The 144,179-nt window shown below is 39.1% G+C and overlaps 8 protein-coding genes across 16 annotated transcripts in view; 4 read left to right on the top strand and 4 right to left on the bottom strand.

Moving 5' to 3' along the window:
• tesk1b (testis associated actin remodelling kinase 1b) overlaps positions 1-21,139 on the bottom strand; it is a 26,653-nt gene extending 5,514 nt beyond the window's left edge. The window contains exons 1-6 of the mRNA XM_046851106.1: positions 20,986-21,139; positions 20,057-20,587; positions 6,734-6,855; positions 4,142-4,190; positions 3,180-3,326; positions 1,978-2,060 (exon numbers count right to left, since the gene is read on the bottom strand). Coding sequence (XP_046707062.1) covers positions 1,978-2,060; positions 3,180-3,326; positions 4,142-4,190; positions 6,734-6,855; positions 20,057-20,215 — 560 coding nt within the window. The 5' untranslated portion in view covers positions 20,216-20,587; positions 20,986-21,139. The remainder of the gene's footprint in view (positions 1-1,977; positions 2,061-3,179; positions 3,327-4,141; positions 4,191-6,733; positions 6,856-20,056; positions 20,588-20,985) is intronic.
• A 4,087-nt stretch (positions 21,140-25,226) lies between these two features.
• On the top strand, positions 25,227-34,862 carry faah2b (fatty acid amide hydrolase 2b). The gene is made up of 12 exons (XM_046851938.1): positions 25,227-25,517; positions 26,769-26,957; positions 30,973-31,055; positions 31,545-31,681; positions 31,775-31,984; positions 32,238-32,357; positions 32,447-32,582; positions 33,568-33,685; positions 33,776-33,895; positions 34,138-34,249; positions 34,369-34,545; positions 34,628-34,862. Exons 1-12 carry the CDS (start codon positions 25,227-25,229, stop codon positions 34,801-34,803), a joined length of 1,869 nt encoding a protein of 622 aa, XP_046707894.1. The 3' UTR covers positions 34,804-34,862.
• Positions 34,863-36,893: 2,031 nt separating this feature from the next.
• On the bottom strand, positions 36,894-46,723 carry nelfa (negative elongation factor complex member A). The gene is made up of 11 exons (XM_046851111.1): positions 46,476-46,723; positions 43,628-43,799; positions 41,751-41,912; positions 41,486-41,575; positions 41,238-41,362; positions 41,023-41,092; positions 40,839-40,927; positions 40,585-40,696; positions 39,152-39,447; positions 38,937-39,036; positions 36,894-37,681 (listed from the first exon to the last, which is right to left on the bottom strand). The coding sequence occupies exons 1-11, from the start codon at positions 46,683-46,685 to the stop codon at positions 37,497-37,499; spliced, it is 1,611 nt and encodes a 536-aa protein (XP_046707067.1). The 5' UTR covers positions 46,686-46,723; the 3' UTR covers positions 36,894-37,496.
• Positions 46,724-51,044: 4,321 nt separating this feature from the next.
• Positions 51,045-54,821, top strand: c6h4orf48 (chromosome 6 C4orf48 homolog). The gene is made up of 4 exons (XM_046851149.1): positions 51,045-51,163; positions 51,413-51,537; positions 52,137-52,225; positions 53,952-54,821. The coding sequence occupies exons 2-4, from the start codon at positions 51,429-51,431 to the stop codon at positions 54,021-54,023; spliced, it is 270 nt and encodes an 89-aa protein (XP_046707105.1). The 5' UTR covers positions 51,045-51,163; positions 51,413-51,428; the 3' UTR covers positions 54,024-54,821.
• A 17,613-nt stretch (positions 54,822-72,434) lies between these two features.
• Positions 72,435-86,022, top strand: nat8l (N-acetyltransferase 8-like). The gene is made up of 3 exons (XM_046851138.1): positions 72,435-72,913; positions 74,475-74,639; positions 80,216-86,022. Exons 1-3 carry the CDS (start codon positions 72,619-72,621, stop codon positions 80,581-80,583), a joined length of 828 nt encoding a protein of 275 aa, XP_046707094.1. The 5' UTR covers positions 72,435-72,618; the 3' UTR covers positions 80,584-86,022.
• A 394-nt stretch (positions 86,023-86,416) lies between these two features.
• On the bottom strand, positions 86,417-133,343 carry poln (polymerase (DNA directed) nu). 7 transcript variants are annotated; one of them, XM_046851096.1, is made up of 27 exons: positions 133,134-133,343; positions 132,536-132,623; positions 131,317-132,254; positions 129,045-129,166; positions 126,977-127,558; positions 126,335-126,504; positions 126,119-126,231; positions 124,489-124,637; positions 123,317-123,385; positions 123,164-123,224; positions 122,672-122,736; positions 122,187-122,270; positions 121,959-122,054; positions 121,081-121,137; positions 120,862-120,915; positions 119,757-119,822; positions 107,652-107,709; positions 106,097-106,183; positions 100,068-100,179; positions 96,555-96,637; positions 92,269-92,400; positions 89,819-89,929; positions 88,861-88,939; positions 88,130-88,197; positions 87,985-88,046; positions 87,048-87,169; positions 86,417-86,892 (listed from the first exon to the last, which is right to left on the bottom strand). In XM_046851096.1, exons 1-26 carry the CDS (start codon positions 133,303-133,305, stop codon positions 87,074-87,076), a joined length of 3,774 nt encoding a protein of 1,257 aa, XP_046707052.1. In that variant the 5' UTR covers positions 133,306-133,343; the 3' UTR covers positions 86,417-86,892; positions 87,048-87,073. The 7 variants fall into 7 exon arrangements, 6 of the variants coding, with proteins under 6 accessions (XP_046707052.1, XP_046707051.1, XP_046707053.1 ...); XM_046851095.1 differs by having other exon boundaries at positions 86,417-87,169; XM_046851097.1 differs by having other exon boundaries at positions 86,417-87,169; positions 132,536-132,620.
• A 151-nt stretch (positions 133,344-133,494) lies between these two features.
• Positions 133,495-139,112, bottom strand: haus3 (HAUS augmin-like complex, subunit 3). 3 transcript variants are annotated; one of them, XM_046851108.1, is made up of 5 exons: positions 138,976-139,112; positions 136,394-137,397; positions 135,426-135,880; positions 134,501-134,783; positions 133,495-134,040 (listed from the first exon to the last, which is right to left on the bottom strand). In XM_046851108.1, the coding sequence occupies exons 2-5, from the start codon at positions 137,351-137,353 to the stop codon at positions 133,825-133,827; spliced, it is 1,914 nt and encodes a 637-aa protein (XP_046707064.1). In that variant the 5' UTR covers positions 137,354-137,397; positions 138,976-139,112; the 3' UTR covers positions 133,495-133,824. The 3 variants fall into 3 exon arrangements, with proteins under 3 accessions (XP_046707064.1, XP_046707063.1, XP_046707065.1); XM_046851107.1 differs by having other exon boundaries at positions 136,394-137,401; positions 138,981-139,112; XM_046851109.1 differs by having other exon boundaries at positions 134,549-134,783; positions 136,394-137,401; positions 138,981-139,112.
• Positions 139,113-139,308: 196 nt separating this feature from the next.
• On the top strand, positions 139,309-143,979 carry LOC124387036 (prostaglandin reductase 1-like). The gene is made up of 9 exons (XM_046851134.1): positions 139,309-139,404; positions 140,635-140,783; positions 140,867-140,912; positions 141,287-141,346; positions 141,464-141,631; positions 142,161-142,434; positions 142,556-142,661; positions 143,568-143,686; positions 143,791-143,979. Exons 2-9 carry the CDS (start codon positions 140,678-140,680, stop codon positions 143,929-143,931), a joined length of 1,020 nt encoding a protein of 339 aa, XP_046707090.1. The 5' UTR covers positions 139,309-139,404; positions 140,635-140,677; the 3' UTR covers positions 143,932-143,979.
• Positions 143,980-144,179: the final 200 nt, after the last annotated feature.

Here is a 144,179-nt window from a genome sequence, read left to right as displayed (position 1 = left end):
TACTTTATCATTGTTTAGTTATTTTTCTAATTTGTCAATAATAAACTATTGGCCTTGAAATGAATTTGAACAGGTCACTGTTGATGTATTCAGACGAAGTGACGAATGTAATCAAATTTCCGTCTCAATCCATTTCAGTGTATTTTTTTTGCCACATCTTGGAAAAAAAATTAATTAGTTAACAATTAAATTAATTTCTTTTTGCTAAAAGGAGCACCTAGTCCTAGTGCACCATGATGCATTCTGTACTTCATGAAATGCATTACTCTAACATAGAAAACATTTTTAAGAACTGAGATTAAATGTTTTCTGCAGTATTACCCACATTGAGCTGACCAATGTCACAGTATACTTGTGAATTCACCAGTTTGCTTTGAATGCACATTTTGTAAGTATCTGTGAAGATGTTGGTGTGGAAAGAGAAGCGAAACTGTCCGAAATAGCAGTCACCACAATCACCAAAACAGGCAACCAGAATATGCTGAAAGGGTCTTCCTTAGAGAAGTTCAATAACAAAGTATAAATAAATTCAGCAACATCATCAATCCTGAGAGAGAAGTAGGAAAATGGGAAGTAAAAGAGTGGAGAGCAGGAAGCCAGATTCATAGATAGATAGATAGATAGAGATAGAGAGAGAGAGAGAGAGAGAGAGAGAGAGAGAGAGAGAGAGAGAGAGAGAGTAGTTCAGAGTAGGAAAGCTGTAGAGTAAACACTATTTGAGGAAGTGCTGATGGAGGAACAGTGCCAGTCTGCAGCCTCATGCTGGAATAGTTTGACCTTATTAGGAAAGCTTCCCAAAAAGTCTTGCATCTAACCCTCCTAATGTGTTCACACACGAACAGAAAAACACACTTCAGTTCAGAGTACCTGCTACTTGAGACACCCAACAGTCTCACAGACAATCAAAGGCTTGTGAACAAATATAAAATAGCCAATAATAGCATAATAAGTACTGCTCATAGGCAAGCACACACACACACACACACACAAACACACGTAATACACACTTATGAAAACATTAGGAAGTTATACACAAAAGCAAAACGGAAATGGCCTGTGCAGCAACAGTATTATATAACTGTGGAGGCTACTGAATGTTCGCATGTGTCTAATCGTATGTAAAGGGAAATTTTAGATGAAGAGCAAATGCATTCACTACAAGTAAATGTCAAGGCCATAAATTATGACTGTTAAACGTTCACTGTGCAACATTCAGAATAATGTGCCTGTATAAGAGAGACACATTATCTCTGCAAAGAGCAATTCATGTTGTAACTGTCATGTGTTTGGTTAAAGGGGATGATAATTTTCTACATTTCTGGTTTACTCAAAAAAACAAAAAAAAACAAAAACAAAGAAAAGCATGCACTCGCTCGGTCTTGTTCCCAAACACTTCCTTTCTCCCTCCCCATGCCCCGAAGCAGACCAGGCCTTCAAAAACATTAGCATCGCTTCCATGCATGTCATAAATTTCTTTTATTTGAATTATCACTACTGAGTACATCTGAGTTCACAAACAAACTATTTTATATGATCTGGGATCAGAAAAAACGCAAAGACAGTGCAAAGACAGTAAATGCAAAGACAGTGAAGGCATAACAATTTAATTTGGTACAGTATCTGGTTTAATTCTGATGGCTACATTTTATAGGCAACACAGGCCACAAATTGAATGCTGACCGACTACAGAACCAGGGGGCAAACATATACATGTTAATTTCTCAGTATTCTGCAATTTCTCTCTTCATATTTGTGCTCTTTTTATAATATTCATGCAATTCAGATGACTCGTATTGAGCATGTGGAATACTTTTTATATGGGTGCATGTGTTTAGGCAACGTGGCTGAGTGAGTATTCTGGTACACAGTTAAAATGTTCATAGCCTAGAAAGGATGACTGGAAAAGACGTTTCAAGCATGGCATTTCACATGAGGACACACACTTCACTGAAGAATTTAAAAGAGGAACTCACTGACCTATAATCTGGAATTTTCTCTGCCAGGCCAAAGTCTCCAACCACAGCAGTGCAAACGTCATTCTCCCAACGCACCAGACAATTCTACACAAACAAGAAAATCAGTATCAAACACACCATTTAACATAACCCAACATACAGCCCGCGATAACAGCGATGTCCTATTCATCATGCTCATGTTTTTGTCTGCTTGACGGGACAATACAAATTTGTGTAGATTGTATTAGAGCAGTTAAAAAATGTGGTGCTTTGAGTACAATTCTCTAATACTGACCACTGGATATTCAACATGGAACCTCATGGCAAAGACTCTATGAGAATTTGAGAATTAAAACTGTTGCTCTTCACAAAGATGGCTGAGGCAATAAGAAGATCTGTAGCACCATGAAACCGAGTTACAGTACAGTAACCAGGGTCATATAGAGGTTTTCCAAGATGGGTTCTACTCAGAACAGGCCCTCCCTTCAGAAACTGGGCCGAACAACAGGTTTCCAACATAATTCCGACACCAAACACACACAAGATGACAGCAAGAAACTGCCTTGCTTAGAAAGCTGAAATTGATTGTGACTGATTGGCCAAGTATGTCTCCAGACCTGAACCTGAGCACCTTTAAGGCATCCTTAAACAGAATGTCATTATAGAGGAGTGAAAGAGGATCCCAGCAACAACCTGTGCAGCTCTGGTGAATTCCATGCCTCCAGATGATTAAAGCAGTGCTACATAACAATAGTGCTCAAACTAAATAAAGACACAGTTCTGACATGTTCACTTAGGGTGTACTCACTTTTGTTGCCTGTATGTTGTGTTATTTTCAGAGGACAGTAAATATGTACTGCTATAAAACTGCACAATGACATTTACTTTAAACTATATTTGTTTCATTTCTATAGTATTATCCCTTGAGAACTAGTAAAATGGTTGCTGAAATGTGAGATATGGATATTATACATATACATACATACATACACATACATACATATACATATATATATACACACACACACACACACACACACACACACACACACACACACACACACACTATATTATATATATATATATATATATATATATATATATATATATATATATATATATATATATATATATATATATAAATAAAACACATCTAGATGTTCAAACAGCTGTATTTTGTGTATTTGTGTGTGTGTGTGTGTGTGTGTGTGTGTGTGTAAATACCTTTGAGGTAAGGTCTCTGTGGAATATCCCCTTGCTGTGGAGGTACTGCAGACCTTGTGCAATGTCCAGGCCGAGGCTCATCCTCACTGCCCAGGACAGGAACACCTCACTTTCCAACAGCTGCTCCAGGTTTCCACCGTTAATGTACTACACACAGGAAAGAGGCACACAAAATAAAAATACAAAAAAGTTCTCAGTTCTGCCCCTTTAAATTAATGGCATTCGACATATCCACATCAATTTAACAGAACATATGTTGGTTAGCAGAAGGCAATGCCTGATCATCTTTGTTTGTCTTTTCTAATTTCCTTCCCTCGCTTTCTATCACTGTCTTAGGTCCTTCCTCTAAATAAGATAAAGGACAGAAAAATTCACTTATATCCCAAAAACACATAGAAGCGCCACTGCAAAGCATCTCGATTCGGTGTCTAATTGCAAAGCATGAGGACATGACGTCGATCAAGATGTTGAATAGCTGCATGCCACAGTGAAACGAACCTAATCCTAATGAATTATGTTTGTAATCGGATACCAGCTGTAAAAAGGTGTCTGTGATGCTCCTGCGCCTCAGGCGGAATGACATCTTTATATTTAACAGTTTCATTGATCAAAGCACTTTTGTAGAGAATCGGCTAAATGCCATAAATGTCACCTAAAATGCTGGAACTATACTTGTGGGTTATATATGTACTAAATAGGAAACAGGTACTTGAGAAGTTCCAAATAAACATGTAGAAAGCATATGAAAGCACCTTGGGTGTTTTTTTTAAATAAATAAATAAACATTTTTTCAAGGCAGAGGGTAACAAGCTGAAAACCGTATGCTCAAGAGACTGGGGGCAGTTACTGGGGAGAAGCCAATATACTATTAGTTACTGCAAAGAGCTGGTACAGCAAAGATATCTAACATTTACAATGTTAGCACTGTTTGAATGCGCAAATGCGTATGGCGAAATCAGTACCTCTGTAAGAGCATGGAGATGTCCCTCGTGCACACACACTCCCACAAACCTAAGGAGACAAACACACACACAGTATTTCACATAAGACAATAATACCTACATGTTCTTGCAAGAACAACCACAAAGATAATGTGGGTGTGTAAACAAAACAGCACAAGTTGTGGCAAGTTATGGGAACCAAAGTTTTCCAACCCAAGTCAAATGTTATCTTAAGACAGCTTCATCAGGACGGATATTAGCTGCCGTATCTGCTCACTAATCCAACGCTACACTTTGATACACTGGGAGCCACGGCTGAACCGCAACCTTGGCAGGATTCCAACTTTTAATGCACAACACAATGAGTGAAGAATGTGTCATTACATGTTATCCTCACCTGTACATACAGGGGATAAATATTTAAAGAGGTGACTGGTTGTTAGTGAAAGCCAACAGCAAATAACAAATGACAAGCATTTAAATAATAAATAAACAGCATATTCTAAGCTATAAAAAAGGTGTTGTTTTAATATGCTGAGATCTAGTGAATAACATGGCGTATCGTGTACATTATTATTTTTGCATCAGTCTGATTGTTTGGCACAAAAGCAGCTGTCACAACAATTTTAGATTACACCATAGGCAGTTACATGGAGATTACGGGGAAGCAGAGCTAAAACTAAATGGAAAAACCACCACCACAGCAACAACAACAATTTCATACAAGTGGAACATATCAAACTTATTAGTTTCATCAAATAGAATATGTAACCACTTTATAACGATGGACTTCACCCATTATTTTGTCTCATGTCTGGTTTGCATCCTGACCAGATTTTAATCACATATGTACATTAACACGTCTAATCAAGCGCGTTTGAAATCTGATCACTGACTGCGTGCAACATGCAAATCAGTAATCATCAGGTGGTGAAAGTCACCGACTAACTTTCAATGGTGTTTTTTTTCCATAGTTGATCTACGCGAAATATTAATGTTTTATTAAATTTCCTATGAACAAGGCAGATTGCATGACCTTTTATGTTTATTGATTTATAATAAATATTGGATGACTGCTTCGGGAAATGGGTGCATTTATATTTGAATAACATCGGCATACATGTACATATTTACAACCCAAATTCCGGAAATGTTGGGAATTTTTTTTACATTTGAATAAAATGAAAACTAATAGACTTTCAAATCACATGAGCCAATATTTTATTCACAACAGAACATAGATAACAAATGTTTAAACTGAGAAATTGTACAATTTATGCACAAAATAAGATCATTTCAAATTTGATGCCTGCTACAGGTCTCAAAAAAGTTGGCACAGGGGCAAGAAAGGACTGAGGAAGCCAAATATTTGGGAAAATGTCTTGCAACTAAGCAAGTCAATTAACATCAGGTCTGTAAAATGATTAGCTATAAAATGAATGTCCTAGAGAGGTAGAGTCTCTCAGCAGTAAAGATGGGCAAAGGCTCTATTATCTGTGAACGTGTGCATAAAAAGATTGTGGAATACTTTCAAAACAATGTCATCAACCATCAAAAGATTCAGAGAGACGAGAGAAATCTCTGTGCGTAGGGGACAAGGCTGAAGAAATGTGTTGTATGCTGTGGTCTTCAGGCCCTCAGACGACACTGCATTACTCATCAGCAGGAGTGTGTCTTTGACATTACTAAATGGGCCCAGGAGAACTTCCAGAATCCACAGCTGGTAAACACAATCCACCATGCCATATGCAGATGCCAACTAAAGCTCTATCATGCAAAAAGGAAGCCATATGTGAACATGGTCCAGAAGTGCCGGTGTGTCCTGCGGGCCACGGCTCATTTTAAATGTACTGTTTCGAAGTGGAAAAGTGTTCTATGGTCAGACGAGTCCAAATTTGACATTTTTGTTGGAAATCGGGGACGTCGTTTCCTCCGGACTAAAGAGGAGGGACACCTTCCAGCGTGTTTTCAGTGTTCGGTTCAAAAGCCAGCAAATCTCTGATGGTGTGGGGGTGCATAAGTGCATATGGTATGGGCAGCTTGCATGTTTTGGAAAGCACTATGAATGCTGAAAGGTATATAAAGGTTTTGGAGCAAAATATGTTTTAGCAGGACAATGCAAAACCACATACTGCAAAGGAGAGGAAATGCTACATCATAGTAAACATGCCCCTGGGACAACTTTTTTGAGACCTGTAACAGACATCACATTTGAATTGAGCTAATTTTGTGCATAAAAGTGTAAAATTTCTCAGTTTAAACACATGTTCTTTTCTCTATGTTCTACTGTGATTAAATGTGGGCTCATGATTTGAAAGTCTTTTTAGTTTTCATTTTCTTTAAAGTTAAATATCATGAACATGATGAAATTGTATTTTACTGAGTCCACTGGTGACGTCAAACTAACCAATCTGTTTAATGTAGACTGCTCATATGCAAATCTATTGTTGAAATGTATAGAATTTTCTAGTGAGAGCTCGAATCCTGGCTTAACATTCAAAATCCTTTATATGCTCAAGTATATGTTTCGATAAGTAAAGTCCATCCTGAGGTGAGTAGATGTTATGTTGGCATTTCCAGATGCCCATACAGCACAGTGTGTGGTGGATGAACCTGAGGATGTTGGGGTGGCTGAGACGGTTCATGAGCTGCACCTCTTTCAACATGTTGCCTCTGTTACTGGCAATAGTGTTCATTTTCAGTGCCATCACCTGCCCCGTCACCCTGTGTTTCACCTAGAAAGAGAAAAAGATATTGATGCGTGGCTTCCTGTCACAGACAGACACTTTAAAGAGTCCATTGATGTCTATTGCAGCTGGGTACATGCACAGACACACACACACACACACACACACACACACACACACACACACACACACACACACACACACACACACACACACACACACACACATACTTCATTCCAACATCAAACATAGGCTGTCTTCAAACAGAATAAAGTTTGATTGAACCACAAGAATTATCCAAGCATCCACAATAATAAGTATTAATTTATCTAAAAAAAAATGGACAACCATTTTATATATATATAGAGGAGAGAGAGTGAGAGAGAGAGAGAGAGAGAGAGAGAGAGAGAGAGCACCTTTATTTGTCACATATACATTATAGCAAAGTGAAATTCATTCTTCGCTTATCCCAGCTTGCTCAGAAGTGGGGGTCAGAGCGCAGGGTCAGTCATAATATGGCGCCCATGGAGCACAAAGAGGGTTACGGGCCTAAGCTTGGCGATACCGGGGCTTGAACCACCAACCTTCCGTTTAGTAGCCATGCACCTTAACCGCTGAGCTACCACTCACCCTATATTACATACATACATACATACATACATACATACATACACACATACATACACGTGTGTGCAGGAAATAAATATAGGGGCAATGACGGTAAAAAATGTGAAGAAGCTGATGAGCAAGTACACCAAGTATATATACAGATATAACTTCATATTTAGCTTCAGTCCATCTTCTAAAATTATTTTGACTGTTTTTGCAATTGGGTTTACTGGACAGTTTTTTTACACAGTAGCTTTGCAGTAAGGTTAAAAAGTAACTGAAAATGAAAACCGAACATAATAAAGTATACTGATGTTAGCATGTTACAGGCAAAACATAACAGATTTTAGCTAAAACCTTCTTTTTAAAAAGGGTTTTCATGATGTTTCTGGTCTCATGAGAGTAAATATACTTATTTAAATGTTTTGGTTGTCAGGGCAACAGTGCTCTGTGTGTGTGTGTGTGTGTGTGTGTGTGACTAACTTACACACATGACTCAGAGTCAACATCCTCCTTTTCCTGTCTTGTGCATGTCTAACGTGACCATGTTTTTTTTCTCCAGAATCACACTCAACACCACCACGTGCACATAAGTGTGTGCATGCACTCGCACAGGCACTAGCAACAGCTTGAAGAAAGAACGACAGAACTGTCTCACTTCCCCACTTAAATGGCCCAGAAATCCACAGCAAAAGCAGGTTATGAATCTCCTCAGGACCTTCAGGATAAATGTGTTCAGTCGCTAGAACAAAACTCAGCAGGATGGCAGAGATCTCCAGAGAGACACACACACACACACACACACACACCTGATAATGTTAGCAACACTAGGTGAAAGGCAGGAATATGGGACAGGATTTCTCCACATCTGAACAATTAGTTCTACTTCATTTCTATTTCTATTTGTTTGCAACTTACTGTCACCTATATTTCTGTTCTAGTGTGTCTACAACAAACATGAGATTCACGACATGACCATTTACTACGTCACAATATTTCTTAGTTAACTGGGGTGCTTTCGAGCCCAAGTAAACGACCATGATGTTCAACAAAGATATCATTACAGGTCACTGAAAACCTGGACTACTGATATTGAGTATTGGGTCTGCCTACAGTTACAGAACTGCTGAATTTTACTGTAAATATTAACAGATAATCTTGAGGAACTACAGACCTTTTAAGAAATTAAAACTGAAGAAATGCAGCTAAAACATTACATTGTGAATAAACAGGAACTTTCATAACCTCTAAATTAGTGCCAGTGCAGAAATAATATAATACTAAACGGGATCTGAATCACTATTTAAGCAGATGCCAGCTATGTGATTCAAATCCACAGATTATCGGTTTTCTTTCTTTTCACTGCGGGAATGTTAATACCAATCAGGCCTTCAATGCCTCAGTCTTTTAAAAATATTTTTACTGACCACATGCTTGACTTTTAATGGCTTCTTCCAGCATGATAATGCACCCATGTTGCAAATCATTATCATCGTCACGTTACAAGTCATCTTGCACTGGTTTCATGAACATGACAAGGAGTTCAATGTTCTTCTGTGGCTTTCCCAGTCACCAGATCTGCAGCCAACAACTTGTGGATTTCACGCCATAAATAATTAAAGCTGTGTTGAGAGCAAAGGAGGTTTTGGATAAAGTGCTAAGCGAGTGTAATTCATCATATTAATATTATCAATATTAATTCAGTCTAGCCCGGCCCTGGACTGACATGAACCTGGCCATCTCCAAACCTCACACAGAGTATGTGAGAACATCCTCCAATTCATAACATCTGACAGGCTGCCCGCCATGCACCATAACCGTCTCACTGACACACACACCCCCACACACATCATAAAACCCAGGGTAAAGTGAGAAAAGGTCACAAGTGCAATAAAAATGTGGTGAGAGAGAGCCTCTTCATTGAGGCTGGACAATGGGATGACGTCTTATCAATATTGCAATATTACATGAAGATAACTTTTATAACAGTGACGAAAAGCACCGACAAAAGAACGACCCACTGGCTGGTGAAGGAACAACTGATTATAGCTGCTTCACAGAGAAGTAAGAAAACTAAGCCAAGAAAGAACCTCATCTGCCTTATTAATATTACACAACATTCAACCAAAAACCTTCTTCAGCAAACTAAACAATAGGTGTTACATTCAACCATTTGTATGTTTATGCCATTCATATTGATTTTTAGCAGGTCCACCATCATCATAAGCCACCAACCTTAAAGGCCTAATTAAACAAAGAACAAGGCGTTTTTTTTCCAATCCGGAATAAAGCATCCTGTGACCGATGCTCCAATTACGAGGGTTACAGTGACACTTGGACAGAGATTTTAAAATGCACGCACGTACCATTTGCCAATATCAAAGTGTGTACATGTAGATTACACATAGCTTCATCGGGACTGCTCTCATATTGCTTCTCATATTGCTTCAGACTGTTTAGTCTAATCCCAAGAGGGTGCGCATCACACCCACAGACAGTCACTGTAATCACACTGCACTTACGCTTGCTTGTGTGTGTGTGTCTCTGTCTCTGTGTCTGTGTGTGTGTGTGTGTGTGTGTTTAGGCTAAGGGTGGAGTGATGCAAACCTCTACAGTAATCATCTCATTCTCTCCAGTTCAAACACAGCTTTCTAGCAATAGTACTACTGATCATCTGCTTTGAAAAAACACATCGTACAACGCAGCTTTAAAGACACCTTTACCATTTACTACATAGGTCACGATTACTGGTTAAGACTCGCTGTAGATGAATTTTTACATTTTTCAATGCAACATGACTAAATTATAGCTATATGAAAAACTATAGGTCCTGTGCTGATTTACTATAATCCAAAAAAAAAAAAAATTATACATATGATAACGTTTTAGATTTAAATGTTCCGTTACCTGACATTATTTAACACATCAGTTAGCATTTAACCGTAGCATCTTCTATATGACCAACTGTTAACTGTGTACAGAGGCAATACCTGGACAAATAAAGTTCGGAAGGAAGTAGCAGAGATTGTTGCTGCCTCTGGTTAGTTCAGTTAGCTTTCTTTGCTAATCTGACAATACGGTACTAAGCCTAGCACATGTAAACCAAACAACCAGAAGCTGAAATGTAAATACTTAAACTAAAGAGATTACTTCTACTAAACTAAAAGTATCTACAAACCAACAAGCGATAAACTCCAAGCAAGGGTGTTTTTACATTTTCTAATGTCAAGTGCATTATCTAACACCCCACAACAATAAAAAGACAAACGTGCATTAACCAAAGTTCCTAGAATCAATTCAAAGAACTCTATAGTTTTATTTTTTACACAAATTTCACTTAAGCGACATTTATAATCCCAAATAAAATACATATAACTGCACTGCCCTACATATAAATACCGTATTTTTTGGACTATAAGCCGCAACTTTTTCCCCACGTTTTGAACCCAGCAGCTTAAACAACGAAGCGGCTTATTTATGAATTTTTCCTGGGTTTTTCCCGGTTTCACAACCTTCCAGCCAAAAAACTAAACGACATAACATCAGACCAATGAAATTTCCGAACGGAAACGGAAAAAAAACTCACCTCACCTGTCTTCTTAGCTGCACGGCATCGGGAGAAAAAACGTTTTTTTTTTTAAATGCACGACGATGCCAAAAGGAAAAGGAAAGGAAGGAGTAAGACAGTGAACAATGACTTTCTTGGTAGGCTACTGTTTAGATACAAGCCGTTGTAACGCATTGAGTCTGGGTGAAGGGAGAGCTCACTAACTCCAGTTGCAACAGAAATCATATAAGCACAGACAGGTTTCCAAAACTCGTGCTTTTTTATTTTTCTTGGCAACAGCGTTACGGGTTAGTCAAAGAAACTTAGAAATGAGCATCAGAAAATAATAAGGACATATTCATCGGTCTTGCACACACGCAGTAATAGCGGAAAAATGCGGCGGCAGGTTATTCCCAAAATGCCGCTCTGCTCATAAAGGAGCCACAACATATTTCACCCGTTACACCGTGTAACAGACACTGTCTTTGGTTAAAGCCTGTGTAAAGTTCATTAGTTTCAGTGTAGACAGTGTAGAATCTTTGTCAAATTCAGTGGGAGGGGCTTATATATGGGTGCGCTTTACAGTCCGGAAATTACGGTATGCTAGTTGAGAAGTCTGAAAATTTTTTTTTAAATAAAATCAGTTCTAAAGTCAACATGAAGCCTATGATATGAAAGTGTGGCTTGTTACGTGCAATCATATTACAATTACCTAATGACATTGTTGCTGCCTTCAATTAAAAACAAACAACAACAACAAAAAAAACAGGTAGAACCCGCAACACGAGCAAATGTTCTCGGTCATGGAAAACGTCTCTGCGTAAATTGAATCAGATACTTAGGAAAAATGCTGTGGGTTGCCTATGGAAGATCAAGTTACTACAGATAGAAAACAAAGAGAAGGTTTCACTAATGAAACGCATGCAAACACACTAAAACATCTGAAGCTTCAGCAATGAGGAAAAGTATTTGCATTAACACGCTTCTGTGAATGCACTTTATCTGCAATGTGCTGCTTCAAGCTCCGTTTGCAGGCACATCTGATAAACTGTGGATTCCTCTCATTGTTCACTCACACACTTGGAGCTGGACATGGATTCAATCACGTATCTGAAAGGTGCAAGTGCTGCATTAGTTCATATGATAATCAATGATTAAAAGCACAGATAATGCAGTGATTAGGATTTTCTGCTTGTGTGACTTGTTTCTAGTCACAGTCATGACTGATAAATAGTGAAAGAACAATATTACCTTAAAAAGTTTTCGTCGGTGCCACACCCCACACATCAAGCTCACAATATGCAGATACACAAAGCATGGAGACTTTACAGTGAAATTATTAAACACGCATGCACACACTCATTTTCTGCATTATTGGCAGTGCAAGCCCAGACGAGAGAGAAAGAGACCAACAGACAGGGACACAAACTCCTTTGCAACTCGTGTCAAAACGGGCCCACAAATATTTTCAAAAGCGCAAAACTCTGCTCCATTCTCCAATCACAACATATCTTTAGCCAATGGAACAGACCAGGCTCCTGCCATAGACATGTGACTGATGGGATTGTGATATTTTCCCCTACAAGCAAAATTCCCTACTACACAATGCTGGATCTATATTTAAAGACAGCACAGTCATGCAGGCTACAGCAGGAAGCCAACAGGAACTCATCTTCCACAAACATGTCATCATTTTCCTGAAGTGGCATAACCCCAGCACACAAAGATCCACTTCAACCCTAGAATTCAAAAACATTTCTACTGGAAATTAAACAATTCTTGTTGATTTAATGATTAACTTTTTATGCGCTTTCTAAAAACAGATCCAAAGTCATTTTAAAATAATTTTTTTTCCTGTGTTCACAATACAATATCTTTTTTTGTTTAAAAACTAAATATGTGCTTATTTGGCCAAGAGAAGTTACGCAGTTTCCACAGTTCCTCATTTACAAATGTAGTTCTTACCTGTTTTTAGTTTGTAGATGAAATGCACAAAAATGGAGGAAAAACAAAAAACATTGTGTTTTTTTATCCTATTCTACTATAGAGATTTTCACATTAGACTTTATGGTAGAAGTTATGGTTAAAGAAGCAGAGATTATTGGTGTGATTTCACTGGAACTTGGGCAGTGCTCACCCTAAAAATGACGTGTAACGATACACAAACCCACACAAAAACTACAAGTGACTGGTCATAATCGTAGAATTCCACACAAATCCATATGCAGGATTCTGGCTGCACAGATCAGAGAATACGCTCAAACCCTCACAGTCTTTCAGCATCTCTCTAAAGGAAGTGTAAGCTAAATCACAGACAGCTTGTTTAAGTCAGAACCTGATTCTTTCCACCGAGAGGACACACATCTTAATTGCTTGAGCATGCTGGAGCTGTATTCAGTTACTGCTTCTTCCATAAATATCTGTCTGAAAACGCAGAGAACTATGTAATGACGGGTCAAAAAACAAAATAAATAACAACAAAAGACAGTTTCATTATTAATGATATACTTTAACTAACTTTAGAATTATATTCATCCTCAAATCGTTTCATCAAACAGAAGAATAAAACAGACATTTCGCCGACTGGCTGATACGTTACAGCCAGACATTCGTGTAATTAGAGAGAAGCACTAACATTATCATCCATCTTCAGTTTAAGTTTTCGGTTTTCTCATATTGTGTCTACACGGATTCATCCGGACTAACTTCATCTCAGCTTAACGTTTACTTTTGTTTTTAGAAGCAGGTCTTTTTCCATTTCCAGTCATCATTGTTCTATTAACAACAACAAAAAAAACAATAAAACAAAACCGCATTGATCATTTTGTCAATGAAAAAATGAATTAGTGCAATTGAAAAGTGAAATGTGAATTATGATGCCTTTTTCTTTTTCAAATAATAAAAGTAGGAAATAAAGAAATCTGCACAAAAGAAAAGTTACTTATTAATGAAATGTTCTCTATGTTTAATCACACAAAGTTTAGTAATCAAAATCTCACAATACCAAATATCAATGATCTAAACTACACAGTATTTCCAATCTAACACTCCTAACCTGGGAGCAAAAGTGAAATTCAATGTCTTTTCTCAGGAAGAAATGTCCACTCTGGAAGAATTTGCAGACACAATAAATGATAGAATCTAGAGCAATGTATTCAGAGATCACAGACAATAATGTAAAACATGTTGTGGAGCAGGAATTTTTAGCAATGAGTCAAGAGTTTGTGCTTGTTATAACATCGTAAGAGGAGGATGTGTTTCAAACTTCCATTTACTGCCACTAACTCAATGCTTTTTAAAAGCATGGGGCGATCCAAATTAACTTCGCCGAATGCAGATTGTTCGATAAAAATAGTGATTGATTATGCACTGGTTTTATTTAGATCTTATTTAATATCTGTTTTGTTACCTCAAATTCACAAAATAAGATAAATGAGGCATATTTCAAATACTTTGAATGAAAGTGTTTTTTTTTTTTTTTTAAAGTCAACATGGTATTGTATGAGGAAGTCAGGTGTGTCAGAGAAGTATGTGAGGGTGGTGCAGGACATGTATGAGGACAGTGTGACAGCAGTGAAGTGTGCAGTAGGTACGACAGACTGGTTTAGGGTGAAGGTTGGACTGCATCAAGGATCGGCCCTGAGCCCTTTTCTGTTTGCAGTGGTGATGGACAGGTTGACGGACGAGGTCAGACAGGAGTCTCCCTGGACTATGATGTTTGCAGATGATATTGTGATTTGTTGTGAGAGTAGGGAGCAGGTTGAGAAGAGCCTGGAGAGGTGGAGATATGCGCTGGAGAGAAGGGGAATGAAACTCAGTAGGAGAAAGACAGAGTACATGTGTGTGAATGAGAGGGAGGGCAGTGAAGTGGTGCGGTTGCAGGGAGAAGAGGTGGAGAAGGTGGAGGAGTTCAGGTACCTGGGGTCAACAGTGCAAAGTAATGGAGAGTGTGTTAGAGAAGTGAAGAAAAGAGTGCAGGCAGGGTGGAGTGGGTGGAGAAGAGTGACAGGAGTGATTTGTGATAGTAGGGTATCTGCAAAAATGAAAGGGAAAGTTTATAGGACTGTGGTGAGACCTGCAATGTTGTATGAATTAGAGACAGTGGCATTGAGTAAAAGACAGGAGGTGGAGCTGGAGGTAGCAGAGCTGAAGATGTTGAGGTTTTCTTTGGGAGTGACGAGGATGGATAAGATTAGAAATGAGTTTATTCGAGGGACAGCGCATGTAGGATGTTTTGGTGACAAGGTGAGGGAGGCGAGATTGAGATGGTTTGGACATGTGCAGAGGAGTGACATAAATTATATTGGTAGAAGAATGCTGAGGATGGAGCCACCAGGTAGGAGGAAAAGAGGGAGGCCAAGAAGGAGGTTCATGGATGTGGTGAGGGAAGACATGCAGGTAGTTGGTGTAAAAGAGGCAGATGTAGAGGACAGGGTGGTATGGAGACGGATGATCCGCTGTGGCGACCCCTAATGGGAGCAGCCGAAAGAAGAAGAAGAAGATTTTATAAAAAATTTCATAAAAAATATAAAAGAAAATTTTAATAAATAAATAAAAATAAAAACACCACGCAACCTGCACAAACCAGCTTTTTATTTTATTACTGTTTTTCTTGGAAAATATAATGAGAAATGTATTCATTCTTTTTATTTCATTATTCTTCCATAAAATATTTATAATTTTCATTTAGTTTACATGGTTCACCACATTTAGAAATCTAACGTTCACCAGTCAGAAAAAAATTCACTTAATTACATTGACAATAATAAAAGAAAAAAAAAAAAGTTGAGATAAGTGTATTCTATAAATTCATCTATTCTGCAAGTTCTGCTCAAGATGTCGACTCTGTTTTATGAAAACAATTTTAAGTTTCCAGATGAGAAAAAGGGATCAATGTAAGATTTTGGTTCATTTACATTTTTAAAATGCAGAACCCAGAATATCTGGATTTTTCCAGCCTTTGCGTCACCCTGCTTTACCCTTGTCCTCTTGCGTTTTTTTTTTCCATATTAAAAGTGCATCAGGCACAAACAGTTATATTTAATCGAGTCATTAACTGTTGAAAAGCATCCGGTTCATTAAAGATTTTTTAGTTTTTTTTTCCCAATTTATTTTTGTCCTAACATAAATATAAAAGGATGAAATACAAACAAATAAGAAATACTGTAGTAATTCGGAAATATTTAGGAATATATCATTTTTAAAGCAAAACAAATTATTAAACAACATACACACACCCTGACCACTGTCCATCACTGTCCAACTGACCACCTGATTATTGTCTGTGTTAAAATTAAATAGAAAAGAACAGCGTGTTTATAGTTAATGATTTTGTTCCTTATAAACGGATTAAAAGATGAGATCAATGAGCTTAGAGTTGGTTTCAGACTAATTCTACACTGTTTTTCTTTTCATTTTTTGTTTATATTAGATTTAAATTTAGCAGGTTTTCCCCTTTATATTTCATTACTATATATCCTGGCTTTAAGAATATAACCAATATATCATAAAAGCAATTATCAGCACACCAATATTAACTGCTGCATATCTCAGAGACAGTTTTAGTCACAACACTTTCTGAGTTCCTTCAAATCCTGGGCAGATTATAAATCTTGCACCTTTATTAAAAAAATGTTGAGAAATCTGTTTTTGCTTGCCTGTGTGGTACTCATTAGGGTAATTCTCTTCTGGTAAATACAAGCTATGCAGCCAGAACACCATGACGAGGGAGGCAGAATGCTCTACTCTGGAGCAGACTGCAAAACAAACTACCTTGAGGATGTGTCATGACAGGCACAAGCACCTTGACAGCACTCAACTCCTCCATGGCAGAAATCCAGCAATCCTACAAAAGATCAAAACCTAACTATTTTGCAATAATTCCAAACAAAGTACACTTAATCTTAAGGATTTATCAGTGGCAGAACTGCACTGTGTAAGACCAAACACGACAATAAGACACGGTATTATGGAGGTATCTGTTATCACCAGAAAGAAATGAGAGAAACAGCAGCATGATTGCAGGAATACAGACTGGGGGGTGTAATGGTACACAAACGTCACGGTTCTGTATATACCTCGGCCTTTAAGTCAGTTCTGGTTTCAATTTCGGTACATTGAGGGGGTGGTGGTGATGGTGGTGGTTGGTGATGATGCAAAACATAAAATTGCTTGTCAGTTTGCAGTTTATTATTATTATTATTATTATTATTATTATTATTATTATTATTATCATCATCATTTGTGAACATCAGCAGTTTACATTTTTTAAAGAGTTTTAAATAAAATGCCTACTTGGTTAAATAATATATGAAATAAGATTTGATAATTTATATATATAAAAAATATATATAGAGAGAATAAATCAACTGAATGCAATAAACGTTTAATTATATTGATTATTTTGAGTATTTAATTAAATTGCCACAAATTAAATTGATTAAATGAAATTAAATAAAAGGATAAATCAAATTAAATATTAAACATTTGTTAGACCCCACATGAGTAATACAGATGTGTATATATGTGCATGTTTTACATTTAATATTTAATTTTTTTAAGATATGATCTACTTAACTGTTCTACTTATTTCAGCACACTTTAACAAATGTCTTCATTCCTTCCATCCAATTGCCAGGATTTTCTACTTTAAAAAGAAATTCTTGAATCTGGACATAAAATATTAAAGAATCCATAGTGCTAGCGTTAGCTGCTAGCCACTTCTTGGTTAGCGGTTATGCTAGCGATGTGCAAAACACATCTTATTTCTAGTATGTAGTGAGTAGAAACAGTGACACTGCGCTAACTTTTTATACCCCTGGCATTGTTGTGAATGTTTTCAAGTTTAATAATAATTAAAAAAATTTAATGCGCTAAAAGTGCGATAAGCAGAGTAAACAAACATGCAGTCCGCCACGTAATATGTTCCCGAGGGAACTCAGATTTTAACTTTGTTCCGCACGTAAAAAGGATTGCAGTAGGTACACGTGTGTGGCGAATCGAAAGCCCTGTACCGGAAAATCTTGGTACGGATACGTGAACGTTACGCCACTAATACTGACTCATCAATGGAGGTGATCTGCAGTGTGGAGGGTTTGAATAACAGGAAGGTGTTGTCATCTGATAGTCTAGATCAGCAAGCTGAAGGTGAATAGAAATGCTTTTCATATTTCTCTCACTCCTTCATAAACATCCAAACCCCAAACTGTCCACCCACACAAACAGCACCTGCATAGCCTGTCATCAGGTATCTCTCTCCATCTTTTCCTCTTACATCATCACTCTCAGTATTATTAAAAAAATTAAAATAGAATGCATCTCGAATGACTGAAAGAACAAGCACTCATCGTGGTACGCTAAAGACTATAGAGTAAAACTTCCCAACTACACTCACATCCACTGGGCAAAGGTTTTAAAAAGATTTTATTTCAGCAGTGCACAGGTGTCTATTTCTTGATGGATTGTGACACAATAGTGAAGCAGCACTAACAAAGTTGCAACTAGGTAGGCCCAACACTGCAATCATACTTCTAATGCAGTTTTAAACAACAACACATTGGCAACAGATAAACTTCCTGTTTAAATAACAAGAAACTTCACAGAGCAGTCACACGTATCTTATTTTTTATTATCATGACTGAAGCACAAGCGTTGCGCTTTTCTTTCTATGCACTTCTGCAACAACGGAAAATATATTACATATCTACTGCAGGACTCAAACGAGATATGAACATGTACATATATGATCATTTCACCCACTCAAAATAAATGTTAATGATACAATGGACTATATGCAAAGAGCAGCATATGAATGGCACATGAAAAGGTGTAATTGATGTTATACCCTCAAAAATCAGCTCTTGAAGTAGAAAGCCCTATTTATACATCATCCAGCTGATTAAGCCATTACCCGTCAATTTATACACAAAGAGAAATTGCATATTAAAATACATTTATTTCTAAAATAAATCGCAGACTCTACTGTGACATAAACACGAGCATCACATGATCTCAGGACCGCATCAGAAATCTGAGCATCCCATAATACGCAACATGGACATCTATACAAGTCGACCTTCTCGACAATTTTTTTGCCAAATTATCTCAAAAACCAAAAGCATAACAGCAAAGTTTTTAAGAATCATATTCCTAATATAGGTCCTGTACATTTCAGCACTTTCCCTGCCAACACTCTCACTTTAGCAAAGAAAGAGCTGTTAATGAGATTAAGAGGAGAAAAAAAAAAAACACATAAATGCTCAGGACAAGAGAAGCCATGCCTTTGTGTCTTATCTTTATGTGCAAAATCTGTCATGTCAGCAATTTATGCATTCATTATATTAAAACAAACCCAAACCAAGTAGAATCTGAGCAGATACCAACAATCCAGAAATAGACAAATAGCATCCGATTGATGTCTGTATAAAGACCTGTGTTATGTGTTATAGCGAGATGTTCAACAAGAGGTTCCACTTTTTAAAATGTTGTGCATCATTGCAGACATTTCCTTGAATTTATGGAACTTCTGACTATTAGGTCTTTTCATGCATGCAACAGTGTCAATCAGGAGGTCATGCACAAAATAAACAAGGGAAGGTCTGGTTTACTCAAGGAACCATATGCCAATGATAAAACAATATAAGAAGTAGAGTTTGATTAGGAGTTACAGCTGTTTACATTTGACTGTGAATAAATGTTTCCTCAAGGACCATTCTATTTGGTCCAGGATGCGGCCCATCACATCACATATCACTACGGATGTATAGTGATGCTCTAGAATGCCAGAGAGTGTAAAAGCCATAGTGGAGTATAAACTCTATTCAATACTGTGCCACACTGTATTTGTCCTATTTCAAGAGTGCACAAATGTGTTGTAGATTTTTTAACTGGAAATGTGAATATTGTAAAGCTTTTGCCATTGAAGGTTTCATTTAAAGTGCGTTGAAGGGACAAATGAAAAAGTGCACTTTTTTTGTTGTTTAAATGGACTGAACCCCTGACAGCACCACCGCAGTGGCAGGAGAAAGTGCAGTTTTTTGGAAGGGGGCTTTATTTCACAGAGTGTACGGTAACCGGATACGGTGCGGATGTTACCTTAAACACTTCGGAGAAGAAGCCCGAGCCGATCTTCTCGCAGACGAAGTCATCGATGCGCGCGAGACTGGACACGGCGCTGCGCAGTGCGCGGTACGAGGAGGGCCGAAGCCTCTGCGGCCCGTGCGGTCCTTCCGCTTCCTGCTCCGTGCGCTCCATTCCGCCGCTTCTTCCACTCACACACACATTCACTCGCTCCCGGGACACACTGCCAAGAGTTCACATTTCCTGCTGCTCGAGCAATGCAGCTACGCAGGATACAGACATGCACCGATGATGGAGAGCATTCACTCCCGTTTGGAGTGTTTATATATATAGAGAGAGAGAGAGAGAGAGAGAGAGAGAGAGAGAGAGAGAGATTGCGTGCTCGTTTGTTTAGATGTTTCGGGATTCCCCTCGCCTCCTGAGAACATCCACGAGCGCCGTGCAAAGCTTCGGGCCAGACCTTCAGAGTTGTTGCGCTCACTCCATACCGTGTTCCCACTTCATTTTATTCCTCACCAGACTGTGCAGCTAAGCCCGGAGACAGCACTGCAAAACACACACACACACACACACACACACACACACACACACACAAGTTCACTGCGGATTCTTCAATCAGCCAGCAAGCCATAGCTCGCGCGCGCACACTGCGTGTCCTTCTTTATACTCGTGCACGCTCTCCTGCCGTCAGTAATCGGTAATGCGTCCTGTTCAGAAAAACATCACGCATTTCTTCATAAAGTTCTTTTTTTGTTGTTGTTCAGTGCGTGGGAGTAAATAGAGCACGGAGACACGCCGCTTCAGCCAGACCGCACGCGCACAAAAACCTAAACTGAATTATACATGAGGGGGTTCGTGAACGGCGCGCGAGCTACTCTAATGTTTCCCAGTCCGGCTCCTGGTGACTCTCCTATTACATAATACATCGCCCTGGTGTGACTTACCGTGTGAAAGATCTCGCGACCAGTTTAGTCTTTTCCGCAGTATGTGACCTTCTTGGAGAAGAAGGAGGGAGAAAACCGCGGTGTTTATTATTATTCCTCGTCACATCGCAGTAGATGCAGCAGCGCTTAGGAGCGACTCTCGCTCACGCGCCGATCACAGCAGGAAATGAGTGTTAAAGTGGAGCTGAGATCTAATTGGCCACGAGTGCTGCCGAGTGGGCGTGGCCAAGCACACCTTAGGCAGATTTTTACCTGCGGGGGAAAAAAAGCGCGGTACAAGTAGAAGGCCAGACTTTCGATTTAATTAATACTTCATATCTCATAATTCAGAGTTTTTAGGTATCAGTACTTTACTTTAATATTTACAACTTTTTACTTTTACTCATTACATTGTATAATGAGTAACATTAGTTTGAATCTATTTGGTGTCATGTCATATTTTTTCTTCTCATTGTGCATTCATCATCATCATCTTTTCCCTGCTTGTGTTCTATATGGTGGATGTTCAGCCTGGATACATTTCTCAAAATATGAAACTTTTTTTGTATTAATATATTAATAAAATATGAGGTCCAGGTACCAGCGTTACACTAAAACAGGTAGTAGTAATGGCTACTTTTTACTTAAGTACACGTCAGAGCCCAAACCTATTAACTTGAGTGAAAAAGTATATTCAACTTTTACCAGAATCTTTTAAAACATGAGTATCTGTACTTCTACTTAGGTGAAGGATGTGTGTACTTTTACATCTCTGCTTCATACAGTGGACTACACAGGTATTAGTATGGTTCAATTTAACATCACTTTATCTTGGTATCAGCGTCAGTAGGTCAGGGTTAAGATGGATCTGGATGAACCATATCCTAGGAACACTAATCATTTACATTTGTCATTTACACCCTTTACTCGTATTATCTTACAAAGTCCTACAAGTCCCCGTCAATAAACACATGCTGCTACTGGTTTACTGGGACACCGGCTACTATGAATGCTATTACTGCAACGCTGATAGTAAAACAAATAGATAGTTGGAAAAAAAGTGCTAATTTGAAAGGCACATGAAGCAGGAACCCACCCAGGACCAGGTGTCAGATTATTAAATATTATAATTACAGAATTAAGTTATGATGCAAATCTTAATGATTGGAGTAAATCATATTTCTGGTACTGCATGGTCACCGATGGTGGTCACTATGTTTAAACCACTTCATAAAAAAAATCAATGTGGAGAAGAGGCATATATGATAAGTTCAAGGGCATAATGCCAAAAAGTACAAAACCCCACATTGGAGAACAAACTCATAATTAAAGATTGTGCCAGTCTGTATTTCTCCACATGGTGTTTTCATCAAGGGTGGCCCAATCTTCAGTTCCTTTTGTAACTGTTAACTAGAAATATGAATAGATAGTACGTTCTTTTTTACAGAGAAGTGCTAATTTAAGAAGCTCTTAAAGAGGTACGTAAAGAACCCACCCAGGACCAGATGTCAGTTTATTGCAGAGCACCACACACATACACACTAAATTTAGAATCTACCTACCCACATGCTTATTCAGGGTGGGAGGAAACCAGATAACCTGGAATGAGGAAAGAGTCTCTGGAGCTGTGAGGTGGCATAGCCAAACCCTAACCTGTTGTCCATTGTTTATACAGTACACAAAATTGATAAATGATAATGCATGTATTTGCTAATAAAAATCTCACTGGCCATTTTATTAGGTACTAATGCTTTATGTAGGACCAACAGTAGAAATGTGTTTGATAAATGAGTTAGTTAGTGGATGCTATTGTACCTGATACACTCTTAACATCATGTATTGTGCATAATATATTGTACCTATTAATGCATGAAATAAAAGCACTAGTTGTAGCCTACAAAGTGACCAAGTAGTGCAATTAGTGTAGATTTATATATATATATATATATATATATATATATATATATATATATATATATATATATATATATATATATATATATAAATCTACACTATATATAAGTATGCGAAATAATTGAACAATTGTAGACCAAGTTTCACAAGTTCTTCATTTTAGTATGTAGATAGCAGCATTATTGCAGTCGTCGTAAACAAGATGAATAGTGTTCATGTGAACTTCCTTCTGCTCCAAACGGACACTTTTACTCAGCTCATGACTTAAAACCCCGCTGTACTCCAGCAAATCAGAGCGAGGCGAGTGCACTGATGGATTATCTAATAGTGTACTGCTATATATCACCTCATATCCACATTCTTGGGATTATAACACAGCTGTGCAATACTTCGGCCCCAGTATATTGCTCAAGGTCATCATTCAAAGTGCACAGGGATAAGCGGTATCTCCATGTAATGCGCCACGACCACAATATATTATTAATTGTCCGCTTTGTTGGCCTGCTTATTCATGACTGGGGAGCTTATAAAGGAAACGTGAGAAACGTAATGCCAGAGTGACACCATTGTGTGGACAAAGCAATCAAGTCTAAATTATTAAAGAACACTATTGACTTATTTACCAGCTGTGAAATAGTTTCTATTGGATTTTTAAGACATGTCATAATGGAGGCTCCAAAAGTATATCTGTGATCCTTGAGAAAAAGATAATTTCAGTCTTTCGAGTGTTCAGAAAGTTGACAATGTAATAAACATCTGCTATAAATTCTGCTGTAAATTGCTCACTTCTACAGTTATCAGTAGTGCAAGAGAACATTGTGAAAGCAATTAACAAACCATATATTGTGCAGTACTAAAGCTGTTGACTCACATATAACATTCTGGCATTGTACAAAACAATTTAGAGGAAGTTGAGATGCCAAACCACAAATAACTGCTGAATGAAGATGGCATGTATTAAATGAAGTGTATGTTTGCCATCTATTATAACAGGACAGATGCGATTGCTCAGCGCTCATTAAAATCCTTTTCCAGGGTGTTAAGAAGTGCAGGGTTTCACCGTGTGCTTGTTGTTGTGAAGTGATAAATATATGTCTTAGGTTTGAATAGGTGTATATATGCAATGATTATACATTGTGAGTTTGTAAATGGAATTGGAAAGTGTGTGTATGCAGGTGTAAGTGTTTTGTCCTGGTCCTGAAGCTCCCCAGCTGTCTGAGACACTTGAGGCTCCCAGTGGGATTGTTGGAGTGAAGACAAGCACCTGCAGAATGCTGGTCCCAGCTGATCTTTTTTTTTTTAACCAGGGAACAAAGAGTGTGTACTGAGAAACAGGCTTCCTCGTAGAGAATGTACAGTATGTTAATAACTTAAAGAGACACATGTACATTTAACACTCAGTAACACAATTTATTCACATATGTATGTTTTTTTACAACATTATTCCTCAGTAACATATATTTATCACTTACACTGACACAAACAATAGTTTGTCGTACTCTACTTGTGCCTCAAGCCACGTTTCAGCACTTACACTAAACTAACATGTCATACATGTCAGTTAGTTGCAGTCAGGAGTTGCTGAAACAGCCTGGCAGCAAATTATATACTCTTTCATTTGTTGAGAGAGAGAGAGAGAAAATGAGAGAGAGAGAGAGCCATCAAACACGTTGCTCCAAAATCTCTCATACATGCGTAATATGATTGGAGTGCTTTTTTTGTTCCCATCAAACCATTTACGAAGAGCCCTTCTACATGTGTATGTGTGCATCCTACTGCCAATGTCTTTCATCAAGATAGACCTGCATCATCATCATCGTAGTAAACATAATAACATTGTATTGATTTGAGGTTACACTTTTCTCTAAGGACACATGGATAGCTAAACCATGACAGCATGAAGACGGATAAAGATAAAAAATAAATATATACAATCACAACATTGCCTTCAATTTGTCACATCAGTGCTTGGGTATAAAATATAGGCAGGTCTTCTAAAAATTTTAATTCATTGGCCTGAAGGACTGAAGAAGGGCACTGACCCAGAAACACACACACACACACACACACACACACACACACACACACACACACACACACACACACACACACTCTCTTCTAGTACAAAGAAGAGGTAAAACTCTGTCGCCGCCTGCTGTTTATAACTGGAATTGCATCCTACATTCAGTCAATAATGCTAATAAAACTAAAACTGCAGGTTTTCATGTCCAGATTCATTACAATTAAAACAATTTCTAGTTCTAAGGATCATATGTAAGTCGTGCAGTGTTTGTATGGCATGCACACAGCATTTTAAATGAGCGGGAGCATCGGCCGTTCCACGTACGATGCCATCACCACAACCCTCCATTTGCATCTCACCCACCTGGCTAATAAAGCAACATACGTATGATGCTGTTAATAGACTTCAGTTCAGCATTCAACATGTTAATGTTCAGCACTTGATAGAGAAGCTGAGCCTACTGGGCCTGAACACCTTCCTTCTGCAACTGGATCCAGGACTTTCTGACTGTGAGACCTCAGTCAGTTCAGATCAGGAACAGCATCTCCAGCACTCAAGCACTCAGCACTTGCACAGCTCGAATCACATCATCAAGTTCACCGATAACACAACCATGGTGGGTCTCATCAGCAAGAACGACAAGTCTGCTTAAAGAGAGGAGGTGCAACAGATAACAGCCTGGTCTAGAGCCAACAAAATGTCTCTGAATGTTGACAAAACCAAATAGATGTTTGTTGACTTTAGGAGAGCACAGATCACCCATTCTCCACTGATCATTGATGGATCCCTTGTGGAGATCGACAAGAGCACCAAATTCCTGGGTGTTTATCTCCACCTGGTCACCCAACAACAGCTCCATCACCAAGAAAGCCGTGTCTTTACTTTCTAAGAATCCTGACAAAAGCCCCCCCACCTAACCAAGTTCTACAGAGGGCCCATTGAGAACATTCTGATCAGCTGCATCAGTGCCAAGACCCTACAGAGGAGAGTGAGGACAGATGAGAAGATCATAGGAGTCTCTCTCCCCTTTATCACGGACATCAGGAAAGAGATTCTGAAGCATCCAGGCCTCACATCCACATCCTCACACAACAGTTTTTTCCCTCAAGCCATCAGGCTCTTCAACACACAGAACTGAACTGGAACTAAAACTCAGACGCACACACTCAGTCAACTGTGTGTTACTGAGCTGCTACAAATCTGAACTCTGAAAACCTAATACTCATTTCACACATCCGTGTCTTCAACACCACATATTATTGAATTATAACTACATAACTGTTTACACGCTGTTTTTGCACATTCATTTGACTGCTGCTATTGCTGTTTTGCACAATCTCTTGTTTACATTTTGTGTTTATTTACAGGTAAACTCCTGTATACAGTTCTCTTTTGCACACTGTACTGTATAACATACAGCAGGTCTACTGGTAGAGCTATTTTCCAGGTTGTACACGATGCACTTCAGGTGGCGAGGACAATTTACTTTAGTCCTCAGCTCTGTGTTTTCGTAGCTTTATGTTGTTTATGTACGTTTCTCATGTCACTGTGAACTGCATCAGCTATTTATGGTTGAAATGACAATAAAAGCTTCTTGAAATGATGAGCTCTGTGAGCAACAAAAGAATAATCCCTGCATTATGTTCAGTAATTCACATTAGATCCAATATGTAATACTTATATCCAGCTTTCAAGGTTAAAGGTTAATTTTTATTATATCCCCCCCTCCTCGGGTTAAAGTTTATTGCACTGCTCATGGTGTCATAACTTTGCGCATGAACTCTGCCCTCTGCAAAGTGCACGCTTTGATTTCTCAGGCTGCACATTAAGTGTATACCTGTGTTTGTATAGATATATGTATATATAGTTGTTTTACTATGGGTTTAACAGCAGAGAGAGGATTTTGCAGTGGCTCTACCATGCAGTCTCTGGCTTTTTCTACAGGCTTTTTGTTTTGGTGTCGCCGCGACGCAAAGCTGAAAAAGTGCCACCGGTCACCGAGCCTCTGCTCCTCATCCCCGCCACACAGCTGGCCGAGAAGATCCGCCGCAGACAGGTCTGTACTTCCGCTCACACTCCACACCCTCACCCACAAACTCAACACAACCCAAACAAACCTCAGTAACTCGGAACGACAGGTTCCCAAAAAACACCTGGATAACAGGTGCATATGTAATTTTTATAGTGGACAAAAAGAAACGTACAGCTCTGCTGTGTAGGAAGACAAAGCAAGATCTCAATGCTGATGTTATTCAGTCAACAACCTTATGTGTCCCCTCTTTTACCATTAAAACAAACCTCACCCATCAAGGCACAGACTCCACAAGACCTCCAATGGTGTGCTGTGGGATCTGGCAACGAAACATGAACAGTAGATCTTGTAAGTTGTATGCTTTTATGTGTTTATCCAGGACATCCAACAGATTCTAGATCAAATTGAGATCTGGGGAATCTGAAGGCCAAATCAACACCTTGAACACTTTCTCATGTTCCTCAAACCATTCCCTAAACTTATTTTGCAGTGTTTCAAAAAGCATTGTCTTTGTAAAAGAGGTCACTAGGTTATTAGTGAATGCAGTGGCCATTAAGAAGGGTGTTTGGCCTACAGCAATGTTTATGAAGGTTGTACAATATGTACAAGTAAAACCCACATGAATGCCAGGACCAAATGTTTCCCAGCAGAACACTGCCCAGAGCATGACACCTCCTCTGCCAGCTTGCCTTCTACACCTAGGTGCCATTTCTTCCCCTCATAAGCAACACACATGCACCCAGCCAGTTACATGATGTTTAAAAAAAACAAACAAAAACAAAGGGGATCATTGCTTTATGGTTTATTTCTGATGTTTACGTGTCTGTTGTAGGTTCTTTTTGTAATGGATGGGGTCAGTATTGGCACACTGATCAGTTTGTTGCTAAGCAGATCCGAAAGCAGTGAGCTGTGATACACGGGGTGTTTTGACATCTTTCTATTATAGCAATATTTATTCAGTATTCAGGTGCCACATAATGGGAAAATTATTGGTATTTACCTCACCTGTCAGTGGTTTTAATGGCCTTAAATTCCTGCCATCTACCAAGATTTATTTTGTAATAAAATTCTAAATGCACATTTTGTAGTTTCACCATCATTATAGTGGTCTATTTTCACTTTAAGTAATTGTTTCCCACACTTATTATAGAGTTGATTTCTCTTTCATCAGACACTGCACACACACACGAAAAAGAAAGAAAAAGAAGAAACATGTTCCTTAGGAGGCAATTGGAAAATCTGACTTATCATTTAAATTTTTATCCTATCGAAGGCTCTTGTAACTGTGCTGAAAATAGCCCCCAGTAAAATAATGACGTAATTACAAAAGTCCATTATCCTTCTTCTTCTTTTGGCTTCTCCCATTAGGGGTCGCCACAGCGGATCATCTGTCTCCATACCCCCCTGTCCTCTACATCTGCCTCTTTCAACCCAACTACCTGCATGTCTTCCCTCACCACATCCATAAACCTCCTTTTTGGTCTTCCTCTTTTCCTCCTTCCTGGTGGCTCCATCCTCAGCATTCTCCTACAGATGCACCCCATGTCCCTCCTCTGCACATGTCCAAACCATCTTAATCTCACCTCCCTCACCTTGTCTCCAAAACATCCTACATGCGCTGTCCCTCTAATAAACTCATTTCTAATCTTGTCCCTCCTCATCACTCCCAACGAAAACCTCAACATCTTTAGCTCTGCTACCTCCAGCTCCACCTCCTGTCTTTTACTCAATGCCACTGTCTCTAAACCATACAACATCACAGGTCTCACCACAGTCCTATGAACTTTCCCTTTCACAGTTGCAGATACCCTTCTATCGCAACCAACCAAAATTCGTATTATTATCACTAAAGACAACACTAAAGACAAAAGTGTCAATATTTGTGTATTTCCCTTAAAACACTTGCTCCAGGGTCTCAGCTATCATTAAATAATTGAAGCCCCCTGGATTGGCTTTAAAAGGTTGACCTGTTGATTTCAGAGCTGCTGCTGTTTCATCTCGTGTGTTGTTTCATATTCCAAGGCACAGTATGTCATCACATAAAAAAATGGGTGGGCAAAAAAATTTGCAAATTTTCACCACAGAGAAAATTCCCTTGTCTGCAAATAGGACAGGGCATCATGATACATCTCTCATTATCAGGTGTCAGTGCTTTTATTTCAGAACATCTTGATTATTCTGCTTATTTGTCCCCCTTTTCTTTTAGTAGATATGTACAGTGAGGAAAATAAGTATTTGAACACCCTGCTATTTTGCAAGTTCTCCCACTTAGAAATCATGGAGGCGTCTGAAATTGTCATCGTAGGTGCATGTCCACTGTGAGAGACATAATCTAAAAGAAAAAATCCAGAAATCACAATATATGAATTTTAAACTATTTATTTGTATGATACAGCTGCAAATAAGTATTTGAACACCTGTCTATCAGCTAGAATTCTGACCCTCAAAGACCTGTTAGTCTGCCTTTAAAATGTCCACCGCCACTACATTTATTATCCTAAATTCGATGCACCTGTTTGAGGTCGTTAGCTGCATAAAGACACCTGTCCACCCCATACAATCAGTAAGAATCCAACTACTAACATGGCCAAGACCAAAGAGCTGTCCAAAGACACTAGAGACAAAATTGTACACCTCCACAAGGCTGGAAAGGGCTACGGGGAAATTGCCAAGCAGCTTGGTGAAAAAAGGTCCACTGTTGGAGCAATCATTAGAAAATGGAAGAAGCTAAACATGACTGTCAATCTCCCTCGGACTGGAGCTCCATGCAAGATCTCACCTCGTGGGGTCTCAATGATCCTAAGGAAGGTGAGAAATCAGCCCAGAACTACAGGAGGAGCTGGTCAATGACCTGAAAAGAGCTGGGACCACCGTTTCCAAGGTTACTGTTGGTAATACACTAAGGCGTCATGGTTTGAAATCATGCATGGCACGGAAGGTGCCCCTGCTTAAACCAGCACATGTCCAGGCACGTCTTAAGTTTGCCAATGACCATTTGGATGATCCAGAGGAGTCATGGGAGAAATTCATGTGGTCAGATGAGACCAAAATAGAACTTTTGGGTCATAATTCCACTAAACGTGTTTGGAGAAAGAAGAATGATGAGTACCATCCCAAGAACACCATCCCTACTGTGAAGCATGGGGTGGTAGCATCATCTTTGGGGGTGTTTTTCTGCACATGGGACAGGGCGACTGCACTGTATTAAGGAGAGGATGACCGGGGCCATGTATTGCGAGATTTTGGGAACAACCTCCTTCCCTCAGTTAGAGCATTGAAGATGGGTCGAGGCTGGGTCTTCCAACATGACAATGACCGAGCGCACAGCCAGGATAACCAAGGAGTGGCTCTGTAAGAAGCATATTAAGGTTCTGGCTGGCCTAGCCAGTCTCCAGACCTAAACCCAATAGAGAATCTTTGAAGGGAGCTCAAACTCCGTGTTTCTCAGTAACAGGCCAGAAACCTGACTGATCTAGAGAAGATCTGTGTGGAGGAGTGGGCCAAAATCCCTCCTGCAGTGTGTGCAAACCTGGTGAAAAACTACAGGAAACGTTTGACCTCTGTAATTGCAAACAAAGGCTACTGTACCAAATATTAACATTGACTTTCTCAGGTGTTCAAATACTTATTTGCAGCTGTATCATACAAATAAATAGTTAAAAAATCATACATTGTGATTTCTGGATTATTTTTTTAGATCATGTCTCTCACAGTGGACATGCACCTACAATGACAATTTCAGACCCCTCTATGATTTCTAAGTGGGAGAACTTGCAAAATAGCAGTGTTCAAATACTTATTTTCCTCACTGTAAATGTTAAATTTTAGCCGCTGAACAGAAATCTCGAAAATGCAAACAAATAGCATGATACATATTGCCTAAGCACATGAAACTACACTGCTTCGGAATGACTAAAGCACAGTTGTACTGTTCCTCTATAGTGAAACCAGACACTGATATTTCCACTTACTCTATACGGACACAGATAGTGTAGTTATTTTATACACACACAAACACTACTGTTTGTTCTGAGCACAGGTGTCGAGTGTAGAGGTGGTTCAGGCCTACATAGACAGGATCCAGCAGGTGAACCCCCTCCTGAATGCTGTGGTTAAAGACAGGTGAGTCCACGCATTTACAGTCTTAGTGTCAATTTACACACAACCGCAATGTTCATACGTGATCTGAGCATCACGCGACCCAATACACACACATCCACGCCTCTAATGGGACTTCACGGTAAATTCAAGGTGAACCGAGCAGCACTCTGTCGTGTTTATTAAAGGCTTGACCTAGCTATGCTCAAATTCACATTTGCATTGGCCCTTTATTTACATTCATTTAAATAAAGTGCACTGCCAGGATTTCAGACTGCCTCTGGTGAAAGGTCTGAGCTACCTTTACCTCAGAAAAACCTTAGAAAATATATATTTAGTTTTTTTCATATATATCAAGAACAGGAAAATAGTTTTAGATAAGTCAGTTATGTTTTGTGTGTGTGTGTCTGATTTTTGGTCTTTGCAAACTGCCAATAGTTAATCAAAATGTTTCATCATATTCAAAGTGTGTGTAAATATATTTCTACCTTCACCTCATCTAATATCTCTCAGATTTTCAGCAGCTTTGGCAGAAGCAGCTCAGGTGGACAGGCTGATAAAGGAGGAGACTGAGGGTGAAGAGACTCTTGCAGACCGATTTCCTCTGCTGGGGGTCCCATTATCTATCAAAGAGTCTTTTTTCTTGCAGGGTAAAACACTTAAAACAGTATCTCTATAATTAGTGAATTCCAAGCCCCATAAAGCTGCATTTATCTTTGTCTAACATGGTATTTGTGTTTCAGGTATGCCCTGCACTACAGGCCTGGTCTCTCGCGCTGGTTTTGTTGCCAGTTCAGACGCTCCTGCTGTTGCCCTTCTGAAGAGAGCCGGAGCCATTCCTCTGGGAGTGACTAACACCAGCGAGCTGTGCATGTGGCTGGAGTCTCACAATCACTTGTACGGCATCACCAGTAACCCCTATGACACGAGCAGGATATGTGGAGGAAGCTCAGGTGCGAGAGAAATAGACAAGCAGTTTATATGTAGTTTGTGCTGCTCTCACCATTTTAGAGATACTCGTGTAAAACAATCATGTACTGATAGTGTGAAGGTTTTAATCCTTTGAATAAAATGCACACCGGTCAAAGGTTATACGATTAAGGCCTCTTTGACCATACACCATAAAATGTCATGTTATAATGCCTATAAAATGGTAACGTCTGTGATTAAGAAATGTGTGTTCCTCATTCATTCTTTCTCCTGTAGGTGGGGAGGGCAGTATTCTGGGTAGCGGGGGCTCAGTGATTGGAATTGGTTCAGACATTGGCGGCAGCATTCGCATTCCCTGTTTCTTTAACGGCATATTTGGACACAAAGGCACTCCAGGTTCGTGCGTGTTATTGCACATGCTAGATAGCGGTTCAGATTTTGTGCATGTGGGTGTTTGTGAAGTACATAATTAAACTGTGTTGCAGGAATCATCTCTAATGACGGCCAGCTCCCTCGCAGCTCAGGGCTTCAGGAGGAACTTCTGAGTACTGGTCCAATGTGTCGCTATGCAGCAGACCTGCTGCCTATGCTGAGGATAATGGCTGGAGAAAATGCAGACAAGTAAACAAACATACACCATTATTTCAACTGCAAACCTGTCACATCAAAAGCATTATTTGAACAAAAATATGTTAGAAGTATATCAATGGGATGGCCAAAGCAATTTGTGGGGTCCAAACAATATACAAATTTAATTTAATGCAATTTAATTAGATCAGTTAGGCCTATGTGAGTTTGTGGTGGCCAATCAGATGAGTGTTGCTACCAGACCACCTCGTTTTTGAGCATTTCGGAATCTGCGTCTCTTGACATTTTCACACACCACAATCTCCAAAGCGTTCAAAAAATGGAGTGATAAACAAAAAAAAAGCAGAGGTGGTATCTCTGTTATTCTTCATAGGCTTCAGAAGGTGGTTCCAAATCTGCAATGGAACTCTAACAGAATCATAGTATGAACAGTGATTAAAGAGCAAACAGAGGGAAGCATAATTCTCCAAGAAAGATCAGAGGTGATTGACCAGACTGTATTGAGATTTCACAACCATCTCAACATACTCAACCCATTTGAACTTTTGGGCAGTTGGGCTATAAAAGCAGAAGAGGACATACACTCCTGTCCTCACCAAACACCTACATGAGAGTCACAAGCAGGTCTTTGTCATGAAGCATTTTCTGCAACAAAATGCTGTTTATGAATTCTTCTTTGATTCCAAACTTCTGAGTTTGATTCCATTTCTATTTTTCTTTCACAGCCGAGTGACATGGAATAAAATAACCATTTAGATGTTATTTATAATTCATGGTGAAATAGCTGGGCTCTGAGGTGTAAAGAAATTCTGTGGTGAACAAGTGGTTCAAGAGCTTTTCACTCTCACTCCAGAGAGTACTGATAACCCTTATAAATTCACTTGTACTCTGAACAGCAAAAGTTCTGAGGTCCTTTCCTGTTTGTCATGATTAAAGTAAAAGATTGTGAACATTTTAACTGCATTGCTGTACAAAGTAGCTGTTAAACACTGTTTCTTGCCCTGATGTGCCTGTATAGATTATCCCTGTCCTCGAAGGTGGACCTGAAGAAGTTGCGCTTCTTCACAGTAGTAGACGATGGCGGATCTCCATGGACATCTCCTGTGGACAAACAGCTGGTTGAAGCACAGAGAAAGGTGGGATACTGGGAAGGTTCTAATACGTCTGTACAAATTACATTGAACAAACAAATGCCAAATCATTTGTTGTTTTTTTGGTGTTTGCAGGTGGTTCAGCGACTAGAAGCAGATTTGGGAGTCAAAGTTAAGGAAATTAGCTTTCCACAGCTAAAATACTCCTTCCAGATGTGGGATACATGCATGGCACTGCCAGATGAAGATGGCAAGGTTAGTTTCTGAATGTTCTAATAGTGCTATTATTAGTTATACACCTGGTGCAGCAGAGATTATTTTGCCACTCAGATAGGAAGGTCATGAGTTTAAATCCTAATTCCACTAAGATGCCAAAGCAGAGCCTCTGAGCAAATCCCTCAACCCTCAACTGGTAATCTGCATACAAAAGAGATATAATTTGCTCTGAATAAAGGCATCTGCCAAATGTAGTGAATATACTCTCATTTGTGTTTCAGCCACCACAGCCTATGGTGGAGCTGATGGCAGATGGAGGTTCGACCGTGTGGCCGGTGTGGGAACTGATTAAGTGGATTTTTGGGAAATCTGACCACACACTGCCTTCTATTGGTAACACACCAAATGAAATCACAAACCTGTACATTACTAGATAAGTCCTCACACATCTCCACTATAAAGAAAAGGTATGAATAATTGTACTAATCCACTTCTTCCTATGGATTATTCAGGTGTGTCTCTAATGCACAGCAAACCATCACCGTTCTACCTTAAGCAGAAAGAGGCACTGCAGCATGACATGAATGAGGTGTTGGGAAAGGATGGTGTGCTGCTGTACCCCTCACATCCTCTGCTGGCCCCCAAACACCATCATCCCTTATTCACAGTGTTCAACTTCTCCTACACAGGTGACACCACAGAAACTTGAACTAAAACTCATATACATCATTTAAGCATATTCATGATTCTTTTCTTCTCACCTGTCTGCAGGGATCTTCAATGCACTGGGCCTTCCTGTTACCCAGTGTCCTTTAGGGTTGAGTGTGGAGGGTCTTCCCCTCGGGGTGCAAGTGGTGGGAGGGAAGCTGCAAGACCGGTTAACGCTAGCTGTGGCTCTGTATCTGGAGAAAGCTTTCGGAGGTTGGAGGAACCCAGGAACCGCCTGAGAGAATGGACCACATGGAGCTGCAACTTTCATGAAATTATTAAATATACTAATGATCAACTTTTACTCGTGTCTACTGAACATTTATTAAAGCAGTTTTAGAGAAGTAGGGTCACTGGAGAGTTTCTGGTGGACTCTTGAATGCTTAGATTCTGAGATTGTTAGAAAAGGTTTCAAAAGGAAATGAAGAAAACAAGCAAATAACAAACAAAAGATGATCAAAGTAAAATGAGTTTTAGGTTCCAGGGTTTTCATTTACCATCACATTATAAGCATTTGAATACTGACATTGTAAGTAATAGCGGGTAGTGCTACACTGCGCTAACTCTAGTTTTTTGTTTTATACCCCTTGCATTGTTGTGTATGTTTTCAATTTAATAACAATATAAACTTTCATTCGGCTTCTCCCGTTAGAGGTCGCCACAGCGGATCCTCCGCACGTTTTTGATTTGGCACATGTTTTACGCTGGATGCCCTTCCTAACGCAATCCTCCTCATTTATCCGGGCTTGGGACCGGCACTGAGAGTGGCTGGGGATGGTACCCTGACCGGGAATCGAACCCGGGTCGCAGCGGTAATAATTTAATAACAATATAAATAATAATAATAATATAATGCACTCAAAGTGTGAGGTGGAAACAAAACAAACTTGCAGTCCGCCACTTTATATGTTCCTGAGGGAACTCAGTTAACTGTTCTACTCATAAAAATGATTGCAATCAGTACACGTGTACCAACCGAAAGCCCTGTACAGGAAACATACAGTTACACCCCAGAATAAATAATGTCCTGACTTGGCTGAAATTGATGACGTGTTTGAATATGTGTATGATATGTTGCTCTAACTGGTCCTGGCAGTTGGGAAAAATGTATAGTTTAAACGTAACTATTGGAAAACATTTGTTTAATAAAATATATTTGCCATTTCTATTTAAAGTTGAATAAGTGAGAGGCTTAGATCAGACCCTCATGTTTGATTGCAACAATCAACAAAATATTTTGTTCACAGAATAAAAATGAAAAATAGCTGGTATTAATAAACGACAGGCTGGAATATATGGTCAAACATTTGTGTTCCCTTCACTGCATCTATAAAACCTGTGCACAAGATCTGAGCTTCATAAAGAACATGTTCAGATGTATTGCACAAAGCCCTGACCTCAACCCCACTGAACTCCTGTGCTGCTCTTTCCATTCAAACTCATTCAAATGTAAGAAATACAACTTCATTTAAGTGGTGGGTGAAGTACACCAAAGCATGTATTTGAGTTAAATTAGAGATACATGAGGTAAAATATTACTCCAATAAAAGTGCTCCCTTTAAACTTTCACAAGACTCATTCAACTCAGTTCATGTGAAAAGACTCTACATTTAGTGAGAGTCTACATCTGTTAATAGACTGATATTAAGGAGTCGAACACTGATTGATATCCAATAAAATTAGCACGAGCCCAAAACCTTTTTTTTTAACTATTTAAAAAAAAGAAAATCACAAATTTAAGGCCAAAGGTTCTGTGACAAGTTACAGTCAGGAGTTTCTTCCATCGTTTATTCTTCCCAAAATGTTCTGCTTGCGGGGATCAAAACAAGTTTAAAACGGGGCGTGCGCTCGACCCTGATTGGTGGCTTTTAGATAAAAAGGAACGACTGATTTTGCAAAATGTAGTTGAGTACAGTTTTACATATTACAAAAGTAGTTTGAATTTAAAATGTAGAAGTTAAAGTAAAAGTCTTCCCAAATTGAGATCCTGCAGTAAAGTACAGATACGTGAAAAATCTACTTAAGCACAGTAACCAATTACATTGACTTCATTACTGTCCACTACTGTTTCATTTATTGCTGATGCTGTGAGCAGTCACGTTGATGTGACATCACTTGTTGATCTCAGGGTTAATTTGACCACCTACAAGTCTGCAAATAGGAATTTCTTGTTTTATTTGAGCTTCTTAATTGAAGGTAAGAAATTCAGTGCATACTGAATACTGCATCAGCATCTATATACTGAAACATTTTGCGACCGCAGTCACACTTCACCTTGTGTCAGCAGAGACTTACTGAAAACTTCACCATAATAAAACAACACTTCAGGTTAATATGTTGAAATGAGCGAACGTTTATTGTTTTCCGGATCGATTTATTTCTTTGCTATTTCCAGATGGATGAAAAAACGAACATCTACTGGAAGTTTCGAAAAGAAAAACAAACTAACCAGCCAACAACCTACATTTTTATCCTTGTTTTTCTCACATTAAAACAGATGAACATGTTTTGGAAAATGTGATGGTGTTTAAGGCCAAACTTACTGGTGTCAATCATGGAAGCGAAAAGCATCCCAGAACAACCACTGCTCTAAATCCTGCCCATCTTCCAACCGGGCGATGGTCATTAAAGAACGTATTACAAACCACAAAAAAAAACCAGATGAAAAATATACAAAGAAAGTCAAGTCCCTGACTTTTGGCAATACAGGAACACAAATAACAAGAAGTGAGATTAGGTTCACTTCACTGCGCTTAAACACCTCTTTATCATCAACACATTTGCTTAGTCAGTCATTTTGGCCCAGATATTGTGTGTGTGTCTTTCTCAGAGCAAAAGTTATGATTTGTCTATCTGATGCCTTCTTCAAAAGACAATGTGATGGACTTGTGTGTATGTAAATATGTGTGTGTGAGAGAGAATTTCCAGTGCCTCAGGATGCATTGGTGATGGGTTTGTATTTTTTAAGGCGGGTCCACTGGCCTGTGGAGTAGTTCATCTCAAACACTGTGTCCACCAGCATGGTGGTGCTGCCTGTACCATCCGCTTTATTAAGAATCTCCGTGTGCTCGCTCAGCTTGATCTGGATGATGTCACCCTGCTCCGGACATGGGTTCTCTGTAACATTGAGAACGAGACAAGTTTGGACGACATGCGCACAGGACAGACAGCACCTCCTACACTGTGTACTCAATAACATACTGCAATCTAAAGCATTAAAATAATAAATAATAAGACTCAGTATTACAGTTTATATTAATAGACTGTATAATGGATCTGTATATGAGAGACTGACTGATGATGATCTATGAGGAGATCATTTAGCGGTTCTGGTAGGAGTTCCTGAAAGCTTTCTGGAATGGTAAAGCGTTCTGCACTGAAGTCTTTGTGCTTTACAGTTTCGGTGAAATTTTTGCCTCAAAGCCGATGTACGACTTTATAGCTGCATTTTGAATGTCGCTAAACAAACAGTTAAAATGTACAATTTGTGAGTTCATTCAGAACATCAGGGACTGTGGTATAAGCAAAACACAAAACGTGACATATTAAAATGTATTTAAAGTAATGTTTTGGTGTTGGATGACCTCTAGGGAAACATATATCTCTAAAAAAAATTAGCCTGAGCTTTCAGCAAAGCAAAATAAACCTAACCTAATAATAATAACTATAAAGTGCATCGAGTTTATCAATAATTAAATCATATTTAAAGCTTCAATGACTAATACTCGAAATAACATGATTTACATTTGTTAATCATCTTTCTGTTAGTCATATTCTAGACCAGTGTAGATCCTGCAGGGTGGAGCTTCATGAACATGCGTCAGAATGATTTGAATGCCAAATTGACCTTACAAAATACACAAGCTATAGAACAGATATAGAACAATGTACTGATGTAAAATTTTTAGATCTGTTGGATGTATTTTTTGGTGATTATATTAAAATTATTTATATTATAAATAGTGGAATGAATGAATGATATCTGCATCGTAATTTCACTTTGAGTGTGTCAGAACCATTACTACGGCTTTACCGCCCCCTAGTGGACATTTACACACCCAGCATTGCGCGGATATTTAATATTGCGGCGGCATTTGTATTGTTTATAGAAACGCACTGACGCAAAGTGTGTGTGTGTGCAACATTACCATTATTAATCCAACTTTGATTTCTTTATCATATTGACTGATAGCTTGCTGTTACGTTTGATGAAGCTGAATGAGCTTTATTGCATTTTATCAGCTACAGTCTGATTATAGTTGTATATGTATATGAGATAAGGGTTAGGGTTAAAAGGTGTATTCAATTATAAAAAGATATAAAAGGTATATAAAGGAATAAATATTAATGTGCATGTGTCTGGACAGAGTACCTCTTGATCCTGCCATGAAGCCCAGGATAAGAGCTTTCTCTGGTCGGGTGACTTTGTTTGCAGTTTTGAACATTTCCTGCGCTGCGTACATCTGTTCTCTCTAAATTGACCAAAAAAAACATACATTAAGACAAACAATAACAGAGAGACAGACAGAGAGCAGAATGTGTGAGAAAGGTGTGGTGAGTGAGATCAGTGCAGTATGCCATCCTCACTGTGAGCGACAGATTCTTTTTGGGTTGTGGTTGCGGGGGTGCAGGCGTAGGGGTGGCCTGAGCCGCTGTGGTGGATGGAGGCGTGGCCGTGTCTGGTTGTGTTGCAGTAGCAGCGGTGGGCGGGGCGTTGTTGTGGGGTGTGCTGGTGGGTGTTGTGGGCGAGGTTGGTGCTGTGGGACTGGCAGTGCTGGCGTTGTACATGGGCGCTCTCTGTTTAAACTGGCCTGGGAGGGTGGAGGCAGCGGTGCCGCTCGCCGCCGATTCCTCCGGCTGCCGGTTTGTAGCACCTGTGCTGGCTAGAGGACACAAAAAAAAACGATACAGTTATTACAATGCACTTTAAATAAAGTTACAAAGTTAAATACCACTGTATTATTATTATTCCACCCTAGCAAAGGAAAAGACATATGAGGAGCTGTGTGAGAAGTTGGACACTAAGGATGGAGAAAAAGATTATTACATGTGTGTGAATGAGAGGGAGGGCAGTGGAGTGGTGTGGTTGCAGGGAGAAGAGGTGGAGAAGGTGGAGGAGTTCAGGTACCTGGGGTCAACAGTGCAAAGTAATGGAGAGTGTGTTAGAGAAGTGAAGAAAAGAGTGCAGGCAGGGTGGAGTGGGTGGAGAAGAGTGATAGCAGGAGTGATTTGTGATAGAAGAGCATTTGCAAGAGTGAAAGGGAAAGTTTATATTACTGTGGTGAGAGCTGCGATGTTGTATGGTTTAGAGACAGTGGCATTGAGTAAAAGGCAGGAGGCGGCGCTGGAGGTAGCAGAGCTGAAGATGTTGAGATTTTCATTAGGAGTGACGAGGATGGACAGGATTAGAAACAAGTTTATTAGAGGGACAGCGCATGTAGGACGTTTTGGTGACAAGGTGAGGGGGGTGAGATTGAGATGATTTGGACATGTGCAGAGGAGGGACATGGTGTAGATCAGTAATAGAATGCTGAGGATGGAGCCACCAGGAAGGAGGAGAAGAGGAAGCCCAGGGAGGAGGTTTATAGATGTGGTGAAGGAAGACATGCAGGTAGTTTGAAAAGGTTTGAAAGAGGCAGACTCTTTCTGCTTCGCCTCACTGAGACAAAACACCCTGCATAAAAGACAAGCCCTTGGAATTTTTTTAGAGGTAGCAAAAACAGACCAAACACAGTTACTGAGGGCCACCACTTCAACAAATGTGTCTGCGCTGAAAGCATCATTCTTAGTTGCGGACTGAATTGCTGAAGCTAAGAAGCCCTTTACTAATGGGGAAGAACAGATTCTTCTTGCTAATAAAGCTCCTGCTGACTCTGCATTATGGAGAAAGTGTAGAATTCTTGTAATTGCCTAATATAAAATGTAATTGTTGCATTCAGATTACATACTATGAACTAACTGTTGACTTAGACTATACAATTTTACATTAAATGTGAAGAGGTGAAGGTTCGGTGTCTCACCCTGTTGTGTCTCTGAGCTGGGAATGTACGAGGATGAGGGCACCATGCTGGGCGTGGCTGGGAGGTAGCTGGTCGATGGTAGAGCACTCTCGTTGTTCAGCGCCCCCAATTTCTGATAGACAAATCAGTGGATTTACTTATTCATATAAATCACAGGGTCAAGTATCTGTGAACAAAGCGCTGCTTGCAGGTAATGTAGAAACTATCATATTTGACATTTACAAACGTTTATTTTTAGCTCATTTAATACATACCTGTGTAGATACCAGGCCGGCGGCATAATCGGGGGTTGCGTTCTCCACCACTGCCTCCTCTTTAGCAACCTTCTCTCCTGCTTCAGTGTCTGAGAGAGAAAGAGGAAACCATTGGAATCAAAAACAAATAAAAACACAAATCGCAATACAGTAGAGTGCTTTAAGTACAACAGCTCTGAGGTACCCAGGGTTTTTCTTCTCCTCTTAGCTTCTCTGCCTGCTCCAACCATGTCCAACTCAGAGATGTCTAATAACTAAAAGACAAAACAAACAGAGGCAGTTGATCTTCTACATGATTTATTCGTCTTGCTCAGTAAACCGTGGTATTGGTCCAGCTCCATGTCAGACATAATTGCAAACAGTAGTTGGATAAGTGCCGGGTGTGTGCTACAGCGTTACCTTGACCCCTCTCTCTTTGCGCAGTGGCGTGCGAGCTGGGGCGATGGGCGTCCGGTTACTGGAAGGGAACATGCTGGGAGCGGTGGGACTGCGGAACGGAGCTTTGGGGATCCCCTTTAGTGGTGCTGATGTGGAGGTGGAAAAGCAGAATTATTATACTGTATTCACTGTTTGAGTGGTTGTGTTTGATGAATGCGAGTGCACAAAAGAGAGCGTGAAATAAAATAACAGCGCGTTATCCAACTCACTTGTAGTGTCAATTTTTTTGACGAGACCTCGTCCTTTAGCATGGAAAGGCACTCCGGCGGTTTTCTTCAGCTGCTGTGCAGTTTCTGTGGCTGCAAGATGAATAGACAAACTCTTACACAGATCCTAAATTAGGTTCCTAACACAATGAAATGAATGAAGCTATTACTCTGATGTAAAAGTACACACACACACACACACACACACACACACACACACACACACACACACACACACACACACACACACACACACACCAGCACTTACACTTCTGGAGGAGCTCAGCTCTCAGTGTGGCGCTTTTGGGTTTTCTCTTGAGCTGGAAGTGTTTGATGGGAGGTGTGAGTGGACCCACCAGTGTGGTCAGAGCACTCTTATTCAGATACTGACACTCAAGTGGCAACATGGCCGACGCCTCACACTCACTCACTGAAAGGTGAACATGAACACGGCAACACAAATCATAAGTCGAGAAAAACGCTCAGCTAAAGATTACACAATTTTGTATCCATTTACTGTTAGATTTACAGTTATGAAATGTGTGTGAAACAAGGCACAGTGGTGGATGAAATACACAAAGCATGTATTTGAGGAAAAGGAGAGATACAGGAGGTAAAATATTACTCCGGTAAAAGGTCTCCCTTTAAACTTTCACTTGAGTAAAAGTATTTCCCCTTAAATACAGCTATTATGACTTATTACTATTTTTATCACAAGACTTTTGCTTAATTAACTCAGTTCATGTAAAAACTCTGTTACTCTTTACACACCAGTCTACTAATAGAATAATAATAATGAGTCAAACACTGATATCCAATAAATTATCATGAGCCCAAAACCTTCTTTTCAACGACTTCAACAAAAAGCTTATAATAAAGGTCACGGCTGTTGTGTGAAGTTTGAGTCAGGAATTTCTATAATCATTAATTTCTCTCAAAATGTTCTGCTTGATGTTGAACTGATGCTCTACTGTATGTTTGTGATAAGTAGAAACCACCAGCCGGCAATGGCTGTTTTAGTATGAATGACACTCTCTGTAAACCACTGGACACTGGACTATTCCCCTTAATGAGTTCAGTCCATAACCTTGGATTCATCTCTCCTTCCTGACATGACGTCACTCCAGGTCTCATCAGATCTCCCACAGGAAACTCTGAAGGCTGAGGTGATGTCACATTTCGTTACTGTTGACCGATGGTTAGGCATCACCTAGTGGTTTATATACAAATGTTCTCTATTTCTTCCTCTTTCTTTATGTAAAAAAAGCAACGTGTCATTCCGCTGAACAAGTTAAAAAGGAAAGAGGTAGCTTAGTGTATAAGATGTTGGACTTCTGATCAGAAGGTTGTAAGTTCAAATCCCAGCAACACCAATCTGGTGTCATTGACTGGGGATTTACATTGTCGAATCAGGTCAAATCCCGCTTGTAGTAAAATCCTCTGTGTCTGTTTCTCTGTGTGTTAACAGACATTGTTAAATATCAAAATCCCTGCCCCCAAGATGCTTCCTGTGTTGGTCATGGATCATGAATAACAGATCACGGAAACTTAAATCTGTCACAGGGGTGGTGAAAGCCATTCAAAAATTTACTAAAAGCTAATTTCTTTTCACAATTTAATTTACAACACTATTATAACGGGCTGTATGTTAAATTATTTAGAGAAACCAGTAGTTCTATATAAAATCACACATTGAGCATCCCCATATAAACAAAATGGCATGATCCTCAATTCACAACACCCCTATGAAGATCAAGGCCCTTAAAGCTCAGTTGTATGAAAGAGGTACATGCAAGTTGCTCTGGATATGGCTGTCCGCCAAATTCCATAAATGTAACAGCTTTACGCCTGACTGTCAAATTGCTGACAGTGGAGACTCCTTCCAATGTCCCTTTTCCTAACAGAGGACATTACTTCATCAACTATTATACAAACCATTGATCTGAATAACTGCCAACACTACTACCAGAGCTGCTACTATAGACATTGAAGCAACATTTTCTGCTGCTTATTCAATGCTTAACTGGTAACTTATAAGTTTTCCGTACTCCTAGCCTCAGAGTTTTAGTAGCGATCTTGAAGCAAAAATCAGTAAAATAAAAGAAAAGTGATTTATTATCTAAGGTAATGGGACTGTGTGCTGACCTTTTTCTCTCAGTTCTCCCAGAATGTCCTGGACATTGGGGTTCTGCTCTTCCAGGTCCAGATTGAGAGAACCCGTTTCAGGGAATGACTTCAGGATGTCTGCCACCATCAGCACCCAGGGCTCCGAGTCCACTGTGGCCAACTGAATGATTTCTGACAGAGGATCCTTCATCTGACAGGAAAACAGTTCAGAAGATTGAAAAAGTTTCAAGTGCAGGAAAGGTCATCATTTAACAGATAATAAATGAAGATTTGATTTGATTTAGCTCAGAATACGAATCAATTATTAACAAATTAAAGTGTACTACCCCATACTAATCACCATTCTCTAAGACTCATGAGTAGGATAGGTCATGTCTCGACTTTTTCAAGTTATGATGGGGTCATTCTAACGCATCCTCATCGTAAATCAGTGACTACCTGTACTGTGCAGACTCTGTTGGACAGTACAGCTTCAGGAAAAACTCTATTGGACAGTACAGCTTCAGGAAAAAAACTCTATTGGACAGTACATCTTCAGGAAAAACTCTACCGGACAGTACAGCTTCAGGAAAAAAAACTCTATTGGACAGTACAGCTTCAGGAAAAACTCTATTGGACAGTACAGCTGCAGGAAAAACTCTATTGGACAGTACAGTTTCTTGGGGAAAATTGTACTCACTGTAGTTGCTTTATCTGAACCTAATATAGTGATTACGCAATATTTTACAATAAAAAGATGTTACAGTTCTACCAAACAGATCAGGCTGGTGACCTAGTGCATTTTAAGCAGCACTTAATAACTCCAGCTGTAGAACTACATGTACAAACAGGATCTCGCAGAAGCATCTGAAGGCAGAATCGGGTTCACAGATGTACTGATTAAACTGGACTGAAACATAGTGAATCTGTAGGACAAAACTTTTATTCCAACAATCCCATCTGTTGATGTATTTCATGTTGATATATTTCTCAACTTATTCCAGACCAAACACATGAACAAAAGATACAATCTATGGCATGAAATGGCTTAAAATGTCCCTTTGGACTGTTATCATGTATTAGCCAATATGATTAAAAAAATTTAAAAAGACACCCCCCCCTCCCTCCCCTTAAATTACAGCTCCGTGTTCTGCCATTGTGTATAATATGTCATTTCCTTCAAACAACAAAACGCTTTCAATTTCTTGAGTAGCTGGCAAACAAACATCACTACTTCTGTCACTCATGTCTACACTACTGTACCTCCCACACACTGCTCACTTGAACAACAGCTCAAAAACACACGTGGACAACCTCCATATGTTTCTGTCACTTTTTGCGATATTTCTAGACACTTTCACTTTAAAATCCCATCTCTGAGTAAGTCATACATTATATTATATTTATTACATGCTACATATTCTATTACTTTTTTTTTTTTTACATGCTGCTGATTAATCTTCCTTCTATACCCCCTACATCTAAAAAGCACTGCTCAAACACCACAACCTGACAGAGCAATCCAACTCTTGTGTTCAATACACTGATCGTGTGCACCTTTTCAATCACTGTGCAGCAGGATGAATGTTTCGTGAGTCTACTGGTCAAAGCGTGGAGGAAACCAGTCCCAGCCCCGCTTCTTTAAACTCTTCTGTAAGGATTTTTTCCACCTGCTGTTATCATTTCCTGAAAGCTCCTAAATATGATGATGGACTTCCGATCAGTAGGACACGAGTTCAGATCCCAACACCAGCATGCTGCCATGACTGGGCCCTTAAACAAGAACCTTCACCTGATATAAGTGAGTCACTTTCACTCTGTGAATAAGGGGGCCGGCCAGAACGCCCCTATGTTAACAGCGAGTAATCCAATGTTGAGATTGAGGAGTTTAAAATATAATCATGTATGGAGTGATTGATGTCTAAATGTCAAGGATGTAACCTGAACATTCAAGAAAGAAAGAAAAAAGAAGGAAAGACAGAAAGGTGCTTTATACTTTGTCACACGTGCTTTTACTGCACAGTGAAATTCTTTCTTCACACATCCCAGCGATGTTGGGAACTGGGGTCAGAGTGCAGGGTCAGCCATGATACAGCACCCCTGAGCACTGATGGGTAAGGGCCTTACTCAGGGGCCCAAGAGTGGCAGCTTGGTGATTCCTGGGTTGGATGACCACCTCCCACATTATTAATTAAGCCTGACAGCTGGAATTGCACAGTTGGGTGATGATCAGTGTGTACCGCACAGACACAGAGAAATATGAAGCCAGTTCAGGAAAGGGGGCGTGGTTCACATGGTTACAAAAGATATAATAATAAACCTGATGTGTGGAAACATCTCAAATATAAGACCCCCCCTGATGCAGCCTGACTGAAGTTTCGGGGGGTACTGACTGCCTGACAGCATCACTTCCAGGTCATCATGATTTGAACTTAACCTACAATGTGGATAAAACTGATTAATAAATAATCAGGACCTCTCCTGGGACACGTCCACGCTACTCAATCCAAAGTGACCAGGCTAGCTATATTAGCCTGTTAGCCTCTGCAGCTGCTGCTGCTCAGAAACTTTGTAACTGTTTTACTCTGCATTAACTTATGCACAAACATTAATTGCTGTTGTACTGAACTGCAGCGATCCTCACATTCCCCACAGATCTCGTTTTTATCTTCCGTATTTCGTTGCAAACTAAACAGCAACTCTTGCACCGGGCTAACCCTGCTATCGCTTCAGAGTCCCGCGTCCAATCCCAAACGCGTCTCTGTTCCCTACTCGAGTGCACTCTGCAGGCACTACGGAACGGCTCGCACACCTCTAGATAGTGCACTACAATGTTTCGACTGAAAGGCGTTCGGGATCAGGCCGCAGTGTATAAGCTCAGCCCCACCTCGTCCACAGTCCTGCGCGGGAGATGCAGCATGCCGAGCAGCAGTTTCAACTTCACCGGAGGAGATAAATTGGAGAAACACAGTCGGATGTTGTCGATAACCGACACGGTGAGCAGCGAGCCGATGCTCGAGGGCGTCCACAACTCGTCCGTAGAGCCCAGTTTGTTATGAAGCCACAGGCCGGTGTCGCTGTCCCTCATCGACGCCATCTTGGAAAAAGGCGAATCATCAGTTCCGGCATTTTAACGGACTACCTAAAAAAAAAAACCCTGCACGCGCTTACGCGCATGCGCACTGAGCCGCAGGACCCCGAACGTGCGCGCGCAATGATTTCAAGTTCTTGCGTTTACATGGAGCAGTGTAGGAGTTTATGAAAGTCAAATTCGAGTGACAATCTTCTTCTTCTTCTTCTTTTTTTTCTCCTTCTTCTTCTTCTTCTTTTTTGGGCTGCTCCCATTAGGGGTCGCCACAGCGGATCATCTGTATCCATATACCCTCTGTCCTCTACATCTCGCCTCTTTCAAACCTACTACCTGCATGTCTTTCTTCAACACATCCATAAATCTCCTCCTTGGTCTTATGTTTTGTCCCCTCCTTCCTGGTGGCTTCATCCTCAACATTCTCCTACTGATATGCCCCATTCCCCTCCTCTGCACATGTCCAAACCATCTCAAGTCAATTCAATAAACTTTTATTGTCATTTCAACCATATATAGCTGATGCAGTACACAGCAAAATTATACAACGGTTCTCCAGAAGCCTTGTGCTACATAAACAACATAAAGATACATAACAGAAAACACAGAGCTAACAGGACTAGTAAGTGTCCTCGCCACATAAATTGCATCGTGCGCAACCTGGTGCAAACAGTGCAAAAACAACACAAGACAGTGTAGGACAAATACAAAAAACAAACTGTATATTATACAGTGCAGTGTGTAAAAGAGAACTGAGTACAGGAGTGCACTTGTAATTAAACAAATGGGTTTGTGCAAAACAGCAACATCAGCAGTCAAAATGATGCACAAAAACAGCATGTAAAACAGTTTGTAATAATGAATAGTGATATAGATTGTGTGGTGCTGAAGACATGGATGTGTAAAGTAAGTACGAGTGTGTGTTGAGTCCAGGTTGTCCAGATCAGTCAGACAGTTGAGTGTGGGCTTCTCTCACTTTGTCTCCAAAACATCCTACATGCGCTGTCCCAATAATAAACTAATTTTTAATTCTGTCCATCGTCATTAATTCCAATGAAAATCCCAACACCTTCAGCTCTGCTACTTCCAGCTCCACCTCCTGTCTTTAACTCATTGCCAAAGAAGAATGCCTCTTCTATCACAAATCACTCCTGCTATCACTCTTCTCCACCCACTCCACCCTGCCCGCACTCTTTTCTTCACTTCTCTAACACACTCTCCATTACTTTGCACTGTTGACCCCAGGTACCTGAACTCCTCCACCTCCTCCAGCTCTTCTCCCTGCAACCGCACCACTTCACTGCCCTCCCTCTCATTCACACACATGTACTCTGTCTTACTCCTACTGACTTTCATTCCCCTCCTCTCCAGCGCATACCTCCACCTCCCCAGGCTCTTCTCAACCTGCTCCCCACTCTCACCACAAATCACAATATCTTCCACAAACATCATAGTGCTCTTCCTCAGCATCAAACCATACTGTTGCTCACAGATGGTCACCTCTTCTCTCAGTCTGGTTCCCACTACTCTTTCCCATAACTTCATTGTGTGACTAATAAACTTTATTTCCCTGTAGTTACTGCGGGTCTGCACATCTTATTCTTAAAGATCGGTATCAGCACATTTCTTCTCCATTTCTCAGGCATCCTCTCACCTTCCAATATCTTGTTGAACAACCTGGGTAAAAACTCCACTGCCATCTCTCCTAAACATCTCCATGCTTCTACTGGTATGTCATCTGGTCCAACCGACTTTTCACTCTTCATCCTCTTAATCTCTGCTCTCACTTCCTCCTTACTAATCCTATCCACTTCCTGCTTCACCATCTCCACAATCACCCAACTCACTCTCTCTCTCTCTCTCTCTCTCTCTCTCTCTCTCTCTCTCTCTCATTTTCCTCATTCATCAACTGCTGAAAAACTCCCTCCATCTTCTTAACACACTCTCCTCACTAGTCACCACATTTCTATCTCCATCCTTTATTGCTCTAATTTGCAGTACATCTTTCCCAGCTCTGTCCCTCTGTCTGGCCAATTGGTGCAAATCCTTTTCTGCTTCCTTAGTGTCCAATTTCTCATACAGCTTCTCATGTGCCTTTTCCTTGGCTTTCGCCACATCCCTCTTTACCTGCTGCTGCATCTCTATGTACTCCTGCCTACTTTTCTCATCACTCTGTCGATCCCAATTCTGTTTTGACAACCTCTATCTCCTTATGCTCTCCTGCACTTCCTCATTCCACCACCACATCTTTTTATCTTCCTTTCTATTTCCAGATGTCACACCAAGTACCTTTCTAGCTGTCTCCCTTATCACTTCTGCAGTAGTTGCCCAATCATCCAGCACCTCTTCACCACCACCGAACCCCTGTCTGACCTCTTCCCTTAATCTCACACTACAGTCTTCCTCCTTTAATTTCCACCATCCTATTCTTCTTTTAGTCTTCACTCTCCTCCTCTTCTTCAAATCCAAAACCATCCTACAGCCCACCATTCGATGCTGTCTAGATACACTGTCCCCTGCCAACACCTTACAGTCTCCAATCTCCTTCAGGTTGCATCTCCTGCAGAGAACATAGTCCACCTGTGTGCACCTTCCATCACTCTTATACGTCACCTTATGCTCCTCCTTCTTTTTAAAATAAGTGTTCACCACTGCCATTTCCATCCTTTAGCAAAATCTACCACCATCTGCCCTTCCAAATTCCTCTCCTTGAGCCCATATCTTCCCATCACCTCCTCATCACCTCTGTTTCCTTTAACTACATGCCCATTAAAGTCTGCCCCAATCACCAATCCTTCATTCCTAGGTTCTCTCTCCACCACTTCATCTCACTCCAGAACTTTTCCTTCTCCTTCATCTCACAACCCACTTGTGGAGCATAGGCACCTATGACATTTATCATCACCCCTTCAACTTCCAGTTTCACATTCATCACCCTATCAGAAACTCTCTTCACCTCCACTACACTCTTACTGTACTTTTCCTTCAGGATCACCCCTACACCATTTCTCTTTCCATCCACACCATGATAGAACAGTTTAAACCCATTTTCAATGTTCCTGGCCTTACTCCCTTTCCACTTGGTCTCCTGAACACACATCCTCTCCATAATATCAGGTACCTCTCTTACTTTACCACTCATAGTACCAACATTGCACATGTTTTACGCTGGATGCCCTTCCTAATGTAAACCTCCTCATTTACCCGGGCTTGGGACCGGCATTAGGAATGCACTAGCTTGTGCAACCCTAATGACTGGGTTAATGCTCCATGTAAACACCTTAGTCAGAATAAAGATGTTCAAACCGATTGAAATTATAATCGGTTTGAGAGGGGTGGGATAAACATTTCTATAAACCAACCAAAAAAAAAATTCTTCCATGTAAATGCGTTACAATTGATTACTGCCATTGATAAGACGCCAACGTGGTCAACGTTTGAATGACCGGCGTGAATGACTGCCTAAAATCCAGCAATACATCCCACTCCCACCAGTTCCTACTACAGACCTTCATCTGTTGTTCGGAGGAGAGAGAGAGAGAAAGAGAGAGAGAGATTGAGATGCTCCTTAGAGATGCACAGCCACCAAAAAGTTCAACTTCAGGCGCCCGTCTTTTCCTCACATCTTCCAGCAGTATTATGACTATAATCTTACACTGTTGCTGGATTAAGAACACCACTTTACATATTACACCACTTTACAATAAATAATAATAGATAGATAGATAGATAGATAGATAGATAGATAGATAGATCGATAGATCGATCGATCGATCGATCGATAGATAGATAGATATTTCACTAACTTTTTCAGGTGTACCATTTTTATCAGTTCATTTGCCTTATTTTATTTTTAATGATCCAAGAATATGTTTACTTTTTATTTAATAATAAATTCGTTTAAGGTTGAGGAACACCAGGGATACAGATTTGTTCATGTATCACAGCTGCTCTCTTATCTGCACTACACGTTAATTTAATAAAGAAATGTTGATTGTTACCATGAAATAGCCAAACGTCCTTCATCATGAAGACTATCACAGGGTGAAGAGGGATATTTTTTTTAAAGAAAAAGCTTTATTTCTGGAAGGTTTAGAAAAATACTGACACGATTGATGCTGTTATAAATGTTAAATAAACTTCTTCTAACAGAAATATCAGTTTTATCTTTTTTAATAATTAAATATAAGTTTGATAATCAATTTTTTTATTACTTTTTAAACCAGGTGGATGATACACAGTAAAAGTAATAATAATAATAATAATAGTAGTAGTAGTAGTAGAGCTCTACATGGACTAAAGCAGGAACAGGCTGAGCGCCAGTGATGGGCGTGGCTTTCTCCCACGTGACTACACCGGACGAATCAGAGAGCAGGTCTCCATCAGTCTGTTGAATAAAACATGAGGCTCCATATTGTGCTGTAGGATTTCAGACGAGACACCTGGAGCATCTTTAGATCCAGAAGTGCAGCTTCAGTTCCGTTCAGTTGGTTGGTATCTCCGCTTTTTTCCAGTAATAAACAAATAAATATATCATCATCGTGTTTGCAGGTTTTCCAAATTAAAGTGCGCTTCCTAATCATATGTATCTCATGAAGCGCTTGGTTGAGACAGGCGCTGGCCTGCATTTGGACCGGGGAAGATGGATGCTGCTGTTGAGATGGTGCATGGATAAGGGTGAAAGAGGTGTAGAAGGAGTTTCTGGGGTTTCCCAGGCTAAGCGATGTGCTGTTTTGCAGGCCGCAGGTGAGAGTCATGATGAGGTCGAGCTGTGTTTGGGCTCCGCTGTTGCTGATGCTGCTGGTGCTGGCGGTTCCGATGATTCGCACAGAGCCCGACTCTGGCACTGTTATTCCAGCTGAGAGTGAGATATTAATAACAAATTTTCCTTTTCCCCTTAGTGCATCGACTGCCTTTATTCATTTGTTAATGATAAGAGATGAAGGATAAACCCAGTAGACTCTACAGTTCTTGCATGAAATCTTATGATACGGTTAATGCATCCTTATGTATGGCATCCATGTGGACCACATTCTGTCACAAGAACTACTAATTCCAGTCATGCATTTGGATATACAACCACTTTTACATCTTTGTGATGAACATCTGCTTTTCAATGGTGCTTTATAAGAAATCTGGATCATTTGTTAGTTTTTTACTTTGGGTAATGGATTTCTACATCGCCCACAATGCAGGTCAGATCCCGTTATAGAAATGAGAATCGATTATACAAATGATTATAGATTATAGAAAAATAATCAACACCTGTATTCTATAATTATACCTGTACACAGATGTAATATCTAAATTTGTATTTTGATTGGACATGTAGTGCACTATACAGAGTGCAAAACTTAATACCTACTATTGGAGTAATTTCACATTTCTGCATACACATGGGAAATATAAGAGCAGTTGTAAGACAGACCTGGTTGAGTTGATGAGCCTTTGCTCTTGTGTCAGGTCGGCCGTGTGTGGACTGCCATGCGTTCGAATTCATGCAACGAGCACTGCAGGACCTGAAGAAGACGGCGTTTAATCTCGACTCACGGGTAGGTCAGCAATACACCATCCTGGTTTCCCGAGGACCCTTTACATATCATTTATAAAATGAAAAATTATACAGGATGCATTATTCTTGTAAACATACAGTGCATTCGGAAAGTATTCAGCGTTTCACTTTTTCCACATTGTTATGTTACAGCTTTATTCCAAAATTGATTAAATTCACTATCTTCTTAAAAACTCTACAAACAATATCCCCATAATGACAACGTGAAAGAAGTGTGTTTGAAATCTTTGCAAATTTATTTACAAATTAAAAATCCTGACAAAAATCACATGTACATAAGTATTCACAGCCTTCGCCATGACACTGCAAATTGAGCTCAGATGCATCCTGTTTCTACTGATCATCCTGGAGATGTTTCTACAACTTGATTAGAGTCCACCTGTGGTATATTCAGTTGATTGGACATGATTTAGAAAGGCACACACCTCTCGATATAAGCTCCCACAGTTAACAGTGAATGTCAGAGCACAAACCAAGCCATGAAGTCCAGGGAATTGTCTGGAGAACTCAGAGACAGGATCGTATTGAGGCACAGATCTCGGGAAGGAGATAAAAAAAATTTCAGCAGCATTGAAGGTCCCAATGAGCACAGTGCCCTGTAAATGGAGGAAGTTTAGAACCACCATAAGGCTGGAACATAACAACATGTGGAAAAAGTAAAGCGCTCTGAATGCTTTCTGGATGCACTGTAGTTGCTCTGGATATTGAAAAAGTAACAAGCAGGATTCCTACCAGTCATGAATTTGTCAAATTTGTGTGCCATAAAACAGGGAATCAGTTATATATTTATCCAAACTAATACTACTAATGTAGTATCCTAATTATTATAAAGAAACCAATCTACAGTCTATTGACTTTGCCCTTTTTGTACCTGGTAAAATTGTTCTCTCAGATTGCATAGAGACTGTCGGTGAGCATCAATTTGTAAATGTTGTTACAAAGTCTTAATCAGATTGAGGTTCTGGCTGGGTTGTGAGTTATTGCAACTCATTTAGTTTTAAGTGTATGCTTAAACTCGCCACAGCTGATCATCCGTCTCCATACCCCCTGTCCTCTACATCTGCCTCTTTCAAACCAACTACCTGCATGTCTTCCCTCACCACATCCATAAACCTCCTCCTTGGCCTTCCTCTTTTCCTCCTTCCTGGTGGCTCCATCCTCAGCATTCTTCTACTGATATACCCCATGTCCCTCCTCTGCACATGTCCAAACCATCTCAATCTCACCTCCCTTTACCTATTTTCCAAAACGTCCTACATGCGCTGGCTAATAAATTCAGGCTTATACCATTGAATAATAATTCTGCTAATCTTTCTTTTATAAAGCTCCTGAGTTGTAGTTTTCTTCCCCCAAAAAGGTATCATTATTATCTTGAATTAAGTAATTTCCCTTGTATTACCACTAAGAAGCCTGAAATCTTTTTCACCACTTCCTTGGTGTAAATTTGCTTTACTTTGATTAAATAAATATTCCAGTACATCTGGTGTCACCTGTAAAAAAAAATAAATAAAAATATCTAATGGACAACAACAGGTTGAACATTTATGTTGAACACACGGGTTGAATTTCGTTCAGTCGGTTAATGACATTGAAATGTTTAAATGTTTAAAGTGTTTAAATGACGTCTGATATCTAGAGCACTGGGTCAGTAATTCACCTGAAACTAATCGCTAACCTGTTCGCTGTGTGTTTGCTTTGTTCATCAGACTGAGAATCTGGTGTTGAGAGCCGAGAGGAGGGCGCTGTGCGACTGCACACCTATCAACACCTTAAACTAAACACCATTGGAGAGTTTTCAGCCCATCATGCCAATGTATTGTGTACTTATTCTTATAAAAAAAAAAAAAAAAACATGAACACTAGCCAAATGCAACATTTTCTTTACGTGTGTGGTCTAAATAACTTCTTACAGAACACAAGACTGGCATGTTACAGAGCTGTATGAGCCAAGACTATCTTAATCATTATAGGTTGTTATTTTATGATTCTATAATAAATGTTGTGGATATACAGTGTATGTAATGTTAAAGCTTCATTTCTTAATATTTATATTACTTAATACTTATTACACCTAAATAGGCCGGATATAATTTGCACATTAGTACTGCTCTTCTGTGTCGCACTGTGGGCTTCTAGAGTTACATTTTAAATATGGGACTGTTTAATATTAGACATGCAGCAGATAGAAGTATTTTCATGTAGAAATCTGTAGAGAAGAAATATCTTAGAAGAAATTTTATAATACAAATGTATGATGTGTGTAGAAAAGGAAGTTCTCTGAGTTTTGTAAATGTATTGCTAAGAAAAGGCAGGATAAATGGACACATTGGTTGTTTTATACTGTCATTAAAACGATCACAACTCTGATTGCCATGTTGGTGTGACACTGAGTTGAATAGAGTTTGTGCTGATCTGCAGAGCTGTGAAGGTCAATACACAGTGGCTCACTACATGTAGCTGAAACGGTCACCAGTTTAGAATATAAGTAACTTTAATGTTTTTTGTCATTTGTACACATTTTTAGTTGAAACCATTTTAACGTGTCTGAAACAGAATTAAACAGCATTGAACACAGACGTGAGAGCGGTCTTTCGTTGTGTTAGTTTTTCCACGTGTTAATGTACGGAATGTTGTTTTCTGAAAGAGAAAAAAGTTCAGTAGTAGCAGACAATGTGAATGTTTCTCCTGGGAAAGTTCTATTGTTCAACACTTCATCTGCAGCTCACCCAAATCGTAGCATGTACAATTTCTTCTTGATACAACAACAATGACAGAATTGAACATTTTTGCTGTCAGGTTTGTAAAATTCAATCAGCAGGTCTACAGAGTTCTGTATTCTTTGGTACATCAACTTTTTTCCCTTTTTTCCTGGTAAGCCTTAAAGTTGATGTTTTATCACTTAAGCCCTCAATGGGAAGATTTTTCATCCCATCTTTTATCAAATTCATAAGTGTGTCCAAACTCATTTAAGAACTCTCATCAAGTACATATGAAGATGATTATATATTCTTGTGGTTGAATTCATGCAGAGCTTCCAGAAGGAACTGACTAATACATTGGTGATGAGCAGCTATGTAGAGAGTCTTTTATCTTTGTTGAGACACGTGCATGTTTCTTTTATATGTATCAGGTGAAAAGGCCACTTTTTAGACAGTGGATGACTGGAAAAGATTCTGTGAACAGATGAGTCCAAATTTAATATTTATGGTTTAAACAGAAGCTTGTTTAGTGGTTGTTTTTGAGCAAGGAAGGTTTAAAACTGCAGCTAATTAGAACCAAGTTCAACATACAACAAGACAATTGTGCTCGCAATGTTATTTATTTAACATACAGGTCGGAGTGTTATCTATCATGGAAAATCCTGCTTAGTCACTGTACCTAAATCCTACTGAACTGCTCTGGGATGAACTGGATCACAAGGTCAGAAAGAAACATCCTAATAGTGAAGAACAACTTTTACAAGAGGCAAAGAATTTTAGTTGAATTTTTGGATAAATGAACTGTCGGGATGCCAAGAGTGTGGAAAGCTGTTATATTTATGCTAAGGCAGGATTTTTTTTTAATGAAAATTACATTTTAAATTAGTACATTTATATATTTTTGTCAAAGTAAAACTTCATGTTAAATTGAATGACCTCAAAAATTAGGTGTTTCAAAACTTTTGACAGGCACTGTAGATATTATGCATGCATTACTTTAACACACACACACACACACACACACACACACACACACACACTATATATATATATATATATATATATATATATATATATATATATATATATATATATATATATATATATATATACAGTACAGACCAAAAGTTTGGACACACCTTCTCATTCAAAGAGTTTTCTTTATTTTCATGACTATGAAAATTGTAGATTCACACTGAAGGCATCAAAACTATGAATTAACACGTGGAATTAGATATGGAATTATATACATAACAAAAAAGTGTGAAACAACTGAAAAATGTCATATTCTAGGTTCTTCAAAGTAGCCACCTTTTGCTTTGATTACTGCTTTGCACACTCTTGGCATTCTCTTGATGAGCTTTAAGAGGTAGTCACCTGAAATGGTCTTCCAACAGTCTTAAAGGAGTTCCCCGAGAGATGCTTAGCACTTGTTGGCCCTTTTGCCTTCACTCTGCGGTCCAGCTCACCCCTAAACCATCTCGAATGGGTTTAGGTCCGGTGACTGTGGAGGCCAGGTCATCTGGCGCAGCACCCCATCACTCTCCTTCTTGGTAAAATAGCCCTTGATGCCTTCAGTGTGACTCTACAATTTTCATAGTCATGAAAATAAAGAAAACTCTTTGAATGAGAAGGTTTGTCCAAACTTTTGGTCTGTACTGTATATATATATATATATATATATATATATATATATATATATATATATATATATATATATATATACAGTGCCTCCACAATTATTGGCACCCCTGTTTAAGATGTGGTCGTGGACTTCTAAAAATTCTCCTTTTTTAAAACAACATAGAACCCAAATGCAAAAAAAGAGAAAAATCCAACCTTTCATTTAAGTACATAACTTTGGTGGTAAAAAAAATCATACATTTAGAAAAAAAAACCTTGAAATCATGTGTCCCACAATTATTGGCACCCCTAACAATTCCTCTGAAAAATTTTATTTATTTATTTTTTATATATATTTTTCTGTAGTTGCTAAGGTTGGTCAGGGTATCTAGGGACTTTTAATTAGTAATTCATGATTTCCTGTTTCCTGGGGTATAAATATGACGTGACACAGAGGCCTAATTCTCTTACCCATTTGTCAACATGGCAAAGACAAGAGAACACACCATTCAAGTAAGGCAGATGTGTGTCGACCTTCATAAGTCAGGCAATGGCTACAAGAAAATAGCCACTCGCCTTAACTTGCCGGTATCTACAGTCAGAGGAATCATTAAGAAGTTTAAAACAACTGGAACAGTGACAAACAAGGCTGGAAGAGGTCCCAAGTTTATCTTGCCACAACGCACAGTGAGGAGGATGGTAAGAGAAGTAAAAAAATTTCCCAAGCTCACCGTCACAGAATTGCATCAAAGAGTGGCATCTTGGGGTCACAGAGTCTCCAAAACAACCATCAGACGCTCTCTACATGCCAACAAGCTGTCTGGGAGGCATGCAAGGAAAAAGCCTTTTCTCACTAACACTCACAAACGTAAACGCCTGGAGTTTGCTAAGCGGTACTGGGACTTCAACTGGGATCGTGTGCTTTGGTCAGATGAGACTAAGATTGAGCTTTTGGCAACAAACACTCTAAGTGGGTCTGGCGTAAAACAAAAGATGAGTATGCCGAAAAGCACCTCATGCCCACCGTGAAGTATGGTGGAGGATCTGTGATGCTGTGGGCCTGTTTCTCTTCAAAGGCCCTGGGAACCTTGTTAGGGTGCATGGCATTATGAGCGCTTTGAAGTACCAGGATATTTTAAATAAAAACCTGATGGCCTCTGCCAGAAAGCTGAAGATGGGTCGTCATTGGGTCTTTCAGCAGGATAATGATCCAAAACATGTGGCAAAATCTACACAAAAGTGGTTCAGCAGTCACAAACTCAAGGTCCTCCATGGCCATCTCAGTCCCCAGACCTCAACCCAATCGAAAACCTGTGGGGCGAGCTAAAGAGAAGAGTGCATAAGAGGACCCAGGACACTGGATGATCTAGAAAGATTGTGCAAAGAAGAATGGTCAAAATCCTCTCTCTGTGTTCTCCAATCTTGTGAAATGTTATAGGAGGAGATTAAGTGCTGTCTTGTTGGCAAAAGGAGGTTGTACAAAGTATTAACATCGGGGTGCCAATAATTGTGGCACAGATGATTTCAAGTTTTTTTTTTCTAAATGTGTGATTTTTTACCACCAAAGTAATGTACTTAAATAAAGGTTGGATTTTCTCTTTTTGCATTTGGGTTCTATGTTGTTTTAAAAAAGGAGAATTTTTAGAAGTCCACGACCACATCTTAAACAGGGGTGCCAATAATTGTGGAGGCACTGTATATATATATATATATATATATATATATATATATATATATATATATATATATATATATATATATAGTTAGATAAGATTTGGAATCAGAATCAGAGCTTAATTGCCAATTATGCACTTACAAGGAGGACTTTTTTTTTTTTTTGACAGATACCTCCAGTACACAGAGCAACAACACACAGATAATAAAAAAAATATGATATGTAAATAAAAAAAAAAAAAATAAAATAATAATAATAATATATATATATATATATATATATATATATATATATATATATATATATATATATATATATATATATATATAATGTTTTAAAAGTGGCATTGGAGATATCTTTATTGCACAATGGGGAGAGTATTAAACTGATCCTGAAGCACTGTATAAGGAATCCTGTATATAAGAAATCCTGTATAAAAGCTGATGAATAAGATACATGTTAGTGTTTATCAGATATATTTTGATGTTTTGTTTAGAATTTGCTTTTAAAAAAATGCAGTTAACATTATTACTAATCAATGCAACAGTTTCAAAACTCTGGTTGAAGCCCAATCTGGCAACCCGTGATTCGAGCGCGCCTCTCTAAGTGGGCTCGCGGGGGCGCGCACAGCACAGCACAGCTCAGCTCCGGTGTCGCATCGCTGCAGAATTTACAGGAGATCAAGTGATCGGCTTTCCAACAAAACACACGCACACACACACACACAGCAGCCTCTAAAGAGACCTGAGATCCTAACACAGCGCCATGGGCTTCAATTGTAAAACTGCAGAGTCCAGCATGCATGAGGCTGCCAAAAACTGGCCAGTATGACGCAGTGAGAGAGAGAAAAGCACAACAGAGTCTGTGTACCGCATACATCCGGTTTTTGGATTATTTCTTCCCATAATTATGCCTAGATAATATTGCATGAGTTTGTGTGAGGTGTGAGATCATGATACACTGGTGAAATAAAATTAATCATATTAAATACTTTCATTAGAAAGACCTGAACTTAGAGTTTTGGGAACTTGAAAAAGTAATAAAGAGTGGGAGATACATGTAACCAAAATAACTATGACAGACAGACAGACAGACAGACAGACAGACAGATAGATAGATAGATAGATAGATAGATAGATAGATAGATAGATAGATAGATAGATAGATACAAACAATAATATCCTCTCTACAGGCTGCTGATTCAGAGCTCACTGATGCCTGTATGCTGGTACAATGTTGCTCTTGAAGAAGTTCATGCTTTCAGCTGATTTAATTTCTGGAAAGTGGCAACAAATCCTTTTAACATTTGTATTTTTATGAAAAAAATAAACCAGTCATAATAAGCAGTGCATTCAGGCCTAAGATATATCTAGTGGGATTCATAACTACGATGGCGTTTCGAAGAAGCTTTTGTCACTTCAGCACAGTGTAATTCTTTTCTTCACATCAGAGCTTGTTAGGAAGCTGAGGTCAGAACATGTTCAGCAGGGTCACTCACCATACAGAGCCCTGGAGCTGAGGGTTAAATGTGGCAGCTGGACGGCCCTGGGGCTTAAACCCTCAACCTTCTGATCAGTAAAAAAAAATGTCAATAACTCAGAGAGTCAGTTTCAAATAGACTACAAACTACTGCTACTCACTTATAAAGCACTAAATGGTTTGGCTCCCATGTATCTCTCCAGTCTTTTAACACGCTACAATCCGTCACGCTCCCTGAGATCTCAAAACTCTGGGCTTCTAGTAGTTCCTAGAATAGAAAAGTCCACTAAAGGTGGTAGAGCATTTTCACATTTAGCTCCTAAACTCTAGAATAGTCTTCCTGACGGTGTTCGGGGCTCAGACACACTCTCCCAGTTTAAGTGCAGATTAAAAACATATCTTTTTAGCAAAGCCTACACATAACATACGTCACATATCATAACCTTGTGCTCCAGAACATCTGATCACATGCACATTATCAACTTGTGCTGTTAATATCATGAACAGCAGCTACGCTAATTCCTCTCCACTGCTTCTCTTTCTCTCCCCATCCCGAGACACCCTGAGGTTTGGCCAGCTCCAGTCACCTCCCACCTCATGAAGATTATGGACTTTAAAGAAGTAGATGCCGAACTCGCAAACATCCCGAACCATCTAGAGACGTACCAGTGCCAATTGGATCCCACTGCATGTGTGGAGTTTGACATTGGACCTCCTGGAGTGTTTAAAGGCTCTGGCATGGAAAAGCTGATGCTGGATCTGTGATGATCACAAATGTTGAGCTCAGTAGCTCCTAGTTTTATACCAAAGACTGTAGAAAGAACATTTACTTATAATCTTATACTCCAGGACTCATGCTAGTTCTCACTCTCCAGTGTTCTGTATTGTTGAAAGATTTATGATCAAACTCTTGATGTCACCCAAATGAGGATGGGTTCCCTTTTGAGTCTGGTTCCTCTCAAGGTTTCTTCCTCATAACATCTAAGGGAGTTTTTCCTTGCCACAGTCACCACGGCTGCTCATCAGGGACAAATACACACCATTCACCTTGACTGTTGATTTCTGTAAAGCTGCTTTGAGACAATGTCTGTTGTGAAAAGCGCTATACAAATAAACTTGACTTGACTTGACATATAACGCCATAAACGCTAATCTCAAATGAACAACTCAGTTGTGTTAATGTATGAATTAAGAGCTTTCAACATGCTAGATTTAACACTATAGTAATGAATTTAATAAATAAATAAATAAATGTTTAGTTTGTGCACAAAGATTATAAATATTAAACAAACTATTTCAGAAATACATAAAAGCAAAGTTTAACAACTGACATGATTTAGAAAAAGAAATGAAAGGGATCCATTTCAGATCTTAATAAGTTGAGAAGACTTACTTAATTAACTTCCACTGACCAGGACATGAACTGAGAAATGCTGATGACAAACCAGGACTGACCTTCCTGAGATAGTTACAGAGTATATTTGTGTACTAAAAGCAGAATATTTCTTTTTACAATAGCTATTATGAAAAGGTTGATGTATGTACATTTATATTCTTAATAATGGAGCCAGAGATGAGAGTAGGAAAGAAAAGTCCCTGAGAGGAACAAACCTTGAGAGAAGTATTAGAGTATACAGGTGTAGAAGAGTAAAGGCAAACAATACAAGTTCAAACACTATGCAGCAGTTCTGAGGTAAAGATCGATAGAATGCAGATGAGATCCGCTCAGCTGCTTTTTGGACGTGCAAATCATTAATGCAGCCAGTTAGAGATTGAATCAGAATTTTCAGCTTCTAGTTTGTCCAATCAAAAGCAATAACATGCTAATGGTTGATTACTTCTCTTTCTGCATGTTTAGAAGAATACAAAAATATCCAACATCCATAACCAAAACTGAGCAGAAGATCCAAATATCGGTTGCATTAAATTAACACTCACCAAAATATATAATAGAACTTCCTGATATACTCTACATGGACATCTACAGTGGGATACCTGACTTCTCCAGCCATATGTGCTTACTGTTACCACAAAGTTGGAGGCACACAATTGTATAGTGTGTCTTTGGATTTACCTTTACTTGAACTAGGAGACCCAAATCTGTTCAAGAATTACAAGGTGCACAAAGAGAGCTTGATGAAGATAAGCGTTACATGGGTTGCAAAGTAAGATCTTGGGTGGGCTGCTATAGAGCTCTGATCTCAACCCTACTGAACACCTTTGGAGTGAATTGGAACACTGCACCCCAGGGCTCCTCACCCTACATCAGTACCTGACACTCCAAAATCTAGTGGAACATCTTCCCAGAAGAGTGGAGATCCCTTCTCTATTCATGTTTTGGTTGTGTATAATAAAATCCATTGTTCTTCCATTACTGCAGTATCAGCACTGATCATGTTTCTAAATCAAGAAAACTGAGGAGAAAAAATTGATATAACAGGTGAAAGATCTGACAAGCATTTTTTTCCCAATAAACAATCCATATTTGGCTTTTCCTTGCTGACAGATGGGAAGGAAAATAAACCAAATGACTTAGAAAGTGTCAAAAAAAAGTTATTTGTAATGATTACTCCATATTTCAGGTTGGGGAGCAGATAAAGATGTTCAAAATGATCAGCTACAACAGTTAAGCATGTTGAGTTCGTCAATATAGAAGGATCCTATCACCATTATAATCAATTTATACCCAAACACTGCTGATAGTTAATCAAGACTAATCCAATATGTCAGTGTGTAGACAGTAAGTGCAGCAGCTACGTCGGCCTCGTGTTTGTCTTGCAACTTGCTCTTTATTTGCACTGTAGGGGCAGGTGGTGCCAAGCCTCAGCATTGATACCAGCCAGTGAACAAATGCCATTCTTCATAAAATTCCCAATTTATTTAGAATGCTAATGATCCCTTTTTAAATAACCTACATTACAAAATAAGGCTGTTCTTTGAAGATAATGTTCCACTGACTTTTCTATAATCTGCTGCACCGAGGCCGTGCAGGATACTATTTCATTCTACTGTATATTTTACCTACAACAACAATAATAGTATTTTCTAAATCAGTTACTTTGCAGTCCTTATGCTATTCATGAGAAAGGTGCATTTATTCTCACTTAAATATACCTATTGGGTGTATTTTATAATCCTGCCGTGGTAAGGAGGCCCTCATGAATAATTAATACAGCTGATAATGCATTAATTATGCATCTATATTTTCCTGTGGTCTTGAGATGAATTCACCATTAGCAACCCGATCTATAAATAGTCCCAGGCTTAGGCATCTCCGACAATCAACTATTCACTTCGCCCTCTGAAGTGGGAGATTGCTGGCAGTGGGTTTTGAGAGGGTAGAGCTCTTTAGCTTTAATTTCTCTAAATACATGCTGCAATATCTGTTATGCAGGGGGGAAGAAAGGGTGTTTATTTTCAATAGCAGTCACCGTCCTGTTTTTTTTTGTTGTTGTTGTTTTTTACCCGTCCTCCTCCCCCTCCATCAGCACCCCTCAGCTCTGCCTGCCTGCCAGTCTGTTTGTCTGTCTGGCTCTCTCAGGTCACAGAATCCGGTTCCAGCCTGTTTTCGTTTTCTCTCTCTCTCTCTCTCTCTCTCTCTCTCTCTCTCTCTCTCTCTCTCTCTCAGGGCCATCCCCCCTCAGCCCTCCCTACCCTTGTTTATGGGTGTGCACTAGTGATGCCAGGCGAGTTTATGCTCATGGCACTGGTTTCAGAGCAGACACCGGGCATCCCAGGTCATACACAAGCACACAGTGAGTCAAACAGCATGTCAGATAGATTTGATGCTGGTACACACTGACAACAAAAAATGCCCTGAATTTTTTTTTTCCCCCTCTTATTTTTCAAGGTCAGCACAGAATGCAGATCCTGACTGACCCTCAACAACCTCCTGGTTATATAGATGCCATGAAGACATCATTTTAATGAGACATGATGCATGTGACGAGATTAAGGACGACGCAATGCAGATAACCGAATACTTAGATCTGAAAATGTATAAAAAAAACAAAGAAGCAAAACAATGTCCAAGAAAACCATACCTGAACTCTAGCAAAGCGACCGAGCATGGAAGAACAAAAGCAAGACAATGAGAAAAAACACAGAATCCAGAGTTTAAATAATGACACTAATTAGGTGAAATAGGAAACAGGTGCAGCGTGTGACCTGTGACACTGATACTTATTTGGGTTTGAGCACTTGAATAACCCTTTTATTTTTATTTTAGTTTGTAACTATTTACAATTTTTGATATTTCTACTTACAATATGAGTTTAAAAGAACTAGATCATACGTTCACATAGACTCACAATGTAATAAACAATTCAGTAAAGTATAAAACAGGACAATGATTAAGGATGTGGCAATATGAGGCAGCGTAATCTGATATGGACTGCAAATTTTATTATTTTCACTAACAATTATTTTCATTTTTTGCCAGAACTTGATTCAGTAATAGATAATACAGTGTATATTTTAGATGTTTGGTTATGTTCAATATTGTGAAAGTTATCACTTACATTACAGCACCAATTCTCTCAATAGGATCTGGTTTTCTCTCTCGAAAGGAAATAAGACACAAAAAGACATCTTTACTGAAAGACCTCCCCCTGTCCTGAAAGTGGTCCTGCATCAGAAAACTAAAAGTGCAATTTATTGGTTCACTCATTAGGGATTAACTTAGAAATTTAATTATTAAATGCAACTTTTATATTGGTAATCTATTTATTTGTGTAAAGCTGCTTCGGGAAGCTGCTTCGGGATCATTTCCATTGTTAAAAGCGCTATACAAATACAATTATATTGTGGGGACTGAAATGGAATGAACAACAGTACAAATAGTTGAATCAAGTCAGAGAAAGAAGAGAAGCAGTGCAGCATGAAACTGTGGTGTTATAACCTAACATTTCACATCAAATGTGCATCTAAATGAATCTGGATGCTCCTAGTGCTTATGTGTGTGTGTGTGTGTGTGTGTGTGTGTGTGTGTGTGTGTGTGTGTGTGTGTGTGTGTCTGTGATAAAGTGTACAAATCAGATTGGGGTGACACAAGGACCCATTGAGCTCCATTATCAGATATTCCACACCACAGCACTGTTGGTTTTCCGCCAACTCTCACTACCCACTCCTCCCCCAACGTCTGTGTGACGCTGCTCCTAGATCAGTTTCAGCTGTACTGAAGCAGACTCACTCCACGTTGCAGCCTAAACCCCCCACACCAGACACTTTTGCCCCTGGTTTAACTTGTGTGAGTTTATTATTTCGGTCCAGATTCGTGTTAATCCGTAATATGATGTGACATAGTTATTGTATATCAGTTCTGCTCCATAACCTTTGGCCTTCCTGTGCGATTCCACTGTTGCCTTAAACCTGCACAGAAAGTGAAGTTCAGGACTAAAAAGCTGCGGGTCTGAAACTAATAACTGGGGACAATGGGGTTTTGGGGGGGATGTGGCGGGCATGTTCCTCTGCCAAAACAAATTAGAATACGCCAGGAGTTGTGGAAAAATAACTGTTGGGAAAAAATATTTGATATTAAATATTGCAGCAGGATTCAATAGTCTTAAAAAGCACATTAAACATTTCCAATAAACTAAACAGGAGCTACATAAACTGCTTTGACACCAGCACTAATATTGGATACAAGCCCAACAACATGCTCATTTACTCGTACTCGTACAAGAAATGCTCTGATACCACGTGATGTTAATTGATATAAGCCTAACGTATGCTGCTGAGGGAATGAACAGAAAACATACTGTTCAAACATACGCAGAGAGTATGACAGCCCAGAACACGGAGTGAGTGCTAACATGCTATGAATTGCATGCACATTATGGTATTCCCAAGCAGGGAGCAGACCTAGCACAAAGAACAAGCCTAGTAGTATAACAGCATGAGCATCAGCATGCACGTGTGCTTTCACGGCTGCTATTCAAACTTATAATGTCACTGACTAATTATAATTAAATAGTTGCCTAATTTCAGTATCAGTATGCCAAAAAATATGTATGTGGTCTGAAAAAAAAAGCAGACAATGTTTTTGCACTTTGTATAGACAGTAAATTCAAACAGTAAACAGTAAAAACTCTACAGTAAATGTCACTATATAACTATTTATGCTATGTTATTAATCTGAGTGAACATGTGGGCTGGTGGCAGCACCAGAACTGACACATAGTCCAGGGAAATGGGACAAATGCTTTAATAAATGCTTTAATTCGATGCATTGGAATGTTCATCGCATGCAGAGAGAATGTCGTTGGTCAATTTTGTGTTTGAGAAGAATAGAGAAAAGGCAGCAGTAGCTGTAACTGTAGTAACTGTAGTACCTGTAGGTGTCTGGTAACTCATGCACACCAAAGAGGGCAGTTAAGGTTTTTCTGTATATTCTATCACTATTATGTGAAACTCAGATGTGAGTAAAAAAAGGAAAAAATTGGATCAATTTACTCCAAAAAATCATGCCTCAGTTGTATCGTAATCATAAGTTGATGTCTAGTCAGTGGTTGGGATGTAAAGCCTGAAGGGACACAATGTCAGTCAGACCTGACCTTTAGATGGGTACCGTTGATTTACGCTGGGTATATATATATATATATATATATATATATATATATATATATATATATATATATATATATATATAAAATCATTCTATATATATTGATATATGACTTTGGTTGTTGCTGTGCATTTCTTATTCCTGTCCTGATGTGTGGTTTCACAGCTAGAATAGTTATAAAAATAAAATAAAATTCATAATACTTCATATATAAATAATAATGGTCTGATTTGTCTGGTTGCTCCTGAAAAAAGGGTCACTGTAGTAATAAGAAATTAATTTGTTGTTGTTTTGGCTCGGTTTGCTTCGGTTGTATCAGGCAGCTGAAGGTCACTGGTTTTTTGTGTGTAAACTTAATGATCGACTTGAACACCAAGCTCTGGGAGCACAGGTTTGAGAAGTTTCCTCCAGGTTTAAACAAGCCTTTGAACTTTTCTCTCCCATGCCTTTGATCACTCTCTCTCTCTCTCTCTACCTACCAGATGTGCCGCCATTGAGATCCTTCATACGCAACAAAAGCCATTGACCTTCAGCTGCCTGCTACAACCTAGTAAACGTTAAAATAACAACAAATTCATTTCTAACTACTACAGCAGCCAGCAAACTTATCATTTATATTTACCCACAATTTTAGCTGTGTCCTGCTGAAACTATTGATCAGCTCATTTCTCTCAGGAAATCTTATTTATTTTATAGTATTTTAATCTAAATATAAATATATACAATGTCATTTAGGGAAGAGTTTTCTCTAAAATCAGCATCATATTGGAATTGAAATGTAGATCACAAAGCTTGAAATAACAGAGTCACTGTGGGTGAATGGTTTTGAATAACAACATTGGGGTTAAGTTTGAATGACAGACTCATAAACCCATACACAAAGTGCTGATGGCGTTTAGTGAACCCAGATACAAAGAACTCATCTTTGTTTAGTGCCTATTGACATGCTTTTTACATCTTTAAATGGAAATGACCAGTCCATTATTTGGCCACTTAAGACTGAAGGTGTGAGCGATCAGCTCCTGCTCCCTTTAACAGCTTTTTTAATGAGGAAAAGAAAGTATATGTTATATAAATAGAAAGTTATATAAAGTTATAGAAAGTTATATAAATACTTATATACTATATTTGTACTCTTGGGGGACATTCTACAAAATCAATTAAAAAGGTAAAACAGTGATCAAGTGTTTTATTAAATACCCAAATTGTTATGATTGTATTTAAACCTATTAACCAAAATTATGTATATATATATATATATATATATGGAACGAACTGATGAATAAATTACAATTGGGGTAAAGTCTAAAAGCTGTTGTCAGTCGTTTAGTCCTAACTCAGTTGAAATTATGACCTTAAAACAGCCACCGTGTATTTCGGTGTGTTCTTCGAAGACGGATAAGAACACGTGAACTCTGAAATGAACTGGGAGTTAATAATGTGATGGGACGACTGGTGTCATGAGCTTATTTTGAAGTTATCTGTGCTCGTGAGCAGCCTGGCAGCAGCGGCAGCTTTACTCTGCATTACAGTATGACAAGGACTTAACAATCCCGAACCATCTAGAGACGTACCAGCACCATTTGGATTCCACCTGATGTAGAGTTTGGACATTGGACCTCTTTGAGTGTTTAAAGGCTCTGGCATGGAGAAGCTGGTGTTGGATCTGTGATGATCTCAAATGTTGAGCTATGTTATGAGTTGCTCAGTAGCTCCTGGTTCCACAACGTCAACTGACTGTATAAGACTGTAGAAAGATCATTACTCATAATCTTACATTCCAGTGCTCATGTTAGTTCTCACTCTCCAGTGTTCTGTACTGTTTAAAGAATATAATCACACTCTTGATGTCACCCAAATGAGGATGAGGTTCCCCTTTTGAGTCTGGTTCCTCTCAAGGTTTCTTCCTCATAACATCTAAGGGAGTTTTTCCTTGCCACAGTCGCCATGGCTGCTCATCAGGGATAAATACACATTGTTCTGTTAAATTCTGTAAAGCTGCTTTAAGACAATGTGTGTTGTAAATAGCTCTATAGAAATAAACTTGACTTGACTTGAAACTTGAATCCAAATGTATAGTAATGAAGGAGTAGCACTGAAAAACTGGAGAGATTTGTGGGTATCTCCGTTTTTTTCTCATTTAAATATGTTATTCAATTCGAGATAGTGAATGCAAGTCATCCTGAGCAGCCTTTTTGATTTTTCTTCACTATAATCCTTGTCTCACTTGGAATGTCTCATTCTAAAGCCAGTTAAAACCATTTCTTGAAGTTTAAACACAGATGTTAATACATGGTGTTAAAAAAAAATTGTTGCTCGTGGCAATGAAAAACATTCGACCCTAGAGATGACTTTTTTACAAATAATTAGTCATGGCAACCTTTATAAAATAATGAATATAAAGTGTTCAAAAAATAAATAAAAAATCCAACCCTCAAAACAATTCTTGTAACAATATTACCAACACAGAACAAAAAATAAACAAAACGGGTATTTAAATGAGCTTCCATATGCTCTGGGGCTTAACACGGTCGGCGAGTCTTAGCTCAGAGATAGTGATCAATTTTCCCCATGAGACAGGCCTTAATCTCTGGTGGAAAAAAAAAAAACAATCGCAAGAAACCAATCAAACTCAGTGCTTACATACACCTCAATAAAATGTAATGAAATGTCAAAAAGTGCAATATTAATGGGATTCGGCATGTTGATTTGTTGTTCAATTTAAAAAACTAGCTAAAAAAAAATCATTCGGTCACGGTCACATCAGGAACATGGTCCTGCGTTATCCGTTCATCTGCAGTGACAGTTCTATCTATAGGATACCACATTGGCCTTAAACAACAAAATACGTCCAAAAGTAGCCTCTAAATCCATAATCAGATCCATAGCCCAAGCTCACCTCAGAGCTCAAAATTCCACCTCCAGTGAACAGGAGGGTTTAATTCAAGCATTTGATTTTACTAACAATTTTACTAACTAAACCTGATTTAGTGCATGAATTTGGTTCTCAGTAGCACCACATGCAACAGTGGATTTGAAATTTGCATTGGAATGCAAAGAAGTTCAACTTGCACTAAAAGTCAGAACATGTCTTTTTTGTTTTGTTTTTAAAGCTCACTCTTGGTCATGGTGTTGTCCATAAACCTTCTTAGTAACATACAATGGTAGAAATTGTTTCCTTTCAGTGCACCACTGTGCTAATGTTGCTTTTAAAACTTTCACAGACACTCCCTTCTTAAACCAGAAGAGAGAGGGAGAGTTCTGTAAACCTAGTTACTCTGTGTGCATGTGTGTGTGTGTGTGTGTGTGTGTGTGTGTGTGTGTGTGTGTGTGTGTGTGTGTGTGTGTGTGTGTGTCTAGAGAGTGGCCTCATGCTGAGCCGGGTTCAGTACACCCACAGGGCACGTATGCGCAGTGCATACACATGTGCTCTTTCTCTCACCCACAGGCATTCATTCACAGGAGGCCCACATTCTTTCAACAAGTTAATTTGCATCAGTCCACCTCAATCTCTCAAGTTTAACCCAGAGACCTTGAGGCCTTACACATGGCAGCAGCTATTCACTGAACTCCAGACTTGGTGAAGGGCACTCAAGGAATCATGCATTTGTGTTGAATATGAACACTATGTGCTTATTTATTGATTATTACATTTTTGTGTGAAGGTTTTTAAGCTTATTATTTTATTATAATTTTTTTAAACTCTGTATGTTGACATGCTTTTACTAAAAATGAACCTACGTTGTTAACAGACCTTCAGAAACCTTCAGTTTTGTCTACAGGTCTCTGATCTTTTTATGCTTTGGCCACAAAAAAAAATTGGCTTGTGGCAAAAACCTCTTCTGTTCCTGAGCCACTTTCTGTACTTTCACCACAGTTGTGGTGCAGCTGTTTCTGAATCCCAAAGCCCAGTTCTACCAGCAGCCAGCCTGTTGTTAATGTCAAACAGGAATGCAGTTTGAGGAATTTCGATCACTTTGTGTGGCCTTTCAGGTCACCGCTTCCTTCCACTACGTAAGACAAGGGTCAAAGGTGAAGTAAGGAAACAAGAACGACAATGAAATGCAAAAATAAATAAGGAATAAAGCAAATAGGTTATGCTTTTATGTCTATAAATGGCTGTTCTGAACGATAAATCAGTCTTCTTCTGGCTAATCCCTAGACGTCTGCAGATATCTGCCTTCAACCTAAAAACAATAAATGATTCACATCAAGATTTTATTTCTTATGCACAAACACATGATCAGACATCAGTCATGTAGTAGGCAGTGCCCCCATGCATAACTACCTCACACACATTCATAACAGTGTCCACTTCCTATATGTACATCACAAGCCTTTTCTTCTCCTCCTCCTCCTCCTTCTCTTTTTTATAGAAATAATAAGGATCAGCAGTTTTCAGTGTCCAAGTTTATCAGCCTGACTCATTTTTGTGCTGTAACGCGCATGCGCGTTGGCACACCCGGGGCTCGCCGCAGGTGCTGATGCTGAGAAAGGAGAAGAGAAAATCCTCTGCCTCTTCCCTTATCGTTCGGGTTATGTGTTAGATGTTGCTTTAGACAAGAGCAGGAAACGTCAGCTATAACGCACGAGATGCTTTCTCTCTGTCTGTCTGTCTGTCTGATGAGAGGGAGGGAAGCAGAAGAGGAAACGATCCAGTTTCAGCTAGTTCGTCACAATGCACTCTTATTCAGACGAAGGCTCTTTTGAGGCTGATGGCTGATCAGTGCATCACCGAGAAAACATGTTCATTTATCATGCACTCGTTTCTTAGTTTCATGAACAATACGATGCGATGCACAGTTCATTCTCATGCGCGCGCCTTTTTATTTGGACGTTCATCCAATGCGCAGCAAACAATTTCCCCGATGCGTGTCATAAGTCTGTAGAGTAACACGTGTGCACGGCTGTATTGCCGGTACGGAAGTACGCTAGTGTGTGTGTGTGTGTGTGTGTGTGAGGTTAGTGTGCACCATACCGCCCACGAGGAGAGACGGGAACCCCGTGCACGAGCCTTCACGAGAAAGGAAAAAAGGGCGGGTTTGGGTGGTGAACAAAAAATAGGGAGGCACTGCAGTGCAGCAAAACCAAGCCGTTCCCCACACACTCTCACTCATACACACACACACACACACACACACACACGATATTTCTCTGACAACGCGCGCGCGCGCGCACACACACACTCGCGCGCGCGCGCTGGCGAGACGCAACGAGTCACATCAAAGCACGCAAAAGATTTAAAACCCGCTCAGTTCACAGAGTGCAGGGGAAAGTGTGCTGCTGATGACTGCACTCTGTGAACTGAGCGGGTTTTAAATCTATTGCGTATATACTCCACACGTGTGTGTGTGTGTGTGTGTGTGTGTGTGTGTGTGTGTGTGTGTGTGTGTGTATATATATATATATATATATATATATATATATATATATATATATATATAGTGTATAGTATGGTATATACTTCAAACTATAATGCTATTATAAATGAAAGTGTGGGTATAAGATAATGGGGTATGAAAGTGTGGGTATAAGATAATGGGGTATGAAAGTGTGGGTATAAGATATCAGGGTATGGAAATGTGGGTATAAGATAATGGGGTATGGAAGTGTGGGTATAAGATAATGGGGTATGAAAGTGTGGGTATAAGATAATGGGGTATGGAAGTGTGGGTATAAGATAATGGGGTATGGAAGTGTGGGTATGAGATAATGGGGTATGGAAGTGTGGGTATGAGATAATGGGGTATGGAAGTGTAGAATTATAAGATATCAGGGTATGGAAATGTGAGTATAAGATAATAGGGTATGGAAGTGTAGTATAAGATAATGGGGTATGGAAGTGTGGGTATAAGATAATGGGGTATGAAAGTGTGGGTATAAGATAATGGGGTATGGAAGTGTGGGGTATAAGATAATGGGGTATGGAAGTGTGGGTATAAGATAATGGGGTATGGAAGTGTGGGTATGAGATAATGGGGTATGGAAGTGTGGGTATGAGATAATGGGGTATGGAAGTGTGGGTATGAGATAATGGGGTATGGAAGTGTGGGTATGAGAACGTATTCTTCGCCCAATCAGCAGCTGGAGGAGGCCACGCCCACCCCGGAACCTGAATGCGCCGGCACAACCCGCTATAAAGAGCTCGTGCACTTCGCCGGCATCTCTTCGGTCGTGAGGGAGTTCAGGGTTTCACCGCACCACATTTTTGTCTTCTTTTTTTTGTTTCATTCCACACCCCGAGAAACGCGCACAATTGTTACTATTATTTCGTCGTCTTTATTGTTTTTGACAATTTTCTCCCAGATTTTATTTCACCCGAGGCTATTTGCATGCATTGTTCGTCTCCCAAAATGGTTTGCGAGACTAAAATAGTTGCGGACGACCCCGACGCCATAGCTGGGAACAAGATCGTGTCTTCGGCGCAGATGTGGACGTCGCCCTCCGACGCGTTCGAGCGCAAAGACGCGAGAGGGGAGGGGGTTTTAATCCGCGAGTTCGAGCGCGGCGATAAGGCGGAGGTGCGCCGCATCTTCAACGAAGGCATCATGGAGCGGATACCCAACACGGCCTTCCGCGGTCTCAAACACCAGCCACACACCCAGTTCATTTACGCCGTGCTCACAGGTAAGAGGAGGAACCGGGGCACTTATTCACTTACACCACGTATTATTACAAAGATCAGAAATGTGCAGAACACTTGACTGAGGGTGAACAGCGCCGGCCATCAGCACACAAAGAAGCCTGTAGAGGAGCAGCGCGCGCACTGAGAGAATGAATGAATGAATGAATCTTGCCGCTGCTGCAGCGGAAGTCTAGAGTTACTGTGTTTGAGATCCACTCTTCATTTATTATTTAGCGCAAAATCCGCCTAATACTTGTTCTTTTTCACTGCATTCGATAGTGCAATATGAGAAATCAAATAAAACCTGGCCGCAAATTAGCCCACATGCCTTATTTATATAGGGCAAAGTATTTCCGTTTTTTCTTTCCGCACACACACAATCACACACATGCACACTTAAAAAAAAACGTGTTTCCCAAGCTACCTAAATGCTTTCCACAAACCCTGTTAGAAATAAACTACATGGTACTTATAGGAGATTCAGATGTTAAAGCTCATGCTTACTGGTCAGATGTTTAGGGGTTCCAGCCACTGTTGGGCCCTTGAGCATGGCCCTTAACACTTTCTGCTCCAGGGGCACTGTATCATTGCTGACCTCAGCTTCCCTGTAGTGTGTGTCTATGAGTTGCAGAAAAAAATTGCACATTTCCTCGTGACTGGAGTGGTGCCCTCAGGCAGACACGGGTTTAAACCTCTAGTCTTCACCTTTAAACCAGAAAGGTGAAGGTAATAAGCAGTACAATGAGAGTTTATGGTACGTTTAAAGTATGAAAGGAAGTACCAATTGAAGTATTGTGTTATAGTTAATGGTACTTTGTATCTGAAATGGGTTTTACATTACCATGCTGTACCAGATGATCAAAGTTAAAATACGATTATCACTGCAAAGGCAAGAAAACATCAAGTGGAGTCTGAGACTTCCACAGTAACAGAGAAAGGTGTGTTAGATGGAGACAAACACACAAAAAAAGTCAATACACACTTAAGTTTAAAGATGAACTGGTCAGATCTGCTCTTCTCAGGAAGAACAGTGCACAATGAGGCTGTATTTGTAGTCTGGGGTGTGTGTGTGTTTTTTGGTGAGTAGTTCAGAGTAACTGTAAAAACGAGTTTCTCACGACATAAAAACCCATGCGCTGTCCCGCGTCTCGGACGGCATCCTGCTCCACTAGAGAAGCGTCCTGCAGAGTTGTGTTGTCACTGCTGACTAAGGCAGCATGAGGTCTGGGTTGTAGTTATGCACACCCAGTATGGTGCACTGTGCATGCTCCCAGAAGGGCGCCCTCGTGTGTTCAAAGCACACACGTGTACAGCTGCACCCACACCAGTGCAGATGTTCCGCCCATGGAAATCACATTAGCACTGCTGGAATACTTTGACACCCCCCACTGTTTTTTTTCTCCAGCCAGGACAACTGTTTATATACTGATAAAAATGTGGACTCCATGTGCTTTCCTGTTGTGTCTTTGTGTGTGTGTGTGTGTGTCTCTTCTCTTCCAGAAATCAAACTTTGTGGTTCTCTTTTCTGACAGGTGACGTTTATTTTTTTCCATTTCTCCATAGTAATGTGCTTTGTTATGACCAAATCTGTCACGCTGACATGCTGCACACCTTTCATTCTAATGGGAGCGCGCTATTACTATAGCAGACAAGTCATCCTCAACTACTTGGACTGCGCACTCCACACAGATATGGCTGATATAGAGGAATACTACATGAAGCCCACAGGTAAGGGGAGCACCCGCTCATAAAACAAAAACAAGTACATGGTTGTTAACAAATACCTCATGTTTTTCTCACACAATAATTACACCAAAAATACCATGCAGCCCTGACTTCAAACAAATCAGAATTATACCATCAAACAAAGAGCTCTCTAATATCAAATCTAAAGGTTTGTTGGCCAAAATAGAAACTAATAACAACCTTATTTAAACCACCTGAACTGTGACCAGGCAGTTACTAAGAATGAAGGAATGAATGCTGTAGTCATTTTCCCAAATATTGACCTGCTTAACCCATTTATTATCTGACCACTGGCCTGCATGAAAGCACAACCCATCCACTGCATGACATATTTGTTGCATGCATCAGGATCCCATTCCTGGTTTCCCCCCTATCCTTTAACCCGGTTCCCACATCTGAGCATGAATGATACACAAGCAGTGACACTAGTGCATCTCACTTTTAGTCCTTGTCTTTCACCACATAGTGCAGGTGCTCAAAACTACAAAATCCCTCCAGACTCGACTTACAACCATTTCAGCAGCTACAGGACAGAAGATTCTCCTCTTTCGCAGTTCAGTATGAGTTAATTGACTGCAGTGCTGCTTTAATGCAATGGACTTATTAAATATGCAGCAGTTGGACCGGACTCACCGCTCACTGATAGTGGGAGGGGGGAAAAAATCGCTCCTTTATTGCCGCATAGCACCAAGCATGACAGGACTGGTTCCTGCTACATGTGTCAAAGAATTAATCAAAAATAATAATTACCGGATGGTCACAGTGTTAAATTCAGTACTTTGTATTTGTGATTATAGTTTCAGAACTGATTACATTTCTAGAGTAATTGCCCCGATTTCGGCGTTCATTCCAAATCATTACACGGCTACGATGATTCACGTTACTATAATAGTTTCGAAAAAAAAAACAGAGGTAATAATAGTGCTAGCCTATGCTCATGGAGAAGATCAGAATTGCGAGGTAACTGTTCCTGTGCAGGTTTTTTTGCAAGTTCATCGTTGCCTGTCATTTCGTTGATGTCTGAAACGCAAGTCATCCAGTAGATGGACCAGTGTCGATCATTTTCCCCTCGTGCTACACTGATAATTGCTGTTCAGTTACTAATCAGAAAGTGTACACTACAGCTCAAACAGAACACTGTGTGTCAGCGCTCACGCTGAATCACTAGAGGCTGAGTCAGGTCAGGTGGCCCGTGACATACATCATCCAGTCCCTGCATAATCTATATGATCGATACTTTAATCTCGTTTGTACACGGTCAAGGGAAATAACGTAATTTTTTCCTAAAGGTTAAGTGTCCCTGTGTTCATATCGAAAGGAAGCGGTGGGTGTACGGGGGGTTGCTCATGCATATCAGCGGGGTTTCTTTAAAAAGGTCGTTTTTTTTTCCAATCCTTTCTATTTCAGTATGTCTACCAGTGTAAGAGTGATCACACAAACATCCCCTGCTGGGGAAATCAGCATTCACAGCCCAGTTTCAGTCTCACACATGGCACATCAGTGCACTTCCTGCAGAGGTCACCAGTGAAGTCTATAATGTCCATCCTTTTGTTCTCAGTGGTCTCTACTGACTTGTACACCCCCAGCCTGAATGTATAATCCACAGCAGATTTTAAATCAGGTGGTTCAGATTTCGACTTCGGAGAAAAGCAGCAAAAACTGAGGCTGTTGTATTTTCTCTCCTTTAGAATACCACCTGATCGTTCTCCTTAGAATATCAGCTTGGTACAGGTTTCCTATTTTAGCACAGATATAAGGAGGAAGGGAATTGAGTGTTGGGTCAGGAGATGGGGGAAGGAATAGATGAGAAGCTGTGAAATGGTTTTGCATACTGGCAGCATGCAGACAAAGAGATCTCCCAGGGGGACCTCGCTCTCTCTGACTGTCTCCATCTCTCTTTGTTAATGTGGAAGCCTCGGTCTCTCCATCTCTTTTCCAAGATGTGGCTGTGGTGCAGGACTAACCGAATTATCTGTCATGCTCAGAGAGCGAGAGGGAGTGGGAGTGGGAGTGGGAGACAGAGTGGGAGAGGGAGTGAGTGGCTTCTTTAATGTTGCAGCTTTCTATTTCTTTTCAGTTCCCTTTGATTAGTTTTACAGAGAGCTAATCTAGTAGTTCATGGGGCACAAAGGATAATGCTGTCCAGATAATGGAAGAGCATTTAAGCACACAGTTACACTAACACTGTTAGCCTATTAAATATAACACAGCAATGTCTACAGCAGTGTCATAATAATGAGATATTCATTCATAAGGAATAATGATATTAATAAATATAGAAGCCACATCTGCCATGATGGATTTTTGAAAATATTTGGGCCCCCAAACAAACAGTGAAGCCATTCTCACACGGTACAAATTCTAGATATTGTGCAGAATCGTCTGCTTCCGTTGACCCCTCAGGCAAGACAAGAAGGTACCAAAGCTGTGGAATGTAGTGGAGCCTTCCATTAGTGTTAAATCCTGAAAGAACCGGTAGATGATTTATTATTATTTATGCACTCCATATTGTGTTTTTGGTATTTAAAGAAAAATAAAAAGTACAATTTTATTACTCGATTACTGCACAGTAACAAACTAATACGCCTTCAACATATCTAATATAATACGGTTCAATATATCTTAATGACAGGTCATGACCCATAGAGTAGGTGGAGTAGGCTCTTGATTTTGGGAACTGCCTCCCCTCAAGGCTACTGTCACACACATCCGAAGGAAAATACAGTTTGTGTGATTGGGGTTTGCATTCAGGGACACACAAAAGATGACAAGAAAATGTGTGTCTCTCTCTTTTTTTTTGGTAATCCAGTTTTAATTAAAATACTACTGAAAAAGCATCTGTGGTCGTAGTTGACAGATTGGCTTGACAAATAAATACAGCTGGTCGAAGGCTTTGCGATAGCACGTGTGTGTTCATGTAGGTATGCGTTCAACAGAAAAAAATGTAATACAAGATATAATGCACAGATAATATTGAAAGAGTTTTTGGAAATATGACTCTCACTGGAAGGGTGTGTTTGTGCAGGTGGGTGTTTGCAATGAGAGAAATGCAGCGAATTAGCTCACGAGGGGAAATGATAATGTGTGTGTAATAACATGGACAAATAAAATCATAACAGTAATGGCTTATATATACAAGTTAAGTTGTATCCATCTATGTGCTAATAACACTGATGTAGAATGGTGTATGGTTGCGTCTGACACACTGCTCTATGCATTAGGCCATATGTAATTGTTGGTGTTTGGTTTGACAGCGTGAAAGCGCTGACTTGGCCCAGTCCGAACAAACGTGACAGTCTAAACCATACTAACACACACACACACACACACACACATGCGCTGCACCCAGGGACCTGAGGGAGGGGCCTGAAAGACTGCAGAGATGCAGCATGTTGCAGTATGCAGAGTTTACATTACAATACACAGCAGTAATTAGTAAGAAAGTTACGTATGCTCTGTTTCAGACTCTCAGTGATGCACCTTTTGATTAAAGATCCAAAGATTTTTTTACTCTCAGTCAGTTCCTACACCATTCATAACACGATATTTGTAAAAGAAATTATAGATCTGCATTATACTGAAAGGTTTTTAGGAAAATTGTTTTGGAAACCCCCAACCCCAGAAAAAACAGCCCACAGTATGTCTCGTGCTTCATACACATTCATACCGCATGGCTTCTAAGTCCTACACCTGCTGCCCACACACACACACACCGGATACATGGTATCAGTTTCACTCTCTTCATTCGAGTTCCAGTAAGATCTCGACTTCATTAGTGTCATTCCAATCGCTTTTCGCTCGATCTTTTCTGCAACTCTTTTAACTACTACGTGTGCTTTTTAAGCCTTAGCATGTACCCAATAAATAAATGCATGGTAGCAGCTCCAGATAAACACTCAGCTCATACTTATGATTTTCTTGGCATGGATTCACTTGAAGCAGATGGCAGACACTGTTTTAAAGCTGACACACAGGCCCAAACAGTCTCTTTTATCACTGAGGTGACAGGCATGTTCAGCACCTCCTGTCTGGTTTAATCCCTGGACTCTAAGATCTGGAGCTGGACACACACATAATAGAAACAGCTGGGTCTCAGTGCATCTGCACATGTAGTTTTTTACTAATTTAGTCCCCTGGGATTAACACACTGAATGTACTGTGGTTTTATTTATAAATGACTGATTACTGACAGCTTTTTTTTCCCTTTGTTTTCAACAATGCTGAATTTGAAAATCTGGTGCCAGAGGTGCCACTAGTAAGATACCAGATTTTCATAATGATGTTTGCAAAGACATTTGGTTCCCCTGTTTTTTTTTTATAGAAGGGAGGTGATGTAATAAAGGATTTTTCTTTCCATTTTATTTTCAAACAGAAGCCATCATAATTAGAATATTTGCTTAGTCCACAGCTTAGCAAGCTTAAGAGAGATTTAACCCTTTAGCACAAGAACCCTTTATCAAAGCATGAGCATGTGTGATTTACTTTGAAAGACACAGGTTCAGTTTCATTATGAACCAAAGCGGGAAAAACATTAAAAACAGATACAGAAAGAAATTAAGCCAAAAGCTTTCTCTCGGTTCTAAAGCTAAAAAAAATCGAGCTTTAAACAGTTATACTGACATCATCTGCAATACAAATGTCTCACTTAGATTCAATTAGACCCCCATGAATTGGATTAGGTTTACATGTGGAGTCGGAGTGAAAGATTTGGGAGGCTGTCAAAATCTGTTCAAATGATGTTGATTAGTGCCTCAAATTAGACTGTACAACCTTCTATAAAATGTTTAGTAATCTATCCATCCATCCATCCATCCATCCATCCATCCATCCATCCATCCATCCATCCATCCATCCATCCATCCATCCAATTCATTGTTATTTGTAAAGCGCTTTTAACAATGAACATTGTCTCAAAGCAGCTTTTCACAGATAATATGGTGATAAAAATGAATGAGATGTTCTTTATAAGTCTGTATATATACAGTATATAAGATCTGGTAGATTTCAATTCTGTGAGCAAAAAGATACTCTGCTTTTTTTGTTCTATCGTCTCCCAGTAGAATAGTGAAAACAGTGCACTTAAAAGGAATTGCTAGAGAAGCCAAGCCTATGGGGGTTTAGGAAAATGTCTTGGCCCAGTTAAAGGCCAAATACATAATACAATTGTGTGAATTACCACCTGGATTGCCACAAGCCATGCAAAAAGCCGCTTATAATGAGGAGAAATAATTTTTGCCTAAAAACCGTTTTGTGTTTAAATGCCAGGTCTGTGTTTTATACAGAAATCACTTATCACTATTTATAGTTAAAATATCCGTCTTCCAGCTACATTATGTAACAGACACACACTATGTTTGGAAATAGTTTCCTCATTGCATTTATATTTCAAATAAGTTTATGTTACAATCTCTTGCATGTGTAACGTTGAATTCCATTATAATATAAATGAAGTATACAGCACAGCTTGTAGCTACAGTCTCTAGTTACATTTCTTTTTGTATATCTCGTCATGCAGTCAGACACATGCTGAGATCTTTTGTTGTGTTGTGTTTGTGCAGGTTCTTGTTTCTGGGTGGCGGTGCTGGACAGTCAGGTGGTGGGCATCGTCGCAGCACAGGGACGAGAAGACGACAACACGGTAGAACTGCGTCGCATGTCTGTGGACTCTCGTTTCCGCGGGAAAGGCATTGCCAAGCTGCTAGGACGACGGGTTCTAGAGTTTGCTATGCTTAACAACTACTCAGCCGTGGTTCTGGGGACAACAGCAGTCAAGATGGCCGCCCACAAGCTCTATGAATCATTGGGTTTTCAAAAGGTGGGAGAGACTGAGAACTACATTCTCCCTGGAATGAGCCGCTCACTGACGGAAAGGCTCTTCTTCCAGATCCGCTACAGCCGCTACCGGCTACAGCTCAACGAAGAGTGAGAGTGTGTGAGAGTGAATGGAAGCGTGGGCGGACGTAAGAAAGCGAGTGAGAGTATGAACGCCGACCAACCCTTAAATCACCAAAACCCAATTCACCTCTTAAACCTTAATATCATATTTTTTTTTTTTATCACAAATGTTATTTCTATCACTATTTCTATAAATTCCTTAACCGTTATGTTTTTTTTTTCTATTAACATTTATTAATTTATTTTCTTAACTTTTTATCAATATCAACTGAACCTCCCAATTAGTTTATATAGAAAAAGTAACGATAAAATCGATCGTTATGACAAGTTTCAAATGCCACACAACAAACCGAGGCAATAGGTCGGTCTGTCAGACTCTCTTTTAAATCTCTTGTAAGGGCTGATCTGATCGCTAGCACTGATTTTTTTTCAAAGATAGCAGAATGAATAAGGGGGGTGTGCAGAGGAAAGGAGAGTGGATATAGTTATACTCCTCTCTCCAATGTCATACCACTCTGTTAAACGTACACAAATGCAGGTCTTGAACTCTTTAAAATGGAAATGCAAGTAACTCTAGCAGTCAAACAAATGATATTGACTAAAGCACAGCAGGTTTTTCTATGTATTAAGAACAAGAAGAGGAATAATTAGTAACGTTAGCCCTAAGTCAAGTAACTCCTACTGTTAATCATGTACAATTTAACTCAGAGTTAACTCAAGAGTGGTGATTTTACCGTAAGGGAGAGGTGATATATATGAGAGGTGATACACACTGATATTTTGCCTCTACTCGTACTGGGGTTTTTGTTTTAAATAACAGGCCAATCTCTCAATTTTTCCTTTTATGTTGCTGGAACAGTTGAGATATTGCACAGATTGTATTGCTGTACAAGATCTATATTATTGGGTCTTTAACATGATTCAAATACCCACCTAATACAATTGGAATTAATTAGACCATGATATTAATTTGCAGTCAGTGAAATTCGATTGGAAAACAAACTGATCACTTCCAAGTTGACAACAATGCTAATCGATTCTTTTGCAGAATTAATACATGTAATATGCATCTGATCGCTGCATTGGTTGAAACTTGGTTGATCAGACACAAATCTGAGCACAAATTTGGATGACAAATGGACTGTGCGAATTTGCGATATATAAACCTTTATATTTTACATAAGTATAGATTATGTAAATGTGAAACATTTGTTACATATCTATGACAGATATAACTGAAAATCTCTCACCATATCTATTCTCCTATGAAAGTACCAGCAATGGGAGAGATAAAAGCCACAACGAGCCTCACTTGTGAAATATTCTTGTATAAAGTTAACAAAACTAAATGTGATTACAACTAACGTAACGCAAAAAAAAAAAAAGAAAAGAAAAAAAAAAAACACAACCTTGGCCCTTGCCAATTTTCCTTGACTTGACTTTACCCATCCACGAAACTGACTGCAGCCCTGGGCCAGACCCTCCCATACCCTAACAGCACTCGTTCAGCCCCCACCCCATCTCTGCATGTGCCACTGAGCCTTGTTGCGCTGCTTTTATCTCCATTCGAGCTTGTACTCCTAAAAACCCCTCTGTGATGTTATAGTAGCAGCACTAAACATTTGCTCAAGTAACTCAAGTAAAGATTACGGATTGATAGCGAAAAATGTCGAGGGTATGGCGTAAGAAACGTACCCACTTACTTGCTGCCATGACATCACAGCTGCCAAAAGTAGAATGCAAAAGCAATGCAAATATGTGGCATGCCTCTGTACCTGGTTTGTACGTACGGTGCCTGCCCTGGAAATGATGTAACTCTGTTTAAAAAAATAATAATACATAGAACAAGCTTCTTTTTTAGCTGAACATATAACAATGTGTCTTTGTTAAAAGAAACTACTGTTTTGCATGAAACATGAATGAAAAATGTTTAAGAAAACACAATCTTATCAAATTGATGTCTTAACAGTGGAGTTAAAGTTTTGTTTTCGATTAATGTTATTTGTATAACAAACATTTTACATTTGTTTTTACCTTTTACTACTGGGGTGATAAGTATCCAGTTTACTGTAAGAAAAAAAAAAGTGTCCAAAAAACACCCAGCTAAATGCAGCATTACTTATTATATTACATGCCATTTAAAGAGTTCTTTACTGTTAACACCAGAACAACTCACTTGCTGAACCTAAAACACCAAATGAATGGCAGAGCTGCCTGACTACTCACTTATTTAGGACAGTATACATATCAGATGCATTAAATATTGAGTGTTAGCACCAGTGTTAGGATTGCTTTAACTCGAACAACCTAAAAACAAAATGAACATGTACTTGTGTGGGATAAGTGGATAAAACTGTTTCGAAAGAATCTACATGCACAAATTAGGCATGTAATGAAGCCATCTGTAGGTGAAGGTGTCGATACAGAGCTAAACCAATAACGGAGCGCTTATGTTAATAAGTATATTAGAAGTATATTCGATCAGTCCTGATTGGTCCCCTGGTGGTCTAGTGGTTAGGATACAGCGCTCTCTCCCCTGCGGCCCGGGTTTGAGCCCCGGTCAGGGAACCAACCCCAGCCACTAAGGTTGCACAAGCCTTAGTGCCGATCCCAAGCCCGGATAAATGGGGAGGGTTGCATTAGGAAGGGCATCCAAAAAAAACCGTGCCAAATCAAACATGCGGATGGTCCGCTGTGGCGACCCCTAACGGGAGAAGCCGAAAGATTCGATCAGTCTTGATTCCAAATTCGAAAAAATCAACTAAAAAAAATTTCCATGAAGCTTCCTTGCAAAAAATGTAAATATCAGCAAGTAATTTTGAGAGATAATTGGCTTTAGCTGAAGCTGAATCCCACACTCACCTACACAGGCTATGTAGATGTTGACATTACTGCACACATGTCAGTTTGTCTGTGAGTTAACAGTGTTTTTGTTCAGTACATGTCTAAGGTGGATGTTGGCTGATTACGGATGATTGAATGTAAAAAAAGGCAAGCTGTAATGTATACGCTTCTGGACAGATCCGGGCTGAATAACACTAAATACTGCTTTACTGCTGGTCTGTCTGCCATATGATAGCACGTGTTACAAGTGCAACCAATTTTGGTGTGTTATTGAGCTTTGCACAAGCAGAAAAGTCAATTCAACATGACATGTATTTGGATGAAAATGTAAGCATGCTGCTAAGATTCAAGAATTATGACACTGACGGCTGTGATAGATCAAGGTTGGGAGGATAAAATGAAAGCTCTCATTGTGGAAGGCTTTCGGGAAAAAGCATGGGGAATTCCTCGAGTTCATTATCAGTTACAGTAATCACAGATGTTCGTTTTAAAATGCTCCAAAAAAGGATTATTTCTGCTAATCGGAACAGTGAAACTTTTATGAGCGACTCAACCTTCCCGACCCTCTCCCACATCCTTTCAGCATTCAAGTGTGTCTTTTGTACATAAATATCCAGTGTCTGAAAATGACTGATGATGCAAAGCATTCAGAAGACCTGCGACCTGCATGAGAAGATGGCTGCTACAGGAATGTTCCACTTTTAAGAAGACGAGGGGGATTTATAGTGGAAGAAAGCCTTGAGTGCCTTGCTTTCACAGTTCGGCTCCCTTGATGGAACTTTGGTACACGCTAAGACTGGATCCCCTTCTTACATCCCAATTTACTCTTCTGGTTAAAAGCACTCTCTTGATTGTGGCTGGAGGTGCCAAGGATGCAGAAGCACTTGTAACAAATTGTATTTTTTATTTTTCTGAATTTATTTTGATGTTCTATTTACTGCTCTTTTTATTTTTTATTTTATTTTTTTGCTAATAGCAAGTATGTACCATATGCAAATGTATGATAAAAAATTTATTCACAAGAAACCTTTTTTCATGAGGCTGAATTTGCCAAAGGGGGTTTTTGCTGCATTTTATTTCTTTATTTTCTTTTTTCTTTTTTTCGTTTCTTAACATTCAGAAATCTTTTGGAGATCAAGTCCTCGTGCCATTTACCCGAGCAATAAAATGCACACTCGAAAAAGCTAAAAGTAAAGAATTCAAAAGTAAAAATGCTGCATTTGTTTTCTAGCCCTAATGCTGTGCTGATTGTGAGCATTACCACTGGCAGGGTAAGAGATTATGGGGCATGACTCTGAACTGTTTTTTTCTTTTCTTAACTATTGTGATTAATGTTTTTATAAATGTGAAGATGAATGACAATGCATATAACGTGTTGTACATTCCGGCAGCCCGTGGAAAGAAGTGACCACTCAAGCCCACTGTACATGAGTGATGCCACACCCACTCTGAAAGCTGTTCCAGGTTCTTATCTCTGTTTGGTCAACAAAATCTCAACAACAACAACAACAACAACCACAACAAAAAAGTTTCTTTCAGCAAACTACAGAGAAGTGAACTTTTTGAAGAATGTTGAAGAGTAGCAACATGTTAACCAAATGATGCACATTTTCACACTGAGAAGAACGACTTTTCATAAGAACGAGGACTTTTTTTTATTTTATTTTTTTTTAAGCATTTTGTTAAATGTATATTGTAAAGTGTAATTTAGTGTAAATAGGGATATTTTCTGATCCTTTTATAACAGAAATGATATCTTTGGATGTTTACAAACACATTGACCTTCAAACTGAGACACAATTGTATTCCTCAAAAAAGAAAAAAAACAAAAATACAACAGCACACATGGAAGTGAGAACAGCTTTCAGAGTGAAGGACATCTCCTCATTACCCAACATATTCAGGCCTTTGATGTTTGCAGTAAACTGGTACTGCTGTAGCAAAGTGAAGATAAATTCCAGCATTTTATAAGATCATTCCCTCATAGTTAACAGTGAAAATCCAGCATGAAGAAAATTGATTTTTTTTTAATTCCCTGTAGTTTGAGTGGTGCTTCAAACAGTTTCTCGTACCTGTGCTGCTGATTGTCAGGGAATGCTAGAAAATCCTCTTTATACATCGGCACAGGAAAACCTGTGGTGTCCTTTCTTTTTGGTCCACTTCTTTGCTGACTGTCACTATGGAAACAAGCCCACATAAAGCACAGCAGATAAAATTATATGCAAGCACTCAAGGAAGCGGGTCACCTGAAACAGAGGGATGGATTTGTGTGCTTGAAAGTTAAATATGCCAATGAACAGGCCAAATTAGGAGTAAAAAATAAGAAAAGGGGAGGTGGGGGTGTAGAATAGCTGGCATAAGCATGTGACAGGCAAAGGCCGTGCTGAAAATCTTTGTGGCTGCAGTGATCACCTGGATCCTTCAGGGTTTGTCATTATAAAGATGCCTCAGTTCCTTTAGATGTTCTTTCATTTTAATGTGTTCTTTTTTCCTTTCCAACTGCTGTAATGTATTATTTCTTTTGGCTTAACAAATAGGAGCATTGTAAAGATGTAAAGAAAGGAGATCCTGCATTACAAAAGAAATGGCTGTAAATATTGTATTAATTAAACCAATTGGCTTGTAATTGCTTCTGTGTTTTTTTCACTCATTTTCCTCAAAACTAAACTTTTTTTAAGCTCTGAATATATTTAGATTGAAGTGAATAGTCAGGAAGTGAATAGTCATGTCGAAATTTGTTAATGAATTCATACATTTCATGTTTTTATAATCATGTAATTGAAATGCAGGTGCATGTCTGTGTGTATGATTAAGGGCTCTTAAGGGGAAGTGATTCAGGGACACAACACCTTTTTCCAGACTGGGAAACTGAGACTAAATGCTTGGCCTTTAGGTCTGTGTGTGTGTGTGTGTGTGTGTGTGTGTGTGTGTGTATGCAGTATACACTTTCCTGATTTTATACATGCACAATGTAGAAGCAGCCCTGGGTTTATATTTTAATCAGGTTTAGAGAAAGCAGCTAAAACAGGACATTTTATTGAATATAATATTAGCCCACATACCAGGTCTCTTGCCATCACAGTGCTAATCTGTGCTCTTGCTTTCATCTTCTATTGCGGTAATAAAATCAGTACTGTAATTATCAAGAAGCCGCAGTAAGAGAGGGATCAGAATGTGATGTTTAAATATAAACAATAATACCTTTAATAACTTCTAAAATCTGTAAGAAAAGAGCTACATTTGTGATTAGGCCGAAAGCTTAATGAACAGCTTGATGTTAACATAAGAAACTGGACAAGAGATGGGCAGAAACCAGAGCGCAGAACACAAATGGAACGAGTTTTGGTGAAACGCCTAAAGGAAGAGAAAGACACAAACTGGCGCGATCCAGTCTAGGCGCCTACGGTTGCCCCCAGATACAGCGAGCGAGGAAAAAGAAGCGGGAGCTGCAGCAGCCCAGTTACCATGGTGATGGGTTTTCAGCTCAGAGAAAGACCTAGAGAAGGAGAAAAGAAATAAGAGGGGCAGGGAAATTAAAAAAAGGACAAAAAAAAGAACCCCAAATGAGCCAATGAAAATGAGAGACAACAAGGCAGTCAGCGATCCGGGAAAAAGATCAAGAGGCAGAGAGCTGAGCAGAGAAGCACACACTGGCACTGGGAAACCTCAAAGCAGGCTCAAATTGAGGTGTGTGAGGTAGCAGCATGGGCGAAATTGACTTCACACATGGATCCCCACGATCGTCCTGTAGAGACAGAGACCTTCAGAGGAACCTGCATATAGAAGCATACAGACATCCAGGTCAGATCAACAGCCCAGTGTTTACTAATCCCTGTTTACTGCAGTCTGGATTGATCTACCAGCAGGCCTGTACACACACACACACACACACACACACACACACACACACACACACACACACACCTCTGTAGTTAATGAGGCAATAAATTGTTGGATCATTGACTGATTAATGAATGGTTGCTGCAAGCAATTATTCGTGGACATTAGTATGTTAATGAGCTCCTCAGCCAACACATTCCAAGACATTTAGACATCAAATAGAGAAATCTTTAAGACCAGTCTCCCCACATGTGAGTGTATGCGGTGGTTTAGTTACTGCATGTCTGAGTTTTGTTTGCACAGTTAATAGTAAATATCGTTATTATTAACTGTATGAAAGCTCCTGCTGTGCTGAGAGTGATCCAGACTGCTTTCCTGCTACATTTCATTTTCCCCTATAAAATAATAAGCTACATTTCAGTAATTCTTTTTAGGTTCTAGAGGATTTCCTTTAAATACATTTCTTTCGGTTTAATCAAAACTATCAGAAATGTTTCTAATTAATGAGGTCATTGATTGTGTACTGATCACACACCTAAATTTATCTTATGGACCTCACAATGAATGAAGCCTTTCAGATAAAAATATTCTGAAAAACCCAAGCATTAGCCATCATCTATAATAATACAACATATCAAACCCATGTGCACGTAAAAAAAAAGTATTCGCAGAATTGTGTATATTATACATGATGATTGCAGTGTTGACGTGGTGTACAATGTACATTTCTACTATTTGGATTACTCACTGAAAGACTGACTCCAAGACAGCTGATATGCTGGAGAGACTCCATTGTTTCCTTCACCAACACTGTTTCAAAGTACAGACCCATTCTCATAAACATAAATGGTTTCAGCAAAACTGTTAGAGTCACAGGAGTGTCTTTTATTAACCTGCAAAGTCTTCCATCTGCGAGTCCTCCACCTCAAACAGTAGTTCATCATGGATCTGAGCCAGCAGCCTGAGCACATGTAGAATATTCGGGATGTATTCAATGTATTCCTTTCAATAAATGACTGTAAATACATACATGTCTATTCCAAAAGATTTAAACCTTAAAGGGAACTCGTATCTTTATCACATGCTACTTAGTGAACCTTTAAGACAACAGGATGTACCATGAAACAAAGATAAAATTTAATAAAACATGTGCAGTCTATGTAAGATATACAGTAAGTGGTTTGTAACTTCTGGCTACAATCTAGATTGCAACCATAGGTATTATTAGATCAGTGGGCAGAGTGCATTTCTAAAAGAACATCCCTGTGGGTTACAGCTTAGATTTTTATCTCCATCTTGACAGAGTCTGAGGATGGTAAAGAAGAGTAATATGGGAAAAATAATAATAAACCAATCCACTGACGTGTCAAAGGGAAAGATAAGCAGAGATCAGAAAAGCATTCTCTTTTGGGCAAAAAATGCAATTTAGAGATGGCCATAAAGATACAGAATGAAATGTGAAAGGCCTCCAAACACACACGGGCCAGACTGAGCAGGTAACCCTCAGGACACGCGTATATAAAACGATACATTCGAGACAGATGTTAGAGATGGGACTGGATGGTCAGTTGAATAATGAGCAGATATGAAGAGCAGACTTGCTGAATTTTGGAGTTGGACATACCTGGCAGTGAGAGTGGTGGAAGAGGCCACAAGTGAGCAGATGTGTATCATGGCCATTTTACAGAGGTCCGCAGCAGAACCTGATTATCACACACATGCACGCAAACACACAAATTTGGTTCTGATGGCCACGATTCCTGTAGATTTACACTTTAAAATGATCATAATAAAAAACAAATCCAAATAATTATTACTGTTACAGGCATCATATGAATGTGTTCCTTTTAGCTAAAAATCCCAACCTCAGTAGTTTCATTATAATAGACAATATAAACTAACAGCTGCATATACACCATTTCAACAACCATTCGTTCATGAAAGTGACGTCTTTGGTCCTTGGACGTTTCCGGTTAGCTAACGCACACATTCAGAACATTGGCAGGAGACGGTTTATACGCAGTGATATTGCGACAGTTTATTTATTCCAGCGATTTAAAATGTCCAAATGAAAACTGGGACCATGTTGTTCATGCTCTCTCAGACCAGGAAATTAAAGTGTTTACATTTCCGAGAAACAAAACACAAACTGGGAGCATCTCAGCACGGCAGTGTAGGTGTGCAGATAACCTTCCACTGACAAACCAGGTCTTTCTGGGTTGGTTTTCTGCACACCTACACGGGTTCGCCGAAACGGGTTTGGGCCTCTTTACTGCAGTGAAAGGGAAATGTTATGCTACAGAATACAAAGACATTCTATACAAGTGTGTGCTTCCAATATTTTCCTCTATAGGGGATGAAACATGATAATGTAAAAAACAATCACTGAAGTTCTCCAGTTTCAACCTGATCGAAATCACAAAACCTTTTTACTGTAATGTTCCAGTGCTGGAAAACTGGATGAAGCCAATTCTGACTAGGGTTTCTCTCAGGCGTGTCTCATCATGACCTTTACAGTTTATGGCAGAGGGTAACAGTTTATTAAAATGAAGCTAAGGACCACCTGCACAATGACACACTACCTTGCACTACAAAGTTGACTGCTTGTCTCTCGGCCTGGTTCCGGATGCTCCAATCTGTTGAATGGATATGAGGGAGGAAACGGCGCCGACCCATTATGGACTTTACGTAACCTGTGCGTAAACACACACAAATACACAGAATCTATATTAAATAACTTTGATCTCACGGGTTTTTTTGCAAAACCCATGCTCACATATCAGCGCTGTGTATTCCCCTTACAGTGCATTCCAACAGGACAAAGGCACGGCTTTACGGTTAAAGCCTTCTTTAAAATGAGTCAGAGCTTCTCACATGGACAAATCTCTTTCCCAGAATCACAGTGACGCCTGGGAGCTACAGGCCACAATGGGACATTGATGCTGGATGAGGAATGCACCTGGCTGATGTGTGGGTGTGTGTAAGATGGCAACAATAGACTGATGAGCAATAATGACATACACACAGGAATGTGTCTGTTTGGCTTGGGGAAAAGCTTTGCTGTAATGATGTATATGTGTGAAAGCCGTCACAAATGACCTGTCAGGGGAATCATTAGCAGATTCAGCACATTCCACCGTTTGATCATGTAAACTCTCACACAATGCATTTTCTAAACGATTACATTTTCTTTTTTGGTGCATTCAAACATCTGAGCAGCTAAGTGGTGAAGAGCCTTGCTCAGGGGCCCAAGAGTAGCTGCTGGGTGCAGCTGGGATTTGATTTTACAACCTTTGGATCCAAAGTCAAATACCTTAGCCACTATGGTAGAATATTTTTAAACAATGTACAAAAGCTTGTGAGTTGTGCTGACAGATACAGTGATGTTATATAAGTCCTGCTTCCCTCTGTCCTTTCAATATTAAAGGAAGGCGATTGTGTCTTTTGGGGTATTTCTAAAATCGCATGAAATTGACAAAAACTATAAAAACCGACATTATTACATTTGGAATAGAGCAAAGCCCAAGCCACTAATTTAATTCTTAAGATCTTGCAATTTAATAGATTCTGCTCAGTCATTTTCCTGTGTCTTTCATAATGCTACAGATATCATCATACGCAAAGGAAACATGCCCATTATCAGGCAGGCAGACGTGCCACGTGCCAAAGTTGCCAGATGCTCAGAGTAAAGTCACTCTGCCATGTTGTGACTATAAATTAGGTTTTCAGCCGGCTGGAGGACTGATTGTCATCAAAGACATGGTGTCCACCCCATGACCTTTAACCTTATGGACCTGGATCATAACACCTGGAGACTATTGCAAATATAGCAACTTCATTATCACTTCTGGTGAAATGGGAGATGATCATAGAAGATGGATGTGCTCGCAGGAACTAACAGGAGTCAAACAGAGGCTGTTGACAGATAACTCAATACTACTTGACATTGATCATCAGTGTTTCACGTTGGTGTTTTGATGATGTGCAGGAGTGAGATCATGCTGTTTCCGGCGAGAAACTCGCATGTGGTCAGAATAACAGACACGGTAATGCATGTGGTCAGAATAACACCAGTTGCACAGCTTCCTATGTAAACAGAGTGATATCTTTTGGCACACTGACTTATGAAGGTCAGTGCTCCCTGTGAATGTGCGTGCAGTTTTGTGCTGCCCTCTGTTGGTGTGCTAGAAAACTAATCTCGAAACATTTCGATACTACCTTGTATATGTACTGGGTGTTCAGATGTGCTGCGATGTGGTCACTGTGAAAACCACAGCACGTGTTTAATGCGTCTATGGTCATTTTCAACCATATGAATATGTTTAGTGGGGCTGGGCTACTTCCATCAGAATAAATGTGACATCAAAAGGTAAAGGTGATCAATCATAAGAAGTTTGTGTTTGCTTGGTTGGCAGGTGAGTAAGTCAATATACAGTACACACAGACAAGGCACCTCTTTATTATTTCTGGCCTGGGAAACCCAACTTCAGAACAAAATCTCACATTCTTTGGCTTTGACTCTTCAGTCCTGGCATGAAGCCCATTATGCGACTGAATGTGTATTGAGAGATTAACTGGGGCCCAAGTTCAAGTTTAAACTTGATTGCTAGAATTTCGGATTTTCGTTCGTAACACCCTCAGCCCTCTTTTTAGAATAATTGTGTGCATATAATTAGATCTAGGTGTGAAACATTGGGCAGTGATTGATCTGTGTTTCACATATGTCTGAGCACTATAGGTTGTGTATGTATTTGTTGTGAGAATTGAGCATATTGATTTACACACAGTCTCTTCTGCATTGCTTTTCACTTCGTGATGCTGACATTTTAGTGAACATATTGAGTGGCCACTTTCAGAAGGTATCGAATATGAGCGGTTTGCCATTCATTTCTCTCGTGCTCATTTTTCTCTCTTCTCTCCATCCTCCACCTGCACTCTCTCGCAAACCTAATATACAGTGGGCAAACTATTTACCCTGTTCTGATTACTCATAGGCAATTATACAGTAACCAAACGACACACAGACACGCACCGTATTTGTGGCAGTGCTGGACAGTGCACTGGATAAAAGCCTGCACCTGTTTGTACTTCTGGAGAAAACTTTCCTGAAAATGACTCGCCTCTTCAGCGTTCACACCCAGAATACCAGAGAGACGCTCCTTTCCTGCAGAGCGAGGACACAAAGATTGAGACAGAAAGAAACATTTTGGTCGTAAAAAAAAAAGCAGTTAAAAGAAAGTATTTTGGATGAGAAGGAAAGAATAACGCATACCCAGGTGTTATTCTTTTTTAAGCTCATTACTTTCAGACCATGACTAATAAGCAACAGTTTTTATTGCGAAATGACTTATGACATCATTCATAGTTGATAACTTACAGGTACATCTGTATATAAAACTCTCTGGATGCAACAAAGCAGGTTCATGTAAGCAACCGATGAACAACTTGGCTGTGTGATACGAAGTCTTTTTTAAACCCGTGTTAAACATCATTATATCAGAGCGCAAATGAATTCTCATATCTGACTGGTTGGAAGGTACTGATTAAAGTTTTTTGTAAGAACAGCTCTGACATCATCCATATTACAAAATTTGATTATGCATTCTAATTGTTTATTGTTTCTATGGTAACAAACTCTCTACATTTAGAGTTACATCACCGATTATCTTCCTATAAAAGAGTTTTGTTTGTTATATGATAATTATTGTCATTAAATGTGATGCCTTCATTTGTGAAGTTACACATTATAAGATGATGTGTATTCATTGTCACTTTTGAAACCAGGCACCCTGAAACACTATTCGCATGTGTCGCTGTGACACTGAAGCAGAGTGAATCCTCCTTCGGATGGTAACGCATCTTCATTACAGTAAGAATGAATTCATGTTCTCTTTTACTTTCCACGGTAGATTCACTAATCTCTATACACACAAGTTAACTAAGATACGTGACTCCTTTAATTGTCGATAATGAATTGTGTGAATGGTACAGGAGTGAGAAATTGGGCCTCCTTGTGTGTTGCTATGGCCACAACCACTACTTGTATGCTGTATCTTTGTGGCAAAATTAATGAGCTATTATGTCCATTCCCACCTCACAGTAAAGCAGCTATACACAGTCACCACATTGTGGCATATCAAAGGCTCCACTGTTACCTAGCCAACAGGTCTACAGATGCAGGGTATGGGTTTTTACCCACAAGTCATCTTTAAAGCTCATTTCCCCATCTGTGTTCAGAATTAGTAGATTAATGATATGAAAGAGAGACAGCAAAAAAAAAGTGAGGGAGAACAAACGGGTGAAAACTGCAATGAATAAAAAAGGAGAACAAAAACATTTCAGTAGCTCAGGTTTATGTGCGTTCACGTTTGTTGTATTTACATGCATACTAATAATGTGATACTTCAATACTTTAATGATGATGATATTAAAGTAAACTGTATTGTCCAGTGTATCACAGATCTGATCAGATTTCAAACTCTCTGGTAAAAAATCTTTGGTTATTGAGATGTGTTTATCTCCAAAGAAAAGAAAAACAGTGAGAAAATCCTTTCTACTTTAGACTTCGTCCAGTCTGTATGCCATGTGTTTAAAAAGACATGCGCACTTTTGCTGAAGATGCACTTTACACTGATAAACTGGATAACTGGGACCTGTGAGCTTTCAATGCCAGTGTATGTATCACCAACACACTTGAACATTTTTATTAGGTGAAGTCACACACTCCTCTGAAACACCCTTTCACCGGATTATTTATGCCTCTCCTCTAAATCACCTTTCATCTCATGAGCATCGAACTGTACTTTATCTTCTGACCGGTGCCAGTGCAAGTGCATGAGCTCATTCCTGTCAGCCCTTTAAATTGTGTGCGTCTTGTATGTCTTTTTTCTTTTAGTAGTCTGTTACCATGGTTATGTACAGATCTTTGAAAGACTGTACTTTTTATGACACTCCTTCTTCTTCCTCCAGGATCTTGTACATGTTGCAGTGATTTTTGTTGAAAATGTGTCATTGTTTCATGTTGTGCTCGGTTCCCACAGGAAGTGTAACACTGAAGAATGCATTTGGAGGTCAAAATGCTGTAAAACCTTGTTGGTAGACACAGCAAGAGAGTGTCAGTGAGTGTCACATGCTCACTGATATAAGCTCAAAATCAACAACAGTGGCAACCCAGTTAAGTTCGATAAACAGAGCCGAACAGTCATAATAAACCCCCCCATTGTATTTAGAAGACTCTCGGTGTAATTCAAAACATCGCACAGTCTCTCAAACTGTGGTGGACCAAGTACCCAAACCATTTGAGCTAAAATAAAGATACACATGATAAAATATTACTCCAGTAAAAGTGTCCCTTTAAATTTTCACTTGAGGAAAAGTTAAAAAAATATTTGCCTTCAAATCCATTTAAATATCCAAAGGACTATGATTTATTACGGCTATAATGTTGCTATTATACTTTATTTTATTAACGCGTCAAACAATGATTGATATCCATTAAAATGATTATGAGCCCAAAACCTTCTTTTCAACTATTTCAAAATAAACTCTGGTAAACAAGGCCACAGGTGCTGCAGAAAGTTTGAGTCACAGGAGTTTCTTCCTTTCGTTCTGCTTGCTGTTGAACTGACGCTGAACTGTATGCTTGTAATAAGTAGCTACCACCAACCGGCAATTATGAGTTCAAAACAGAGCATGTGCTCCACCCTGATTGGTGGTTTGCTGTGTGATTGACCAGTTACGTTTTTATCTGCACATAAATAAAAAGGAACAACTGATTTTGCAAAATGTGGTTAAGTGAAATACAGATACATGAAAAAGCTACTTAAATACAGTAATGAATTACATTTAGTTCATTACTGTCCTACACTTCTCTACATTTGGGAAAGTGCAAAAATTATATATACTAACAAAATACAATACTGCTTAAAGGTCAGAATAAGTACATTATGTATCTGAATTAAAACCCAGAGGAGCTCGCATTCCACAGCTCCACAGGAGAAAAAGGATCCTCCACTGACTGAGCTGGAAGTGATCCTAGGGATTTGCCTCATCTAAGCTGAATGTTCTGAACCGGCTATAAAGCTTCACAGCTTCGCCAAGATACGGCAGAGTCAGCCCATTAAAGCTTTAAATGTCAAGAGCAAAACTTTATGGTCAATGTGAAATTTAATTGTAAGTCATTATAAATGGAGTATGCCTGCACTAATACATTGTGCAATTTTTTCCACCTTGAAGATGCTGGAATCTGAATGAAGCTTAAACAGCTTACAATGTTTAATCCAGTAATCAATCATCTAATAGTCATGACTTCTAAAACTGAGATTGGTAGAAGTCTAGATGGCAGAGAGTCTAGGGACCTAAATTGGTCTTTTTGTGAGCTACGGAGGGATGTAAAATAAAAGATAATGACAATATATATTAATAAGGATCAACCATATCATGGATGATAACCCTAAAATGAACCTGAATATTATTAAACATTTAACATGCTATAGAGGTTGTTAGACTCAATAAAGGTAGTAATAAATTAACCTCAGACTGGCCCACTCTTTTCATATCCACAGCTTTAGAAATCTTCTAACAGCTCTGTGGACACAATCTGTTTCAAGCCTATAAAAGCTCATGCAGTGCTCAGTGTAATTGAAGTGTAAATTAGTTTTACTGAGTGATCAATAAGCAAACAGGAATCAAACAAAGAAATCCTTATGATTGTCACTGTGATACCGTCTGTAAAAAAGCGACTATGTTCATTCGAGCTCGATCTTATTCTTATCGTCATTTAAGTACCACAGAATTCAGTCTGATCTGATAATAAGCGAACCCTGCACCAGCCTGTCTCATCCTGTTTATCAGAATCAGACACCACAGTCTGTTAAACAGAATTATTTTAGAATTCAACTTCTCATTACACTGACTGTGATTCACTTTCAAAAAGTATCATATGTTTAATAATAGGCCTAGTTTCACTTCAACGTCTTCTCCAACCGTGAATCCTCTTGGGATTCGAACAGTGCAGGTGTCCATATATTTCAGTTACATTTCAACATTGTTCTGAGACCTCAATAAATCCTGCCTGACTTCACTAATGCTCTTGAGGCTGAATGAGCAAATCCCCAAATCCACACTCCTGGAAAGCTTTCCCAGAAGTGTGAAGATTATTTGAACAGCAAAGAGGGCATAAATGTAGAATTGGCTGTGTAACAATCATAATTAGTGGTATGATCAGTTGTCCACAAACCTTTGAGATTTGCCTGTACCTAAACAACTGACTCTGAATTCTGTGACTTTGAGTATATGGGTGTTGGCAAGAGATCTCACCAGCTCCATAGACCACAGAATAGACAATGCGCTTGGCGTGCTCTCTGTCTTCTGCACTTACACTGTCCTCACTTATACCCTTCCTACAGAGAAAGAGAGAGAGAGAGAGAGAGAGAGAGAGAGAGAGAGAGAGAGAGAGAGAGAGAAAGAGAGTTATATAAGAACGTGTCTGACAGCAGTGTCAGTGGTGAAGGCACACCCACAGAGTGACAGTGAGTCCGAATTTGACTTGGCAAAATCAGCAGCAAGTGGCTAATATCAGGTCAACTTTCAGACTGAATTATGTCAGACTTAAAGGGTCACACACACACACACACACACACACACACAAACACACACACCTCTTGTTATGCACACAGCACTATGTTAGTCAGTCTGAATGAGATCACTGTGCATGCAGATTGTACTAGGCAGGGGTTCAGGCTGGTCATGTTTTTTTTTGAGAAGTCATAAATGATGTCTGTCTCAGCAATCCGTCCCTCCAGATGTCCTCATTAAAGTGACAGCTAGATGAAGTGTTTGTGCACTGCATCATTGTGTATCTTTGACTGGGCAGAATGTACGCACATTTTAATTGCGAAAGCAATCAAAACGTTTTAGATTCAGCAGTTCGTATAATGATCTTAATTTCTATTTAATTGATTAAGACGATGACACTCAGAGATTTTATGTGCATGGGGCTTAAGCAACTTATTATGATTTGGGTGTAGGCACAAGATTTTAGTTTTATTCTAATTATTTAATTATTCACAACAGATTTTAGCAAATCTTCTCAAGGGACAATACTATAGTAATGAAACTGATATATTTTAGAGTAGTCACTGTGCAGCGTGTATAGCAGTACAGATTTACTGTCCTCTGTAAATAACTCAACATACAGCCATTATTGTATAAATAACTGGCAACAAAAGTGAGTACACTCTAAGTGATGTATAATGTTATGTAGCAATGTCTTAATCCTCCTGGGCATAGAATTCACCAGAGCTGCACAGGTTGTTGCTGGGATCCTCTTCCACTCCTCCCTAATGACATAACAGAGCTGCTGGATGTTAGACACATGATGCATCTCTATTTTTGAGGATGCCCCACATGTGCTCAATAGGATTCAGGTCTGGAGACATGGTCTTTTAAAGGGAGAGTATCATGTTCAGATTCAGAATGTCACTTTACAAGTTGGAATCCATGTTACACCCATGAAGCCCCAGACCATGATGCTACCACCACCATGCTTGACTGTAGACAAAACACAATTTTCTTGCTTCGCCTTACCAGGCATTACCACACATGCTGGACACCATCCTGAGTCAAATAATCAAAATTTTAGTCTCATCAGACTACAGGACATCACAACACCAGTAAGTCATGCTCTTAGACAGAGTGTCTTCAGCAAACTCTTTACTCTTTGATTCAGCTTCAGTACAGTGTGTAGCGTATGGTCTGAGCACTGACAAGCGGACCTTCCACTTCTGCAACCTCTAAAGAAATGTTGGCAGCACTCATATATCTGTTTGTTTTAAGCCAGCATCTGCACCTGATGCACAGCAGGAAGACTCCTCTGTATGAACCTGGCCACTGTACTGTCACTCAGTTTCAGGGTGCTACAGATCTTTTTAAAGCCTCTGCCTTCTTAGTGGAGAGCAACAGTTTTAATCCTCAGATCCTCAGAGAGTCTTTGCTATGAGGTTCCATGTTGAACATCCAGTGGTCAGTATGAGAGAATTGTACTCAAACCCCACATTTTAACTACTCTAATACAAGACACACACATTTTTATTGTGCTGTCAAGCAGATAAAAACATGAACATGATGAATAGGACATGTAGCTTTACATGGTTACATGACATACAACTGTTATTACTCAGGGTGTACTCACTTTTGCTGCCTTTTATTTAGACAATAATGGCTGTATGTTGAATTCTTTTGAAAGGGACAGTAAATCTGTACTGCTATACAAGATGCACATTGACTACGGTAAAATATATCCAAGTTTATATATATATAAACACATATATATATATATGTGTGTGTGAGTATATACAGTACTATGTGTGTAAAGATACACGGATTCGTACCGGAATTTTTCAGTGCAGGGCTTCTTACCGAATACAATCCTTTTTACGTGTGGAACATTATTTACAATCTGAGTTCCCTCAGAAATGTATTAAGTTTGTTTAGTCTTTGCCTCTGCTAGCGATATGGATTCTTTAGCATTTTATGTACAGCTTCAAGGGTTTCTCTTAAAGGGAGAAAATCCTGACACTTCCATATATTGATTGAATGAATGAATGAATGAAGGGTGGAAAGAATGAAGGCATTTGTTAAAGTATGCTGAATATTCATTTTATATATTATTTAAACAAGCAGGCATTTTATTTAAAGTTGTTTTAAAAATGTAAACTGTTGATGTTTACAAATATTAATAATAATGAACTTTATTAATAAAAATTGACAAGCAATTGTATGTTTTGCATTTCTCCCCCTAACCTCAACTAACTAATATATATATCATTATTCTAATATGTTAACACTTCTATGGTAACAGCTCATTCATCCCCAGACCCTCTCAATATAATGGTAGAGATTAAACTAATGTTACTTAAGAAAGAGAAATGTATAGTAGTGGATAACGGGAAGTATTCTGTAAGAATACAGATTTTACAGTTACTGTAACAGAATTAAATAATAACAGGAAGTCAGTTATTTCATGCACATTCCACAACATTAAATGTAAAATGAATTAAAAAAAGTATTGCTTCAGGATAAGAGGAATAAGCCACTGACCCCAAATTCTATATTCCTTACTCAAATGTATGACTCAAATAATAATAGTAAAACAATAAATACTATGCACTTTTTTTTATTATATATCAATTCAAATATACAATAAAAAGCCATGCAGCGCATGTGCATTAAGCTCACGTGACTTCACCGGGTTAGATCTGAAAGGCTCTGTCAGTGTCAGCTGTAGGACAGAGTGGTTTAAAAAAAAAAATGCATGTGTTGGTGAAATTTTAAAGGCACTTAAAAAAGAAAGAAAAACACTTGTTGACTGGTTATCTAAAGTACTTTGACATGCACCATTAGTTAAACTACCTGTAACTTTGACTAGCACATTACATTCATTTCTCTGGATTCTTGTTCATTATATGCCACAAAAGCATGTTGTTCAGTGGTGAGGTGGAGTTTAGTGTGTCTAATGCAGGCAGGGAGCCAAAACAAAACACTTGTGATGCCTCTAGTGGGTCGTCATGGCAACAGCATTGACAGTGTGTGAAGGGATGCTTAGATCCGTTGCTCCGCCCACTTCGCAGCGCATGCCCAGAACATGTTAGTGGAAGGACTGAAATCATGTTCTTGGAGTTCTCCTTAATGTACAAATCAGAGGCTGGATATGTATGTGTGTGTGTGTGTGTGTGTGTGTGTGTGTGTGTGTGTGTGTGTGTGTGTGTGTGTGTCTGTGAGGGATATAAGCTTCTCAGGTATCAAGATGTGTGAGTGTGAGTTTGTACCCACCACTGAGAGGCAAGCATATTAAAAACGTCTGCTTCTGGGTTTTGGAAGATTCTCAACAGCTCTGGGTCAGATGACAGATGAGCCAACAGACGCAACTCCACTTGGCAGAAATCTACAGAGAGAGAGAGAGAGAGAGAGAGAGAGAGAGAGAGAGAGAGAGAGAGAGAGAGAGAGAGAGAGAGAGATATGTAGCTTAAGAAGTGAAGCCAGTTGTACCAGGGAGTTAGGGTTACATTACAACCTATCTAGAACACTAAATTATACAGCAATGCAATTTTCAGTAATAACATTCCCATCATGTAAAATCGAACTCTGTTAACATTAGTAAGATATGGGAAATGATGGGACGTGGGAGGTGCTGTGGAGAACAAACACGTGCACCATAGCGTAAACAGTTCTGTATCACCATACTGTCCAGGTAAAAACACACTATATCATCACATACAATCTTTTAGACAAAGAAAGAAAGTGAGACCAGAGAGCAAGAAACAGAACGTTCACGTGTGTATGTAAAAATCTGTGTGTGTGCGTGTGTTTGGCATATCCCCCTCTCTGTGAACAGGCACAGTAATCGTCCCAGCAGTCTCACTGTCTGATAAAAGAAAGTGTTAAGGAATGAGCTTACACTTCAACCCAAGGGTGTGTATACTGCTAAAGAAACTCTCACACACAAGCACACATTTATTCAATGGTGTTTCCCTCAAATACGTCACGTAATGTAAAAAAAAACAGAAGGAAACTATTCTTTTAACAACTTTCTCCACTCACAAATGTATGCTCGGTTTACCCGTCCTTGTTTTTTGTTTGTATAGTGTTGCGTGATGAGTGACACAGTAAAGAGACATACACACATACAACTGTGTATGTGTGTGTGTGTGTGTGTGTGTGTGTGTGTGTGTGTGTGTGGAGGGAGGGGGGATTTCTGTAATATGAATGAGTTATTGAGTTCTTGTCACACTGTGTGATCAGGGAGTCAGAGACATCAATGATTGTAATGTTTGACCTAAACTGCTCATTAGATGAACGTCAATGAAGACAAAATGAAAACAACAAAACACAAGGGACACATGATAGGATAGGGCAGGCCAGGACAGGACACAACAGGACAGGACAATACAGGACAGGACAGGACAGGATAAGACAGGACAGGACAGGGCAGGCCAGGATAAGACAGGCCTGGACAGGACAGGCCAGGCCAGGCCAGGCCAGGCCAGGATAAGACAGGACAGGGCAGGCCAGGCAAGGCCAGGATAAGACAGGACAGGACAGGCAGGCCAGGCCAGGCCAGGATAAGACAGGATAGGACAGGACAGGACAGGACAGGACAGGACAGGACAGAACAGGCCAGGCCAGGCCAGGATAAGACAGGACAGGACGGGGCAGGTTAGGCCAGGACAGGATAAGACAGGACAGGACAGGACAGGGCAGGCCAAGCCAGAATAAGACAGGACAGGACAGGACAGGGCAGGCCAGGCCAGGATAAGACAGGACAGGACAGGACAGGGCAGGCCAGGCCAGGCCAGGATAAGACAGGGCAGGCCAGGCCAGGATGAGACAGGACAGGACAGGACAGGACAGGGCAGGCCAGGCCAGGCCAGGCCAGGATAAGACAGGGCAGGCCAGGCCAGGCCAGGCCAGGCCAGGCCAGGATAAGACAGGACAGGACAGGACAGGACAGGACAGGGCAGGCTAGGCCAGGCCAGGATAAGACAGGACAGGACAGGACAGGACAGGACAGGACAGGACAAGTCATAAGCAATTTTCCTTTTTCAAAAAGTAGATTTAAGCCATAGCTTGCAGGAATTTTACATGGACTCAGTAACCATTTGCTTGAAATTTGTCTGGGACGTAAGTCTTATAATTTAAAAGCCTCTATATGTTTGAATACGTCGTCTAAGTAACTGCTCCGTTTTTATTTATTCATGTTCACTTTAATCCTGGGCTCAGTGGTCACAGTGGCTCCAGAGTTGATTCAAGACACCAAAGGTGGAAAATGTACCAAGGAAATGACTCCATACACGCACAATCACATGAAGCAGCAAATCTAGAACAGCCAATCTGCCTCCTGTTTCATACATATTCCTAAAATTGCTGGATTGTACATATGCATAAAACACTACAGTGGATAAAGTGCACTGAGTTTTAATGTAAGCACTGAAAAGGACAGTATTTACTGAGGCATTTTGGTCACACCTTCAGCTTCTAGATGCCACATCTATGGCCTTTTTTGCTGTTAGAATAACCTCCGCTCTTCTGAGATAATGTTCCACTAGATTTTGGAGGGTGCTAACGAGGGTGTTAGTAAAGTCAGGTACTGATGTAGGTGAGAAGGCCTGGGGTGTAGTCAGCGTTCACATTCCTGCCAAAGATGTTCAATAGGGTTGAGGTTGTAGCTCTAAAGCAGGAGATCTTTCACTCCAACCCACCATATCACAAATCATATCTTCATGGAGTTTGGAGCTTTGTCATGCGGGGACAGGTTTGGGTCACCAAGTTCAAGTGAAGGTAAAATTTCATGCTTCCGCCTACAAAGATACACTGTACAGCTGTGTGCCTTCAGCTTTGAGATAACAGTTTGAGAAAGAACCTCATATGTCTGGGAAAATCAGGTGTCCCAATACTTTTGTCTATATAGTGTATATAGAAGGTAGACATGTATATCCTAAAATAAATGTAGACAAGTACAACTCAAAAGATAAAGGTAGAAAACTGCAAGAAAGTGGTGTGGCCACTATATATATATATATATATATATATATATATATATATATATATATATATATATATATATATATATAAATACAAAATTGCTCCTCCTTTATTTTATCCAAAAAACAGCCCCACTGTCCATGTGTTCCTATTGATTCACAACTTAATAATAATAATTTTCCAGGAGACAAAAAAAAATATATATATATATAAAAAACAAAAAACACAAATAAATATGACTGCTATGGCTTCCAGAAGATAATCAATACTGAATCACAGCTGATAATATAACAGTATTATTCAAATGTTTTCAGATGTGATTCATACATGATGACCTTTTGATAACATTTTTCACGGACACAATCGTGTAATGTCTGACTAACTTACCCTTTTGTGTTATAATAATGTGCATATTTTATGAATTTTATTCTACCTTTTATAGATTCTGTCTGTTGATATTCCTGATTTCAGATTGCAAAATTCCAGGAATTTTCAACACTGGAAACTTTCCATGGGAATTCATGTAAATAACCTGGGAATTTACTAAATTGCAGGATAGACAATAACAGGGAACTTAAATGTAGTTGGAAAAAAATCTTGCAGGATAATTTTAGATTAAACAACCAGATTTAATGCAATTTCAGAAAAATTTCTACCCTGTACATTCATCGATCACATGCACACAGCACACTTAGTGCAGGGTCACTGAGGCCACGCCCCCTACATGCACTCTGCATTCTTCCATAACACACATCATTTCTACAATCCTGCATGTTAAAAATGTCCACCTTGGTGAGTATTCACATAAATTACATAAATATTACATGCATTTATGTTTTAAACTTTTGTGTAAAGCTGTTGTGCACCAAAATTAAACTAACAATTAAATCAATGTCAAAAATGTATTTTTTTAAAATCTGTATTATTTTGCATGCATGTCAGCCTATGACTAAATGAAATCTTTATATTTATGTTTGTATATAATACTGTTTATGCAAACTTTCTGAATTCCCATAAATTCCAGGTAAGTTTCCACTTCTTTGCAACCGTTATAGGATCACCACTAAACTACATATAACATTTAGGTTATTATTAACTTCAATTCCCAGCAAAACGATAGTGTGTGTGTGTGTGTGTGTGTGTGTGTGTGTGTGTGTGTTATTGAACTGTTAAATCTAAAATTTTATATAAGTTTTACTGCACAACTTTTCCCCTGACCTCTCTAAATCTACCCATCACCAAAATCCATGTGCCTGCATGTGACACATAAATGTGACCCTGTTTACATTTCCATTACCTTTTTATCTGTCTGTTTATCCACCCGTGTAACTACTATTATGGGAATGCACACACTTTTCTCTTTGCACAGTAAGATACAGCATGTGTGTGCTACTGATACTGAAGTCTGCTCTGTGATCATGTGATCAGAACTGCAATAGTAACCTGATGTGTAACTGTGGAAATGAGAACGGTCTCCTGTGATAACCACTGCTAAGTGTCTCTGAATGCTTTCCCTTCGATGTAAAAGTGGTGTAGCGACCGACTGCATTTCACTACTCTCTCTTTCTAACTCTTACTGCTGAGGTTGAAGAACTTTCTGTCCACGGAAAAATTCCCACTATGCCCTTGGGCATGTTGTGAAGCGCTTGAAGGTAAATATCTTTAGAATAAATTATCCACATTATGAAACTCTTTGGCAACACTGGGATTTAAAATGATTGCTTTCATATATAAATACCAGCGCTTTATAGCTTTGCTTGATTCATTAATGTGGTGGTTTGGTACCGTTTTGAAGCTGCAGTAGAAACACTGGGGAAACAGCAGTATTACTTGATTTTGCATCATAAACATGTGAATGTGTACAATATACAATACTCCACATACATTGTGTTTCTTTTACAAAGACAGTTCACAGTGATGACTGTTAGAACTATATCGCAAAAAAGTACCAAACAATCTCACAATCTCAAAATTATTTCCTGTTCGTTTCATTAAAAAACAACATTTACACGATCTATTGAGTATTTGAACAGATTATTAAAAACCCGTATATATTTTAACAGGTGTCACGCTATATGATTTGTTGTGATTGTAATAAAAAAATAAATAAAAACCTTTTCTCCTGTTTGCAGCCTATAATCAAATATTTCAAAACCACTACAGGCCTCGCATACTATCTCTTACTCACACACACAGCAAACACACACAAACCCTGTGGAGCAGGAACACACAGTGCTGGTGTCCTTGATTCATCTCGGTAATGACAACAAAGAGACTGGCCCTATTTTTAATGATCGCTCCATCCCGCTCTTTCTGTTTCTATTCCTCCTCGTTTATTCCCTCCGTTTCTATCTTGTGCTGTGACACAGTTTCGAGGCGGGCGTCAGGGCGTCTGCACTTAGCTGGGTCAGAACACTTAGAACATTCTTTTCCCATGGTGCCTGAGAACAGCAGGTTCACCACACAGACACACACACACACACACACACACACACACACACACACACACACACACACTCCTCTGTCTGCCTTTCTCTCAGTAATAACAGACCCTCAGTACCAGAAAGAGACACAACAAGAAATGACAAGAGACACAGTTAGGGCCAGTGACAGTTGCAGTCAAAGCAGCTTCACCGTTTCCTCTGATCTGAAAACATCCAACATGATTGTTCCTCTCTTTGCTCTGAGCTGATGTGTTTCATCTCCACCAGTTTATCAGGAAAAAAACTACTTATATATCCATATTATGTATCCACAGTATAACCAGTGGCCCTGCAGATAAACCTAGAATTATTAGATACTGTAGACCATAGAAGAGGATCATCCCTGGTCAGATATTATTTGGGTGATGGATCATTTTTCATCCATGATAGTGTGTATTGTAGCAGTTTATCAGGTAAAACTGTGTTGCTAATTTAAACATCTGAGGATAATTGGTGGGCTGTGACAGTGACCTGTGGTCTTTATCTGACGTATCTTATGTTTAACATAAACTGCACATGGAAAATCAAGAACGAGATTCTCGACCATGAAGTGATATGTTTCATGAGGCAGTTAGCTATTGCCTGGTGCATTTGTGCCAGTCAGCATGTTCTTCCAAATGAAGTGCATGGGTACTATTGTGGTTCCTAAGCAGTACTCGTTAAAACTCTATATAATGTAGTACGTTTGGTATTGCTGCTAATGGTGTGCTACTAATCTCTATTCCTTTAGCTCAGTGGCTATTGACTATTGGAAAAAGAAAAAAACACAAAGATGAAGGCTGCTTTGCCGTACTGATAGACTGACTGAGGAACTCTAAACTAGTTGTCGCTTCTCACCTGCAGAAAGGAAAGTCCAGCCCTCTCGTGGTATGAACATGGTACGAGGGTGAACCGTTACCAGCTCTGCCTCCTTCCCCGTAGCGGCTAATCACAGGAAACAAGTTTATTTAGACAACCTGAAAACATTCTCCTGCATAAATACACAGTGCTTAACCTTTTTATTTGGACCGGCATAGAAAACAGTCATAAGCACAAACTTATTTAGAGAGTGTGAGGTGAAGGCACTGCAGGAGCAGATTGATGGGTTTTGTGTGTGTGTGTGTGTGTGTGTGTGTGTGTGTGTGTGTGTGTGTGTGTGTGTGTGTGTGTGTAAGAATGGAGTATAAAACTGTTCTAAAAAATCAATGCCTCTGAGGCACTGATGTAGAGCTGCTGTAAAACACAGGTAACACAAATGCATAGAAGATGCACAGCGAGGAGGAACAAAAGAAGAGCAGAACAACATGAGAGGAGGAGTCGAAAAAAGATAAGGCCGTGAGAGAGGGAGACAAAGCAATGAGATAGATAGGACAAATGTGCAGAGAGTGAGAGAGAAAGAGAGAGAGAGTGGGCAAGAATGTGAGAGAGATAGAGGAGCTAACAGAATGAGGCTCTGGGGGCGTATGAAAGTGCAGAAGCATGCGTCCGCTGCTGTAAGCAGCTTCTGCGCATCACTCGGTTGTATTAGCGTGTTGTATTACAAACTAAATCTTTACCTTATTGTGCCTTTTTCTACACCTTTACAGACTTTAGATGACCAACTACGCAATGATATACAGTGGATACCCAATCACTGTCCTTCATTTACTCTCTTTCAGCTGTTTTCAGATGTATTTTGATAAGTCCTGCATGTTCATAAATCATTCTATCTAATAATTAAAAGAGGAGCACACTCACTCGCATAACAAAGAAAAACATATGGTGAACTTTTCTATGCAGAGACACTGATTTGCAGTGGTCTTTTTGTTCCTCTGACATTGGAAAGTCATCTACATGGTCAACAGTAAGTTACTCAGGTTCTTGCAGTATTTACACGAGTTTATATCGACTCTAAGTGCTCATGAAAACTTGTTTTTTGACATTCCACAATATAGAAAAGTTTAATGGCTTATTTTTAATTAACACGTCATAGAAACAGTGCAATAGCTGCAGTGTAGCAGGAATAAAACAGCTCCAAAATGTGGAGATGGTGACATTGAATCTTATCAGCATGCAACAAATTGTCTAGGTAGGAATAATTCTTTTTTTATATCAGTACATTTTGAAGAGAAATTACAAAAAGTGTCGTGTCTTTACCAGGAACCGAACAAAGATTATTGAAAATACAAAGCAAGAAAATGCTGACATCGACCTAACAGTTACTAAGTATTACTAAGTTACTAAGTAAAAACCCCAGGAGGGTTCTGATCTGTCTGGATGCCAGCAGTCGCATTATAAAGTCTCTGTGAGTTGCTTGTCACAACATTTCCTGTTGTCAGCACTAAAGAGAACGCCTCTGACCTTACAGATATTACACAGACGATAGTACGCTGTCTGCAGACGAAATGTCTCTTACACTTATAGCGTACTTTACCTTCGACACACTGCCTCTTTGAGATCCGTACTGGCTGCCTGGGCAGAGCCTGGAAATTCTGCAAAATATAATAAGATATATTAAATATAATAACAGATTTACACATTTATCCCACTGATTCAGAGATTTTGAGCGAAAGTAGTCATGCACAGCTTACTGGAAAAATGTCTTAAAAATCTGACCTCCCATCAGCAACCTAGAAAACTGATACGTTTTCAAAAACTATTAAACTGTTCAGTCAACCCAGAGATGATGGCCTGGATCATGAGAAGATTACAGCAGTATGAGAGTGCTGAGAGGTTCTGAAGAAAGCTAATACATAGATCAGGTTTATTAAATAATCAGTATGAGTATGTAACATGGCGTGACAGACATAAACAAACATTTGTGGACACCTGACCATAAGATGTGGTCCACATGGATTGGATTAACCACCACTCTTCTGAGATGATGTTCCACTAGATTTTGGAGGGTGCTAACAAGGGTGTTAGTAAAGTCAGGTTCTGATGTAGGTAAGGTGAGGAGGCCTGGGGTGCAGTCAATGTTCACATTTAATTGTGTGCCTCCATCTCTGTGGTAAAGTTTAGGTAACTGTGTGTGTGTGTAGAGGATGTGTAACCTCAATAAAGGTCACCTCTACACTCCTCCTAGAACTTCATTAAAGCATTAAACCTGCATGCTGAGAGAGAAATGATAGACTGCTTAGAAGCTGAACTTTCACAACCTCACATACACACACTTATCTTTTTTTTCTTCTTTGCAACTTACTATATTACACCACAACAATGTAATAATCTGTATTGCACTCCAGGACATTATTTATATCTTACAGTGTTTTCACAGCTGTTGCCGCATTGTGTTTAGCGTGTGCTCTGGTCTGTGGCAGTGTAAATGTGGACGACAGGCTGAAAGCGTCTCGGATCAGTGAGTGTGGTGACGCTGTACACTGCAGCACAGTGCTGGACATCGCTGTCAAGAACAATATATCATTACTAGGACGCATGGGGGGAAATTTGTGGAGAAGGTACCAGTGTGACTGTGTTTACAGAGCAGGAGAGTCGTGTTTGTAAACGTCGAGCTGATTGTGCCCTCGGACGCACTTAATGTTAGCTAGCTAGGGAGTAGACAGATTAAAATAGTCGAAGAGGGGAACGGCACGCACTGTGTGAGGGAGATGAAAATGAAAAGGCTGTAGCGCAGCAATCAATCGTGGGTTTAATTACTCATCGTGAAGACACATTTCTAGCTCTCAACATTGATAAATAGATTCTCGCTCCATCAGGGTGCATATTTACATTACAAAAGTTCATTTATTCAATAAGCTCGACTTCATTCTCAGGGTGTGAAAGTCACAAGTCCCAGCAGCTTTTTCCTTCTCTGAGCTAAAGGATACAACACTCCCTCCCTGTGAGAAAGGGAGCAGAGATGGAGAAAACACTACAGATGATAGTAATGACTCAGCATTGTTCTCTGCACTCTTAGATATCAAATGCATTCTTACTCGCGGTCAGACAGACAGACACAACGCACTCATTCTGGGAACTAAACTCAAATTTACTGGACATGATAAATTAGTTTGGCTCTAAACATTTCCACTGCCCATGGACAAAAGTATTGGGACACCTGATTTTCCCAACCATATGTGGTTCTTTCCCAAACTGTTATCTCAAAGCTGAAGGCACACAGCTGTACAGTGTATCTTTGGAGGCCGAAGCAACTTGAACTTGGAGACCCAAACCTGTTCCAGAATGACAAAGCCCCTGTACACAAAGCAAACTCCATGAAGATATGGTTTGCATGTGCTGGAGTGGAAGATCTCCTGCTGTAGAGCTCTGACCTCAACCCTATTAAACACCTTTGGCATTAAGGTGAACGCTGACTGCACCTCAGGCCTCCTTACCAGCACAAACCAAAATCTAGTGGAACATCTTCCCAGAAGAGTGGAGAGGATTATAGGAGCAAATTGTGACTAAACGTGGAATGCTCATACCATACTTATGACAAGGTGTCTGCAAACTTTTGACAATAAAGTGTACATCAGAGAGCATGTGCAGGCACTGACACTAAGCTGCTTTAAGAGGATTTTTAGCCTGGATATTCTCTCTCTCTCTCTCTCTCTCTCTCTCTCTCGCTCTCAATACAGCACAGTACATCCACAAGTAAACCTGTTAATTATTCAGCAGACAGAGAAAAGAGGCAGAGAGGCAGCGATTACCTTCAATCCTGCAAGTCATAAAATACTCATGTAAAAGTGTGATTTTTCAATAAACCCCTTTTTTAAAAAACTTTTTTTAAAACAAGAGAGAGAGAAAGAAAGAGAGCGAGAGAGTAAGAAAAAGAATAGGAAGAAAGGTGGCTTACTGAGCCACAAAGCTTTGGAGCAAAGCAAGCAAGACATATATCTTTTACCAAAATGGTGCAGGGGCTGGTGTTCCTCACAGCTTCAGTGTACCTCGTTTGATCATGAACTTGGATAACTGTCTGTGTGAAGTTTTAGTGTATATCTCCTCTGTGCTCACATGGGTTTCTCTCTGCCAGAAGGCAGATTGGCAGAAATTGTCCTGAGGTGTATAAGAGTGTGTCGGTACAGGACCGGAATCCCACCCCAGATGTAAAACGTCTTGCCTCAAGCGCAGGATTTCCAGGAGAGGCTCTGGATCCCCACGACTAGGACAAAGCGGCAACTGAAAAAGGGGTCTTTCCTTTAGTTCTGCTCAACAGTGTCATTTTACTTCTGTACATATGATAATCATTTAACATGCAAGGATCATCAGCAGAAAAAAAAGTGTTTACTGCAGCAGCTCACACAGCCAGAGGGCTTACAGTGCAGAAACAGAGGCTGCCGTAGTGTGATTAAGAAAAGTCCAGAGGGAGAAAGCTGCAAAACCCAACCTACATTTTTGGCAAGTTGCAGCCATAATGAGAAGAATTATGGAAACTGATTACGTAAAAAAAAAGAAATAAAGAACATAGAAAACAACAACAACAACAACAAAATAGTACTAAATGTCTATATTTTGAAAAATAAAATGCTGTATCTAAACGTTAAACCGTAAAAAACTCAAGTCTGTTAGTGTCATATTAAAAAGTTTTGACAGCAGGGAGCCATCAGAGCTAACTGCAGAGTCTAAGCAGTCTCTCTCTCTCTCTCTCTCTCTCTCTCTCTCTCTCTCTCTCTATCTCTCTCTCACTCTCTCTTTCTCTCTCTATCCATCTCTCTCTCTCTCTCTCTCTCTCTCTCTCTCTCTCTCTCTCTCTCTCTCTCTCTCTCTCTCTCTCTCTCTCTCTCTCTCTCTCACACACACACACACACACACACACACACACACACACACACACACACACACACACACACACACACACACTAATGTGCCGCACATTGTGAGGCAGGCAAAGAGGGAATGTTGCCAAGGTGACAGAAGGATGGACTCCACCCTGCGGGCTTCTTCTCCTAAGCATATGCTACACTCGAAACACTATCAGTGCACACACACACACACACACACACACACACACACACACACACACACACACACACAGACATTCACATGCACATGCACATCCAAGTGTATCCATACGGATGAAATTTCATATAAAAGTGTTTTCATTTTGTATGATTTTGAAGTTTATATATTTTATGGTTTACATAGTGAACACAGCTTCACTGTTCAAACACTGTGTGCATTTGCTTAATATTTACACTTTAAAGGCAAACAAAATGTTCTACTAACTTCTAGAAACTTTGTTTACAAGAAGCAGTGTAAATGCATGCAATTTCTTGTTTATTTCCACGTATTTTCAAAAGCATGGATCAATTTCCGAATCTAATATAATAAAAATAAACACCATATGTGTTCTATTTTTGTGTTCCACTGAGTGGAAGCTCTCTCTCATTAGCGGTGAATAATGAGGCCGTCACTCTCCAGGAAAAATACTAAGGAGGTTTATTCAGCAGCTCCCTGACATATTTAGAAGCATTAATTTCTCCTGGTTGTGGTGAGAGTAGTGAGCAGGTTGAGAAGAGCCTGGAGAGGTGGAGGTACACGCTGGAGAGAAGGGGAATGAAAGTCAGTAGGAGTAAGACAGAGTACATGTGTGTGAATGAGAGGGAGGGCAGTGGAGTGGTGTGGTTGCAGGGAGAAGAGGTGGAGAAGGTGGAGGAGTTCAGGTACCTGGGGTCAACAGTGCAAAGTAATGGAGAGTGTGTTAGAGAAGTGAAGAAAAGAGTGCATGCAGGGTGGAGTGGGTGGAGAAGAGTGATAGCAGGAGTGATTGTGATAGAAATTAGGGGGGGGGCTTGATGTTGGAGACAGATGATCCGCTGTGGCGACCCCTAATGGGAGAAGCCAATTGTTAATAGTTAATCAAACTGTAGTGTGGTCCATGCTAAATTATTCCACACTGATCAGACAATGGTGTAAATTAAATCACAGGTTTCTATTACTCGAACACGTTTGGTTCTCTGGTTCTTGACTTAACCTAAGGTTATTATGAAACACACATTGTATCGCTATATGCCAAAAGAACTGTATAAAGCTTTTTCAGGTGAAGCATTCTGCAAGGGGATGTTTATTAAACATCAGCTTCATTAAGTACAGCACTTGTGGAAAAAGTAAAAGTGGCTTCTTTCAGTTGAAAGTTATCAGGACTGATGAGTTCACACTTTGTGGTTTTTGTGATAAACAGCAAACTCGATCTTATTAACTTCAAGGGGGAAAAAAGAGCAAACAACAGCCTCTATTACGTGCTCCCGATAACAGTTTCTCACCAAAGTAACCGATGGAATGCTGCTGTGCTACAAAAGGAATTTAACACTTCACTCAGGTTGTTGATTTTTTTTTCAATAACAGCATGCCTTGCTGGATTCTGATCCAGGATTTGGCAAAAAAAAAAGTGTGAAGAAGTTGTAAATGCAGGTCTGTACAAGGAAGTTTGTAAAAGGAATTGCGATACTGGAAGAATTGTGCTGTAGTGAAATCTCACCCTTCCAGCTTAGACCTTCTGAAGAGCGTATTAGCACACACTCAAGTTGACTAGAGGTACACTCACTACTATCAGAGTGAGAGGATGAGGCTCTCCACACAAGCAGTCCATTATGTGCAAGGAGTTTATGCCAGTCACTGCTCATGCTGCCACCTGCTGGATGTGTGGGTCTCTGCAAGATATAAAACGTTCATACACACAGCCTCCTGGAATAGGTCCAGATCCCCCCTCTCCACCCCACTCACACACACTTCCCTCACACACCAATACATTGGTAATAAAGCTGATGAGGGGGTTTTCTGTCCACTTTAATGAGTGGCTGTATTTTTTGTACTGTAATAGAAGTAGGAGATGTAAGAAGTAATTGTAATTGAGAACTACTCCAGGATGTCCATGTATGTGTGCTAATAATTTCAACATGAGGAAAATTCCCATCTTGCTGCCTCTAGTGCAATACAGAAAAACGTAACTCCAGTTATTGATTGGTTATTTTAGTTTCTTTCAGGGAGAACCTGAGGCGCTTCTGTGTTTACTTTGAGCTACACTGCCTACACTCCAAACCGCAAATATTACCCTGAGAAAAGTAATCCTCTCGCTCTCGTTATAGCGCTTACAATTACCACAGACAAAAGGCAAAATGTAACATTTTACAACATTATATATATTTTCATATACACTTGAGTTCAACATCTGCCTTTCAACTTCTATTACAAGTGTTCAATTTTAAACGAGGAAACTAGTTTCCTGTTCTTTTCTCTGTACAGGGAAAGGTGCTGAAATTCTTAATACATAATACAAATGCACTCTAAGATTAGGCTGGAAAATGATAAGTTATTCATTGAGTGAGTTTCCCATAGAAAGTGGAATATACAGGGTACACAGTCAGGTGTCCTGAGTCAAGCTTATGGTAAATTAGGGGATAAACTGGAGTAGACCAGCAGTGCATATGAACTAAACCTGGGCCTAGCATGGGTAAAACAATTATTTGGTCATGAGTTCAGAATGATGGTTATAAAACAGGTATCATGCTCACTTCTGGTCATGGCGAGACTATTGGTGGATTTCAGTGCATTCAAACTTAGAAGAAGTCAAAGTGCTATGACTTATTTAACAAAACTCACAGGATTATAACGATTTTACAGGCAAACGACGAAACAGAAAAAATATCCATATTATCTCAAAGCCCACTTTAAATAATGTTTCTATTCTATGAGCAAATTCTCTAAACAGCTGCGTTCAGACTAAATAATGATGTAAGCAGAATATAGTAATTAGCTTTTATCATGAGTCTAAAATTAGAGGATGTTTATCATATAGTCTGACATGGAGAACATTATCAGACAGTCCATTACAGAATTCTCATACACTGTGACAACCGGCTTTAATAAACTGAGTAATTGAATCATAGCAGTAAAGCTAACTGCTCAGTTTAAACCTGCACCAATGCTACTTCAAAACAGTGGACACACAAAGCCTTTGAAGAGAGGCAGAGATCTGATTGGAAAGGAAATTATGATCTGTAAAAGTCATCTATTTCAGTGCTTCGAAGTCTCCCAGAGCCTCGTACGGAGATCAATCATCCAAATGCAAATGCGGCCTTAAGCACATAAAGTGACAGTGAAAACAAAGTGGTGCCATGTCACAGACCTGCCCCCTGCACCCCTCCCCCCAACCCCCGTCTCTGAGACAAAGGAGTGTATTTTCCTTCCCTGCTGCTATCTTTGATCAAAATAACACCTTCCTTTTCTCGACACATTTCAAACCTAATTACCCACTCACTGCACTCTCTCACTAGCTAAGCGGTCGCTATGGCAACTGCACCCTCTCAATCCTCCTGGCGATGGGCGAGCTCCACTGACATCCCATAGTAATAGCCGGTTGGCATGACAACAGTGAATACGCTGCATGTGCTTTTTCTGTGGGTGAATTAAAGAGGCGGCAGAATTCAACACACACACACACACACACACACACACACACACACACACACACACACACACACACACACACCACAAATCAAATCAAACAATTCACCATAAACCATTGTACATATTTTGTCTTCTGAGAACAAAGATGGTCAAGTGATCTGAACCGAGATCCCATTACTAATCTACACTGCAGGGCAAACTGGATTATGAATTAATTATCATTACTTTCATTACAGATTATGTACACACAACACATTACACAAGACTAAATCCAGTTTACCATAATTTGGGATTCAGGTGTTAGTGTGGAAAACAAAAAAAGAAAAGAGAGCTGAATAATCTTTGTTGCTGCTGATTTTCTTCCAACATGTTCTACCTGAAACAAATGTCTGCTATCACACACACACACACACACACACACACACACACACACACACACACACACACACCTGGTCACCTGGACTGGGTTGCAGTTCACAGATGGGCATTGTCTAAAGTTAATTTGTAAGAAGACTATCAGTCTTGTGCAGAGGAAAACTAAGTATAGAGTTAACAGCCCTATGAGTGCTACTACAGCTACTGTACAAATCCATAATGTGGAAAAAAAGAGAAAAAAAGTCCATCATTAATTTTAGATATGAAGATCAGTCAAGCCAAAAAATCTTAAGAACTTCAAATATATCCCCATGTGAAGTCGCCTAAACCATTGGACTGCATCAGACGACTTGGACATGAGATCGAATGAAAAGCAGCCAACAAGCACTCAACACCTCTGGGAATTCCTCAAGCTTTATGGAAAACCATTTCAGGTTTGAAACCTCATGAGGCTGACTGTGTGAATGCTAAAAGTGGGCAAAGCTGCAAAAGGTGGCTGCAAAAGGGTTTTGTTTTTGGTAAAAGCATGCATCAATTCTTTTGTATCAGCAGTGTACACAAACAACATATTGCCCTTCCCAGTTTATTGAATTAGCATGCTGTTGCTATTTCTGTCTCCTCCTGCAATTATTACTCATCCACTGTTTGCACTGCTTAACACAACACAAAGCACAGCACCGCACCATAAAACCCAATTAAACACTGGTGGCTGTTGCTTTGCAACTAATCAAATCCAATACAGTGAATAAAACATGATGGACTGTCGCATGCTCGAACGACGCACACGTCCTGAGTAAAAGACCTGCATTAAGTACTAAAGCACCTCATTGACTTTGAATAGAGGCCTGATATAAAGAGTGCTGTCCTGCTTTCTTGCTATTGTTTTATGCTTTAAAGGCACTGCTGCACCTGGCACTGTGATTTATTAATACTCTAACAGCTTTGCTCTGCCACTCACTGACTGTGAGTTTGACTAAATGCTCTGCAACATTACTGACATGAACTTGGCAGAGGCGGCATCAGTTAAAACAGGACTATAAATTGTGTTCCAATTGTGAGCACTCCAACACGGTGTTCTCCACAATTACAACTTCAATGCAGACCAAACCTTGTGGCTCCTCAGACTAAAGAACAAAGATCTGACCTAAAATGATTGATTCCACCTTATAAAGTTATTTGAATAGTTCTAAATATATATTTTTCCAAACAGCACAATTAGGATCATTTAAAGAGAATTCACAGATTAGTAAAATACCTTAAAATTTATATTACAAATGAATGTCAATGAACAAAGAAAAAAAACATCAGTGGACACACACAGCTTGAATTAAGGACAGACCGAGAACTTATTTAACTTCACACTAAAACCTGCTGGAACCAATGACAGGATTTAACGCACTGAACAGGACCGGCAGCACCTACAGTTAAAAGATTTATTTATAGACATAATTAAGAAATTGCTTTTCTTCGAGTAGCTGAAAATTTGTGTTCAGGGAAGCAGCAATACAAAGTCTGCTACTGTTAGAGAAACAACTAAAAATGAAACAATTAGTAGAATGTTACAGGGAAAAGGTTGTTTACACTCATTCTTTCTATATTGATATGTGGACATCTCCACCCCCCACCCATCATTTATATCACAGACAGACCTCGCTGTGTGTAGCCGACTGCACCGAGCTTCACTATTAACGTGAGTGCTGATGATACAGACAGCGTTTCAGAGACGTCTACCTAATGCATTGTACATCGAGCCAGAAGCTGACAGCAGGAAAACGACTGTGCTGACTACAGCTACAGAAAAGCAGAGTAAATGGCTTTCACGAGAATTCTGGGGTCGGCGTGTGTGTGTGTGTGTGTGTGTGTGTGTGTGTGTGTGTGTGTGTGTGTGTGTGTGTGTGTGTGTGTGTGTGTGTGTGTGTAAAATGAAGGATTTTTGAACCTGTGAGTGTGTGAGGATATATGAGGATAAGAATGGGGGTGTGTAATGCTGAGAGATAGCTTACAGATGCTTCTTGTGTGACCTCTTAATCTGAACAGAGTCACAAGAACGCAAACACATCCAAATAAACACACAACTTTCCTATACACTGTAAACATGGGGGAGCTAAAATGAAGTGTGAAAATGCTAATCTACTGCACTGTGTTAAAATATAAACTTAAAAAAAAGCTTAAGAGCTATAATTCAGGCTTTAAGAGGAGCAGCTGTAGACAGTGCAGCCTGATCCTGAAAGTGTGGCAGTTCCTAGCAGGTTTGTAGAATGACTCACACTACACAATAACTAGCACCGATAAACACCACATAGAGCTCTGCTCCAAGCCACATTATTAAATTAGACTGACAAAGACAACCACCAGCTCCACTTAAACCTAATTATTATCATTATTACACCCCATTTCTGAATTCCTGATGCGACATGACCCGCCTGCATAGTGCACCAGTGTCACCTCATATTTGCATTACTTTTGTGCAACTGCATGGTCTGGAATGTGTTATTCCCCTTACATAAATGTGATTACAATATTTCATTCATTAATTAATAACAACATGCATTTTGACAGTTAATTTGTAATTGTATTATTATAGAACATCCGAGACACAGGTTCGTTTCTGTTCTCTGTAATGTTACAGGGCTCAACCTGCTTAATCTTATCGCTCTCTCACTCTCGAAAAAAGTCACAAAGCTTCAGCCACTTGCACAAATAATATAATTTTTTTAATTATATTTTATGAGACATTATGTTTTCGGTCACTTAGTTTTAATTAAAGCTATTTAAGAAACCTATAAATACTTTGAAAAATGCCTTATTTGTACAGCATATTTAATTATTCCTGCATTATTCATTGATTTTGGTCATTTATAGGATAAAGCACACAATTTAATTTAATAAAATTAATCTTTTTACACAGTAAAAAAAAAAAAAATGTAATTACAATCTGGTAAGTTTCTAAATGCATCTAAACAACTCATTTGGTTTGTATGTGAAGTTTGTGGGTATATTTTATCTGTGTGTGAGGGACCTATGCACATGTGTGACTATGGGAAGGTTTTCTTTTTTCTTAACTGACTGTGGTTGGTAAAAGACACCAGTCCCTTAGAAGTTTTCATTCCAAGTCTGAAGGATGTGCTGCTGCATTTTCACACACAGTGCTTAAAATAAACCTATATGAAAGCAGCCCGTTCTATTTGTGTGTATGAAAGTTTCCTGTGTGTGTTTCTCTGTTTGAAGCAGTGACCAAGACGTCAGCAGAAAGTGCAGGAGGAAGTACAAGAAAACTGCAGGAGGCAGAGGAGGAGATGCAATACTACTACAATATAAGCTGAACTTTCCCATTTGTGTTTGTGTTGGAGAAAAGCAGATGCATAGAAAGCAAAAATGTCCCCTAATGTCCACATTTCTCCCATTTTGTTATAAGTTTGGTATAACAGGATTTTAGACTCCATTTTGTATAGTTTAAAATCTCCATTAAACAAAGATATCACACTATGGTATAAGTAAAAGAAAATATTAAAGTGAAAGGTAGGTAATCAATTATAAATTTTGACTTTGCTCAAACCTTGCTGTTTCAATAGATGACTACTAATCGATTTTTTCAGTTATGACAAAACCAGGTCTTTCAGGCTAGAATGTAACTCAATAGAGAAATGATAGCTTGTAAAGTGACACTGATTAAACTCCAGCATGAGAATGAAGACTAAAATGCATTGTAGCTGGCAAAAGCAAAACAGACTTTGACATGAGAGACATGAACATCACACTGCATAGAAAGCATGGAAGAGTGGAAAGCAAATAATGGATTCATTTGCCAGATTAAAAAGGAGAGCTTTTTGTGGATATCTCTGTGTGTGTGTGTAAGTGAGTGAGTGAGTGAGTGTGTGAGAGAGAGAGAGAGAGAGAGAGAGAGAGAGAGAGAGAGAAGTCAGTCCCAGCTTGCCAAAATTCGATTGTACGACATGAGAGATGAGCTATCGATCCACTCACTTCGAACACACACATGCACATGAAGGAGAGGTGAACATTCTACAAGACCCACATTAGATTCTGACAATCTCATCAGAGCAGAAGTGCACTGCACTCTGCAAACCCTGCACACACATTTATAGAAGATTTTCAACACTCTCTCTTCAGAGAAAATAATTTGTAGTAAATTATACTACAAAGTAAGTTGTAAATGTAAAATTCCATATGAGTTTTGTAATTTTCTACAGTCTTTCACACCTTCATTGTTTAAAGTCGTGTATAGCAAGTAGAAGAACAATACTGGGGCTTTTAATCACTTTTGCTTCACTGTTACAAAAATAAAAAGCAAAGAATGACAAAACTACAATAGACCACAATCACAAGAGGTTTTGGAGCACAAATTGTGTCCATAAATCAGGAACTGCAGTCAAAAAATGAGGGTGTTCATAAAAGCTGAGTGATTGGAGAGGTTATAAAAGTGCACGCATTAAAGAAAAAAAAAAACAAGTTAGGCATGCGTGTGTGTAAAACAAACAGCATGAGGCGTCAGTGGTTTGCCTCTAGAGGCTGCTCTCGTAATGACAGTGGACATTCTCCGCCAAAACCCGGAAAAACTATTGGTATTGATTTTTGCTGATAGAAGAAAGTTCCATCAATCAACTATCGGTGCTGATTTATCAGCAAAACCAATGACTCGGTCACCTCTAGTATATATAGACCATACTGTACTGTGCATGAACCAAAGGAGGAAATTCAATGGTCATAGAAAGAAAAAAAAGAAAGAAAGGGTAAGCAGGAAAGAGTATTAAGAATGATGAAGGAAAATAAATTAGATAAACAAGGAATGGAGAACACTCACTGGATGTTTGGCAGACAGTCGACCACTGACAGTACTTGTCTGATTCCATGTGGAGGAGATGAACGTCTGGGTGCAAAAAGAGAGAAAGAAAGAAAACAAAAGTCAATTAAATATTATAAAAATGAATAGTAGAATTAAAACAGCATTAGCGTCAGTCAAGATTCATTTGACCAATTAAGGCACACTGATTTTTGTATTTCTAATAATCTTACAGTTGTCACACTGTGCTATCTGGTGTTGCTCGTGTATGTAGAAAATTAAATAATAAAAATCAGTATCTGTAAACAATGAGATTGGATTTTAAAATACATATATGCATATGTGTAAATGTAAATTTTAATAATTAATAATGCAGCAATGAAACATGCCAAACAGCACCATGTCTTTCACAATGGGACCAATTTTACTTTATGGATTCAGTTTGAATTTTTTATTATAATGTACACACTTAGATCTGAATTCATCTTTAGTGCCTTATGTATTGTTAATGCATTAATGTTAATTTTGTGAGTCAGCACCAAGCCCACTCCAAAACACTAACCTGCATTAGTCTCCTTTAGAGTACACATTCCTACAGTTTCACTATGTGTACACTATGCTATGCTTTAAGCTGTCTGAAAGGTTTATAAACCTCTCTGGAGAGGTGCATTTGCTTAATAACTACATATATATTTAAATACATGTTAATTCACAACTTATTGATTATGAGCACAATAGATGAATACGCAGATAATACACTACAATATGCTACAGCTAAACTTATATTTCTGGTACATTTAATCAACTTTACAATGATTTGCCATTGCTGATAAAATATACTACTAGTACTACTACTACAACTATGATATTTTGGGGGAAAAACCCTTAATCCAATAATTGCAAGATGTAATAAATAACTAAAACAACAAAAAAGCAATTGAGTAAATTGCAATAAAAGGAATATTACACTTTTTTTTCAGTTGCAGTTGGTAAGGTGTTAGAGTTACTGCTGATATTTTAGCACTTAGAGAGCACAAGAGGAGTTTTTCTCTTAAGGCTACCAATAAATTAGGTCAATATGAGGCCTCAATTTCTTTTTCTTTTTTTAAATTAGCAGTTGGACAACCTTTGTCATACAAGACAGAATCCCATCCAGAAATGTAGACTTGATCTTGTGAACCTATGGAGGAAAACCAAATGTATGAGAAAAGGTTACACACAGACTGGAGGTTGTAAAGGAACACACACACACACACACACACACACACACACACACACACACACACACACACACACACAGGGCAAAAGCACTCAATCTGAGCCGAAGGCCCATACAAACACTCACCTGCCTGTATTCAAGAACAATTCTGGGAAGAGGGTGCAGGTCCTGGAGCTTTAAGAGCTGTAAGAGTCAAAGAAAGAGATAAAATGGAAAAATGCCAAGACTTTATTGTTCGTTAGTGTTGGTATGTTTGACTTAAGAATTTAAGTCACATAAAACAGAGCAGGGCTTTTAGGGGTGAGTGAAAAGTTTGACATGACAACTAAATCGTTTCATCCATCACACCCTAAACATAAAGCTGAAACTAATAACGAAAAAACAAGCAGCAACTAAACATGCAGTTTAGCCTTTGGGAAGACACACAATATATTTTGGGATTACAGATTTAAAATCAGACTGCATATTGAAGGTGCAAATAATGAGCATAAATCCTTCTAAAGCGTTCATGTGAAAAGAGAATTTAACATTAAAGCCATCACTATCAGTCATTGTGTTATTTTTAAGTTAAACATACCAAAGTACAAAAGCCATAAATTATAGAAACTGTTACAGTGTAAATGGCTTTATGCTTAAAATATGGGCGTATTCAGGAAAAAGAAATTCTGCATAATGAGGCAGGACAATCAAATCTTTATCTTTTTGGCATCTCTACAATTTCTCTACCAACAGATCTGCAAAAACAAAACAAACCATTATATTCAGCTTCATTTGAATATCCTCAGAATTTTTTTCCAAATAAATCAAGCAATAACAAAACAGTTCCTTTGAAGAGAGGATGAAAAATGTAGTTGCTTTGTGTTGCCCCATGTTAAAGCACGGCCTTCATATTTTATTGTGAAAATCACACGAATAAACAAATCATAGTAGGGTGGCGTGGGTGTTTCAGGGGTGTTCATTTAGACTGCAGTTTGTAGATTGCATTTGTGTGGAAGTGTTTATACCACAGCCTCTGAGGTGGACTGCTGCTGTTTGAGCATGGTTTTGGGGAGCTTCTTATTCTCACAGCGTTCATGCAGGCGAAGCTTCTCGAACAGAACCTGACGACAGGTAGAATTAATGTAAGTATGGAGACAAGAGAGACATATGTATCTAACAGAGACATATACATGGCTCGCATTCTCTATAAATACTATTAACATTTGACCACAGCTTGTCTTGTGAACCCTGACCAGTCGCAGCTGGGAACTGCTGGACACCAGGAACTTCTGACCAGCACTTTGATGAGCCTCTTGCTCCAACTGCTTCATTTTAGTCTGAAAGAGAGAGAGAGAGAGAGAGAGAGAGAGAGAGAGAGAGAGAGAGAGAGAAAGTCTGATAAAGTTAAAAGGAGGTGGATAATTTTAGAGGCAGAAAGAGGGAGGCAGGTCACACTGTACTCTGTGAACAGGTAAGTGCCAAAAGTAGCAGGTCCTGGCATCAATATTAAATTTACAGCATACCTCCCTGGGGCAGAATGTTCCTTTGAGAGCTTTCTTTATCACAATTGACCCCCCATCCCCCACCCTCTCTCTCTCCACTGTACATGCACACTATGTGCTAGATATTACAGCACTTGTCTGGCGTTTCTTTTATTAAAATCCCAAAGGCAATACAATGTAAAAAGGGCACTGACAAACCCCTACTTTCTTACATAAACACACACAGAATCTATTACCCCTAGCATCTCCGATGTCTTCTTTAGGGCATTTCTGTCCACATGGATCCTGTGGCTCTCCATAGCTAAGAGAAATAGATATAGAAAGCACTTAGGTAAACTAGACTGGAGTTAGTATCTACTCAGAGTAATTAAATGTGCATCATATATCCCATTATAAATAACTTCCTTACATGATACTGTATTAATGAAGATAAATTCACCAGACTGTAATCGTTACTACTTATATGCACTCTAAAGTTCCTTTTGCCCAGATCTAATAGTAAAACCAAATTTTAAGTAGCAGACACCTCCTATAGAGAGTATCACAGTGATGGCACAGTGGTTATAATTTTGGACTTCTGATCGAAAGGTCATGAGTTGAAATCCCAGCACTACTAAAAAAGCAAGGCCCCTAAACCTGAACTGCGCAGTTGTATAGATGAGATAAATTGTAAGTCGCTCTGGATAAGGGCATCTGCCAAATGCTGTACATGTAAAAACTGTTTGTACCTGCTAAAACTGGAATCATCTTCTGTTCAACGCAAAAGTAGAGCTGCCACAGACCCTGCGTCTACAGAGGGAGACAAGCAATGCAAATTATCTGTGCAAATGTTTTTCTTTTTTGTATTATATTGTATTATATTTTGGGTCAAAAGAATGTACCTCCAGCTTGTTCCGAAGTTCTACCATTACCCTGTGTAGTCGTGACAGGCTGAAGATCACATGGGATACCTGAATTGAATTTGGAATAAACGAAAATAATGAATTTACATGACAATAATTACAATAGCTAAAAAGATGCTGATGCTGATGTTGTTACTGAAGTAAAAGTAATAACAAAAAATAAATCTCACACAACGGTTTAAAAAAAAATAATAATAATTATATATATATATATATATATATATATATATATATATATATATATATATATATATATATATATATATATATATAGTGATCTTTATGCATCCCACGATGCACTTTAAATATTTGTGCTTTTTGATTTAATTAAATGCCATGTGAAAGTATCACTTTCACCTATCATTAGACTGACCAATAATTGAGTTTTACTCGTTTGTGTCATTCTCGTTCATACAACCTCAATTCCAAATTAGCTGTGACACTGTGTAAAATATTGTGTAAAAGAATGATTTACAAATCTCATAAACCAATATTTTATTTACAATAGAACACAGAAAACATATCAAAAGTCTTAACTGTGGAATTAGAATTTTTTTTTAGAAAAAAATTTGGTAATTTTGAATTCCATGGTTGCACCACGTCTCAGAAAAGTTGGGATGGAGCAACAAAAGTCTGGTTAAAGTGTTCAAAAGTGTTCAACACATTTTTTTCTGTAATGAAAATCATTGCATGGGCTCATTAACACTTACAGAAATTATTGTCTGTGAACATATTTTGCCATGACATCCACAAATGCAGGTTTAATCTCTATCATGCAAAGAAGAAGGTCTGCGTGAACATGGCTCTGGCCCCATTTGAGATCTGTTGCAGCCATTCAATTTAAAATTACCTTATTTTTTCCATAAAATTGTATATATTCTCAATTTAAACTTAATTTTTTTTATTGTGAATAGAATATGGATTTATGAGTTTGGCAAATCATTGCATTCTGTTTTTATTTACAATTTACACAGTGTCCCAGCTGTTTTGGAATTGGGGTTGTAGTCGTAGTGCAAAACATGGAAAAGTGTTTTATATATGCATATGTACCTGTGTGTATATATACAGTGTGTGTGTGTGTGTGTGTGTGTGTGTGTGTGTGCATGCCTGTGTTTATTTTGTGTAAAAAATTTATCTGTGTGTGTTCTGACCGTCTTATGTCTGGGCTCAGTCTGTGCAGGTGTATTTGTGGTAGGACGAGTACAGTACTTGTTGAAAAGGTTCTGAAAGCAGGGAGCAGAATCAGCAGGATCTAGTAACCAGGCAGCAATCTGAGGATCCAAAACCTGACAACCAGTCACTGAGGAAAAAAACAGACAGATCAGAACGTCTTCAATAACCAGCCACAGTATCTCTTCACAGTAAAGGTAAAGACTGTTCATACTATAAATATAATACACTATATAAGGGTATCATTGTCACCCCATAAATATAATCCATTAAAAGATTATGCAGTTTAAATCAGTGTATTTGACTTTTTAGCCATCAGCAAACAGAATAAGGTCCTTTTAAGTCATACAGTGTAAAGTGTACATACAGATATTTCCTTATCTATCTATCTATCTATCTATCTATCTATCTATCTATCTATCTATCTATCTATCTATCTATCTATCTATCTATCTATCTATCTATCTATCTATCTATCTATCTATTTTATATATTTGCATTTATTTAAAAAAAATTCTTGCTGCTGTAACAAAGAAATTTCCCCACTGTGGGACGAATAAAGGTATATCTCATCTCATCTTATCTCATCTCATCTCATCTCATCTCATCTCATCATATATATATATATAAGTAAAAAGACAGTACAATGACACAGAAATTATGGAATGGATTTTGTTAGCTGATCTGTGAGATACTAATTGGATTTTAAGTACTTTAAATATAAGAGGTAATACTCAGAATACTCTGGATATTTAAATGACAAGAGAACTGCAGTTGCATAGGCATTGGATTATAAAAGTATAAACTGGAGTTTCTGCATCTTTCAAATAAAATTATCTTCAAAGTGAAAAAAATGTTGTGATGCTACAGAAAAGCTTTCAGCAAACATTCACCTTCTATTTAACAGTTCATCCATAATTCTTCATAACCCATGAACACATGCTGTTAGAGAGGTGGGTGGTAGCCTTATGATGGATCACATAGCCACATAACAGATCTCAGTGTCATCTACATAACACTGCAAGCTAGGACAACGCTGCCAAATTATCGTGACTGAGTTAAAATAAATATGATAAAAGGGAAGCGACGTAAAACTGATCTTTGAGGCAAACATTTGCTAAAAGGAAAAAGAAACAATGAGTTTTAATAATAATAATGAGTTCAATAATGAGCTTAAATATTACTGCAGTTATTTGAACAATTCTTGCATGAACGTTTGCTAATTCTTCTGAAGAGGAAAGGAAAGGATGCTCACAGGTGAATATTTACATGTCTTTATTTGAATATACTCTACATATTTGCTAATATTTATTCACAGCTCCCAATCACATTTAACGTTTTTTAAAAAGATTTGCTTACAATTACAGATTGAAGCATGAAAACCGCTACATAGCTGCAGAGTTTTGTCACAATTCAATCTCTTTGTATTTCTGATTACATGAACAGTGGGTGGACGAGTGATAAATGCACAAGATCGACTGTTAATATTCAGCAACTGATGGAAAATAAATGAAGCAGAATGGTATTTGTTCAATCTTCAGTCTACACCTGTGCTAAGAGCCTCCAGCTGTATAACAGTCATGGTGTGTGTAACAGATGTTAATGTCTTGCCTTGTTTCCAGCTCAGATCCTTGCTGAAATGCCTGAGCACTGTTCGGAGGAGGTCTTTAGATTTGTAACACACCAATATTTGTGTTCCACACACCATCTTTAACATCAGCTCTCTAGAACAAATAAACAAGAACCATCTATCAGAAATAAAGCAAAAATAATGCATTTCCTGAACTCCAGACTTGTACGACTGTGTGTGTGTGTGTGTGTACACACCTGGTGAATAGATCCTGGTTGTGTTGTGGGTTTTGCTGAGCCCAGGCAGGTCTCTGGTCCAGTTTTAGAAACAGCAACCTCTCCTCAGCTGCTCTGGTCTCCTCCAGAACAAGTGAATCTAAACTCTTCTTCAGCAAAACCAAAACTCCACATACAGCAGGGGGACATTTCTGTTTAACACAGGTCAAAACGCAACACAGTAAATCTGATCAATAAGCAACATTTATTCTAAAGGAAATAAATGCAGTGTGCATTTGCCTCACATAAATCAAAACCAATAAAAAAAAGCTTCTTCAACACATACTTGCATGGCCAAATCCAAGAAATGGTCTTATTCCCAATATATAATCAGTATGTACCATATACAATAAAACCATTATGAAATCTACAGAGCATCATATATGGCCAATACAATTTGAGAAGCAGGTTTAATGTCTTAGCATGTGAGATCTAATATAATAGAATAACCAATGGTATCACTGAGACTCGTTCGAGAAATGGAAACAAAATGGAAGCTTAAAATACAAAAAAAGGGGAAACATTTTTCAAAGAGTTAAAAGGCTGTGTGCAGTAAATAGCATCAGACAGGCCTCTTCAGGTAGTGCAAAACTGGTATAACAGTCGGTCTATTTTTCAGCCCACCTGCTCAGGGTCCAGCTGTGTGGTTCCATCCTGATAAACCATCGTAACCACCAGTGCCCTTGCTCTTGCAGTCTCCTCCAACACACACATCCTCTCTTCCTGTGAGAAACGGCTGGCATCACAAACTTGGGGGTCAGAGATTAGTGCTAGAGCGTGTTTAGTGGGATATGGGGTCTTGTCCCCATCCCTGTTCCAGTCCCTCTCCAGATGTGTCTGCTCGTTCCCCTCTGAAGCAGAGTGCCTCTGTTGGACAGCTTTAGGGACGGGGGAGAGGATTTCCACATTGGACTGTTGGTTACCTTCTATCGAAGGGATTGTTGTGTGTCCTGGCATTTCTTCCTGATTTTGAGTACTTTTCTGCGGGTATATGGATCGCCTTCTAGCTTTGCTCTGCAGTGCCTTGTAAACAATTTGAACTTTGCTGTCTCTACTTATGCTGGAGGTTGGTTTAGAGCATGGCTTCTGCAACAATGTGATCTGAGGAGTCCCTTGGAATGACTGAGGAGGCTTCCACTTTGCAGACTGCTTGGATGGAAGGGTCACATTATGCATACGCTCTACTCCAGAGCTCCTCTGACCTACCTACAAATGAATGGCAAGAAATGACTGAGTAAAAAAAAAAAAAGGCTTAAATAATGTGTTAATGTACTGAATTGTACAAAAATATACTGTAAAGAATTGTATGTCAAATTAAACATTGAATTTTTTTAAATAGTAAAAGAACAAAAATTCATCAGCAAGATTTTACTGTAAAATGTATACTGCATATTAGAAGCATATTTACTCATAATTTTCTCTTTATCTGCTAAAAAGCTATACACAATTGACCCTACAGGATCAGGGACCATCTGTATGCAAACGCACAAAACCCCAAACTATAGATCAATTTTGCTGACCAGCAATTTACAATCATTTCAGATTTTAAATTATTTGCTTGTCTGAACAAGGGGTGTTTGTATTGGTATTTAAATTTTGGTTCTATATGAAACATTTTATTGATGTTATACCATTTAACATGACCAAGGTATGATCTCTGTCTCATTGGAAATCGTATTTAGGAAAACATGAAAGCAACGTGAACACTAAGACATTAAACTGAATAATTTTCTTCCATTTCAGTCACTGACCATAAACAGTCATTTCAATCTTGGTCCAGGTATTAAAGCATTTTGGTTCTGCACAAAATCTAAGCACGCAGCTATTATTTATCAGGTTCGGTTTCACCTTGAGGTAATGCCCTATACATGAATATTCAAGTAGAATAGAAAAGTAGCAGGCATGCCTCTGCTTGCACACTGTATGTCTTTTCTATGGATACATATGGATGTATAATAAACTAACATCTCTATCTAAAGTTAAGATGAAAGTGTGTTCAAATATGTCAAATGTGTCACATGTTACAAACACAGGGTAGGGTTTAAATGATTGATTTATACATATATTAAAGCAGGTAATGAATACACATCCATCTAGTCAGCACAAAATATTCACACCCATAACGTACTGCAGTGCAGAGGACTGCAGTGTGGTCAACTCTAAATGAAATGCAAAGGTCAATAACTTGGATGTATCACTACTCCCTGGGCAGCAGGTGTGAATAACTCCAGATCTCCTCATTTTAATAAAACTCCACATACACATGCAGGGCACACATACACACACACACCCTGATGATGTCAGCTAATTACTGAGGTGTTGCGAAGCAGTTTATAGAGGTCAGAAAGATCAATTGATTCAGCTGTTACTGTTCTCAACAGCAAAAAGAAGATTCAAGTCAAGTCCCAGAGATTAATTTTGTAGCAATACAATTTGTGGCTTGTTAGTATGTCTAAATGTACTAACAAGTAAATGTATGTAAATGTAATGTTAAGATTTATGTTGAGTAATTAGCATATCCAAGACACAATTGACATTTACATAAGCAGGAAAAAAATCAAATATTTAAAGCATTCATTAAGTATATACATCATTGTTTGCAAGGTTTGATGATGTACAAGGGACTAGCCTTACATTACTAATAAAATACATTTTTAACAAAAAACAATGAACTTCTATCTTGTCTATATACCTGTAAGAAGATCTGCTTGTCTTGATGTGTTTCTGTGGCTTTAGTAGCTGCAATGTGCCCTGGCTCTAGGCTACACTTTTGGGTTTCCATCTGATTGGTTTTCATATCAGACTGATGAACGCCTGCAGACGATACAAAATTGCATGTGAATGCACAAGTACACACCATACACACACACTTGCATTTTGGGAAAAAAATACAGTTTAAAATCAATAAAAAAAAGTTAAGGAAGATGAAATCCCAAATGCTATGCATCATCTCGGTTATTAAAAAAGTCCTATTCATATTGTTTGCTATTGTTGTTACTTTTAATAAACAAATCCAGAATTCCAAATGTGTATTAGTGTGTGCATGTTTGTGTGCTTGGTGATCTGCACTGGACTCATGCTAACTCACAGGGTGGCTGAATGCACTTGGAAAAGGGTTAACTGCACACTGTTATATAATTCACCTCTGACTGACTAGGAGAAAGTAAATGCGTCCTACACACTCAGGGGGCAGGGACAATTTGTGGATGAAACAGTGCTCCAGGCCATTTTGCACTACATCAATACCTCCATGTCTGGCCTTACTAATGCTCTTGTGGATGAATGAGAAATTCGCTACAGTTACTCTCCAAAATCTACTGAAAAACCTTCCCAGAGCAGTAGATTATTATGCAAGCAAAAGGAGGACGACATCTGGAACAGGTTGTTCAAAAAGCATGAGTGTGGTGGTCAGCTGTCCACATACCTTTGGCCATATAGTGCATTTAGCATTTCACAGTGTTAGACAGTTGTGTGAGCTCTGTAACAGTCACCACTGACAAAAGTGTGTTGTAATTTGACCCAGTAGCATTTAAACACATTCGATACAAGCATGCCTGCTGCAAACATAAGCTTAAAAACCTTGAATTATATTGTGGTATTGACAAGCTCAGAACACTAGCAGAAGGCACTCATCAAATGAGGAACTTTGGCTTAAGGATGAGAACCTAAGACTTAAATCTATACAAGCAGGTACAAGTTGTACAGCCTGTATCTCCTGACTCACCCTGCTTGATGACCCACTGCACACTGATTACAAGAAAGGAACAAAACCTAGATGCCAGGAACCCATATCAGTTCACTTCTGCAAGAACTACCTTCAAGGATGTAATGCAATACACCTGACTGCTACTGCTGCACGTTTCAGCATGGCACTCATGTCTCTGCTTAGGTCTTATCTCTTCATTTTCATTTTGACTCTCATTGAACTGAATTGTATGTAGTAAAAGGGGCTGCACCATCAAAGATTATTATTATTGATATTATTATTAATGGATATTTAGTACTTGTTGAGAGGAAACGCTGCTGGGAAGTAGTAGTGTTTAATAGTGATGGGTCGTTCATGAACTCGTTCATCGCAAACGAGTCTTTAATAATCGTAATAATATTTATTATATGTTAATAATATATATATATTACATTTGATATCTTTGAGTATTATTGCTATACAGAAGCTACACAATGATAATAGATCGTTTTTTGTTGTCCGAATTTTGGCTTAGCTGCATTGTCATAATTCATTATTGGAACTATATTGAAAGTTTTGAGGAATCTGTTTATTAAAAATTTAGCATTATTTCTTATCAAAGTAACAAAATTAACTAAAGGACTCAAAAAAGATTCATTTTAATGAACAAGATTCAAAGAATGAAGTCACTAAAATAATCCTAAACTATATTGGCAAAAGTATGCGGACACCTGGTCATAAGTAGGTATGTGCTTTTTGAGCATCACATTCCCCAATTTGCTCTTATATTTCCCTCCACTCTTCTTGGAAGATGTTCCATTAGATTTTGGGTGTGTTGTGGACATTTGTATTCATCGGCCACAAGGGTGTTAGTGAAGTCAGGTAATGATGTAGGTGAGATGAGGAGGCCTGGGGTACAGTCAGTGTTCCAATTGATCACAAAAGTGTTCAGTAGGGATGTGATCAGAGATCTATAGCAGGGCACTCAAGATCTTCATGGAGCTCGCTTTATGCACAATGCTGAAACAGGTTTGGGTTTCCAAGTTGTATTATACTACATCCAAAGACGTCCTGTACTATTGTGTGCCTTCAGCTTTGTTGTAAAGGTTTAGAGCAGAACCACATATGGCAGGAAAGGTCAGGTGTTCGCAGACTTTTGGCAATATAGTGTATCTTTCAATCGCTAGTGTTTAACTGAAGTGTCACTGCTCTGGAGATCTCATGGAAGCAAAGTGTTTGAGCGCCACCTACTGGGCAGTGCAAGAGTTATTACACTTACCAGCATCATGACAGACATGTTTCGTTTCGGCTGGACCTGTCTCCACCGCAGCTTCGTTTTCTCTGTCCTTTGTGTACTGAACACGGTCACTAAGCGAAACCAAATTGTGATGAACAAACAGATCACCTTCATTAGTTGGTATTTTATTTGTATCTGAATCATGACAGGAGTCATCCAAGAGAAGGCTAGTTTTCTGACTCTCTTTTCTGGATGTTGAAGACTCTTTCAAATTAGATCTTGAGTATTCTTCTATTTCTTTCTGTCCAGTTTCACATACTTTGTCACCACTTTCTTTAAAGACTCCCTCAAACAAAACTGAATTAAATTTAAGCTTCTCGCTTGTTTCTGCGTAAGAATTCAGATCTACTTCTTCGGTTATTTTTGTTTTCTCTTCAAAGCAGCAAAACTGCACCGTATCAAGGTTTTTATATGTTCTCACATCTTCGTTCTTTTGCCCAGAATAGTCTTCCTCAAACTGTTTCAAACACGTGATGATGGGTATTTGCACATTAGCAAACCGCTGTCTCTTTACAGCAGGGGTGTGAGTTATTGCCTCTACTTTACAATCCTCTTCATTACAAGCCAGTAGCTGGATTCTTTTGCTCCTATTGAAGATCTCACTACATGTCTCTGGTAATTCCATGACAGCCTGTGGGCTTCCCCGTCTAACAAAGCCATTCCTTTGGAAAAGCTCTTCTCCCTGTAGATCTAACTCTGGAGGGCTTCTACTGAGACCTTGGATATTATTACCAGAATTAAATCCTGACAGACTGACATCATCTCCACAATCCCTTTGCCTCCAATTACCACGGTTATCTGCTCTGCACTGATTAAATGTGTTATCTTGATTGTGTAACTGCCGGAGGTCAGGATGACAGAGGAACTTCTCTGTGAATGGGGAGTGTTCTAATAATTGCCTCTCTCTTCCCTTGTAAAGTCTGGAAAAAACAAACAGATGCTTTTTAATCACTTTGCCAGATTTTTACAGGTGAAATGTTTAGGGGGGCTGGGGAACTACTTATTCTGGATTTATTGTTATAGATGTGCTTCTGTACAAGATCAGGCTGAAGATTTACAATGCTTTCCCTGTTATAGCTTACATAAGCCCTATATAGGACAAGTGCAGCTCTTAGGCGGTCTTTTATCTTTACTACAAAGTATCTAAAAATAATGACAGTCACAACTGACTTTTTTTTTATTAGCTTGTTCAAGAACTCACATGTTGGTCTGTGTGTGTGGCACTGCAGTTTTGTTGAAGGTGCCCTGATTTTGGGACAGCCTGGGGACTGTGCTGAGAAAGTCTACTGCTGAACAAGCAAAATACAACCTTCTTTTTAGAACAACGAAACAGTATTTTAAAATTCAGATCACAATCATCTAGATTTTGGAAGTAATTCAAAAACCCATTAGTTGGAATGCAAATATGCAATAGGCAACTTTACTTTATATTGTATACAGCAGCTATGAAATGTTCATCAGTGAAAAAGCAACATCAGGTAAACCTAATTAACTGCAGAGTTGATAAATTCAGGTCGAGTTGGCTGTCTGGGTAATTCTAGATATTTTATTGACTGGCACATTATCACACACGTTCTTTATTTAGCTATACATAAGCAATTTTAGTTCCAAAAATAAATTTATTTCCCAAAAGGATGGTGATATTTGTTACAAGATCAAATAGGTTTTCACCTTTTATCAGACTCACAATTACTGCTACTATCACTAAATACAGATCATCAGACTGGTGCCACAGCTAAATCTGATCATACAAAACACACACTCACATTCCTCTACATTTCTTCCTAAGCCTGACTCACTTTGTGCTCTCCTGCTTATTCTGCCTGCATACTGAGCTCTCAAGGCAGTCATGACCCTCTGAGCAGCTGCAGACAGACAACCTGCAGTCAATGTGCTACAGGGACGACACTCCATCTCACCTACTTCTCTGTTCTTACTCATCAAATGACCTAAAACCATACACAAAGGCATGTATTTCTTAGTTAGAGTAGGCTTAAATTAAATTAAATTATTAAATTAAATTATGTGCATTAATAAGTTACATGAATAATTATTTACTGATAAATCAAATAAGGATTTTTTTATAAAATGAAGAAATTTAACAAATACATAATTTTTGTAGGATCAGATTTAAACTCAACAAAAACATTTCTATTCAAATTGAAATTTTAATCAGAGTATATATTTTAATAGTAACTAGTGCTAATAGATAACAAGAACTCAAACCATACCAAACACACATTTAGAAAAGGCACATATTTTATCAACAAGGTTGTTAAAAAAGTGTCAACCTTTGATGTACAAGCAAAAGTATTACATTACAGTCATAGGTCATTGATATTTTGAGTAGCTCTGCAGTAAAGGCAGTCCAGAATCCAGAAAAGGCACAGGACAAACTTGAGCACTCAGTCAAAACTGCATCTCATCTTTCGTGGCTTCAGCTTCAGAGCTCTGTTCCTTTGTGGTCAGAAGTACATTCTGCTCCTCGGTCTACTTAACACCCGCTCTGCTCTCCATTTCATTAACAACCTTGTTGAGCAGCGTGGGGTCCAGATGAAAGTACACATACAGTTCTCTCTCTCGTCTGAGGATGGCACTCTGCTCTAGTCGAGCCCTTTTGGTTCTCAAGTCTCCTACAATGTCCTGCAAAAGCTTGTACAGGGTCTTCTGCTTTTCCTCCAGCTCACTCAGAACAACAGATACTTCCTATATACAAAAACAATTGAATAAACAGTTTTATTTTAATAAGAAATTAGACAATACATCAGTGCTACAGTTTGTGCAGATATGAGTTGGGGTTTTTTGCGCAAAAAAAGCCAAAGTTACAAAACTACACTTTAATAGGGTTTTTGTTTTACAGGTCTTTTTTTGCATAAAATGTTCATACATGCAATTTAAAGAAAACAAAAATCAGATAAGGAATTATATGTTTCGTTATCCAAGATAATTCCCAGCTGATTCCCAACAATATATTACACCAAGAGAATTTAGTGGGAGAGGCCGAGAACACTCCGGACCCCAGAATGTAAAAGCACCCAAGAAAAGTCATGCAGTACCGCCACCAGATATGCAAGCGGATAATAAAACCATCTCACGCTACCCACGAGCTCTCAGAATGGAAAACGGCGATGATGTTGAGGAATTTAAAGGTGTGAGGAAAACATACCTGTGCGTTAGGGCAGAGCTCCGGAGCAGGTGTGGCTATAGCACGTACCTGCGGCCTCAGGAGCGGCTGCACAATATCTGAGTAGGTAGAGCGCTCCAGAGCGTCACGGTCACGCTCTAACCGCACACTGCAGTAGCCCTGCTCCTGAGCTGCCCGTCCCAGAGCATCCTGAACAGATGCAAGCTCTTTTTGTAAGCTGGATGCCTTAGCTTCCAACCTCCCATATGTCAGGAGAGGATCCTTACACTGAGAGAGATCACCCAGTTCCAGCATGTGCAAAAGTCTGAGACACACACACAGTAATTAGAAGCTAGTATGTAATTTAATTGTGAATCGCTGAAAAGAGCATAGGTACAATGAGAATGAAAAAGTTAGATCAGCGGTCCCCAACCTTTTTTGCACAACGGACCGGTTTAATGTCAGACAATATAGGACCGGCCTTTAAGGTGTGGCAGATAAATACAACAAAATCAAACGATACAACAGGTACTTTCTAAATATTATAATAAATGTGAATCCAATGTGGGGTTTTTGTTCATTGTGCTAGCTTGGGGGTTTTAATTTAGCGGTAATGTATTGTGTTACTGGCCGGAACAGCCCCTTTTAGAAGGTAGCAGATGGAGGTAAGACATGTGACCAAGGCAAGCATCTTGACATGCATCAAGAGTGAGTCATAGACAGATGTGGCAGAAAGAATCCGGTAAGTTTCCAAAATAAAACATTGTTCAGAATCAGATTATAAATACAACGAAAATAATGTAAGTTATGCATTCTTTCTGTGTGGCCCGGTACCAATTGACCCGCTGACCGCCCAGGGGTTGGGGACCACTGCATTAGATGATGTCCAGGTCAAAAAGGTAATTTGTTTAATCTATAGCACAGCAATTAGCAAACACAGTTTCAGTCTTTATTCATTTATCCTCACCTGCTAAAAGCAACATCTTTAGAGCTGATAACCTGCAGTTTTGTGTTGAGCCCTAGGCAGGGTGATTGGGTCAGCTCAGGCTGGGTCATCATGTTCCCTCTCTGAGCTGCACTCCGAGATGCCCCCTCGAGCCTGTTGATGACCTCGTCGAGTTGAGTCACAGTCTTTTGCCCCCTCTTGAGCTCAGTGTCCTGCGCCAGCCGCAGCACCTCAAACGATGCCTTCTGTCTGAGGAGCTGGTCCCTGACCTCAGTCTGCCTGGCTGTGTAATAGTTCTGTCTGGCTATTTGAAGCGCCAGGTCACCGCGCACCACAGGCACGTTCAGCAGGCGCGCACTGTCACGCAGAGCAGATCGGACAGGTTCTTGCATCAGAACATTGAGATCAGACTGAACAGAGAGCAGTTCAGAGTGCAGAGCAGGTTCACGTCTGGAGGCTTGCAGAGAGCTCATTGGCTAGAAAGGGGAGAGAAAAAGAGAAACAATGAAAAATACAAAAGATGGAAAAATATTACAGTGCAGGAATCAATAATGCTGCACTAAACAACATGCTTGTATAGATATTAGTCAACTAAATGTATATATGCTTTTGCAATCATTAGTGTTTATGATAGGGCCTGCTACATTTCTTTGAAAGTGTATTAAAAAAATTACTTTTAGCATTACAGCATAAGTAAAAAGTGAAAAGCACATAAAAACATTCTTTTTTTAAGGAGAACAAATATGAAAGTAGCAATTCTTGTAACGTATTTAGCTACATTTTGTAAGCAGCCCAGGTAACGTTTCATTTAGGAATATTTTTATTCATCATATTGTTTATTCTCATGCTTTAGGGCATAAAAATCAGTCATGATTGGGCCACAGTAAATTTTGATGCATGCGTTTTCATTTTAAGATGTTCCTACATGAAATCTTTGAAGAGGAATCATAAAAACATCGAAATAAAAATTCTTTAGTGTGTACATTTACCTGCGTTTGGCTGCTGAGCTTCTCAGTGAGCCAGTTTCTCAATGCTTGATCTCCATGCTCCTCTGCCTGCTCCTTTAGCAACTGGTGCTGTGCTACAATGTGAGCCCACTGCAACTGGGCCATCTCCTTCCTCCTGCTCTCCACAAGCTTCTCATTATCCTCTTCCTCACTCTCACTGCAGCTGCTCAGCTCGGTCAGCTGGAAGCGTTTGGCTGTTGAGGTCTCTACCAAGTCTGAGATGCCCTGGAAGAACTGACGCTGGGTGTAGGTGGCTAAAGCTTTGGTGTTTTGTTCCTCTTGGTGGAGGTAGGGTTCCAGACGAAGCTGAGAGACCAGCACTGACTGAGTAGTGGGAGGTGCAGAGGTTTCATTATTTTGTTCTACTGAAAAGACCTCGGTATTTAAGAAACCAGCAAGCTTCTGCGTCTCCTTCACAAGACCTTCCAAGGCAGCATTCGTTGCTGCATTTTCAACGGCGAGAGCAGAGCTGGCATCTTTCATTGCGCTGCTACCTTTCTGGAGTAGCCCAAGACAAGCAGACGAGTCAGCACCCCGGCTGGCAGCCAACACCTGCAACTTTTTTAGCCTTCGCAACTTCAGCTGCTTCTCTTTCCGAAGGGCCTGGAGTTCAGCCTCTAAATCTTCCACTGAAACATCCTCCTCTCCACAAAGAGAGGATAGCGATCCACCCGCATCGCTAGTTCCACATGTTTTTAAGAGATCACCAAGTGTTGCTTCATCCAAGATGGGCTTTCCAGATTCACGTAACACCAGAAAGGCTTGCACTTCTTCTGGTGTGAGAGCATTCTTGCGGTTCAGACGGTGACAAAAGACACGCAAAAGATGCAGGTTGTCCGGTGCAGCTTCAAACAACCAATCAAATTCTGAACTTTTAAGTGCAGATGCATTTGGATAACCCAACCGTGACAGCGCCTCAATGAACCGCTCCCCATCAAGCATGATTGATTAAAAGTGGAGCCCCCAAACAAGCTTACACTTTTTTTTTACCTGCAGTAAATTATGAAATTAAAAAAGTCAGATATATTGTACCTATGGACCAAAGAAATAAAGGAATTAACAAAACAAAACTGCTCCTTTTTTTGAAAGATGCATCTGGTTGTTAATTGGCCTTTGAACAAAATTGTGGAAGAAGTTAATGGAGAGCAAGTGAAAGCATGTCATGCAAAATAAAATAAGAGAACTGTTACAGATGCTTGATTTTTTTCTTCAGTATTGCTATAGTACAAAAGCCTGTGGAATGACAAACAAAATTTGCATTAATATTATTATTATTATGACGACAACAAATAGCTAAATAATTTTCAAAAATATTTGGGCATACGCGCATAAAAAAACAAAAAACAGACAAACAAAAAAAAAAAAAAAAAAAATATATATATATATATATATATTTTTTTTTTATGCACACATGGCCAAATATTTTTTTATTATTATTTAGCTATTTGTTGTCATAATAATAATAATAATATTAATATTTTCAAAAATATTATTATAATATTTTTTTTTATATTTGGGCACACGCACATACATATATATATATATATATATATATATATATATATATATATATATATATATATATATATATATATATATATATATATACACACACACACACACACACACACAATGTATGTATATGTATGTATATATATAAATTTTTATTATTTATAATTATTTATTTATTAGGTTAAAAACTGTGCTTTAAGCAAAATCAAAGGTGTCCATCAATACTGGTTACCAATTGTGTATGTACAGTTTAATTGCTAGTAGACTATTGACTAATAAGATTGTGTGTGTACAAGAATCAGTACACAAGTAATGTGTCTATAGACATCTATACCAATTTAATGATCTAGTTACCCCAGTATGATACCAGGCTTCAGAAGACCACAATTCACATTACATGAGAAATAAAAACATGACACAGATGGCTGCTGGTAGAAAGAGCAACAGAAGTGGAATCATTAAGGGACATTAAGTGGATGGGTGGATTAGACAGGCAGGCAGGCAGACAGACAGACAGACAGGCAGGCAGACAGGCAGGCAGATAGATAAATATAGAGACAGTGCATGCTCCTGAATTCAAGAAACTCTTCTCATAAAAGTCACATAAACGTGTCCTTACACAAAATTTACCACAGTAACATTTATAGTCAATTTTCAACGCAAACTTGCCCCACACCTGATTATAATGATCATATTATTAATGCATATACTTATGAATGATCTGTTAGAAAACGAAGCACAACATTAGATCCAGAGGATTAATACAATCCTGTGATTTGAGTTGCTGCAGTCAGTTAGAGACTTATTACATACTCTATGGTACTGTGTGATATAATAACCAATAACTCATGTCCCCTAATAAAATGATAACTTACTAATCAGTAAATAACTTTTTTATAAAATACCCGAACTAGGGTAAGAGTTAGCTCGAGCTAGCGGACTAGCTAAAGCGAAAAAGACAGTAAATAAATACACACCAGCTGGATAATTATGTATATATACATTGATATATATTTAATATATTATATATATATATATATATATAGATATATTTTACCTGTTTATAATGCTGTAATTGTGGCCAGTTTGTCTCCGTTTGTCGCAAACCGTTAGCAGTGTGGCTAACACCTCAGGGACCGCGCGTGCATCAGCGTCTCGCGAAGCCTTTTCAAAAACCGACAGGACGGGCGCGCGCACGCCTACGTCATTTCTTGCGAGTGGGCGGTTTATTTATATTAAAAAGTATTAAATAAATATTACATTTCAAAAATGGTCATTTTTTTAATGAAAGACATATAAATATGCGATTTACAATTACGGTTACTTAAAATAAAAATATGTATTTTTTTTGCACCTCTAACAGCCAATCAAAATCCAGGCGATGAAGCGTCAACCTATGAAAAGGAAGGAATCACGCCGAAGGCCCGCCCTCACACGTCCGGTTCACGAGCGCAGAGTTGCGGGGAGAGCCAGAGCACGAAGTGAGAACAAGAATTATACATATATAGAGATAATATTTAGACTTTATAAACTATTTATAAAATTATTTAAATAAAATACGTTTTGTATAATTTGGTATGATGGCGTGGAAATAGATTTTACTTTCGGTTTTAGTTCGAGCTGCACTGATATTCTGCTGTTTAATTCCAGAAATAGTGGGATAATTATGGGAACTTGTTTTCTTATGTTTTAGTTTCAGTCTGCTGATGTTTGTGTGGCAGGAGAAAGTTTTATTTCACAACGAATTTCATGCCTTTTTATATTTACTACAGTGAATGAACATGAAACAATTTATTTTTATTTTGTGGAATCGACAACAAAAGGTTTTAGGTTAGGGTCTTCAGTTTAATATCAGAATAATCTAGAATTGAAGAATTTATTATTATTATTATTATTATTATTATTATTTTTGTTGTTGTTGTTGTTGTTGTATGTATTTATTTATGGGAGGACTAGATTCATTATTTTTCCCCCAAAAAAACTCCCAACATTTTAAATCTGATATAAAAAAAAACAACAACAACAAATAAAACAATTACTTTACATGTGCAGTTTTCCCACATGAATGAGTTTTGTAGGCAACAGCACAGATGTAATTATCTTTCCAATCAATTACACTTTAGTATAATATTAAATCTCAAGGTACTGCATAAATCACTGGTGTTAATCTAAAAGTAGAAGGGGTCCAGAATGAAATACTGGGTGTAAGTAGAAGGCCAAACATGGTCAACATTTAATGAACAAAAAATACAGACAGGATACAGAATAATAAAGTGTGAAAATAAAGTATTAAGTAAGTAAAATTACTACATTCTGTTCTTATTTACATTTGCCTGAGGAAGATTTATGGCATCATTTATTGTTTGGGTTTATGTTCTGTGCTGGGGGAACTCAGAATTCAGTGAAGGTGTGCATCAGTGGGATGAAACCTACATGTGCTTTTGTTCATCTTCAGAGCAGTTGCTCAAACAGATATGTATTTTCAAACATGCAGAGTCTTCAAACAGCCTGTAGGCAGGGATGTGGCATTGTTTCAGGGATGACGTGTAGATATTGTGCCCACAGAGTCAAACGGTGTCAGTTATAATAGCAGTATGATATTACCTTGGGGCTAAAAGTGGGATTTGAGTTTGAAGTCTGGTATAATAAATCTCAGTATGTAAAATTATACTAACTTTTTTTAAAATTCTGTCTGCATTCTGCAATTCAAGATACATAGCTAAGTTTACAGTACAGTACCTACTGCAAGGAATCATGGTCCAAGCCAAAGTATGGATCCTGAAGCAACACTTTGAGGGTTTTCCTAAAGACAGTGATTTTGAGCTGAAGCTGGAGCAGCTGTCTGAGCCGAAAGATGGAGGTTTGTGTATAAAGGCGTTATTTTTATTTCTCTCCGACTGATGCTTGTATTGTTTTTTTGCTCATTATGAATAATTGTTGCAGAAATGCTTGTGGAAGCAGTTTTTCTAAGTGTGGATCCCTACATGCGGTAAGCATCCATCTGTTTGTTCTTAGGTCTGATTTGAGGTCAGTGAAAGTGTTGCTTTTTTTTAACTCTGTAAATACTGGACATTGCTGTTCATAGTTTTTGCATTAAGACCTGAGATTGGGCATACTGTCATGATATTTTTAGAATAAAATTCTGCTCCATATTTGTTTTACAGATTTGTTTACAGAATTGTTTACAGAATCTGGATGGTGTTAAATTTTTTTTTATATATATATATCTATTACAGTATATTATTGTTTCATAGTTCACACATTGGATATGAACATGAATGTTTTTTTGCTACCATCTGTTTGCAGAGTAATCATATTTTTTTTTACAGAAAACAGTTGTATTAATTTTGATTGAAATTTCAGGCCATTCAGTAGAAAACGAATGAAGCCAGGAGATGTGATGATAGGAACTCAGGTGGCCAAGTAAGAAAGACAAACTCTGTTCTTTATTGTACATTATTGAAACGGTTTATGCCTTTATTCTGCCATTTCTGTTCATCCCTTCTTTACCTTATTCGTCACCTCATGTTTTCTCTTTAGAGTAATTCAGAGTAAAAACCCAGCGTTTCCTGAGGGCAGTCATGTGGTCGGTAGATGCGGATGGAGGACGCACACGGTATCGAACGGAACAGGATTCTCCCAGATCCTGAGCGACTGGCCTGAGAATGTTCCTCTTTCTCTTGCTCTTGGAGGCATCGGCATGCCAGGGTACACATTTGTAATATGATTCTTGATAAATCATATGGAATTCAAATAAACATTAAGGATAAAGGTGAAAAATTACACGTATGTATTAAAATGTTTGCATTTGTTTAATGTCATCAGCATTACCTGTGATGACCAATTAGAGATACTCTCTTCCTTTCGAGACTGATGTGTGCTGTGAGTGATCGCGCCTCATTCCGAAGAAACAGATGTTTTATAATTTGCTGCTGGCTGCATCATGACTGGCAGCTTTGGGGTTCACTGGAAAACTTGCAATTATTAAATATTTATGAATCATGCCGCTTGTTTTGAATTGTCTTAAGGGAAGCTTAAATGCTTTTAGCCATTCTTTGTGATTTATTTATTTTTGTTGTTTTTAATGGCGCTGCTTTTCTGGTTTGCAGGGCTTGCTGCTTTAAGCATATGTATTTCCATTTTCAATACAATCCATTTTCACTGCAATTCATTTTCAGTTTACTATTTGTTACTGTTGTTAAGATCACATGTGCCTTCGTTTTTTTTCTTGCCACAGGCTGACTGCTCTATATGGTTTAGAAGAGGTGTTGGACGTTAAACAGGGGGAGACGCTCCTGGTGAACGCGGCGGCTGGTGCTGTAGGAAGCGTCGTGGGTCAGATCGCTAAACTGAAAGGCTGTAAGGTGGTGGGTTCAGCAGGGAGCGATGCTAAAGTGGCCTATCTGAAAGAACTGGGCTTTGACTATGCTTTTAACTACAAAACTGTTCCCTCGCTGGAGGAAGCTCTAAACCAGGCCTCGCCAGATGGATATGAGTGCTTCTTTGAGAACGTAAGTTTTTTTTTCTGCTCTATAAGCAAGTTATGTTAAGTACCTCATTTATAAAATAGAAATAAACTGATGATATGAGTTTGTTGATGCTGTAAAAGACAGCCTGGATGTATTTTAACAGGTTGGTGGTCATTTCTCCAGCGTTGCTCTCTCCCAGATGAAGCAGTTTGGAAGGATCGCTGTTTGTGGAGGAATTTCTCTTTACAACGATATAGAACCTCAAACAGGTCAGTCTACATTAAACGATGAACTGTATTTATTTGTTAGGATAGATACCAGAGCTGAAAAATCTGCTATATAAATGTAAATCAATAATCCAAAGACTCCTACAGCCAACAGGTTTTGTTACTGGTATATTGTAATGGTCATATTTATTTATTTTAGTTAACAGGATATATGTTACATTCAGATTTATATAATGTGAAGTCGCGATAACGGTTTTCTGGAGTGTTGAGGGTTGTTTGAGTTCAGTCTTTTTTTTTTTTCTCTGTTGGCCCAATATAGTGTTGTGTAGAACAGTAAATGGTGAACATGTGAGAGAGCGAGTTCAGGCACTCAGTGTGTCTCCATATGCATGGGAATTTTTTCAATCAAAGGTTGAACAGTTCTTTTTATTAAGTATGAATTAATGAACTACTGAACAAATTTTAATGCAGATTCTCTATGGCATGTGATCATCCTACTAGACCAAATGTGCCAAATTCAAAACCATGGTCATTAACAGAGTTATAATACCTTTCATTGTTCTGGGAAGGATTGTCCGTATATTCTGAAGAAGATTTGTGTTAATAATTTGTTGCTTATTAATGAGGGACTTGCTGATTTGAGGTCTGAAGTGATTCATTGGAGTTGTGGTCAGGGCTCTGTGCAGATCACTCAAGCTCTTCTACTCCAAACTTGGGCTGACTGTGTATTATTTGAGCTTGCTTTGTGCAGAGTGTCATGCTGGAACAGGGTTTGTGCTTCTTCTTTCCGGTGATGAAGGAAATTCTACAAAATGTTGCGCTTCAGCAAAGTTTTCAGCAACAATTTGCTTGGTTGTGATTCACTTACATTTTGTGTCCACTTACGTTTGCCATATATTCTCTAGCATATCACAAATGGTGAATTGAATGTGTGTGTGCTTCTCACAGGTCCATATCCACACCTGCCTATGATCTTTAAGCAGTTGCGGATGGAGGGTTTCCTGGTGGGAAGATGGGAGCATAAGAATGAGGAGTCTCAGAGAAGGATGTTGATTTGGCTGCAGGAGGCAAGTCATAGTTCTTCAAAATCTTTGAATGGGCATTAGATTATAATAAGTCTTTGAGGTCAGCATGAATTCGTGTGTTGTGGACTGTTTGTGTTCTTCTGCAGGGAAAGCTGAAGTGTAGAGAGCATGTGACTGTTGGATTTGAGAACATGCCAGCTGCCTTCATGGGGATGCTGCAGGGAGAAAACATTGGGAAAGCAATTGTTAGTCTGAGGGTTTTTCTTCCTGCTCAGTATGGCAACTGATAAACTGTCTCCTACTACACTATGTAATAAAATCTTGTTTTGCAGAGATTTACATTTTCTTTTCGTTTGTAGTGGTTTACAAGTAAAGATGTGATGCTGTTACTTTTGTTCAGAATGCACTGTGGCAGAAGATTCAAAGATCTTAAAGTTCACAGCACACACTGATAGTTGTCTTGATTGGTTGAATGCTTGTGGTTTAAATCAGTTTGATATTTTAGAGCCTATATTTTATTGGAACCCCTGCAATG

The sequence above is a fragment of the Silurus meridionalis genome, chromosome 6 (assembly GCF_014805685.1).
Source record: "Silurus meridionalis isolate SWU-2019-XX chromosome 6, ASM1480568v1, whole genome shotgun sequence".
Classification (NCBI taxonomy): Eukaryota; Metazoa; Chordata; class Actinopteri; order Siluriformes; family Siluridae; genus Silurus; species Silurus meridionalis.
Note: the sequence above shows the minus strand (reverse complement) of the source record. Positions and strands in the feature narration are given on the sequence as shown.

Excerpts from the sequence above, each read along its gene's own strand:
- LOC124387036 (XM_046851134.1), top strand. The coding sequence starts at position 140,678 with ATGGTCCAAGCCAAAGTATGGATCCTGAAGCAACACTTTGAGGGTTTT. Across the intron at positions 140,913-141,286 it reads AGTGTGGATCCCTACATGCG|GCCATTCAGTAGAAAACGAA; the intron begins GTAAGCATCCAT and ends TTGAAATTTCAG. Across the intron at positions 141,632-142,160 it reads GGAGGCATCGGCATGCCAGG|GCTGACTGCTCTATATGGTT; the intron begins GTACACATTTGT and ends TTCTTGCCACAG.
- nelfa (XM_046851111.1), bottom strand. The coding sequence starts at position 46,685 with ATGGCGTCGATGAGGGACAGCGACACCGGCCTGTGGCTTCATAACAAA. Across the intron at positions 41,576-41,750 it reads AGCTGAGCTCCTCCAGAAGT|CCACAGAAACTGCACAGCAG; the intron begins GTAAGTGCTGGT and ends TTCATCTTGCAG. Across the intron at positions 37,682-38,936 it reads CTTCATGGCAGGATCAAGAG|AGAACCCATGTCCGGAGCAG; the intron begins GTACTCTGTCCA and ends TCAATGTTACAG.
- nat8l (XM_046851138.1), top strand. The coding sequence starts at position 72,619 with ATGCATTGTTCGTCTCCCAAAATGGTTTGCGAGACTAAAATAGTTGCG. Across the intron at positions 72,914-74,474 it reads CATTTACGCCGTGCTCACAG|TAATGTGCTTTGTTATGACC; the intron begins GTAAGAGGAGGA and ends ATTTCTCCATAG. Across the intron at positions 74,640-80,215 it reads ATACTACATGAAGCCCACAG|GTTCTTGTTTCTGGGTGGCG; the intron begins GTAAGGGGAGCA and ends GTGTTTGTGCAG.
- faah2b (XM_046851938.1), top strand. The coding sequence starts at position 25,227 with ATGCCATCACCACAACCCTCCATTTGCATCTCACCCACCTGGCTAATA. Across the intron at positions 25,518-26,768 it reads TCACCGATAACACAACCATG|TTGTTTTACTATGGGTTTAA; the intron begins GTGGGTCTCATC and ends ATGTATATATAG. Across the intron at positions 34,546-34,627 it reads GTTCAACTTCTCCTACACAG|GGATCTTCAATGCACTGGGC; the intron begins GTGACACCACAG and ends ACCTGTCTGCAG.
- c6h4orf48 (XM_046851149.1), top strand. The coding sequence starts at position 51,429 with ATGATGAGGTCGAGCTGTGTTTGGGCTCCGCTGTTGCTGATGCTGCTG. Across the intron at positions 51,538-52,136 it reads CACTGTTATTCCAGCTGAGA|GTCGGCCGTGTGTGGACTGC; the intron begins GTGAGATATTAA and ends CTCTTGTGTCAG. Across the intron at positions 52,226-53,951 it reads CGTTTAATCTCGACTCACGG|ACTGAGAATCTGGTGTTGAG; the intron begins GTAGGTCAGCAA and ends TTTGTTCATCAG.
- haus3 (XM_046851108.1), bottom strand. The coding sequence starts at position 137,353 with ATGCTTGATGGGGAGCGGTTCATTGAGGCGCTGTCACGGTTGGGTTAT. Across the intron at positions 135,881-136,393 it reads AGCTCAGCAGCCAAACGCAG|CCAATGAGCTCTCTGCAAGC; the intron begins GTAAATGTACAC and ends TCCCCTTTCTAG. Across the intron at positions 134,041-134,500 it reads AGCTCTGCCCTAACGCACAG|GAAGTATCTGTTGTTCTGAG; the intron begins GTATGTTTTCCT and ends TTTTGTATATAG.
- poln (XM_046851095.1), bottom strand. The coding sequence starts at position 133,305 with ATGCCTTTGTGTATGGTTTTAGGTCATTTGATGAGTAAGAACAGAGAA. Across the intron at positions 123,225-123,316 it reads AACTTCGGAACAAGCTGGAG|ACGCAGGGTCTGTGGCAGCT; the intron begins GTACATTCTTTT and ends CTCCCTCTGTAG. Across the intron at positions 122,271-122,671 it reads AGACATCGGAGATGCTAGGG|ACTAAAATGAAGCAGTTGGA; the intron begins GTAATAGATTCT and ends TCTCTCTTTCAG.